Below are 126,517 nucleotides of genomic sequence, written 5' to 3'. Positions count from 1 at the left end.
TGTTGGGAAATAATACAGTCAGAAATATTATACATACAATAATACAAAGATTCTGAGTTAAATCTTTTTAACACGTTGTTTCAATATTTTTTGGGTTTATATTCCAAAAAACGGGCCCTAAACACACATTTAGTCCTCTTTAACCTATAAAGGGTTCTAAACCAAAATATTAATGGAAATAGATATCTAGTCCATTTTTATACATCTAGAGAGAAAACACAAATCCCTAGAATACATATTAAATCATAGTACCTAAACTAACATTCCTTATATATAAAAACTGATTTACCTTCAAAATCTCCAGATATCTTTTTCCATTTTTATCTCCCACCTTCTCTCTCCAATCACGTTTCTATTCAAAGTAACCATTATCTTCATTATCCTCCATAACGGAAACCTATTTATTTTCTCTCTCTAAAACCGAATCATCTAATAAACCTCCATTAAACTCAGAAATCTGGGTTCATCTTCATTAGAGCAGATGAAACCTCTATCGCTTATCAGGTTTTACATTGTGAAATTCTTTGTTCGTACATTGATAAGATCTAATATTGCTTCTCAGGTTAAAGTAACAAATCCTCTATCTCTAAAATTAAACATAATAGATTTTGATTTTGTTCTCAAAGATTTGTTTAATAATTCATTAACTTCGAATGCTTGAGGTTTATAATTTATTTTCTCTCTCTAAGATTTTCATAACTGTTTATGATCGTGATGTTTAATCCTTGTTTATTGATTCCTTCAAATCGAGTATGTTATGTTTGCATCCAATTATCATATCATTTTTCTTTAGATTTAGGTTTAAGCTCCTTGATTTTCTGATATTTCTTCACATAAGATATTTGTATCCGTACAATTTATGAACTAGGTGTTATTCCGTACGGTTTCTCATAGCAGAATATACAATATGAGGAATTTAGAATACATTTTCATACTTTCTAATACATTACGCAAACATCTTTCCTACGTTGTTTTAATAACAGAATGTAAAATATATGTATTTTGTTACAAATTATACATACTTTATAAATAATATCAAAAACATCTTACAAATGTGCATACATTATGTATAATTTATCAACTGTTCGACAACTGCTTTCTTTGGCCTTCCCTTTCTTTTGGGCTGAGATTCCTCCAACCTGTTATGTAAACTATAAGTTAAAATATAAATTTACCACATTACAACATAAATGTTGTATACTTTATGAAAATTGATTGATTTAAAACGAAAAAATAAATAATATTGTGTCACAGCTATTGTTTTGAAGAAATTATGTGTAATGTACCGAAAATGAAAAACAATTAGATACAAATTATGCATACTTTATTATAAATGACAATTATGTTTCAAGAGATAAAATGAGATAATATACTTTCAGAACCCTAGAATTTATTTTTATCATACACTACACATAATTTACAAAACATTACAAAAAAACGATGTAACAATATAGACCCTAAACCCTCAAAAACTAAATCAAACCCGTAAAAACACTAAAAATCTTCTCAAAATCTCCAAAAACAAAATCAAACCCTAAACCCCCAAAAAACATAATCAAACATGTACAAATTAATAACAAACAAATATATATTTTTACTATACAGAACATATAATTTATTAAACATTATCCTAAAACGATGTATCAAGGTGAACCCTAAATCCAGAAAAACAAAATCAAACCAGTAAAACCCCTAAAGATGTTCCCAAAATCTTACCAAAACGCTGCAAGAAACTTCTTTACAATGGAAATTAACCATGCACGCTCATATTTAAATAAATTTTCACCTGAAAAGTAACGATGATACGATTTTGAAACGATTCGATTACACTTTTTCGGTTTCGTGGAGAGTAATACCTTTTCACCTGAAGTAGAAGATTGAAAGATAATGAAAAATAGAAGAAGAACGACGTTTTCTTGCTTTCTGGTAATGGTTTTTTGAAGATTTCGTTAGGATTTTTGGAAACGATTCGTTTTGAGAAAGTTCCGATTTTGTTTCTAAACAGATTATGGATGAAAGAGAAAATTTCGTTTCAATTATATCCGTTTTTCCTAATTTTATCCCAAATTCACGGTACATTAAGCCGTTTGAATTTTCTGTCCAACCCCACATTATAAAATCCCGCGAAAAATGACTGGGACATGGAAGAAATTTTATCACATATATAGTAAGAGTTTTTAGTCCCAAGAGCAAAAGGACTAAAAACCCATTCTTTGAGAAGATTGGACCCCAAACTCTTTATGAACATTATTTTGGGCTATATACCCATGCCCCCTTGTTTCAACTGCAAATCAAATAGATGTCTGTATGGCTGGATTTCATTAATAAGACGTGAGAAATTACTAATCTCGTATGATTATGTTCAAATGCATTATTTTTATCGTTATTCTAACATGATTATTGGCTTTTGATAGATGAAATGATAGAATATATATGCTCATGAAGGCCATTAACCATTTTGACCATAATTAAAGCCCATACAAACTAGGGGATTATTATTAATATATCTAAATAACTACTTAATAACCTATGTCCAATAAATTATTTGATTCTTCTTCGATTGTAAATTGAATATGAGACTTCTAAAATTTTAGATTACATGCACTACCAACTGAACTATCAATTGTTCGCTTTGTATTTTAAAATCATACTATAAACCTAAAATCCTACTGCTATGAAGCAAATTATAATATGAGATTCCAATAAGAGAGCGAATGACATTTGATCAAGTAGACATGTGTAAAATTACACTAGGACACTGGAAAGACTATATTTTCTTTATTTCCTCTCGTCTCTCATTTTGCCGTACTAAACATGTTGTAAAACTTCCATAATGCCTTTCATGATGAACAATAACAAAACATCTTTTTGAAGTAAGACAATGAAACGAAACCACATTGCATTGTATTGGGGTCAGCTTTTGTCAACAAGTTGGTTCAAAGGAAATGATTCGTCCACTTTTTGAATAAGGGTTTTTCTCCTAAAGAGAGTATGTCTTACAACTGAAGCAACTCATCATGATAAACAAAGTAACAAAGATAACGTATAAATTAACCATTTGCTAACCACAGTAGTTGATAGTTTGGTACTAAAAAAATTTTGTTTTGTAATGCGGATGGTGATTAGTATAGGTGGTGTGGCTTTTGGTTTTGGGAGATTTGACAATTTTTTTTTCGAAATGAAGTAGTTAGATTTTTTTTTTTTTTTTTTTAATTTTGACTGAATCTGGACCGTCTTCTTTTATTAGCGAAATATGTTGTAACAGTCAGAATTCAGTCAAATTTTGAAAACAGACTTGTGACATTATTTCGGAAAAAAAATTTGTCAAATTTTTTCGTGAACTTAAGATTTAATTCCATTTTGGTGTATGATTGATCATTATTTTGAGGGAGGAACATGATTTGCATGTTTACTAACTAACACCAGTGAAGAAAGCGAAACGGTAGCTATTCTTAATGGCCTCTTTTGGGCAGAATCTCAAAATATCATAATCGAAAGTGATAATATAAATGTGATCAAAAACATCTCAGACAAAACTCATGAAATACAGTGGCAATCTAAAATACATATACAGAAAATAAATGAAATGAAACACAGGTTTGAAACAGTTCTTTTTCAATACACCAACAGGAAACTCAACACTCAAGCCGACGAGCTAGCTAAATAGGCAAGAAAAAAAAAATATATCTAAGACCTGGCAGAATGTTCCTTACTTTCTTGTTAAAACGTACTGTAATAAGATTTTAATCCCTTATAATGACTCTTAATTCTTAGGATTTTTGAGTCAACAGTCCAAAATCTGGGGGGTAAACCCAAAAAAAATCCACTCTTCCCCAAAAATTAGTTGCAGGTCCAAATGTCAGTTTTTTTTTATTCCCCTCTTGCCCTTGGACGGGACATGCTGACGTTTTCCTGGAAAAAAAAAACTGACTGGTAAATAAAATAATTTACCAGTACACGAAAAATTCAAAGTTTCAAAATTTTTTGAAAATTTTAAATTTTGAAACGAAATTTCAAATTCCCGCCCAGCAAACCATCTCTTCCCGGTAAATAAAATAATTTCCCGTACACAAAAAATTCTAATTTTCAAATTTTTTTGAAATTTTCAAACGAAATCTTTTTTTCGAAATTTTGAAATTTTCAAACGAAATTTCAAATTCCCGGGCAAATTTTCAAATTTTTTGAAAATTTTAAATTCCCTCCCAACAAAAGTGTCTAGTACAGAAAAAAAATTCCAGTAAATAAAATAATTTCCCGGTCACAAAATATTTTTTTCGAAGTTTTGAAATTTTCAAACGAAATTCCCGCCAAAATTTTCAAATTATTTTACGAAATTTCAAATTCCCGCCAAAATTTTCAAATTTTTTTACGAAATTTCAAATTCCTGCCTAGCAAAAATGTCTAGTACAGAAAAAAATTTCCAGTAAATAAAATAATTTCCCGAAAAAAATTTCGTTTCCCGAAAATTTTTCGGTGGCTGTTCCGTAATTTTCTGAACAGTACAGATTCTGATGGACGGGTTGTCAGATTATTTTTCAGAAAAAAAATCGTTTCCCGAGAATTTTCGATGGCAATTTTGTAATTTTTGATGGCATGAACGGTAAATACTTTATTTTCTAAGGGCCCTTTACGTAATTTTGACCCTCAAACTGACAAATTGGACCTCAATTTCATTTTTAGGCAACTTTGGGTGGGATTTTCATTTTGGCCCCCTTTTTGGACCAATGACCCATCCCCTAAATTTTAATTCATTAACTCAATTCAACAAAAAAAATACTAACTAACACCAATAAAAACATATAATTAATAAAATAAAAATATGTGTCTAGTCGACCTTTCTTTTCTTTTTCTTTTTTTTTTTGTTGAAGGGTGTCCAGTCAATCTTGATAAACAAGATTTTTATCTCTAATAACTTTTTCTCTACACCCCCCAAGAAGTCCACAAAAGAATAGTATGATCCCTGATAAACAAACCATTGGAATGGAAACGAGTAGGAGTAAAACCAATTTGGGTTCAATTTTTGTTCCCACTTAAATCTAGGTAGAACCATTGACTTGTTGACACGTATACATGAGAAAAGAGAAGGTGGAGCGCACGTGTGCATCACATGCCATAGATAAATGGCAACAGGGTTCAGACTTCAGAGAAGGACATAACTGATTTGAGGGTACAATCACATGCACATGCAATGAGTTTTTATATACCGTCCCTATTGAGTTCAGTTTTAGGGCTCCATTTTGCATGAATAACAAATTTGGCCCTCCAACTAATGGATCTATTAAAGGAGTGTTATAACTTATCTCTCTCTCTCTCTCTCTCCCCCTCGTTTTAAGTCTCTATTTGTATAAAGAGGAAGCATGCCTCGTGCTTCCGACACGAGCTTTTCATGTCCTTGCTCCATCATATTTTATTGCTAAATTTTTTGAATTGGTAAGCGTGTGCCTCGAACCCTTGACCTCTAAGTTGGAAGACTTACCTCTTACCACTTGGGCCAAAGATTGTTGGCATTTTATTGCTAAATTGCTTCTTAGAACTCACTCAGAGTGAAATCTTTCGCATATAAGTTTTGAATTATGATTTTTCTAACGGTCCAAAACCAATTCATTGATGAACATTAAATTGTAAAGAAAGCGAATGAAAAAATGGTGGGAGAGAGAGAGACTATGAGGTATGGCTATTGAATGAAGAGTTGTGTTTAATTGTATCTTTATTATGACGTATGTTTTTGCCATGCCATGTCTGACATCTATAAATCTCAAACGTTCATTTCTCATTTGTGAATCTTGATCTTTCTCTAAAAATAATTTTTAGAAGAAAAATATTTAAAAGTCAAAATAACTATAAACTTCCTATAAATTCTCACATTATTCTTCTTTTTCTAAAAAAATGATTATATTTTTCTCTCTATTCAAACAACCTAATAAAACCTCCGCTATCTATTATTCGTCTAGAAATTACAATTATAATTTTAATGTATTTTTACTACTCGACCAAATGACCAAAATATTTGCCATAACCTCGCATAACATGCATATAGAAAAATGTGTGCCGCAAGGCACGAACTATGGTGTATTTTTATTATGAATACTTTGATTCATTGGATTAGATGAATCAACTGTCGGGATAGTGAAAGAGATAGAAGTCAGGAAGAGGTTTAAAAACCCATTAGAATTCTGCGAGAGCATTTACGTGGGGTTATGAAATGCTATGAGATCTATGCACTTATAGAGGGTTAAGTACAAGGTGAATTGGTTGCCTAGTCCGAATGTCCTAGTCATAAAAAAGATGTTTTGCGATACAGGTAAGTACTAACTAGAAAACTTCCAATGCAACTCTTTTTTAGAAACTTCAATTCATTACACGCTGAACAATTAAAAAAAACCACCATTGCACTTCAGAGTTATATGATCATTCAGAACTGCCTAAGAAACGCAATTTTTATAAAACTAGAAACAAAGGAATTACTGGAGAGCTAAATTGAGGAGAGAGAGAGAGAGCGAGATGTACGAGTCATTTTCATAGAGTCCGCCATTGTTTTCATGTTAGAACTACATTAAAATATGTATTCCCGAACCATCTAGACAGAGTTCATTTTAATGAGGCAACTCGATTTACTAATTCAAAGTGTTAAGGATAATGATTAATTATGTATTTTAGCTAATTAACTTAAACCCAAGGTCAGTTAGAAATGTTGTTAGGCAGCTAAGAAGTTAGTTAGGATAGTTAGTTATTTGGTTGTTTCAACTTCTCTCTCTATAACTAACTTATTCTTTCTCTCTCTCTAACTAACTGTTTCTTATATATAAGAACAATTGTAACATAAATTCATTAATGAAAAGTGAATTCAATTTAAATCTTTCTTTGAGCTTCTCCATTTCTAATATGGTAACAGAGCCATTAATCAATTTTCTTCTTCAATCTTCAGATTACTTCTAAGTTTTTCCTTTTCACTTCAATTTCGTTTTTTTTTTTTTTTTTTTTTTTTTTTTTTTTTTTGAAGTTCTTATTCAATCTGAACAACAATGAATCCATCTTCATCTTCTTCTTCTACTCCTGGTTCTTCTTCAATTCATCTCCTTCCACTATCACTCAATATGTTTCCAATCGATTGTCTTCCACAAATTATATCTTCTGGAGATCTCAATTTCTTCCTCTTCTTCGTTCTTATGATGTTCTTGGCTTTGTTGATGGTACAAATCCTTGTCCAACTAAGGTCATCAGAGATAATAATTCTGATCAACGAATTTTAAATCCTGATTTTACTATTTGGCAAAAACAAGATCAGATGATCTTAAGTTGGCTTCTTGCTTCACTCACAGAGGAAACACATAGCCAAGTTTTGGATCTTAATACATCTTATAAGGTCTGGTTTGAATTAGAAAGATCTTATTCATCACATTCCAAAGCTCGTGTCTCAAATCTTAAAAGTGATTTGCAAAATCTGAAGAAAGGTAGCGATTCCATTCAAATTTACTTCAATAAAGCTAAATCTATTGCTCTGCAACTTAAGCAAGCCTCCAAATCAATTGATGATGAAGACTTATGTGACATTATTATTCGAGGCCTTCCTCCTGAATATGGTTCGTTTCGTGCTGCTTTCTCCCTTAGATCACAAGCATATTCTGTTAATGAATTACTTAGTCTTCTTCTCATTGAATAAAATAGACTGTTAAATGAGAATTCATTCCATCTTGCTGCTGCCTCCATTAATCTCACTCAAAGTCAGCCATACAGAGGTCCTTTTCGAGGATCGATTCAAGCCTTTAGAGGTCGAGGTCGACCAGATTTTTGAGGTAATGGCAGATCTTTATCTAGAGGTAGAAGCTCTTTATCATCTTCTCCAATCATATGCCAAATATGTGGTAAGTCAGGTCATTCTGCATTCAATTGCTACAATAAGAACAATATGGCTTTTCAGACAAAACATCAATCTTTTCAACATGAGAATCCATCTTCATACGTCACTGAATTTGAAGATTCTCATCATTATACTGACTTTGAACCACCATCTTTCTATCATGATACCTACTATACTGAAATCGATCCCACACATCATGCTTCTGTTGTCCTTCCAGAACAATATAACTCTACAGAACTATCCAATTTCTTTCCTAAAATTCATAACACCTATACAAGTAACACATCCAGCTTCAATCAACCTACTACCACCATGAATCCTACTACTTCTACTATGAATACTACCACTTGGAATCCTGATTCAGGAGCCACACATCATGTCACTTCAAATCTGGCCAATTTAAGTATTCAATCTGATTACAAAGGCAAAGGACATGCCAAAATTGGTAATGGTACAGGTTTGCCTATCACTCATACTGGTTCTTCATATGCTTCTTTTAATTCTAACTCTTTTCTTCTTCAAGATATACTTCATGTTCCTAACATTACAAAGAATTTACTATCAGTGCATAAATTTGCGAAAGATAATAACTGTTTCTTTCAATTCTTCCCTGATTATTTTAATATCAAGGATCTTCAATCGGGTAAGGAGCTTCTCAATGGACCCTGCGAGGATGGTTTATATCAACTTCATCTTCAATCTCAACAATCTCTTCAGAACTGCTCTGCTCTTACCACTTCATTAACCCCTGATTGGCATTCAAGGTTAGGTCATCCGGCTTTCAGAACAATGAAGCACATTATTCTATCACATAAACTGCAGTTTGATTCTTTGTTTCCTCACATTTGTACTTCATGTCAAATGGCTAAGAGTCATGTTTTACATCACAGTCCATGTATGTCTACAGTTACTTCTCCTTTAGAAATAATTCACTCAGATGTCTGGGGGCCTTCTTCTATTCCTTCTCTTAATAGTTACAAGTATTATGTAACCTTTCTAGATACTTTTACTAGATATACATGGATCTTTCCAATTACTCAAAAATCTAATGTCTTTCGAACATTCTTACTGTTTAAAGCTCATGTGGAGAATATTTTTAATTTGAAAATCAAGTACTTACAATCTGATTGGGGTGGGGAATATAGAAATGTCTCATCTTACTGTCAAGCAAATGGAATTGGTCACAGAGTTTCTTGCCCTCATGAACATAAACAAAATGGCATGATTGAGAGAAAACATAGACATATAGTAGAAACTGGTTTAGCTCTATTGGCTCATGCTAATTTGCCTCTCACTTTTTGGGATTATGCATTTGAAACTGCAGTCTATCTCATTAACAAACTTCCTACATCAGTTCCACACAACACCTCTCCTCTTGAAGCTCTTTTTCAGATCAAACCTGACTATAATTTCTTAAAGGTCTTTGGATGTGCTTGCTTTCCTTGTCTTAGACCTTATAAAACTCATAAATTTGAGTTTAGATCATCTTGCCATATTTTTCTTGGGTATAGTTCCAGACATAAAGGATATAGGTGCTTTAATCCTCAAACTCAGCAGGTAATTATATCTACTAATGTGGTCTTTGATGAAACCTCATTTCCATTTACCATCTCTTCTCAATCCATTACTCCACTTGTTCCATTTCAAAGCTTCCCTTACTCACCACCTCCATTACATTCACCTCCTTCATCTTCCAATTCTTCCATCCATGCTCCACCAAGTCATGTTTCTGTCTCTCCAACTTCACCTTCCAATTCATCTTCTGAGTCTCTTGCACCTGCTATAGAAACATCTCCTGTACTTGCTAATGCTCATCTTATGGTTACTCGAACCAAAGATGGTACAAGAAAACCCAAACTTTTCTCTCTTCAATATGATGTTGAGAACATTACGCCTAACACATTTGCTCAAGCTTCAAAGGATCCTAAATGGAGAGCTGCCATGTCAGATGAGATTAATGCCTTGATTCAGAATGGTACTTGGAATCTTGTTCCTTCCCATTCTCATATGAATATTGTTGGCTGTAAATGGGTATTTCGCATAAAAAAGAATGCTGATGGCTCTATTTCTCGCTACAAAGCCAGACTTGTAGCCAAGGGTTATAATCAAATAGAGGGTATTGATTATGAAGACACATTTAGTCCTGTCATCAAGCCAGTTTCAATAAGAATTATTCTTTGTCTTGCAGTAACTAAAGGTTGGGACATTAGGCAACTTGACATCAAAAATGCTTTTCTTAATGGTTTCTTAAAAGAGGAGGTGTATATGTGTCAACCTCCAGGCTTTGTAGATCCTGATAAACCTGATTATGTATGCAAATTGCAGAGGTCTCTTTATGGTTTAAAGCAGGCCCCAAGGGCTTGGTTTGAAAGGTTGAGTAATTTTCTTCTTCATAAGGGTTTCTCAGCTTCAAAAACAAATACTTCATTATTCTTCAAGCATTCTTCTTCCTCAGTGATTTATCTCTTGATCTATGTGGATGATATACTTATTACTGGTGATAATCCTACTATGGTTCAGGAAACCATCTCTTGTTTATCTCATGAGTTTGCCATCACAGACCTTGGTCAACTTAACTTCTTTCTTGGCATAGCAGTTACTTCTAGCTCTAATGGTCTTATCCTTTCTCAAAGGCAATACATCTCTGATCTTCTCATTAAGACAAAAATGTCAGAGGCCAAACCTATATCTTCTCTAATGGCTCCAAATTCAACTCTAAGAAAGGATATAGGGGAACCATTGTCTTCTTCTGATATACAGCTCTATCGTAGCACAGTGGGTGCTCTTCAATATGTAACCATTACAAGACCTGACCTCTCTTTCTCTGTTAACAAGGTCTGCCAATTCCTTCAATCACCGACTCAAGAGCATTGGGCTGCTGTCAAGAGAATTTTGAGATACCTTAAGCACACAATTGATCATTCCTTTGGCATTCTTAAGTCTGATCTACATTTAGCTGCTTATTCTGATCAGCAGCTTCTTGAGGCATTCTCTGATGCAGATTGGGCAGGATGCCCAGATGATCGAAAGTCCACTGGTGGTCTATTGGTTTTCATGGGTTCAAACCTCATCTCTTGGTGTTCAAAGAAGCAAAATACTGTGGCACGGTCAAGCACTGAGGCTGAATATAAAGCCCTTGCTGATGCAACATCTGAATTAATTTGGATTCAATCCTTATTCGATGAATTACACATCACTACTGCTCAGCCTCCTATTCTTTGGTGTGATAATCTTGGTGCCACTTTCCTAGCAGCAAATCCCATCTTTCATAACAGAATGAAGCATGTGGAAATAGCTTATCACTTTGTTCGGGATTTGGTTAAGAAGAAGCAATTGAAAGTTCAACACATTTCAACTGATGATCAATTAGCTGACATATTGACAAAACCTCTTTCCTCCTCTCGATTTGCTCTGCTTCGATCCAAATTCAACATCACTTCATCTCCGTTGAGTTTGAGGGGGGCTGTTAAGGATAATGATTAATTATGTATTTTAGCTAATTAACTTAAACCTAAGGTCAGTTAGAAATGTTGTTAGGCAGCTAAGAAGTTAGTTAGGATAGTTAGTTATTTGGTTGTTTCAACTTCTCTCTCTATAACTAACTTATTCTTTCTCTCTCTAACCAACTGTATCTTATATATAAGAACAATTGTAACAGAAATTCATTAATGAAAAGTGAATTCAATTTAACTCTTTCTTTGAGCTTCTCCATTTCTAATACAAAGCAACAGTTTGCAGAAAACAAATCTAAAGCTACTTCCCTTTTTATTCCATCAAACTAAAAATTTGAAATTACGAAATTATGAAAGATTTAACTTAGGTGATCTTGCAAGGAGGAAGTGGATTATCGCATAGGCCTTTGTTGCCTTTGAAAGAAGAAGCTGGAATTTTGGCTTTATGGGGAGGTATTTTTCCACTCAGCTGGTTCATGGATACATTAAATTGTTCAAGTTTCACCACGTTTAGTACAGCTGAAGGTATAGATCCGGTAAGCTTGTTATCTGATAACACAAGCGACTTTAAATATGCGACTTTGCCAAGTTCAGCTGGTATTTTCCCTACCAGGCCATTGTTTTTCAGCTCCAAAGTTTCCAAAGATCTCAGTTTTCCTAATGAAATTAGTATTGACCCTGCTAAAGGATTATTGGATAGCACCAATTTCACAACTTGTTGCATAGCTGGCATGTCCCCTATATGTTTATCTATAGAACCAACAAACATGTTATGAGAGAGATCTAAAGTATAGAAAGGGCCACCTTCTGCATCCAATGAAACTTTTTTTGCGAAAATCGGTTCCATTCCTCCAGTAAAGTTGTTCGAATGAAGATCGAGATTTACAAGATTAGCTAAGTTCTTGAAGTCGTTTGGGATAGCTGAATGGAAACCAATGTTAGATAAATTTAGAAGAAAGAGAGTACTCGTCTCTGGCTCTGGCTCTGGCATATCCACTTCGGCAGTGCTCCGCTTAGCCTATTACTGGATAAATCTAGTGTTTCCAACTTATCAAATGGTGATGATAACCATGATGGAAGTTGACCAGTTATCCCTGTATTAGATAACTTGAGTTCGACAAGATTAGTTAATTTTGATAACCAATTTGGTATGCTAACCAAACCCAATGGATTGAATGACAAGTCTAGAGTTTGTAAGTTTTTCAAATTCACCATTTGCTCAGGAAGTGGACCCGATAGCTTATTTCTCCAGATATCTAAACTTTGAAGCATATAAAGATTCCCGAAAGTTGAAGGGATTTTACCCGAAATTTGATTGTTTGATAAAGACAAATCTGTTAGGTTAGGAAGCTTTCCCATGGATGATGGTATACTAGTTATTGTCAAGAGCATATATTCCAAGGCTCTGAAGCTTTCCGATGGATGCAGGTATATGTGAAAAGGTTAAACCTTTGAACGATAAACACACTCGAATATAACCGAGTGGAGGTGAAGAAGATGATCGTCTCGTTGATAACCGAGAGAGATGGAGAAGGGATGATGGTCTCGGGTATAACCGAGATGATATGTGACGACTCTCGGGTGAAGCCGAGTGTGATAGTATGGATACCCGGGTATAACCGAGAGAGAGAAGAATGGAGCTCTCGGTTGTAACCGAGGATGATTGATGATGATTAGTGAACAGTTGATCGTGAGAGAGGGAGAGAGAGAGCTAGGTAAATACCTTGTTTATTAACACTACTACTTGATTGATTACATTGTCTATGGAGATACATATTTATAGGTTTATAACTTAGGAGTCTTATAAAATCTAAAAACTAAAACTCTATCTTTATTAGGATTATCTAATGTAATCCTAATAGAATTAGGATTAATGAAGACCAACCCACTCGGTTGTGACCGAGTGGAATTGACTCTCTAACACTCCCCCTCAAGTTAGAGCGGGAATGGAAGTAACGCCTAACTTGCCAATAATGTTCTTGAACGGTTCTGCCCCGAGTGGTTTTGTGAAGATATCTGCTAGCTGAGTATCTGAACTTGTAAAGCGCGTGGCAATGACGTTATCTTTGATCTTCTCACGAACGATGTGGCAATCGATCTCAATGTGTTTGGTACGCTCGTGAAAAACGGGATTATCAGCAATGTGGAGAGCGGCTTTGTTGTCGCAGTAAACTGTCATCGGATCTGAGTGATTGATTCCAAAATCAAGTAATAAATACTTGAGCCATTGTAATTCGCATGTGAGGATGGCTAAAGCTCGATATTCTGCTTCTGCCGAAGATTTGGCAACGGTGGGTTGCTTCTTTGATTTCCATGAAAGTGGGCTAGATCCCAACATTGTAAAATATCCTGTAGTTGATCTACGGGTCGAAGGACAACCAGCCCAGTCTGAATCACAGTAACCTGTAATATGGAGAGAGCTGTTTGCGGATAAAAATACTCCTTTATCAAGGGTACCTTTCAAGTATCGTAGAACGCGATGAGCGGCGTCTAGGTGTACCTGACTAGGTGTTTGCATGAATTGACTAAGGTTATTCACAGCAAAAGCGATATCTGGCCGTGTAACTGTTAAGTAGAGAAGCCGGCCAATAAGGCGACGGTAAACTGACGGATCTGACAATGGTGTACCGTCAGTGGGACGAAGGCGGAGTTTTTGTTCCATAGGAAACTCCGAAGGACGTGCAGCGGTCAATCCAGAATCTTTTAGAATGTCAAGTGCATATTTTCGTTGACATAGAAAAATGCCTTGTGAAGAACGAAATACTTCAATACCAAGAAAGTACTGGAGACGTCCTAAATCTTTTAGTGAGAAAGCATTGTTTAGGTATGATTTTAACTGGGAAATAGCATGATCATTATTTCCTGTGATAATGATATCATCCACATAGACTAAAACATAAATCTGAGTGGAGTGGGAACGAAAAGTAAAAAGCGAATAATCGCTCTTAGATTGAGAGAAACCATGTTCGATTAGAACGGAGGAAAATTTGGAAAACCACTGACGGGAAGCCTGTTTGAGACCATAAAGGGATTTATGAAGGCGGCATACTTTAGACTCCCCCTTAGACGAAAATCCGGGGGGAAGTTTCATGTAAACCTCCTCATGTAGGTCACCTTGGAGGAAGGCATTATTAACATCCAACTGATGGAGAGACCAGCCTTTAATGGCGGCGAGAGAAAGAAGAACTCGAACGGTTACTAGTTTAGCAACTGGAGCAAAAGTGTCATTGTAATCTAACCCCTCTATTTGGGTGTAGCCTTTAGCCACTAAGCGAGCTTTATAGCGCTCTATGGAGCCATCGGGCTTGAATTTTATTTTATACACCCATTTACAACCGATAGGCTTCTTGCCGGGTGGTAAGTTAGTAAGAGTCCATGTTTTGTTTTCTTCCAAGGCAGAAATTTCCTTGGCCGTTGCATCCTTCCAATGAGAAGATTTCATTGCCTGGGTGAAAGAAGTGGGTTCGGTTGAGGACAAGACCGAGGAAAGAAATTGTTGATGAGAAGTAGAAAAAGAGTTGATGGAAAAGTAGTTTTCAAGTGGGTACTTGACGGTGGTGTTGGAGAAAACATAGTCTTTGAGGTGACTAGGTGGATGGCGTGACCGAACCGGTCTGCCGGAATCAACGACGGAAGAGTCGAAAGCGGGAACATCGGTCGCGGGCAGGGGCAGCGAAGGGACCGAGCTGGGATTGATGACAAGAGGTTCTGACGGCACCCCTGAAGTGGGGAGTCCGTCAGAATTTTCTATCGGCACCCCCGAAGGGGAATTAAGAGGTCGGGCTTCCGAAGACGGGTCAGCAGGGGTGTCTGGAGGCACCCCTGAAACAGAGTCGATAGCAGGGACGACAGGAACAGTAGGTTCATCGGTGAACCTGCTGCTGTCGGACAGTGAGTTGGGAGCAGACTCGTTAATCACCGGAAAATTAAAACTACCGTCGTCATCGATAGAGAGGGACGGGGATGGATCGATGAGAGGAGGTTGTGCCGGAGGCGGAGAGGCCATCGGAAAGCGGTTCTCGAAGAATGAGACATCTCGTGATATAAAGATACGTTGAGTAGAGATATCGTAGATACGGTAACCCTTCTGTCCACTTGGATAGCCAAGAAAGATGCCGGCGGAGGACCGGGCGTCCATCTTGGTTTTTACCAAAGGGATACGGGCATAGCAAAGGCATCCGAATACACGTAAGTGTGAAAGATTCGGAGGAGCACCCATGAGAATTTCATGAGGGGATTTCCCATCAAGAATTGGTGTGGGTAATTTATTTATGAGATAGACGGCGGTTAAAACGCATTCTCCCCAAAAGGAAAGAGGGAGGTGAGCTTGAAGTCGTAAAGATCTAGCGACTTCAAGAATGTGGCGATGTTTTCGCTCAACAACACCGTTTTGTTGAGGCGTATAAGTGCAACTACGTTGGTGGGTAATCCCTTTTTCAAGAAACCAACTTTGGAGAGAATGATTCATGAACTCAGAACCATTGTCCGATCTAATTGTTTTTATCACACAATTAAATTGTGTATGAACGTAATTAGAAAAATTCCTAATTAGCATAGTAGAATCCGATTTAGAACTTAGAAGGAATATCCAAGTACAACGAGAAAAATCGTCAACAAGGGTCAAAAAATAACGACACCCGGAGGTGGAGGGAACCGGAAAAGGACCCCATATATCGGCATGAACTAACTCAAATATATGAGTGGAAGAAGTAGTGCTAGTAGGAAAAGGCAATCGACATTGCTTAGAAAGCGGGCATATATCGCACGACACTTTTTTCGATAAGAATTTAAAATTCATACATGGAAGTCTAGAATTAAAAAACTGAAAACGAGAAAAAGATGGATGGCCTAAACGGCAATGCCATAAAGAAAAAGACTCATGACTAGATGTATCTCGAACTAAATTGGAAACGGAAAGAATTTTACGCTCCGTGCGAAGGAAGTAAAGGTCGTCATGAAGACTACCATGCCCAATCTCCATCTTCGTTGTTCGGTCCCGAAAAAGACATAAGTCATTGTCAAATAAGACGGTACAACGAAGAGATTTAGAAATTTGAGATATAGATATGAGATTAAATTGAAAAGATGGAATATGAAGCACATCTTGTAAATAAAATCTATTGGAAAAATAGACCGAACCAATATGGAGAACCTTAACTCTTGATCCATCGGGTAATCTAACAAATAAATCCGGAGGAGCAAGAGAATAGGAAGAAAACCGTGATAAAACGGAACATATGTGTTTAGCGGCACCGGAATCAATAACCCAAGGAGGGTGAAAAGAAGAATAGTACTTACTTGTAAGATTGACGTGGGGGTCTTTAGTGGTATCGTGAACTTGAGAAGTTTCGGAAGCTTCGGGAGTAGTCATGATTCAAAAAAAAAAAATGGCTCTTATACCATGTGAAAAGGTTAAACCTTTGAACGATAAACACACTCGAATATAACCGAGTGGAGGTGAAGAAGATGATCGTCTCGTTGATAACCGAGAGAGATGGAGAAGGGATGATGGTCTCGGGTATAACCGAGATGATATGTGACGACTCTCGGGTGAAGCCGAGTGTGATAGTATGGATACCCGGGTATAACCGAGAGAGAGAAGAATGGAGCTCTCGGTTGTAACCGAGGATGATTGATGATGATTAGTGAACAGTTGATCGTGAGAGAGGGAGAGAGAGAGCTAGGTAAATACCTTGTTTATTAACACTACTACTTGATTGATTACATTGTCTATGGAGATACATATTTATAGGTTTATAACTTAGGAGTCTTATAAAATCTAAAAATTAAAACTCTATCTTTATTAGGATTATCTAATGTAATCCTAATAGAATTAGGATTAATGAAGACCAACCCACTCGGTTGTGACCGAGTGGAATTGACTCTCTAACAGTATAGAACCGGTTAGTTTATTATCAGATAAAAATAAGAATTGAAGAGAAAGTAGATTGGTAAGTGAACTAGGAATATTACCGGATAAACTATTTTGTTGCAAGGACAATAAGTTTAATTTGGATAATCGTCCAATGGACCGTGGAATAGACCCACTTAGCTTGTTTTCAGACAAGTATAGACGTTGCAAGTTCTTGAGAGAACCTATTGCGGTTGGGATTCTTCCTGCGAGTTTGTTCCCGTTTAGACTAAGAGAGGTTAATGGGGCTAGTTTTCCGATCATAGGTGGAATGACACCTGATAGTTCATTATCAGCCAGATTAAGCTCTGTAAGAGATGTCATAGATGTGAAGATGGAGAAAGGAATTACACCAGATAGATGGTTTGTTTCGAGGTCTAGCTGAGTGAGTTTGTGAAGATGCTTGAAAGATGGTGGGATAGAACCAGAGAGGTGGTTGAAACCGAGACGGAGTTGAGCAAGATTTGATAGTTTTCCAAGTTGGGGAGGTATTGCTCCGTTTACCTTAAGACCACCAAGATCAAGAACTTGAAGAAATGAAAGATTGGCAAGAGAGGGCGATATAGTTCTATTCTTTGATTTGGTTATCTCATCGTCGTCGGAAACCACACCTAGGATTTTGAGGCTAATAACACGACCGGTGGTGGGATCACAGGTAATGCCATCCCACTTGGTGCAGCAATCTGTGGATTTCTTCCAAGTTCCAACTAGCTCAGGTGGATAGTTAGAGATCTTAGCCTTGAAATGAAGCAAAGCTGCTCTGTCTATGGCATTACATGCCTGAGTAGATATTGAAAATGTAGAGAAGGAGAAATGGAGTAGGAAGAGGAGAAGTGAGAAGAACTTGATGGTATGCTTGGAAGACTTCATTAATCTAGGATGAAACTAATTACAAGTAGATTGAACTATTGAAGGGTTGGGTTAAGGAAAGACGAGGAAGCCTGGCTCCTTTTTATAGAAACTATTAATATGTGTTGGTGGGACGGGATTTAAGTATTTATTTTACCCCAACATCAAATTTTGAACCTTTTTTTTAAGTTAAAAAGACAAGTAATATAGGAGTATTATTTTACAAAAAAAACCTATTTTGGTTTATTTTATTTCCTTAGCAATCCAAATATTTGTATTTTGTTTGGTTAAAAATCTAATATTTTTTACAAAACTGTTGCAATGTGTTGCAAGGCGTTGAAAAATTGTCTCAAGGCTGCAAAAAAAAAGTACTCAGAGAGCTAGAGCCTAAAACAAATTAATTGATCACTTTTCACCAAATCAAAAAATTTATAGGAAGTTTTGACCAAATTTCCTATATTTTATCTTTGTCTCAGTCTATGTGTGATAGAACCACCCAGTTTCCTAACTTAATTAGGAGATATCCTATTTCACCCGAATGAACCAAACTGTGGAAACCCCTTTCAACAAAAAAAAAGAAACTGTCGAAACCGTTTCTAGAGTCCTAATGATCAATACTATTAGTTGGATTAATTCTTTGTAAGAAATTTCTTAATGAAGTTTTAAAAAATACATCCATTTTCTTGTGACCCTTTAAGTTCAAGATCTAGACTGACTCTAAAGTTAGAGTTTTCTTGCATATTTGTCTCCGAGCTGACTTATTTGATGGAGATCTTATTTTAATGGACTGAATTCAGTAAGAAAACGTTTTCAATGAATATGAATATGATAGTGAACTTTGCAGCTTAATTATATATCTACTAATATCCAATTACGAGGGTATAACCCGTGCCCGTGGGGCACGGACAGTTCTATCAAATGCGTTAAGTGAGGATCATATTTACCTACAACATTTAGACGCCACATCAGAAGAAATCACTTCTAGTTTAACACAAATTGATTTTATAAACCAATAAAATACAGAACAAAGTAAACTCTAACTGAAATTCAATACAAAAGCTTTCAACGTGAAAATAATCTGAAACTGATAAGTTCATACATCTACATGTTCCAAATTAGGAACAGACCATGTGGGTCAGACTGTTCTTTCCCTAAATGCAAGAATAAAGGTGTCAAGTGGGCTAGGCTTCCCGCACTCGGGGGCTAATCCATGGTCATGCTTCGCCAAAGGCTGGAACATGCCAAGGCTGGGCCACTCCGTGCAGCCTATGAATCTATTTAAGGACCGACTTGTGAACCTGTCCTTGTTTAACAGTCGAGCGTGCATGTTCAACAGGTCCTGCTAACTTAAAGATACCGGGAACAATGAATCTCGAAGTCACATGCCTCATTTAAAAAAATCATGAAGACCAATCACAACCATAAATATCTATATAATAATTGCAAAATAAGGTGAATATAAGTAACACAATGGTGTATCGAGAAGTAAAATCTGACTTCATTAAGTTCTAGTAATTGGCATAGTTAATATTGCAAATTGTTGCTGTATCATCTTTGTGTAGTCTGTATTATCAAGAGTAAAGAAAAAGAAACAGTAAAAAGTGACTGAGGTTGACAACCTTTAATACCATGGCGGGAAATTCTCTTGCACCACGCATCAACCTATGTCTTTCTCTTTGTACAAAATCTAGATCAATCCACCCATAGTCGAGCAAGTAGTTTAAAATCTGCAGAGAATCTAAAAAACTAAATGTTAAAAATGATATCTATACATGTGTAAATCAAATTCACTTTAGTCGAGGTAGTTTCAGTGAGTTTTAGGCCACGAAATATACACTTACGACAAAGAAATATACACTTACGACAAAGAAATAACTGCTCAAAATAAAAAGCCAAAGGGCAAAAAACCCGTAGACGAACGAAAACCCCTAAAGAATATAAAATATAAGGGGTCGAGGGTGCAATAAGAGTAGAAAACAGGATATGTTAATGAACTCACTAATAGGTTCAACAATAAATAAAATACAAAAGAGTCATCGTTTTCTCCAAATACTACTCAACTGGTATCATTGAGCAAATGAGACTAAGAAATTGAGTGAACCCCATAAAATATAAATAGAACATAAAGAGTCACCGTTTTCTCCAAGTACTACTCAACGGGTTTGAGATCGAATAAAAATCTGATCATTTAAACAGTGATCTAGTTAGGACTTAAGCGTTGTTGATTGAAGGGATTCGGTATAATAAATAAACTAACACCTATCTAGTAAGTTAACAGATTTTAGATTGGGAAACAATACACAATAGTACCATCTTCATGACGTCATCTTTTAAGTTCTAATAAGGAAAATGAATGTTCCTGAGTATTCAAGTTTAACTAACAAATCCACTTTCTTGAAATTATTGAAACTGTATACCTATTTCAAATAAATGATCCGTATTCAGATGTTTAAGCTGGATTTTCATGAAAAACAAAAATAATTTTTTATACCTGCTGCGGAATCGTGTCAATTGTTGAATCTCCAGGTAACTCGCGAACAAATGAATGATCCCTATTCAGATCTTCAAGCTTCAATAAAATTAGAGATCAGTTAGCTTGGAAGCCCTAAACCGAAAACCTAAATATCAACAATAAATATCAACTGAGATATGACCTAATTAAAACTCTACTTTTTGGAGTCCTAAATCAAAACCCTACATCGAGTGAGAGGAAGAGAGAAAGAGGTTCTGTTTGGAACCATTAATTCAGCGAGTTTTCATTCACTTAGTGGAGTACATCAAGTTTCAATTAGTTTTAATTGCAAGTTTCAATTCAATTCACCTAGCGACCTACATCAACTGAGAGATGATCCTAACAGCAAGTTTCAATTCACCTAGTGACCTACATCTCTCTAAATTGAAACCCTACATTATAATAACACAATGTTCCAAACAACAACTTTTACTTTGATTAGTCTTAATTCACAGTATTGGAAGCCCTAACTTGACAGAGAGAGCGAGATAGAGAGGGAGAGGGTGGGAAGACATATATAGAAGACATAGAAAAATGGATAACTTAAATCACACTAAATCCTAGGAGGCCAAAATACAACAAAAACGTAAAGAGGAGAAGAAAAATCAGTGAACTATATAGAGTGACAATATTTACCTAGAAAAGTTACAATAAAGAACGGAGTCATACTGAACCCTATCACGCGAAAAATTCCCCAAAACTGCAAAGAGAAAGAGGCAGAAAAACTTACCAAACTATAAAGAGAGAGAAAACGGCAAAACAAAAAGGAGAAAGAGGCCAAAAAATTCATACATGGTACCACCAATGTACAAAAGTTGTATTGGCGAAACCTGAAAAATTGACAATGACTTGCCTGCAAATCAATTAAGTAGTGTCGGCGTTGTTGTCACGGACATCTTCGAACCCTAAAATCAGTGTATTGTAAGTCTTAATTTATCCTAAAGATGCAAAAAAAACACAGTACGGTGTACGCAACTAAATTTTGTTCAAGAAATTCATTGAGCAATTCCATCAAAAAATTTCAACCATTGTATGATTTGATAAAAGGACAATAGAACCCAAGACACAATAACAAATACCTCCATATACGTCCATATGAGTGAAGGAAATTAGATGGGATTTTGATTTTAAATTTGCATTATAAATGACTGGTTTGGTTACATTAAGCATTTTCACAATCTCATTCCAATTTTTACAAACTATTTCAGGAGGATCTATAGAGGGTAAGGACTTACCTAATTCATGATGTTCTAGTTCTATACTCTATTAATAATAGTATTTGAAACCTAGATACGAAATGATAGATAAGAAACATAGTTTCCACCACTGCGGACATCAATTTCGCAATGAAGTCAGATTTGAAAACTGGAAGGAAAATAAAAGAAAGATGAATTTACCATAAACGGTTCCTGAATGACGATACAATGAAGTCAGTATAGAAAACTGAACCAAATGTTAAACCGAAAGCCACCTGCAAACAAAAAGATGGATTAGAAGAGTTATTAAGTTAAGGAACTTAAAAAATACAGAGAGTGGGAGATGAAAATAAACCTTTAGCTTCACCATTAGAAGAAGGGAGAAAGAGATTGATTTTGAGAGAGAGAAAGAGATAGACAGATTACCAATCAAAACCAAAACTGAACTTGAATCAAAGAAACAGTCAATAAGACTAACCATTAGTTAAATGAAGTAAATTACGGTTTTCATTTAGCCGACTCATTGTTTCTATTTAAGCATGTTAGGAGTTTCATTACAATCGAAAAAGAACAATGAGAGAGAGATACCTTTGTGTTAATTTTTCAGTCCCTATGGTTGGTCGGTTAAGTTCGGAACCTTTAAAAACCCATTTGAACAAACGACAAAATGAAAAAGTATTATTGGATCAAACAAACTAAGAAAGCTATATTACAAACTTAATCCCTTTCAACAAAATCTCAGAAAAAAAAATGAATGGGAGTAATAGATAGATTGATATACATGAGAGTAAATGGTGTTGTGAGAAAAATAGAAAGACATGAATCTAAAACTAAAAACAACGACCATGAATTTGAAACTAATACCAACATAAGCACAACAAATAACACTACAAAGCCTTAAATGAGACGTAACTAAAGTGGACATAACCAAATTAGTTTAGTTTCTCAAGTTATGGAGCCAAAGTTGAATGACTTACCTAATTTTGTTGAAATAATGAAACAAAATCGATAAAGTCATAAAACTCAAAATGAGAAGACAAACGTTTCTATTGATTTAATGTGAAACCCTAAACTAAAACCCTAAACCGATTTAATATGAAATGAGTCCAGAAAGGGAAGACAGAGAGAGAAGCAGAAGTTACGTTTTGAAGCTCTATCAATTCTCAGCTTATGTGAAAGAGAAAAACCAAGAGATAAATTTTACTGTAATTGACGAAATCCTAAATGACCAAATCTCTCCTTGGAGTCCATGAAACAATACACCACAGTAAATTAATGTTTATGAGCATTCAAGTTTAACTAACAAACACACCTTCTTCAAATTACTGAAACTATATAGTAGATCCAATAAACAATCTAAAAGAATGGCTCCCAAAATGAAATAGTTTATACCTGTACCTGAATCATGTTGGTTCTTCAATCTCCAGGTAACTTCTGCGAAAATGAATGCTCCCAATTCAGGTCTTCAATCTTCAATAAGCTCAAAATCAAAGCAAGCAATCTGATCAAAACCCAAAACAACAAATCATTAGATCATAGTCAATCCCTTCTTCCCCTATTTACAACAGTTTGGTAAAAAATACAACAAAGAAAGAAAGAGAGATGACCTAAAACTCAAATAAATCAAAATCCTAAACCAATTTAAGTGGAGAGGTAAACTCTAAATAAATGTGATTGTGCGTGAGAGAGACAGAGAGGGATAGATTCAAAATCGACCGTGTGTTTGTGTGCGTCTGAGAGAGAGAGAGAGAGAGAGAGAGAGAGAGAGAGAGAACCTCTCTGAGAGAGAAGATGAGGGAGTATGAGAGGAAGGGCTTGACAGAAAGCGTGAGAATGAAGCTTGGGCGGGAAGATTGGGTTGTTTGTGAAGGGTATCTCGCGAAAGATGCTGTTTGTCATAATCTCCTCCGTCAGATGAAATATAATTAGATCTGGACCATCCGAATTTGAAATTTTAGATCACAGCCATCCAAGATAAACTTGTGAGGATAAATCTGAGCCATTGGGAGGAGGGAAAAAGATACCCTCCTCCCTTATTATATAGATTAGAAGCCTAATGTACGAATCTACTTTCAATATTGTACCAGTTTACTTTATTTTAATTTCCATAACTAAATGAAAGATAAAAAATTCTATATCTCTCCATTTTGGTCCCTCCCCCAACCCTCCGTCGATGTGGCGACATATCACTGAAGTATATTTTCTCTCGATTCTCTCTCCAATTGCTTCACACTCAAATGATACATAGAGACCAAAATGGAAAAATGAATAGAATTTCTCATGAAAGATCTACCAAATTATAAATTAACTATTGGTTGCAATATTTTTAAGTCTAATAGTTCTCCAAGATCACTTCAATTATATTTTTCTTGGTGATTTAATTAAGATTGGCTAGATTGAGTGAATCCTTTCTTTTTATGTCGAGATCAAAAGTCCACTATTCCTTGGGATCTAAGACTAGTGCATGTGATCCGACTCAACTGTTCCAAACATGGGTTGACTTTACTTAATTATTACTTCACCTAATTAATTAATAACAGGGTTATTTCCCTAATGGCCCCCTACTTTGTGACCAGCTTCCCGCCTGGCCCCCTACTTTGTGACCAGTTTTCCGCCTGGCCCCCTTACTTTACGAAAAATATCCATATGGCCCCCTTCCGTTATAACACCGTTACTCTCTCTCTTCACAATCTTTTCTCTCTCCTCCTACATGTTTTCTCTCTCTGCCACCTCGTTAAAACAAGCCACATCATCGTCTTCACCGACGGGTCGCCGGCCGGCCAAATTCCGGCCGGCGACCTTCAAACTTTTTTTTCTCTCTCTCTCTAAAAAAAAAAAAATATATTTTTTTTTTTTTTAGATTCTCTCCTCTCCCTCTCTCTAAACTCCGGCGAAGGGGGTTTCCCTTCGCCGGAGTAGGTCGAAATCGACCTTGAACAGAGCTGTTCAAGGTTTTTAGAGAGAGAGAGAGAAAAAAAAGTTTGAAGGTCGCCGGCCGGAATTTGGCCGGCCGGCGACCCGTCGGTGAAGACGATGATGTGGCTTGTTTTAACGAGGTGGCAGAGAGAGAAAACATGCTGGAGGAGAGAGAAAAGATTGTGAAGAGAGAGAGTAACGGTGTTATAACGGAAGGGGGCCATATGGATATTTTTCGTAAAGTAGGGGGCCAGGCGGGAAGCTGGTCACAAAGTAGGGGGCCATTAGGGAAATAACCCTTAATAACATAGCGATTACAATTGTTGCATTTGTAGAATCTACTTCATTTTTTTTCTTTTTAATAACAGGGAGATTTAACGAAGTGTCGGTCATTTGCAACAAAAAGGACGATCAAGTGCTGTCCTCCTTTTAAGTTATTAAAGGCAACAACACGTTTTTGTGCTAATACATATAAATATAGTTTTATTGTTATTGTGTTTAAAAGAAGACTGTGTGGATCTACTGAGTAAAATTTATAATTGAGAGATGGAAAGGTGTGATTACCTTGTGAAGAGTACTTCGGACTGAGTCTAGATTACTGTAAATAATTAACTAATAAAATAAAGTAGTAACTAATTAACTTATCGAAGTAATTGGAGTACGAATTATCAAGTTTTTAATTTAATTTATAGCTGGAATAAGAAAATGTGCAAATACAATGCCGACCTGATTTTAGCTTAATTTCAATAATTGTTACTAAGATCTAGAATTCTGTAAATGATTAATTTAAGAATTTTTTATTTAAAAGCCCAAAAAATAGAGTCAAATATAAAATTAGGCCCACCATACATTAATAATTACTAGAAAACCCAGTTTTGTAAAAATAAATAAAGATCAAACCCAATTTCGGATCCAAATGTACATTTTCTCATCTCTAGGAAGCCATATAGTTAGATAATACCCAGTGTACCCTTTTATATATATAACCCACTTCCCTTCTTTTTATTCTTAAACCAAAATTTTATTTTCTTCTTTCTCTCTCTACATTACCAGTGTGCTCTCTCTCTGTCTCTAAGTCCTGAATTTTTTTCACCGCACCTTCGTCTTCAAGGTTCGATCGTCATTATATCCAAAGTAAGATCATCTTTATCTTCATCTTTCATCTTTATCTCTCATCTTCATCTTCATTTTCATCTTTTTTGCACTATTCAACCTTTCTTGAAGTTCTCTAAAACTATTTCTTCATCTCTCATCTTCTGTTTTTTGTATTTATCTTAAAGAAATTTGGTTCCATCTTCAAGATCTATTTTGTTTTGTACTTTTAACATCAACTACATTCATTTTCAAAGTTTTAGCATATGATTTGTTCTTCAAACTTAAGCATATGATTTGTTCTTCAATCTTTGATATCTTTTTAGATATATTCTTCCAAATTTAATGTAATATTTTTGTTTTAAGAAACTCAAAAGTAAAAACTTAGATCTATTTTACGGTTTCTCTCTCTAGAAATTACGTTTTAGCAAATGTTAATGTTTAACAGACCAATTGTCAGATGTTTTAAGCATTTTAGAATATGTTGTTAGCACGACGTTAATACAAATAGCAAACTGAAAAATGTTTTATTTATTTTTATAGATGTTACCACCAAAATCCAGATTTTGTCTCTTACATAAATTAATTGATGTTTAAAGCATTTTAAATTTGTTATAGAAACGATGTTGATGCAATGAGCAGACTCGAATATGCAATGAGCAGACTCGAATATGGTTTTGGGAAAAATTTAAAGTTATGTTGAAGACATTTTGGGTTCTATTTCAAACATTTAGGGGTTTGTTGATGACTTTCGGGAGTTTTACTTGGTATATTGTTCTTCGTTAAGCATTTTTGGAGTTTTGGAGACATTTATAGTTATGTTGAAGACATTTGAGATTCTGTTTCAAACATTTAGGGTTTTGTTGGTGATTTTGGGGTGTTGTACTTGGTAAAAGAAAACTTTTGTTCTCCGTTAAGCATGTTGGGGATTTTGGGAAAAATTCAAAGTTATGTTGAAGAAATTTTGGGTTTTGTTTCAAACATTTAGGGGTTTGTTGATGATTTTTGGGTGTTTTACTTGGTAAAAAAATTATTGTTCTTCTTCAAGCATTTTAGGGGTTTTTGGAGACATTTACAGTTACGTTGAAGCCATTTGGGATTCTGTTTCAAACATTTAGGGTTTTGTTTGGTGATTTTGGGGTGTTTTACTTGGTAAAACAACTTTTGTTCTTCGTTAAGCATTTTGAGAGTTTTAGGAAAAATTTAAAATTATGTTGAAGACATTTGGGGTTCTATTTCAAACATTTATGGTTTTGTTGACGACATTTTGGGTTCAGTTTCAAACATTAAGGGAAATGGTGATGATTTTTAAGTGCTTTACTTGGTAAAAAAAAACTTTTGTCTTCGTTTAGCATTTTGGGTGGTTTTGAAAACATTTATAGTTATGTTAAAGACATTTTGGGTTCTGTTTCAAATATTTACGGGTTTGTTGTAGTTATTTTGGGTTTTGTCCCAGACATTCATTGGTTTGTTGATGAATTTTGGGTGTTTTACTGAGTAAATAAGTCTTTGTTCTTAGTTTAGCATATTGGAGGGTTTTTGAAAACATTTAAAAATATGTTGAAGACATTTTGGGTTCTGTTTCAGACATTCAGGGGAATGTTGATGATTGTTTAGAGTTTTACTTGGTAAAAAAACTTTTGTCATTCGTTTAACATTTTGGGGTTTTTTTGAAACATTTAAAGTTATGTTGAAAACATATTGGGTTCTGATTTAAACATTTGTGATTTTATTCTGGACATTTTCAAAAATGTCACCTACAATGTTGGACATGTTCATAACATTTTATGATTAAGATAACAAAAAATTTGTTCTTTAAAATATATGAGATGCAGAGACAATAAACAGTTTGTCTCAAGAATTAAACAAAATATGAAGAAACATTCAATAATGTTATGGACATTCTTCAGGTGCGTTTTTTACATTGTTTGACACTCTTTTGGATGAATAAGAAATTTACAAAATAAGAGTTAGCCATGTAAGGATCCATTCACTATACAACATGAGTTAGAATGTTTGGAACAATATATAAAATTCATAGACAAAAAGAAGAGTTTCTAAGACAAATAAGCAACATATGCAAATATTCTAATTCATGTTGGAGACATACGGAAGAATGACAATTACAATTGGGTTCGACATGATTCACAAACTAGCTTTTCTTATCATTATTTTGAGAAGTAACATGTACTCTATCCGGTTCCATAGATGAAAATTCTGCAAGCGGAATGAACAAATGATTATATGCAGTAGGAATATTGGAAAATGCTCGAGACATTAAAAGACCGTTATCAGCATTTCTAAAAATGTTTAGAATTAGCGAAAAATGTCAAAGACATACTCATTCAGAATGAATCCCGAATATGAAGAGCAAAAATATAGATTAAACAATTGATAAGTATGCTTCTAACAAAAGAGAAAGTGTTCTCATTATTGAAGAAGTGTCGGTATTTTGAACAACAAAAAATGCTTAACGAAGAACAATCACTTTTCTACCAAGTAGAACAACAAAAAATCATCAACAAACCCCTAAATGTTTGAAACATAACCCAAAATGTCTTCAACTTAACTTTAAATTTTTCCCAAAACCCCTAAAATGCTTAATGAAGAACAAAAGCTTTTTTACCAAGTAAAACACCCAAAAATCAACAACAAAACCCTAAATGTTTGAAACAGAATCCCAAATGTCTTCAACATAACTGTAAATGTCTCCAAAAAACCTCCCGAAATGCTTAGCGAAGAACAATAGCTTTTTACCAAGTAAAACCCCAAAAAATCATCAACAAACTCCTAAATGTTTGAAACAAAACCCCTTAACGAACAACATATTCAAAAATGCTTAAAACACCTGAAAATTTGTCTGTTAAAAATCAACATCTGCTAAAACGTAATTTCTAGAGAGAGAAACCGAAAAATAGATCTAACTTTGTACTTTTTGGTTTCTTAGAACAAAAAACTGTATAATGGATTTCACATTGTTAAAGAAATTATAGAACGTAGAAGTAAAACTCAAAAATCTTATAAGAAGATTGCACATCATTAAATAAAGAAACATCAAGAAATACCTCATCAATGGAGATTAAAATCTCTAGATCTGAAATTTTTTTTTTTCTAAAACACTATGAAAAAAACTTATGATTGTATGATGATGAAGATTAAAGAAGAAGAAGAAGATGAAGATTAAGAAAGATGGAGATGAGGATTAAAGAAGATGGAGATTGAGATAAACACATCGATCGATCACCTAAAGATCCTTTCCAAATGGTAGAAGCAAGGAGAGAGAGGGAGTAAAACTAAACTGTCTCGTTTGTGTTTCGGCTAAAGAGTAAAGGGATGGGTGGGTTTTGAGTCTTGGGATACGATCGGACATTGATGGGATGTCTCTGAATTGGGCGGGAAATTTGGACGAAATTTGGGCCAGGATAGTGTTGTCTTATCTTTATGTAAGTGAGGGTAATAGTGTATTTTTACTTACTGGGTTTTTTTCTCTTTAATATTTTGGATTGGGCCTGATTCTCTATTAACCCTCCGATTTTGGGCCTTAGGATTTCCGCCCCGTTTTATTATTCTCCCCAGTTATCTTTATTTTACTACTTCCTTTTATATATTAAATTTACAATATAGTAATACTAGTCACTTCAATCCTATCAATGGAAAATGATTTTTTGGGTTGAAAAATTATCATAATAACCAAAAGGCCGCGGCTTTGGGGAATAAAGAAAATTCTCCGGGACATAAAGACTTTAGTCAACGACATTTGACCTAGGAGACATATTCAATTTGAATCCAAAAATTAACCTTTTTAACTTTTGACCCCCAATCTTCATCTCTTTCTCTCGTCATCTCTCTCTTGTAATCTGTTCATCCTCATTTTATCTTTGTATCTCACGAGTATTTCCAAATCCCCTCTTATTCAGAAATCTCTTCATCTCATTACCCTCGAATCCCCCTCCATTTCAGAGAAGACATAAGAAACAATTAAAAAAAAACATCTCACTTCATCCTCCATTGAATCCCAAACAAAGTAAAATCCATCAATCATAAACAGACACTCATTACTAAATCAAAGAACAATCAAAAGCAAATAAAGATTACAACTTCTCATCTCATTCATAGATTAAAGATAATTTATACACATACAATTTGAAATTGTAAAGGGTTTCAAATATGTAGGAGGAATAAAACTTATATCAGAGCCAACTATTAATCTCTAATACCTCATCTTATTCCACAAGAAAACTCAGATCATAATCATTAAGATCAGTTAGAGCCCTCTTTGAATTCTAATAAATATAAATTAACGTCAAATTGATGATGCCCGTGACCATAAAAATGAAAATTAGGGCTGGAATAATTATTAAAGGGCAATTGATGAAAAAATAGTGGGATTAATAAGGGGAATTGGTTCCAGCTTTCAAATGACCAAGATCTCTAGGTGCAAAATCATAAACATGAGCTGCATCTTCAGCATAATTAAAAGACCAAGCCAAACCCTAGTTTCTTTTTCCAAAGGTCTCTGATTTTAGCTACACCTCTATACATGATCTCTTTTGATGATTTTCTTCCGGTTGGTGTTTATGACACCGATGATGGTATTATTGATCTTGAATTCTTAGATTTGTTTTTATGTCTTTCTTCCTATAGGTATCCCCTCTTTCAAACAAGAGGAGAGAGAAAATCTTAAATAGAAAATGACCAAGAGAGGAGATGGAAGAAGAGAGGACAGAGAAATAGAGAGAGGGGATAGCGACAATGGTTGGAATGGTGGTGGTCGGAAAGAGTGGTGGCGGTGGTCCAAAATTGTGGTGGCAAGGATAATGAGAAGATGAAGATTTGGGGTTAAAGTTTAATCAAGTGGATTTTTGAACTAAACAATAAATATGTCCCACAAGTCAATCAATATTGACTAAGTCTTTATGCCCCGGAAAATTTTCTTTATTCCCTAAAGCCGCGGCCTAACCAAAAACGCCTATATTTTTTCCATTGACTAAAAATTGTCAAAATATTATGACTAATGATACATAAAGTGTAAAATATGAGTAGTTGTCATTAAGGTCATTTTCTATTTCTTTCATCCTCAAACTATCCTTGTATATTTAAAATCAGTTTTTCTTTCAACAAATCCAAACTTTTAAGAATTTTTTGTTCTTCTTCAGTAATCCTAGAGACAGAAAAACTAGAGAGAGAGAGAGAGAGAGAGGTTAAAGTTAATTACCAAGACAGTATGGAACAAAATGATCAAGATCAGTACCAAGGATAGGGAAACGAACTTCACGAGCATAAGATTTAAGGGCAATATTGATTACTGAAGCAACAAGTTCATCTTTTACTAAACGACGTAATGGTCATGCACTTACAATTACATTAAATTTTACTGGAAAAGGGTTTCCCTGATTGATCTTCTTTGACTTCTGATACATCACCGTCTTTCTTATTTCAAGTTTCTAAAGAGAGAAAGAGAGTAAAAGAAGGAAAATCAAGCACCAGTTTTAACACCTCTATCGTTCACAATATTTTGATATTCTAGAGAGAGGAAGTAGAGAGAGGATGCAAGGTTAATGAAAAAAGAATACGAGAAGATGGGGTATTTGAAAGAAACACAGGATGGAGGAGAGTGACTTTCGGTTTTTCAAATAAAAATGTGATTCAGATCAATGACAAGGAACTTGCGAACCCTAGATCTGAAATCCTAATTTATCTGATGACGATGAATATGCAATTTTTCAGATTTAAGGAAGAAACTTCAGTTTCTTCGTTATCGTGTTGCAAATCGAGTTTGCAAAATCTGCGTCCGAGATTACACTTGCAAATCTAGTTTGTAATTCACATTTTGCAAACCCAAATTTGCAACCCCAGTTCGAATTTTACATTATGCTAACCCTTGTTTGCAATGTACATTTTTCAAACCCTGTTTGCAATAATTGGAAACACAGTTAACATAAAAATAGAAAAATGACGTTTTTTCTAAGTTTTTTTTGAAAAAAGAGTATTGAAAGTGGATTTTGTTAGAAAACTAATGAAAATCCTCTCTAAATATATTAATTTCATACAAATCTGACATCTCAAGAAAAAGTTATATAGATTTAAAATTTAAAAATAAAATAAAAGAATTAGTTATTTAAAATGACTTAAGGGTACTTTAATCTTTGTCTGTTTTCTTGACCTGAATAATAATTATGAAATGTTGTATGCTTTTCTACTCATTTTCAACATTATTTTGACCCTTTTAGTTATTGAGCCAAACAATAGTATATTTTTACTAAAAAAAATTCTCAAGTTCTTTTTTTTTGGAATTGTTTAGCGTGCCTCGAACCCTTGACCTCTATGGTGGAACACTATTCCTCTTACCACTCCAACCTAGAGTTGTTGGCGAAAAAAAAAATTTCTCAGATTATTACGTAGATTTATATAATAGTTAATTTGCAAAATCGAGAAATAGAGAAAGAGGTCATGATGGAAGGGGGCCTGGTAGAAGGTGAAGTAAAGTAAAAAAAAAGTGCTTGCAACTGTCTAGACTCGTACCGCACCCGTCTAGACTCGTATGTAACACTATTTTAGGGGGGGGGGGGGGTAGTGGTTGGGGATTTGGCCATGTCCCTCCAAATCCTATGTTATTGGTTGGGGACATTTTAAATGTCCCCAAATGTCTGTGTTATTGGTTGGGGACATTTAAAATGTCTCAAAATGTCTCTAAATGTCCGTGTTATTCGTTTGAGACATTTCAAATGTCCTGAAATGTCTGTGGTATTCGTTAGAGACACGAAATTACGGACATTTCAAGACAAATTGGTTTTGGAGACATGTGAGAACATTTTAGTGTAAATTTGGAGAGCTTTTGGAGAGAAAATGTCTTTCAAAATATGGAAGACACTTGCGGACATTTCATTAAGAAATATAAAAATAATTATTATTATCAAATTAGATTAAATAATTTATAATAAATAATATATAAAAATATTAATTATTATAATACTTTATTATAGTAATAATGATATTATTGCCATTACTATATTATTATATTATTATATTATTATAATATTATCTTATTATTATATTATTATACTATATTATTATTATTATCTTATTATATGTTACTATATTATTGTATTATTATTATATTATATTATTACTATATTATATTATTATTATTATATTATAGTAATAATGATATTATTATCATATTACTATATTATATTATTATTATCCTATTATTATTACATTATTTTCTTATATTACTATATTATTGTATTATTATTATTATATTATTGTATTATTATTATTATTATTATTCTATTTTATAATATTATCTTATTATATTACTATGTTATATTATTATTATCTTATTATATGTTACTATATTATTGTATTATTATATTATTATATTATTATATTATATTATAGTAATAATGATATTATTATCATATTACTATATTATATTATTATTATATTATATATATATATATATTAGTATACTATATAAAATAATACATATTTACCAATTGTCCATCAATGTTCACAGATATCTACGGATGGCTACCAAAGTCGAAAAATATATTTTCGAAATAATGGTACAATTATTTTTATTTCATATGATTAAACGATAATGATAAAATTAAATAAATAAGTGTCCACTAATTGTCCATAAATGTCCTCAGATATCCACAGACGTCCACAAAACTCGAAAAATATATTTTTAAAATATGAGTACAAATATATTATTTTGTATGGTTAGACAATAATGATAATACTAAAATAATAAATGCCTACCAATTGTCATCCATGATGAGATAATAATAATAATAATAATAATAATAATAATAATAATAATAATAATATTAATAATAATAATAATAATAATAATAATAATATTAATAATAATAATAATAATATAATAATAATATCCATTACACATTTTGTCCATGGATTCAATATGTTGAAATGTCTCCAAAACATTTTGTCTATAAACCAAATGTCTTGAAATGTCCATAAAGACTTTTTGTCCATGAATCAAATGTCTTAAAATGTCTATAAAGACCTTTTGTCTACAGACAAATGTCTCGAAATGTCTTAAAATGTCTCGAAATGTCTTAAAATGTCTCGAAATGTCTACGAGACATTTTGTCCACGAATGTCCTCCTAAATCCCTATCCACCCCCCCCCCCCCTTAATAATTTGATCAAATAGATATTACCAAATTGTGATACACATGTTGGATATTTTCAAATTGAAAATGGCTCGGTGTATGGTACTAATTAATAAAGAATGGAGGGATGCAATTCACCACCACATCTCAAGGGTGGGTGAATGGGTATGCAGCCCATTCATTTGATAGGTGCATCCAATGCACTTACATTCGTTCATTATACTATAAATATTTGACATTTATGTCAATTGGTATACAGTAGATGATCTAACGAAATTTCTTTCTCCCTCTCTTTCTTGCTCTCATTTTCAAAGTCATACCAACAATCAAAGTGTTTTTGAAATTGCTATCAAGTTATGGTGAATTTTGTATCACCTTCTTTTTGGGCATTATCAGTTTATTAATACAAAGTGTTATTGGGCTTGGTCAAAGCGTACATACTTTGAACCAAACAGTTGTTGAAGGGTTTCATTGTATCCTGAAGGCATAATTCCTGACCCGTTGTGCACTCGTGGTTTCATACCAGAAGGGGGCGAGTTACTGTCTAAAAGAATCGAGATTCTCGAGCTTTGAAGTTTTCGTGTACACCATCATATTTCTGTTTTTTTCATTTCAAATTAGTAGCAACAATAATTTTTCCAACAATTTTTCGACAGTAAGCTCTGTAGTTGTAATGGAAGTCATATCAATTAACATCTCGCCATATGAATAACGAAACATTGTTTTGTAGCATTAAATATTTAACAAGTGGTTAATAATGCTCATCAAAATATAAATTCATTATTGGGGAAGAAATGAATATTAACTCTAACTTTGACATGATGAAAAAGTTAATGGTGATCTTAGAATTCAAACTCTAAGAAACGAATAATCATATTCTCGAGTGAAGAGAAGAATATAATCAATGAAAATTGTATTGAGTAAGAGTACAATTATAGTTCCTTTGGACTATTTATTTTCAAGTGATATGATATTTTTTTTAGTTTTAAAGAGTATCACATTGTATTCAGAGAATACAATTACAGAAGTTGGTGGATTCAGTTCGGGGTACATAAACTCTCATATTGTGAGATGTTGTTGTCTTGGGCATCCAAGAAATAAGTGGTGATTTAGTTTCACTATAATTGCCTTATTTAATTTCTCTAGTCATGTGCACTAGAAAGAAGCCCAGTAATGAGTTATTTTGAGTAAGCTACATGAGACAAATAGTAGACGGTTGAGAAACTAGTGCTCATAAAATGTTTTGGCCAAAACGGGTGCCGTTAATTGTCGTTCATGTAAAGTTATGATTGGCTGTATTAAGTCAATTTTGTTTCTAGAGAAATATTTTCTAATGTTGTTATCTAGACAAATATTCTCTAATGATTTCAGAATTATCTAAAGAACTTATCTCTATTAAGAATAAGGAAATGATACTCAGGTCTGTGAATGAAGGTTGATCGTCTTTAATGGAAACCCAACTTATGTCTTGATATAGATAGGCAAAGTTCAACGGCTACCAACAAGTTAAAGCTTTCGCGATTATGGAATATTAGCATTTTATATTTTCCCATTTCTGAGCTAATATTGGTTTTTCGCAAGACAAAGGATGGATGATAATCCTTAATAAATACTAATTTTTTAAGTGGTGCCTCGCGGAAACACCTCAAGTGGACTTACCTAAGTGAGTGTGGAGATCAGGCCGTCTCCTAAGAAAATAAGACCGTTTCTGAAGAAGACTCATAAAAGGGATATTGCACATGACCATTAACATGCAGAGTATAAACACTCTGTCATCCGAAACGAGTATGTGCGATGACTCTAGTTTTATCATTTAAGGATTCTTGGTTCAAGATACGTTCACCATAGCATTCTGATAAAGCTTTGAGTTGTTTTCACTAAGTGAAGGTTCAAATCCATAAGATACCTATCATTTATGTATAAGTTTCTACGATAATGCCAAAATTGTTTTATTTTTGTTTCTTTGATGTCTTGATTTTTGATACTCTGTTTCATATATATTCCAAATTTTGAAAATGGTGGGGGAATGTTAGATATTTTCAAATTGAAAATGGCTGGGTGTCTGGTACTAATTAATAAAAGAATGGAGGGAAGCAATTCACCGCCACATCTTAAGGGTGGGTGAATGGGTATGTTGCCCATTCATTGGATAGGTGCATCAAATGCACTTGCATCCATTCATTATACTATAAATACTTGACATTTATGTCAATTGGTATACAGTAGATGATCCAACGAAATTTCTCTCTCTTGCTCTCATTTTCAAAGTCATACCAACAGTCAAAGTGTTCTTGAAATTTCTATCAAGTTTTGGTAAATTTTGTATCGCATTCTTTTTCGGCATTATCAGTTTATTAATACAGAGTGTTCTTGGTCTTGGTCAATGCGTACATACTTTGAACCAATCAGTTGTTGAAGAGCTTCATCGTATCCTGAAGGCATAATTCCTGACCCGTCGTGCACTCGTGGTTTCATACCAGAAGGGGCGAATTACTGTCTAAAAGAATCGAGATTATCGAGCTTTGAAGTCTAGTGATCAACGTTATTTTATTCATCGATTATTTTTTCACCTTCCATTCCAACTTAAACACCATTTTTACCAACAACACACACTTTTAATAAGTAAAATCACTGAACAACTTGAATGCATACATAGAACTAAATTTAAAATGCACCGATAAATCGTAGTAATACTTTCATCTAGGGGTGGGAAAACGGTCCGGGAACCCGATATCCGGCCCAATCCGCCCGGACCGTTTACACCCGAAACCGATTGCTACCCGAGCCGGGTATACCCGGCCCGATGGCTCGGGCTATATGGGCCGGGACTCGGATATGAGCTCTTGTCCGAGTCCAGACCCGAAATACCCGTCCGAAACCCGTACGTGAAGATCCGCCCGCTACAACCCGCCCGTTAGCTACCCGAAGGATGCTACCCAGACACCCTTTTTATACCATATCACCAACACAAGTTTATATGATCCGAAGGTGTGGGACTAAAGAGCTTGAGTTACTTAAAATTTTAGCTTTTACCAAGCCTTGTTTTGGGATGCAAAGGAAGAGGTAGATATAACTTCCACTCTTGCTTCTTTTATCCTTGTCCCAACTGTTGGGTTTTCCTCCTAGTGGGGAAACCTAGTTGGGTTTGGATTAGGAAACCAAACCCGGGCCCGAGTCGAGTTTCTTTGGGTCGGTTACTTATGACGGTGGAATTAGGGTTAAGGGTAAGTCTATAAATACTTCCTTAATCTTAATTAGAAGTATGCAACATAATTAGAAACGCACAAGAGAAGAAGGGAGAGAAGGAGGTTGCCGAGAAGAGCGGGGCAGAACTTTTTCAGCACGCGCAGTCTTCGTTTTTCGGAAAATCCGACGGTGAGTTCTTCTCCGATTGAGTTGAAATTTGGCAGAACTGTTCTTGACATATTCATCTAGTATTTGTACGGAGGGATCGTTGATTGGTCGCCGGAATCCTAGTGAATTTAGGGTCGTTTTGGGCTGCAGATTTCTGGACTGTTTTGTTCTTTCTTGTGAGGGTTTCTCCGTGTTTCTTCGTGTTTGAGATTGATTCTTTTGGGAAGGGTCTGAGTCTCGGTTGGACGTAGTCTGTAACTACTTTGCTATCATAGTTGATTTGGTTGGACTACGAGTCCCGTGGTTTTTACTTCTCACATTGAAGAGGTTTTCCATGTTAAAAATCGTTGTCTTATTTACTTTAAGTTCTTTGTTTATTGCTCCCACATATTCTTCTATATTATCCTCGTAACTAACACAAAGGGAAAAACTCTTGTTTCCGCTGCGCCTAAGTGCCCGTTTTTCCCAACACCAACAATGTGGGACTAATAAATGAAGCTTATTTAAAATTTTTAACAAAACATGTCTTCCAAAGCAAATGAGGAGGTTATATATAACCTATCTCCTTACTTCTTTTATTTCTAACTCAAAGGTGTGGGATTAAAGTATTTTGATTTATGCGAAATAACATGGTTGTCCAATTGTGCCATAGAAAGATGAGTTAGAGGTGATGAAAATATTATATGTGCCACTTGACCCCCATCTACTTGTGTAAAATGATTGAAAAAAACCAAGCTAATCCTTTGGACATTCACTTCCTCTGTTACTTTATGTAATTTGTTTTTGAGAGATGGACATTTGTAGTTAGTGGTGATGGACATTCACAGGGATTTGTGTTAGTTGTAGTTATCCATTTGTATCATTAATAATCAGTAATTTTAGATTTTCTTGTTAATCATGGTGTATGTTTAAACCACATTTCTTTGTTTTATGGTCACAGTCAATGTGTGGCTATTCTTTTTTTCCTTTTATCATATGTGAAGGTAATCCTTGCAAATTTATCCAAGGATGGATCGACTGAGAGCTTGAGGAAGGATGGAAGGATACAAGTCCTGACTATATTGCAGCTAAACCGTTTCCATTCCATGAATTGGAAGCTGAATAAGGAACCTAATCACTGAACAAAGTTGGTTTGTAATTTACTACAGTTAGTTATGTTGGACTGCATTACTGTTCTCTTAGTGGCTTGATAACTATGTTTTAAATGGAAGTTGTAAGTAGTCCTGAGACATGCTGAATTCATGAAGATTGAAGATTGAGTTGTTGTTAACTGCTCCATGTGATACATGGAGTCTTATACAAAATCTAATCAAATGTGAACAACAGAAAGGAATTGTAAAGTTCGAATTCTTATGCTACATTGTTGTATTACATTTTTATCTCCAATCTTGTGTTCAAAAGACAAAGAGAAAGAGGTAATGAGGGGAGAGCCCATTTAATTTATCACTGTCTCTTTAACATCTTTCAAGAAAGTGGCTCAATCCAATAATGGATTAAATAGATAAATGGAGGCAAAGACTACACTATGAAGGAAAGAAGTGGCTCAAGAACTTGTTTTAATTGATGGTCTTGGGGAAAAGGAAACAAAGAAATTATAGAAGATGAGGATTGTGGATGCACACATATTTGTTGGAACAATCTAGTGGAGAGGTGTGGGAATAAATAGATGAGAAGATGAGAGAAGATGAAAAGTGTGGGACTAAATAGATGAATGGAGGCAAAGAAAGTGATCTCCAATATTTGTTTTGTGATAAATCATGTTTTAGTCCCACACTTTTGGAACAAAAGAAAAACTACTTGAAGAAAGGTTATTTATATCCATCTTCCCATTCATTTCAAATATCTCTCACTTTCCTCAAATCAAGGGAATTGATTAACATGATTTTAATTTAATTAATAATTATTTGTTTTTATTTTTGTTTTTTTTAAGAAAATATATTTTAAGTCTGATTATCCGAGCCCGAGCCCGACACTTTGTAGCCCGAGCCCGTCCGCGCCCGCCCGATTCCCACCCCTACTTTCATCCCAAAGAGTTGGCCGAATTAGTCCTGTAATTGGTCTAAAAGTTTGGTTCATGGAAATAAGTATTTCCACCGTTTGATACGAAGTGTAATATCATGACTTTAATTCCCAAGGGAATCTCTTTCCATGAAATAGTCCACTTTTAATTCCTTGCTCCCCCCTCGGAATTAGTTTCCGTGGAAAGTCAAAAATCAAAAATCAAAATAAAAATATTTTAATATATTCGGATACTTGAAACCTAATATTTATCTCCATATTTGTTCAAAATGATATTCTTACCCATAAAATTTAGCAAAATAAATTTTTATTTATACATTGGGCAAATGACATTTTTGTCCTTCTTACCAAAAGACATGTTTATAAAGTTGTCAAAATGACATTTTGGATTTTATAGCCAAAATTACATTCTTACCCTTTTATAATATCAAATTGACATTTTACCCTTATATTGTCAAAATGACATTTTTACCCTCGTATAATATCAAAATGCCATTTTTACCCTTAAATTAGTAAAGTGAGACAAGGTTAAATAATTTTACAACATATGGGTAAAAATATAATTTTAAAAACATAAGGGTATACATGTAATTTAGGCAACATAAGGATGAAAATGTAATTTTCGCAAAAGTAAAAATATCACTTAGATTACATAAGAGTAAATAAAAACTCTTAATTGAATATTATATTGGTAGAAGTTAGTTGTCAACCAAATTACAGAGTTCGTAATTCTACGGAATAATAAAGGGATATTTTGCAAAAGGGGCAAAGTAATGTTCCAAGTGATGAGTTTGGAACACAAATTTGAATTTTTTTGAGTTTGGAGCATTGACTAACTTTGACTTAATTTTCCATCCAAAGATAACAAAAACTAACTTTTTAAGTTAACTTTCCATCTAAAGTTAACGCAGACTAACGGATGTTACTGTCAATTTTTCATTACTGTTAGTTCTAGCATCGACTACTCACATTATTTTGCATCAAATGGTCGGAATTAACTCATAGTTTACGACAAAAACTTTTTCTTCCGTAGAAGAAGTTCACTTTTAAACCAATGCAAACTCCATCAATTCATCAAATCATTAAGAAATGACCCCAAAGTTAGTAATTAAGGTGGATGCAACCCTGACTTGCTGAGAAAATTTGTTATGATCGATGATTGAACTAGATTAGTAACTCTTATATTTTTTGATATTTTGGATAACATAAAGATACTTAATTGATTTAAAGATTGTTATTTTTTGGACGAGCTAAGTTACTTTGATTTAAGAGTTTACTGTTGTAATTTTTTGACAAAACTAAATTCCTAGATGGATGAATGTGAACAAAGTGTTGGAAACATTATATAAATATTTCAATATTTTTGAATGCAGGTTATGTTCATTTAATGAATTGATGAATGCTACATATGGATGAATCATGTAATTTTTTTTAGTGTTTTGTACTAAACTTCAGTAGTTTATGAAAGCTTATATGGAGATAATGGAGTTTGCATTGGTTCAAAAGTGGACTTCTTCAACAGAAGAAAAAGTTTTGGTCGTAAACTATGAGTTAGTTCCGATCATTTGATGCAAAATAATGTGAGTCGTCAACGCTAGAATCTAACAGTAATGAAAAATTGACAGTAACATCCGTTAGCCACCGTTAACTTTGGATGGAAAGTTAAGTTAAAAAATTAGTTTTTGTTATCGTTGGATGGAAAATTAAGTCAAAGTTAGTCAATGCTCCAAACTCACCACTTGGAACATTACTTTGCCCCTTTTGCAAAATATCCCAATAATAAATGACTACTAAATGAAAGAACTCTTATTTCCACGGTACAAATTCCGTGGAAGAGTTTCCACGGAATTCTTTTATTTCCATAAAATTGTTTCCCTGATATCAAACACAACCTAAAGAGTTAGTTACTTCAATTCTAACCAAAGCCACCGATTAGTACTAATAGACAAAGTGGCTGTTATGCCCACTACTAAATGACATGGTCGATACTAATAAATGAACTGGGAACCTTTTAATATAGATTCAACAATAAGGAAACAAAATCGATACAACAATTCAAAGCTCTAATTTGCAACGACGAAACAATCAATGGTAGATAAGCTAGCTTAAGTGGGCATTACAAGGGGGAAGTGGATTGCCGCATAGACCTATATTGCCCTCGAAAGAAGATGATGGGATTTTGGCCTTATGAGGAGGTATTTTTCCACTGAGGTGGTTCATTGATACATCAAATGATACAATCTTCTTCAAGTTTAGTACCTTCGAAGGTTTAGTACCTTCGAAGGTATAGTTCCGGTCAACTTATTTTTCAGTTCCAAAATTTGTAGCTTTTTTAGTTTCCCTAGTGATGGTGGGATTGATCCTCTTAACTGATTATGAGATAATACCAATTTATTCACAGACTTCATAGCAGCCATGCTTCCAATATATTTAAAAATAGGACCAACAAACATGTTACTAGATAGATCTATTGAATTGTAGTAACCGTCTCCCGAAGTTTTTTTTTCGAAAATTGGGTCCATTCCTCCTGTGAAGTTGTTCGAGTGAAGATCGAGGTCCACTAGATAAGCCAAGTCCGCAAACACTTCTGGGATAGATGAATGGAAACCATTGTTAGATAAGTTTAAGAAACTTAGACGAAACGTTCTGTCTATCCAATCTGGTAATGCTCCGGTTAGTTTATTACTCGATAAATCGAGTGTGCTTAATGAAGGAAATGACGATGATAACCACGATGGAAGCTGACCAGTTAGTCCTGTATTAGCTAACTTGAGTTGTTGAAGATTATCTAATTTAGCTAACCAATTTGGTATGGTAACAAGACCTAATGGATTAAATGACAAATCCAGTACCTCCAAGCTTTTCAATTTGACAAACTGATCAGGAACTGGACCTGATAGATTATTTCTTGAGATATCAATGGAAATAAGCTTTTGAAGATTGCCAAAACTTGAAGGGATTCTGCCTGAAATATAATTGTTCGATAAGGATAAAGTGGTTAGGTTCTGAAGCTCTCCGATGGATGAAGGTAAGCTACCCGTAATTTTGTTATCCTCTAGATACAACGTCGCTAGGTTCTGGAGCTTTCCAATGGATTTTGGAATACTACCAGTTAGCTTGTTACCAGACAAGTGTAAACTCTCAAGAGAAGCTAGATTGGAAATTGAACTAGGAATGTTACCAGATAGCCTATTTTGATTCATGACCAATAGGGATAATTTGGATAGTCTTCCATTAGTGATTCGTGGGATCGATCCATTTAGCTTGTTTTCGGACAAGTAGAGGCGCTCCAAGTTCCTGAGAGACATAATTGTACTAGGGATTCTTCCTGATAGTTCGTTTCCTCCGAGACAAAGAAAAGTTAATGACTCTAATTTACCGATAATAGGTGGAATGACACCTGATAGTTCATTTTCGCATAGATTAAGCTCAGTAAGTGATGTCATAGATCTAAGAATGGAGGATGGAATCACACCTGACAGATGATTGTTTTGAAGATTAAGCTGGTTGAGTTGGTGAAGATGTTTGAGAGTAGTAGGGATTGAACCAGCCAAATTGTTATAACTGAGGTGGAGTTGAGTAAGGTTTGATAGTTTACCAAGTTGGGGTGGTATAACTCCATTCAATCGGAGGCCACTAAGATCAAGAACTCGAAGAAACGAAAGATTGGCAAGATATGGAGATATAGTTCTGTTCTTTAATTTGTTTATCTCATCGTCGCTGTAAATCAGACCCCGAGATTCGAGACTAACGACACGACCATTGGTAGGATCACAGGTAATACCATCCCATTTGGTGCAACAATCAGTAGATTTATTCCAAGATCCTACTAGTTCAGTTGGATAATAAGCAAGCCTAACCTTGAAATCAAGCAAACTTGATCTGTCTATTTCATGACATGCTTGCATTGTCTTTATTGAGAAGGTAGAGATGAAGAACAAATAGAATAAGTAGAGGGGAAGTGAACATAATCTCATGTTGGTGATCTCAAAAAATTTCATGTTATGATAAAAGTGATAACAAGTGGACTGAGGGGTTGGATGAATGAGAGATAAGGAAATCAGAGCTCCTTTTATGGAGTGTTTAAGAGGAGAACATCGACAGTCGAAACCCTCTTCACAATAAACAATTGATAAAATAATTATTTTATAAATTAAAAGTTGATTATTGTGTAAAATATACTTCAAAAGCACACGTTGAAAATAATGATTTTCACTTTTCCCGTCTATTTCACAAAAAGCAGTTATAGACAAAACCCACAAGGTAACATTTTTGAGACCGAAATCTTCCAGAGAAGAAAACTTTGGGTGGAGACAAAACAATAATTTTGTAACCTTTTTTTTTTTTTGAAACCAAGAGAACCATATTCATTCATACGTGATGGATGATCATAATTATTTATCTCTTCAAACATCATGAGAGTTGCATACCTTTAAATGCAAAGTGTCTCATAATGAGAAAGAAATTGGACTAGACACGACTCAAGAAAATGACCCTAAAGGTCGAAAATGAAAGGATCCTATAGATCACGGATGAAAAAACCCTAAAGGTCACCAAAATAACTGAAAATACAAATTAAGAATAAACTAATTTACAGCCCCGTCACATTCGCCGGAAAACCGCCTTTGTCGCCGGAAAACCGCCTTCATCATCGGAAAACCGCCATCGCCATAAAAAAACCGCCATCACTGAACCCAGTACCCACCGTCACCACATCACCACCACCATCATCAGAGTACATCCATTTGTTACATAACACAACATCATCGTACCACCCCTGAATCCCAGAGACCACCGTCACCACCACCACCACTCCCCCACCACCAACAGTAAACATCACCACGGAACCCTCCACCAGACCACCATATCTATACACAGCATTCAATCGCACCCCAATCACAACCAAATCCGAGTTCGATGTCACCATTACTACACCACCACATCCAGATTTTTCCTAGGGCAAAAACCACCATTACGAACGGACAGAAAACCGTAAAAGAGAGACAGAGGAATAGAGGGAAAGAGAGATGTAACCCTCGCCAGATCTGGCGAGGGTTACACTACACTGCGACGAAAACGAAGAATAAGGAATTTGTAACCTTCTGTTAGAAGCCTAAAGATTAGAAGATTATTGTCCTTTTGTTGAGAAACCTAAAGGTTAGAAGATTATTGCAAGCAAATAAGTTTGAAAGAAAAAGTTTAAGACAATGCGTCCCCCGTCCATGAAGAATCGTCTGTCAGGTCTAATTCCATCCTCCATTTTCAAATATATGACATCCCTTACGAAGCTTGATCACAGGAATAATGAAGTATATGGAGGCATTCCATCTACTATTGGAAACTTAAAGTCATTAACATTTCTGGGCCTTAATGGCAGACCTAGCTCTTTCGGATTCAACCTCCCTGTTGACTTCATACGGGTTGGCCGTTGAACTTTTGGTCTTTTCTTGACTTATTGACCATAGTCAACTAATGACCAGGTTTTGGATCATCACGAATCCCGCCACCCTTTAATCAAAAGTAGAGAAAGTAAGGAGTAAAAAAACTTAATAGTTTTTTCTTGATTTTCACCTATTATTGTATGCAAGCTATTCGTATGTGAATTAAGATAATGCATAATTGATTTAAATTGTTAAATCTTGAAGGTTTAGAATATACCTGAACCAGGACTGGACGGAAGTCCGGACTACTTACGTTTACGCATGTGCACAAGGTTGGAATGCCATTAATTCTTTGAAGAACGAGTTCGGTTTTGACCCTTTTTAATCTTCTGATCCCGCGTTATTTGATTATCTTTTGGGTAGCTGACCACGATACCCCTTTGCCATTGGGTGGGACACACGTTTGCTTCCTTTAGGCTCGAAGTCTTAGTCGTTTATTGTCACATTACTATCGCATTTGACCAGGTCAGAGATTCGCCGCAATTTCCTTACAAGCACTATTGGCTTCACCAGTTTTGGAGGGGTTTCCCTATTATTCCTTACGACCCCTCTTGAGAATTTTACCCCTCAACTATTCCATATAAATAGCTTCCTTGATCTTTTGATTACATTTTGGACAACTTTTTCAAAGTTGATTTTTATGCTTGCCTTGATAATTTTTCTTCAACCCTCTAATCTTCAAATTCATATTGAGGCCTTCATTTGAATTTGGTTTTAAAATTTCTTGTTCACTCTTTAATTCAAAGAACTTGTGGTAAAAGGGAGCGTCATTCAAGGAGGTTGCGCTAACCTGAGATACCTGGTTAGGTCACTTCACCCGTAGGGATGAGATTCAGGTTGTAATCAAATTTCATTCTTCGCCTGATCTTCTCATGAAATATGGTTAGTGGTCAACCTTGAGAGCTAATTGGCCCAGGGCGGATTTTTGGGGACTTCTCCATTATTGGCCTCCAAGTTGAATCTTTCTTTAACTTCTTTGATTATTGACGGCGCTTCGCTTGAGTCTTTTCATTTTTTCGAGCGGCGTTCCTTTTTGCTGGTTCATCCCTTAATGAGCCTTTATTCCCTTGTAAGTGGTGTCTGATTGTTTTTTTAGTTCTTCGCTTTGTTCCTTCTATAATTCTTCTAAAGACGGGAAATTAATGATTTTTCTGCCATGGCCGCTGTAAGAATCTCCACTTAACTCTAATTTTATTTTCCAATCAATACTTTTCTCATTATTTTTTCCTTTATATAGAGTTCATAGAGAAGAGAAACAGAATTCTGTTTTCATAACAGAATAACAGAAAAGCATAGAATTAGTTATTTAACTAATCTTTATTTGTTATCTTATTGTGGTTGCCTTTAGCAGGAGGTGAAGTGGCAGACTTGATCTTGGGCTGGGTTGACAGGCTTTTGTCATCTTGACTGACTTCTTAGGACCTGACTTGACTGGTCTTTGATGTTGACCATATAAGAGATTAGAGTTTGCCCTAATCCTCTCATTTCTCTTACTGCCGAAACCCTAGTTCTCTCAGTCGAAACCCTAGTTCTCACAACCCCCCTCAAACCGATGGTGATGAGGAACGAAAAACCATCAGTTTGTCGCGAAATTTCTTGAACAGATCTTCTGGTAATCCTTTAGTAAAGATATCTGCTAATTGTTCTGTGGTGGAAATATGAGTTATCTTCACCGATCCATTCGAAACCAAGTCGCGAACATAATGAAAATCCACCTCTATATGCTTTGTGCGAGCGTGGTAAACAAGATTCGAAGCTAGGTATTTCGCACTGATATTGTCGCAGAAGAGATGAAATGGACGCGAGAGAGCACAACCGAGTTCATCCATAAGGTATGATCTCCAAACTAATTCAGTGGCTGCATTTGATAAAGATTTATACTCTGCTTCTGTTGATGATTTGGCCACTGTTGCCTGTTCCTTTAAGCTCCATGAGATAAGACTTGAACCTAAGAAAATACAATATCCCCCAGTCGACTTTCTTGAGTCAGGGCATCCAGCCCAATCCGAGTCAGAGTAGGCTGTAAGAACATACAAATCACCTAATGAAAGGGTGATTCCTGACCCCATTGACCCTTTTAAGTATCTTAATATCTTCTTTACAATGACCAAGTGTACTGTTGATGGTTTATGCATGAACTGAGCTGAATAATTGATTGCAAAGGAGAAATCTGGTCGAGTCAGAGTAAAGTACTGAAGTGCTCCTACAAGGCTTCTATACTCAGTGGGATTAGATAGTGCATCTCCCTCTGTAAGTGAAACCCTTTTCCACTTGATACTGGCAATTTGGAAGGTTTTGAATCTAAGAGATTTGCTTTCTGTAGAAGTTGTAATGTATACTTGTTCTGTGTGAGTAGTAGAGTACCCTTTGATTGATCATGTGTAACTTCAATCCCTAAAAAATAAGTCAAGGAACCCAAGTCTTTTATCTTAAAGCTGTTGCCTAAGTCCTTTATGAGACTTGATAATTGAGTCATTGAGTTGCCTGTTAGTATGATATCATCCACATATAGAAGCAGGACCATTGTGGTTGTCTCTGTATGATAGACAAACATGGAATGATCTGATCTACTTTTCTTAAATCCATACTCCAACAGAAAAGTGGCAAATTTATTGAACCAGGCTCTTGGTGCCTGCTTTAGGCCATACAAAGCCTTATGAAGGTGACAAACATGGCTGTCCTTCCCTGGTTGAATAAAACCTGGTGGCTGTATCATATAGACAGCCTCATCAAGAGTTCCATGTAGGAAGGCATTTGATACATCCAACTGTTTAATATGCCATGAATTTGTGACTGCAATAGTGAGAACCATCCTTATTGTATTTGCCTTTACCACTGGGCTGAAAGTCTCTTCATAATCAACCCCTTCTTGTTGATGAAAACCTTTGGCTACTAGCCTTGCTTTATATCTCTCTATTGAGCCATCACTTTTCTGCTTTATCTTGAATACCCACTTACACCCAAGTATATTCATATGATTTGTATAAGGAACTAGAGACCATGTTTTATTATCAAGTAAGGCTTGATATTCTTCATTCATGGCCTTTACCCATTCAATATGCTTTGCTGCTTCCTTATAAGATGTGGGCTCAATAGGTAGTTGCAAAATTGATAGAAAAGCAATATTTAAAATGTGAGGTGATGAATAATGTGCCACAAAATCACTAGGTAATTGTTTACTCTTGATAATACCATTTCTGCCCCTTGTTGTTATTTGATCAGATGATATAAGATGTCTTTGTGCTTGTGAATTTGCTGGTGTGCTAACATTTGTAATGCCCAAATCACTTGTAGAAGAACACCTAATTTCTGAATTTGTTGGTGTACTAGTATGCATGCTAGGTGTCCCAAATTCAGTACTATCCTGATAATGACATATAGGTGGCAGAGGTAATGAAATGTGTGGTTCATTGTCTGATCACTACTAGGCTGTTTTTGAGTGAGGTTGACATATGGAAAGTTGTCTTCTTCAAAAATAACATGCCTAGAAATATAAAGTCTCTTGGACATAGGGTCATAGCACCTATAACCTTTATGTTCATTACTATATCCCAAAAAAAACACATTGTATACTCTTAGGACTTAGTGTATCTGTTCTAAGCTCACCAAGGTGAGGATAGCATGCACAACCAAACACTTTGAGATTGGAATAATCAGGAGACACATGAAATAAGGTTTCAAATGGTGATATTCCTTGTAGAGTTTTTGTGGGTAGCCTATTTATGATATAAACAGCAGTGCTAAATGCATCAAACCATAAACTTTTTGATAAAGAACAATGAAAAGATAGTGTATTACCTAGTTCAGTGCCATGATTTGTCCTTGACTACTTGCCCCTGTATCAGCAAACCATGATTTGTCCTTGATATTTTTTGTATTTGAGACTGTAGACACATAACATTGTTCATAATCTGATGAACAGTCATAAAAGATATCATCTTCTCCTGCATCCTCAATAACTATAGCAGTATGACATTCCTGAAAATCATCATTATCATCACTGTGATCATGGGGTAATAGAATTGCATTATTGCATTCTAACATAGATTCTTCCTCATACAGATAGGATTTGAAAGCTGTATTATCATTATCATTCTCTATTATATCTTCTTGTTGATCATGTGACTCAGTATGATATCTTGATTGAAACTTATTAGGTCTATATCTGAAATAACACACACTTGGAACATGTCCCCATCTTTTACACAAACCACAGGGAACAAATGAGAAATCAAAATCATCAGCTTTCCTACCCTTTTGCTGATTATTCATGGAAGTATTTACTTGATTATTCAAAGAACTATTAGTACCCTGATTATTCATAGAAGGCCCATTGTTATTTGTATAAGCTTGATTCCTGTAGTAAGAAGGTGCAGACTTACTTGGTGGTCTATTATACTGTTTTGGGTTTAATCTTCTGACATAATAGGCTTCTTGATCAGTTTCCTTTTGAAGTAACCACTGTTCATGCTGAATAAGTCTTGATTTGAGATGGGCTAGTGTTAAATGTTCATTGTTGGCTCTAATTGCAATGATAAACTGATCATAATCAGACCCTAGACCCTGAATAGCTAGTCTTACCAATTCAGACTCACTTATTCTATCATGAACAGAAATTAAAGCATCAACAATCTGCTTTAATTCTCTGAGATATTCAGCAATGGAAGCATTACCTTTCTTTATAGTCTGTAATTTCCTTCTTAATTGATCCTTTTTTGACTCAAGACCCTCATTGTTTGTGAGGTCTAGATAGTCCCACATATCCTTAGCAGTTTTTAAACCATATGTATCATAATACACAGATTTTGATAAGGTATTCTTAAGATATGACTTTACAAAACTTTCTTTTGATCTCCAAAGTTGATAGTCTGGGTTTACTTGTTCTATACCTTGAATTATTTTGAGTTGAGGAGGTTCCTTTATAAAACCAGTGACAAACCCTAATAAATCATAAGTAGCTAGCAAGGTTTCCACTTGATCTCTCCACATCAAATAGTTGGAGTCATCAAGTTTTTTAGTGATAAAGCTAGTAACAGATGAAATTGGAGGGAGATTACTTTGTATTTGTGCTGTCATGATGAAAAAGAAAGCAGAATTTGAAGAACAACACGAAAAAACAGTAAGTGATTCTTAATCTTCTTGAATATTGTTATCTGAATTCCTTGATTTTGAAATGATGATAAATCTTTGATCTTTAATCTTCTTGAATATTAATCTTCTTGAATATTAATCTTCTTCATGTTTTGATGTTTCAATGTTATGAAATGAGATGGTGATGATTGTTCTTGAGTTCAAGAGGAGAAACCCTAGCTTGTTGGATCTTTCTAACCTAACTGATACCATGTAAGAATCTCCACTTAACTCTAATTTTATTTTCCAATCAATACTTTTCTCATTACATTTTTTTCCTTTATATAGAGTTCATAGAAAAGAGAAACAAAATTCTGTTTTCATAACAGAATAACAGTAAAGCATAGAATTAATTATTTAACTAATCTTTATTTGTTATCTTATTGTGGCTGCCTTTAGCAGGAGGTGAAGTGGCAGACTTGATCTTGGGCTGGGTTCACAGGCTTTTGTCATCTTGACTGACTTCTTAGGACTTGACTTGACTGGTCTTTGATGTTGACCATATAAGAGATTAGAGTTTGCCCTAATCCTCTCATTTCTCTTACTGCCGAAACCCTAGTTCTCTCAGTCGAAACCCTAGTTCTCACAGGCGCTCTCATAAATTCTGGCATGAATGTTATATGACCACTGACCCTGAGCTTTTAATCCAAAACTTCCAATAGAACTAGAGATGTTAGAAGGTTCATCAAGATTATTCGTCTGGGTTACTTGGTCCGGTTCTCCAATCTAGAATATGTTTTTCGCGCTCGCCCGATATGTCCTATCCGTCAGTCAATCGGAGGAACTCTCAGTGATCGAAGGGAATTGTACTCAAAATTCAAGTATCTTGTTACGGTTGGCAAATGGTCCTCGAGGGGGTAAACATGTGATGCTCGTGGTTACTGCTTTTATTTCTTTGTTGAACCCACCTTTGGCGCTTTCTCCACCTCTCCCTTCTTCTTCTTCTTCTTCTTCTTTGTTGAACCCACCTTTGGCGCTTTCTCCACCTCTCCCTTCTTCTTCTTCGGTCCTCGAGGGGGCAACCATGTGCTGCTTGTGGTTACTGCTTTTATTTCTTTGTTGAACCCACCTTTGGCACTTTCTCCACCTTCTGACGTGTAGATTCTTCCCCTGACGTGTAGATTCTTCTTCTGATTCTGACGTGTAGATTCTTCTTTATAATGAACATTTTAATCTTCATCTTTTTGCGGTGGATAGAATATTCTTCCTCTTCGAACTTTATTTCTTGCGAAACGCTTCGCAATTGAAGTCTAAAACATTAGCGGTTAGTATAATGATGCATGCCCTGGATTTACTATGATTAGTACCCTTTTCTTTATCATGCAAAACGAAAGAATGTTAGTTTATCAAATTCTGTTAACTTTCGAATTTCAAGTAGTGGTATTGCCTGTGAGTGAGGAGTTCGCCTTTCAATATAATTGTAGTTCTTGTGCCTAGTCATGGCTTGGGCTACCAGGCATTTAGACTGTAAATTCTTTTGCCTGGAGGGCAGGTCTTGATTTTATAACTTCTGACGTGGACAACTCGAACTTTTTTTTGTTTGGGGTGTCTTTTCTTGATTTTTCAGTCTAACTTGCTTTTGTCGTCACCTTAGCTAGCAGACTTAAATTTTAATTTGGAAAGAACCTTGCCTTAGATTTTCTTTCATTGCCTTACCACTGCGTAAGCTATCGGGCCTCGTTTGTGTCTGGTTGGCAGGGCTTAATATGCTGTCTGTTTTCAGGACGTATTAATTATGTTGTCTTGAAATCTGGTTATGGCTTGGGCTACAAAGTTTTATTTGCTTGACCGTCGGCTAACAACTTGAGTTATCTGGACTTACGATTTTTTAGGGTTGCAGGGTTATAGCTTGAGATATCCGGGTTACAAATTTTGGGCCCGATCATTGGTGGGATCACAAGTAATACCATCCCATTTGGTGCAACAATCAGTATATTAGTTCTAATTTTCTAGCCGTGAATGAGGCTTATAGTCAACTCCAGACTTAAAATCTAGCAAAGCAGCACTGTCTATTTCATGACATGCTTGGGTTGTCTTAGAAAATGTAGAGAGAATGGAGAAATAGACTGCTGAAAATAAGCAAAGTGAGACCTTCATTGTGATAAGTGAGACCTTCATTGTGATAAAACCTGTTCATAACTAGTGAAGTGATGGGTTGAATTAATTAAAGATGAGGAACTGATGAGCTTAGGGGTGGGAATCAGACTGGTCGGGCGGGCTCATGTCAATCCCCGGATCAGGCTAGTCGGGCTTTGAAACTCTCTGTCCATTCGGATTCTCCGGCTTCATCGGGCGGGTTATTTAAAAATCTTAGTGTCGAAAACCCGCCCAAGTCCGTCAAATCTTTCAGGTTTGTCGGGTATTGGACGGTTAGATATCAGGTTTTCCCCAAAATTTTGACATATCTCGAGTCAAAATGACCAAAATATTTCTATTTTCATGGTACCGGAATTTCCACCAAAACTGAAATTTAATTAAGTTTCTCTTAACAATGCCTTGTCAAAGGGCATCTCCGACAACAGTACATGTATATTATATACTTAACAAAATACCAAGTACATTTAATCTATTTTATATATCATTTCACCGGGTCACTACCATATTTTGTCACTTTGGTAACCACTACCATACAATCACCACATCCATGGTTCACAATCATATCTATATGTAGAAATGTATAATTATGTGTTATACATACTACATAGATACACGCAAGCAAACCTACATACAATTTACATAGGTATTATCGTATAAATGGATGATATTGTCAAGCGGGTTATGTCAGGTAAATAATAACGGGCGGGATGCCAGGTGATACTTCAAAATTCAATCCGGCCCTTTTATTTCATCTGTCGGTCGGACTGGACCTACATTGGGGTTTCAGGTACCCGTGGACTCTAACGGACTCGGGTACCCATGTGGGATTTTGATTCTTCCGACTTTTTTCTCAGCCCTAAATGAGCTCCAAGTTAATTAAGAGTCCCATTAATGAGTTCATATACAATGTAGGGAGATCAAGATTAAAAATTCTAAAAGTTGACCAAGAGAACTACTAAATGCTAGTGGGGCAAAAATTTTAAGGTTTGAGTGTACTATGATCTTTTTTTTTGTTGAACCGAGTGTACTATGATTTGGTCAATTAATGAGTTCATTTATAATTGACGATTTGATAGAGGATGATAATAAAAACATGTGACTAAACTTGTCTTTAGATTTGATTATAAAATATGATACCAAACGCGTCTTTAGCTTTGATTATAGAATCTGATACTAAACATGTCGATCTTTACTCCTTGATTATCTTAAGGAGTGATTCGTGATCTTGTCTTAATTTAATGATGAAGATGAATTAGTGTATCAATGATTATTTTATGATTTAGTAGATCTCCATTTAATTATGACAATAAAGTAAACTAAACCTAGAATCTATCTATGTTCACACCCAGGGGGGCCATGGCCCCTCCTCCCTCAACATAGTTATGTTCATATCGGGGATCGTTTATGTCTGGCTAGTAGGACTTAATATGCTGTCTGTTTTCAGGACGTATCAATTATGTTTGTCTTAAAATCTGGTTATGGTTTGGGCTACCAAAGCTTTATTTGCTTGATTGTCGGGTAACAACTTGGGTTATCCGGGCTTACGGTATTTTAGGGTTGTAGGTTTATTGTTTGAGATAGCCGAGTTACAAAATTTGGACCCGACCTTTGGTGGGTCACATGTAATACCATCCATTTGGTGCAACAATCAGAATACTCTGTTCCAATTTTCTAACTGTGAATGAGGTTCATAATCAACTTTTGCGCAGCGGAAAATTCTGAAAAGAATTAGAACTTCGTCTATAGAACCCAGAAAAAGTCCTTAGATCTCCGTCTAAGACTTATAAAAGCTGAAACTAACAAGATTATACTAAATACTTAATTTTATGGGTTATTTCCCTAATGGCCCCCTACTTTGTGACCAGCTCCCGCCTGACCCCCTAAATTAGCAAAAATACCCATATGACCCCCTTTTTCCGTTATCTTTAACTGTCCGTTACTCTCTCTCCTCCATCTCATTTTCTCTCTCTGCCAAGTCACCTATCACGGCCACATCATCATCTTCTCCGGCATTGGTCGCCGGCCGGCCAAATTTCCGGCCGGCGACCAATGCCGGAGAAGATGATGATGTGACCGTGATAGGTGACTTGGCAGAGAGAGAAAATGAGATGGAGGAGAGAGAGTAACAGACAGTTAAAGATAACGGAAAAAGGGGGCCATATGGGTATTTTTGCTAATTTAGGGGGCCAGGCGGGAAGCTGGTCACAAAGTAGGGGGCCATTAGGGAAATAACCCTAATTTTATTGATCAACCTTCATCCGTTAAACAACTACTAAGAGTTTACTAAACCTAAACAAATTCTAATTAACAATTTCTAATAAATAAAATACTAGTTTCCTAAACCTAATCAAATTCTAAGGAATTCTAATAACAACTTCCAAATAAATAAAATACTAGAATCTGAAACTTAGAAGGTTACCTAAAAATATAAAACTGCTAAAACTAACAATTTTCTACTAAAAAGTATTATACTACTAAAATAACTAGATGTTAAGATATCCGAGATACTTGGAATATCTCATGAAAATCTCCCTGCATCAACTTCAGACTTAAAATCTAACAAAGCAACACTGTCTATTTCATGACATGCTTGGGTTGTCTTAGAAAATATAGAGAGAATGGGGAAATAGACTGATAAAAATAAACAAAGTGAGACCTTCATTGTGATAAAGCTGTTCATAACTAGTGAAGTGATGGGTTGAATTAATTAAAGATGAGGAACTGATGAGCTTAGGGGTGGGAATCGGTTCGGATCTGGCTCATGTCAATCCTCAGGTCGGGCTGGTCGGGCTTTGAAACTCTCTATCTATTCGGGTTCTCGGGCTTAATAGGGCAGGTTATTTAAAACAAGAAAATGGGCCGAAGGCCGAATTTTCAGATTTTTTTGGTTAAAAAGACATCTCATTTTTTTTAAAGAGCTAGGCCCCAAATAACTTTTCAAAATATTCTTGGAGGACAATCTTGTAGGCACTCACATTTTTAAGGCCAGAAATACCCTTTGTCTAATGAAAAATACCAAAAAAATAAATTTCTAATAAACAAGGAAGTTGTTTTCTGCCAATGAAAAAATCAAACGAGCGTGGTGGATTGGACGATTTTTCCGAGTTGATTCTATAAGGTCGAAAACGGTTTCCTGATTTTTTTTTGTCATCAATATATTTTAGGTTTTTGTAATTGGATCTCTTTAATTGTTGTTTGAAGATGATTTTGAAGGTTTTGAGTTAGTTTTTGGTGAAGAATTCTAGAGAGAGAAAATTGCAATTTTCAAGTTTTCAATCTCTAGGATTGAAGTAATTTTTTTGCTATGTTAGTTATGATGTTTTGATGTGTATGTTCAAACTTATTTGTTGGATTTATATGGAAGTTGTGGAAGTATAGTTGATGTAAGGAATGTGTTTGATAAAATGCTTGAAAGAGATCTTGTTGCTTGGAATGCAATGTTAGTTAGTTATACAAGATTTGGGTTGGTTGAAATAGCTATAAAGTTGTTTGATGAAATGCCCGTGAGAACGTTTGTTCTTGGACAATCATGATAAGTGCTTATGTTCAAATTGAAAATTTCATGAAAGCTTTGGAAGTTTTTCGAAGAAATATAAAAAGATGGTGCTAGAGCTTATAAAATGACTGTTATGATTTTGTAGGGGATTTAGCTAGTCTTTTGATACAACATTCTATTAGACAAAATATAATAATTTGTAACAAAGCCAATGTTAAATCAATTCAAAAACTAATTTGCAAGGTTATAGCAAGGCTGTGCAAGTTGTTTGCAAGGCATTGCAAGCTCATTGCAAGGCTCTGCAAGGTGTTTGCAAGGCAGTGCAAGGTGTTTCAAAGACTATCCAAGGTGTTAGCAAAAATCATGCAAGGTATTTGCAAGGCTCTGCAAGGTGTTTGCAAGGTTATGCAAGGTGTTTGCAAAAGTCATGCAAGGTGTTCGCAAGGCTCTGCAAAATGTTTGCAAGGCTCTGCAAAGTGTTTGCAAGGCTATCCAAGGTGTTTGCAAGGCAGTGCAAGGTGTTTGCAAGGCAGTGCAAGGTGTTTGCAAGGTATTTTCTTAGACTAGGGTTAGGTTGGTCTTTTCACTAAAATAGAAAATTACATAATTGCCACCAGGGAGGTGAAGCCTAAAAAACTTTGATGTATCTTTTTTAACCAAAGTCATAATATCTTAGGGAGTTTTGGCCAAATTCCCCTTATAAATCCTAGTGTCCAAAATCCGTTCGAGTCCGTCAAATCTTTCAGACTTCTCGGGTATTGGGCGGTCGGGTATCGGGGTTCTCCAAAATTTTGGAATATTTCGGATCAAAATGACCAAAATATTTCTATTTTCATGGTACTGAAATTTCCACCTAAATTGAAATTTAATTAAGTTTCTCTTAACAATTATTATGGGACGGACTCAGACGGGATGCCGAGTAATACTTCAAAACCCAAACCCGACCCATTTATTGCATCGGGTCGGTCGAGCTGGACCCACATTCGGGTTTCGGCTACCCGTTGACTCTACGGGTTTCGAGTTTTCAGACTTTTTTCTCAGCCCTAGATGAGCTCCTTCTGTAGATGGTTTAATAGGAGCAAAGTTAATTAAGAGTGCCAGTGTAAGTTTTCTTGAACTCGAACTTTATTTCCAATCAATCTTTTTTAATCATTTACATTCTCTATTTATAGAGATAACAGAATAACAAAAAAGCTGAAAATAAGAAAAGTTACTAACTTTTCTTATTTTACAGTTACAATTGCTTGGGAGTGCCTCTATTATTTCTGTTAGAGTTGAGCTGGGCTGAGAATAGAAGATGGGCTCGTCCATTGATTGCCGACTTTAACCTTGACTTGCCTTTTGTAGTTGACCATATAAAAACCTCTTGAACCCTAATATCTTTATTGACTCGTTCTTATCAAACCCTAGTTCTTACATCCCCCTCAAACCGATGGTGAAGAGAGACGATGAATCACCAGTTTGTTGCGTAAAGTTTGAAATAGATCAAGAGATAAACCCTTAGTAAAAATATCAGCAAGTTGTTCCTAAGTAGGAATATGATGAATGACGACAGTTCCATTCGAAACCAGATCTCGAACATAATGGAAATCCACTTCTATGTGCTTGGTTCGTGTATGAAAAACAGGATCCGAGACAAGATATTTGGCACTAATATTATCACAGTATAGAAGAAATGCTTTCTTCAGAGAGCAATGAAGTTCAGCCATCAGGTATGAGACCCGAACCACATCTGTTGCCATATTCGATAAAGCTTTTTACTCAACATCTGTGGAAGACTTAGCCACTGTGGCTTGTTTCTTAGAGCTCCATGAAACTAGGTTCGAACCCAGAAACACACAATAGCCACTAGTAGACTTTCGAGAATGTGGTCAACCCGCCCAATCGGAATCTGAGTATGCAGTGATAGTTGTTATATCACTTGAAGATAAACGAATACTTGACCCCATGGACCCTTTAAGATATCTTAATATTTTCTTAACAATCACCAAGTGGGAAGATGTTGGCTGGTGCATGAATTGTGCTTTGTAGTTTACAGCAAAAGAGATATCAGGTCTTGTTAGTGTTAGATACTGGAGAGATCCTACGAGACTCCTATACTCTGTTGCATTGGGGAGTATATCACCATCATTGATTGATACCCTTTGACCACTTGCCACCGGTAGCTTTGATGGTTTTGAATCCAGTAAATTTGCTTTATTTAGCAGCGGTAGAGTATACTTGTTCTGTGACAATATCATGTTATGGGTATGTTGTTCATAAACTTCAATACTTCAATACCTAAGAAATAGGATAGTTGTCCCAAGTTCTTCATTTTGAACTTACTGCTCAAATCAGACATGAGAGTAGAAATCTGAGATTGTGAGTTTCCTATTAATATGATATCATCAACATATAGTAGGAGAACCATAGTTGCTGAAGTAGAATGAAACACAAACATGGACTGATCTGATCTGCTCTTCTGAAACCAATAGTCATATAGAAAAGTGGTAAATTTTGTGAACCAAGCCCTTGGAGTTTGTTTAAGACCAGAAAGAGCTTTATGCAAGGAACACCATGATTTTCTTTTCCTTTCTGTACAAACCCAGGTGGTTGTATCGCTAAACTAAATTATACAATAAATATCTTCATGGACCGGGTTTACTCGGTTGGCCAAGTGGAAGTGGGTCGATGTATCCTAATAAAAATGTTGTCATAAAGTGTACACTTCATTTGGTCTGAATTAATATATTCTCGAAGTTTAAGAGTGGGCACCTATAGTTCACTTGGTTTTGTGAATCGGCCGAGGTTAGACCATAGAGCCAAATTTGTTGGCTTAATCCAAACCATATATTGGTTTGGTTAAATAACTAATGGTTTCAGTCTACTATGATCTCGCTTATATTTTTTGACACCATACCTAGGAGTATTATTCGTGGTAGACATTAAGAAGTCATCAGCTTATTATTAATTGAAATTAAGCAACAACATTTGAAGAAAATGGACAAAAAAAATGAATCTTATCGCTTGTCTCCCTTAATTGTTTTATTCATAAACTGCTAATTTCAAACATAGAAACTACGTACACAAGGTACATGTTGGGTGCTAAGGAAGATTATGGATTTATATAACTTGAGAAAGATATTTGATTGCTAGATAACTTAATTTTTTTCTGATTTTTCTAACTTGTTTTTTTTGCTTGATCAACAACATTGCAAAACACCTCTATTTATAGTAGAGGATTTAGCACATCTAGCAAAGCCTAGAGACTTCCACATTGGAACTTACAAGTCATAGTCTAAGCTTATCTCTAGTCTAAACTTATCTCTAGTCAAACTTCTCTAGACCCATCTATCTTGAAGACCACCACAATTCATTTACTCCCCTCTAGATTTTTCTAACACACTTAGAAATTACAAATTACATTTTTTAACACCCCTTCTTAATTTGTAATTTGCATGTAGTTCTTGAACTTGAGAAATTTTTCCGTTGTAATAGCTTTTGTGAAGATGTCGGCCCATTGCTCATTGGTGTTGACAAATTGAAGTTGAATTTCTTCTTGCTGTACCAAATTTCGAATGAAATGATGACGAAGTTCAATATGCTTTGTGCGGTTGTGAAATACCGGATTTTTCGTCATTGCTATTGCGGACATATTATCACAATAGATAGTTGTCGGACCTTGTTCCTTTTGAAATAAATCTTCTAGAATTCTCCTTATCCAAACGACTTCACATGATGCATCGGTAGCGGCAATATACTCAGCCTCCGCGGATGATAAAGCAATAGTCTTTTGCTTTGGAATTTGCCATCTTCAAATTCCACCTTCAATCTTTCACCTAATTCCATACCAATTTTTGATGGAGAACACTATGATTATTGGAGCATTCAAATGAGAACAATTTATGTATCACAAGATTTATGGGAATTAGTTGATGAAGGTTATGAAGAAGAAGGCAAAACAATAGCTCAATTGAAAGAGCTAATTAAAAAGGATGCAAAAGCATTGCAATACATCCAACAAGGGGTTAGTAAATCGATCTTTCATAGAATTATGGGTGCAACTAAAGCTAAAATTGCATGGGATATTTTGAAAAAGGAATTTCAAGGTTCCGAAAAAGTTATTGTTATTAAGCTTCAATCATTGTGGAAAGAATTTGATAATTTGGGAATGAAGGAGAGTGAAAATATTCAACTTTTTTCATCTCGTGTTACTGAACTTATTAACAAAATTAGAAGTCTTGGAGATACTATCGAAGACAAAAAAATCGTGCAAAAAATTCTTCGAAGTTTGCCGCAAAAATTCGATCATGTTGTAGCCGCAATTGAAGAATCTAAAGATTTATCTTCTCTCTCTTTTTATGAACTAATTAGTTCTCTTGAAGCTCATGAAAGTCGAATCAATAGATATCAAAGTAGTCCGGTGGAGCAAGCATTTCAATCAAAGATTAATATTTCAAAACAACAAAAAAAAGGAAGTAAGGTTTTTCAAAAAAGAAATTATTTTGGAAAGCATCAAGAAGGACAAGGTTCTTTCCAATCTCAAGGAAAAGAACACAATCGAGGGAAGTTCGTCAACACAAAAAATTCTCAAGGAAATTCTGCTCCTTATTGTTTCTGTTGCAAAAAAGTTGGTCATGAATCTAAGGAATGTCGGTTTAAATGCACCAAATGCAAAATTCCCAATCATTCTCAAAGAGATTGTTGGTTTCAAAAAGGAAAAAGTGAAGTTAATTTTACAGAAGAAAAACAAGAAGCACAGTTATTTTCTTGCATGAATGTTGAAACACCACCATCGGATATTTGGTATTTGGACAGCGGATGCAGCCATCATATGACTGGAAATAGAGAATTATTTGTAGAACTTGAAAAAAATGTTTCTACTCAAGTAAAGCTTGGTGATGGAAAACTAAAACCTGCTGGAGGAAAAGGTGTGATTGCAGTAGCTACAAATAAAGGTGATAAATTTATTCATGATGTTCTTTATGTTCCCGGTATAACACAAAATCTCTTAAGTGTTGGGCAACTCATGAGGAGAAATTACTCTCTCCATTTTGACAATGGAGAATGTGAGATTGTTGATAAAAGAACAAATCTTATTGTGGCCACTGTCCAAATGACCTCAAATAATGTTTTCTATCTTATTATGCCAAAATGTGAGAATGTTTCATTCAAAAGTGAAGTTGATATGGCTCATATTTGGCATTTGAGATATGGTCATTTGAATTATAGAGGGTTGAAATTATTAAAAGAGAAAAATATGGTGGTTGGTCTTCCTTACATCTCAAAAAATGATGAAATTTGTGAAGGGTGTATTTACGGAAAAATGCATAGGCTTCCTTTTCCAAAAGTCTCTTCAAGAGCCCGTGCACCACTTGAATTGGTACATGCCGATATTTTTGGACCGACTAAAACACCTTCACTTAGTAATAAGAGATATTTTCTCTTATTTGTTGATGATTATACAAGAAAGATGTGGATTTATTTTCTTGAGCAAAAATCAGAAGCATTTGGTTTTTTTCTAGAATTTTTGGCTCTTGTAGAAAGACAAAGTGGCCAAAAATTGAAGACTCTCAGAACTGACCGAGGTGGAGAATTCATTTATAAACCCTTCATGAATTATTGCAAAGAAAAAGGAATTAAAAGAGAGCTCACAGTTCGTTATAGTCCACAACAAAATGGTGTGGCCGAAAGGAAGAATCGGACAATTGCAGAAATGGCTCGAAGCATGTTGAAGGGAAAAGGGCTTCCAAATAATCTATGGGCTGAGGCAGTAAATACATCGGTATTCTTATTAAATCGGTCTCCGACAAAAGCAGTTCAAAATATTACTCCATATGAAGCTTGGCATGGGAAAAAACCTCAAGTAGATTTTTTCAAAATTTTTGGTTGTCTAGCATATTCTCACATTCCTTTGAGAAAAGAAAAATTTGATGAGAAGGGTGAGAAATTCATCTTCATTGGTTATAGTAATGAATCCAAAGGTTATCGTCTTCTTGATCCCATCTCTAATAAATTGGTAATTTCTCGAGATGTTATTTTTGATGAGATGAAATCTTGGGAATGGGGAGAAAGTTCTTCTCAAATTGAAAATAAATTTGATTTTTTCCAAATTAATGATTGTCAAGAAGATCAAAGTTCTCCTTCATCAAATTTATCTGAGATGCCACAAATTTCTGAAAATAGAGGAGTTGAAAGTTCTCCAAATTTTGATGAGGATTCTTCGGATTCCGAATCACCTCCAAGAAAGACACGGTCTCTAAATGATATCTACGAATCATGTGGTTTTTCTTTCTTCACTTATGAACCACAAAATTTCAAAGAAGCAGAAAAAGAAGAAGTATGGAGAAATGCCATGAATGAAGAATTGACAACTATAGAAAAAAATCAAACTTGGGTACTTGTAGATCCTCCAAAAGAAAAAGATGTTGTTGGATTAAAATGGATCTACAAGACCAAATTTGATGAAGATGGATCAATTAAAAAACATAAGGCTCGCCTAGTTGCAAAGGGTTATTCTCAACAACCCGGTATTGACTTTAATGAAACATTTGCTCCGGTAGTAAGAATGGAGACAATCAGAATTGTTCTTGCATTAGCCGCTCAAATGAAGTTACAAGTTTTTCAACTTGATGTTAAATCAGCATTTTTAAATGGAGAATTGGAAGAAGAAGTTTATGTTGAGCAGCCGGAAGGATACAAAATAAAAGGAGAAGAAAATAAAGTATACAGACTAAAGAAAGCCTTATATGGCTTAAAACAAGCCCCCCGAGCATGGAATAGTAAAATTGACGGATATTTTCAGCAAAATAATTTTCACAAAAGCAAAAGTGAACCATCTTTATATGTCAAGAAAGAAGGAAATAATTTTCTAATTGTCTGTTTATATGTAGATGATCTAATTTTTACAGGCACAAATCTAAGGATGGTTGAAGAATTCAAGAAATCCATGATGAAGGAATATGAGATGACAGATTTGGGTCTCATGAAATACTTTCTCGGAATTCAAGTTCGTCAATCAAAAGGAGAGATCCTTATTTCCCAAGAGAAATATGTTGAAGACCTATTAAAAAGATTTCAAATGTCAAATTGCAAGCCTGTTGCTACACCTATTGGTGTAAATGAAAAATTGCAATTAAATGACGGAGCACCTAAGGTCGATCCTAAAATTTATCGAAGTCTGGTTGGGTCTCTTATTTATCTAACAAATACAAGGCCAGATATTGTTTATCCCGTCAGTCTCATCTCTAGATTCATGAGTGAGCCGAGTAAAATTCACTTTGCCGCTGCCAAGCGTATTTTACGCTACATTCAAGGAACAAAAAACCATGGAATAAAATATGTGTCTGAAGATGAAAACAAATTAGTGGGTTTTACTGACAGTGATTGGGCTGGTTCTCTTGATGATAGGAAAAGTACGTCCGGATATGTTTTTAAGTTGGGATCTAAAGTTATTGCTTGGGCATCAAAAAAGCAAAAGACTATTGCTTTATCATCCGCGGAGGCTGAGTATATTGCCGCTACCGATGCATCATGTGAAGTCGTTTGGATAAGGAGAATTCTAGAAGATTTATTTCAAAAGGAACAAGGTCCGACAACTATCTATTGTGATAATATGTCCGCAATAGCAATGACGAAAAATCCGGTATTTCACAACCGCACAAAGCATATTGAACTTCGTCATCATTTCATTCAGAGTAGTAGTCAACCCACAAGACGTGCGAGTGGAGGAACAAATCCTCCCATATGAACAACCACTTCCCTTCTTCTCCATCTTGATAATTAGCACAAATGATTAAAATATTGAAGGTATATCAGAGTGGCGCAGCGGAAGCGGTGTGGGCCCATAACCCACGGGTCCCAGGATCGGAACCTGGCTCTGATACCAAATTTGTTGGGTGCTAAGGAAGATTATGGATTTATATAACTTGAGAAAGATATTTGATTGCTAGATAACTTAATTTTTTTCTGATTTTTCTAACTTGTTTTTTTTGCTTGATCAACAACATTGCAAAACACCTCTATTTATAGTAGAGGATTTAGCACATCTAGCAAAGCCTAGAGACTTCCACATTGGAACTTACAAGTCATAGTCTAAGCTTATCTCTAGTCTAAACTTATCTCTAGTCAAACTTCTCTAGACCCATCTATCTTGAAGACCACCACAATTCATTTACTCCCCTCTAGATTTTTCTAACACACTTAGAAATTACAAATTACATTTTTTAACAGTACATAAGCTAGCTTAGGTTGTCTTACAAGGAGGAAGTGGATCACCACACAGGCCTTTGTTGCCCTTAAATGAAGATGCTGGGATTTTAGCTCTATGAGCAGGTATTTTACCAGTCAGTTGGTTCATTGATACATCAAATTCCTGAAGATTCGGCAAGTTTAATACCTTCGAAGGTATGGTTTCTGTAAGCTTGTTACCTGATAACAGGATCGACCTTAAACTGGCGATGCTTCCGAGCTCACCTGGTATCTTCCCTGATAGGCCATTGTTTTTAAGCTCCAAAGTTTCTAGCATTTCTAGTTTTGCCAGTGAACTTGGTATTGATCCTCCTAAAGGATTATTAGATAGTACTAATTTCACCACTGACTGCACAACCTCCTGATTTCCAATGTATTCAAATATAGGACTACCAAACATGTTATTTGAGAGATCAATAGACTTGTAATACCCATCCTCTGTCGAAGCTGATTTTGTGAAAATCGCTTCCATTCCTCCGCTGAAGTTGTTCGAATGAAGATCAAGGTCCTCGAGATAAATTAAGCTCTTGAAGTCGTCAGGGATGGCTGAATGGAAACCGTTGTTAGACAAATTCAAGGAATTGAGAGTAAACAATTGGCATATCCACTTTGGTAGTTCTCCGATTAGCCTATTACTCGATAAATCCAGTGTTACCAACTGAGTAAATGGTGATGCTAACCATGAAGGAAGTTGACCAGTTAGTCCGGTGTAAGCTAAATTGATGTCGTAAATATTATTTAATTCTGGTAACCAATTTGGGAAGCTAACTAGACCCAGCGGATTGAATGACAAGTCCAAGGTTTGTAAGCTTCTCAATTTGACCAACTGATGAGGAAGTGGACCTGATAGATTGTTTCTTGAGATATTGAGATATACAAGCTTCTCAAGACTGCCTAAACTTGAAGGTATTACACCTGAAATATGATTGTTTGATAATAACAAATAGTTTAGGCTCTGGAGTTTTCCAATGGATGACGGTATACTACCGAATATCTTGTTATTACGAAGATCCAACCATTCAAGGTTCTTGAGCTTTCCAATTGATGCGGGTAAGCTACCGGTTAGCTTGTTATGAGATAAAACACAATCTTTGAGAGAAACGAGATTGGAAAGTGAACCAGGAATATTGCCGGATAATCTATTCTGATTCATTACGATCCGGGCTACTTTGTATAGTCGTCCAATAGAGCGTGGAATGGATCCATTGAGCTGGTTCTCGGACAAGTCTAGGTAGGCCAGGTTCTTGAGGTTCCCAATTGTGCTTGGGATTCTTCCTGAGAGTTTGTTTGCTGTAAGACTAAGAAATGTTAATGACCGTAAGTTTCCAATAGTAGATGGAATGACTCCGAATATTTCATTATTGTTCAGATCAAGCTCCTTAAGGGATGCCATAGATTTGAAAATGGAGAATGGAATTAGACCGGATAGACGATTCTTGTATAGGTAAAGCTTATTGAGTTGGAAAAGATGTTGGAAAGTTGCAGGGATTGAACCAGAGAGGTGATTGTAGTTGAGGTGGAGTTCAGTCAGTTTTGTTAGTTTTCCAAGTTGAGGTGGTATTTCTCCATTCAACTCAAGGATGCTAAGATCAAGAACACGAAGAAACGAAAGATTCCCAAGAGACGGAGATATAGTACCGACAATCCCTCTCAAGATGTTCACATCATCGCTAGAAAGAATACCTCTACGTTCAAGTCTAACGACACGACCATTGGTGGGATCACAAGTAATACCATCCCATTTGGTGCAGCAATCAGTGGATATCTTCCAAGTTACTAACTGTTGATTTGGATCTTTGGTGATCTTAGCTTTGAAATCAATCAAAGCTGCTTTGTCTAACTTATGACATGCTTGGGTTGTTTTTGAGAATGCAGAAAAAGAGAAACAGATTACTAGAAAAAGAAAAAATGAGTAGAATTTAATCATCATCTTACAAAAAAACTTCAGTAATGTGATGAAAGTTATCACAGATAGTGGCTTGATGATTAGAAAGATGAGGAAACTTAGGTATTTGTAAGGAAGGTTTCACATGAAAAATGGGTGCTGTGATTAATAATACTTATAATTTATTCAAGTAGAGAAATGGAGACTATAAATTGCAGTAATAATTAGTATTGAGGAAATAATAACTTAAATTATTCAGGGAGGGATCGAAGATTGGGTCCAATTTAATGAAGAGAAATAAAATACAAATACGGACATACTTATATGAGAAGACGCGTCTCTATATATACATGAACAAGGAAAACGTGATTCCATCATCTATTATTTTATGGAAGGACAAGTGATCTTCATTTCAAGTCTCCATCTTATCAGGAGAAATAAGTATCGGTGGTATTTCAAGTGTATAAGAGCATCTCCAATGCAACACTCAAACTCTAAATCTTAGAGTGCCACATAGGATTTTTTAGAGTTTTTCTTTAAAATTCATCTCCAATGCAAAACTCAACATGAATCTCTAAAGTGATGTGTCTAGATTTATTTTAGAGATCTTTAAGAGGACACTCTAAATTCAGAGTGTCCTTTTGAGATTCTGTAAGTGCCACATAAGCAAATCTATAAGTTTTAAACTAAAATATAGATTTTTAGAGTTTCTCTTTAGTGTTGCATTGGAGAAGGTTTTGCAATAGAGTGTCTCTTAATGGCCAAATAGGAAAGAGGCCATTTTTCACACTTGACACATAGGATTTTTAGAGTTTTTTTGAGTCTTGTATTGGAGATGCTCTAATAATACATAAACATTCATATGCATATGACATATTAGGTTAACCAGATGGGCAGGTACTACAGGGCTTATGGTGGCCAGTACTTGGGTAAACAGTGAACTGCTGAACCCATGCTGAGCCATGAAATAAGTTAGGTTGGAGTAGGTATTCCTCATGGCTGAGCCATGAAATAGTTCAAGCAAGAGCTTTTGAAGTTTCACTATGTTTGCACTCTTGATCAGATATCCCATGGTCTTACAAAGGGGTATCAAACGCTTCTCTGCCTTTAGCACAAAGCTTTGAGTTATTTGCCGGTTTGCCCTCCTCCAAGCTTGAGTGGGTGGAACAGAAACCAGATAAAACTCAACAAAAACGGAAGAGTATCCATGATCACCATTGCCTTCAATGAATCTTGTAGCATTTTATGAAAAAAATATCTGCACTCAGATACTGCTGTGCTTATCGGGTTCGTATTTGCTAAACTCTATAACTTGAACCCGATAAATTACAGAGAGCGGTTAACATCACCTCTTAAAATTGCGGTTAACCCCGGCCTTTTCGAATCTCTCCATCAACCCAGGGGCGGCCCGGTCCCAAAGCAATTAAAGTTGTCTCTTTGGGCTCCAACGTGGTTAAGAGCCTCAAATTTCGAATTTTGTATAATACTTTTAAAATAATAATTATATCAAATAGATTTTATACATAATTTATGAGTTAAAAGGCCAAAAAGTGGACCCAAATAGAAAAAAAAAACCACTAAAAAAAATTATAAAAAAATGAAAATTCATTTTTAGCATTTTTTAACTGTTGATAACATATATGATTATGTTGTTAACAAAACACTCTTATTTTTTTCATAATCTCCTTTTCACCCTTCTGCTGACAACATATATAAATACGAGGTATCTCCCGCGCTCTGCAGGCGTTGTCAATCCCGTCAGACTTACACTAGTCGTGGTCGAAACTTTCATAATACAAGCACGGTGGGTTCAGACATTCGCTCGGATGAACGTACTACATTTGTCTAGGTAAATCGTCGTCTGATGTTACACGAACCAAGCGAAAACCTAGACGTGCTAGCATCACATGATATTAAAATACGCAAAAAAGTGCTAGCACGTTTAGGTTTTCGCTTGACCCGTGTAACATATATAATTGTGTTGTTACAGACGGTTGACAACGTATGTAACAACACCCTGACTTGTTATAAAATGTTGACAAATATATAATTGTCCTGACTTGTTATAAAATGTTGATAACATATATAATTATGTTGTTAACAACGTACATAGTACATTAGCCAAAATATCATTTGTCCTTTAATGAGTTTGTTAAATACAAAATATAATATGCATAACATTTTAATTTTTGGGAAAGACAAACAAAAAATTGCACTACTCTAAATGTTTATGTCGTAAGAAACACAAAAAATGCGAAAATCATTTCTTTCTTCACAAGACAAATCGAAAAATTCTTTAGCCAAAATGTTAGTGTTCGTCTGTGTTTGTCAAATGCAAAAGACAAAATGCAAAACATTTTGCAAACTAATTTTTGAGCAAAAATAATTTTGTTCAGAAATGTACAAAATTGTTGAGAGCAACTAAGATTTGTTCAGAAATTTTCAAAAATATTTTTGACGTTGATTTCGGGGTAAAATTGTATTTTTACAAAATACATTTTTTTTTTCAAATTGGCCATGGTTTCATATTATTTCCAAAATTTTGGGTTTTTAAATTATCCTCCATTTTTTACATGGGGTAAGTTGTAGCTTAGTGGATAAGAGGATTGCATTTATGTAAGAGGTCAAGGGTTCAATTCCTCTTCAAATCATTGTATTAAAAAAATATTTATATTTATTTATTCGAATATACACAGTATTAGCCCCCAAATTTTAACTTCACTTCAGGCCTCCCAAACGCCTCCCAAATGTTTGGGCCGCCCCTGAATCCAACCCTTCATCATGGAAACCACTTTGTCTCTAAACCTATCATCATCAATCAACAATGAGTAGTTAGAGAGATAAAGAAAACAATGAGTAGTTAGAGAGATAAATAACCTTGCTTTAGAGAGGTAAATAGAGTAAAACAATTATGAGAACTTTGATTTCAGACCAACCTTGATATACAATGAGTAGTTAGAGAGAGAAAGAACTTTGATCCAAAATCACTAATATTAAAAATACTCTCGGGAACTCTACTCACAGACGGGTCTCAGACCACTCTGACAGGTTTCAGACATGACAATCCGAAATCTCTTGGATTGATCCGAGTCCGAAGCTTTGCTTTAGATTTCGAATGGGACAATCCGCACCCAGGTGTCAATAGACGTTTGGGGTCAAAAGAGATCGACCTTAGTCGAAAGAGATTTAGTCTAACATAAACAAGGGACTGATTTTGTTACGAATTAGACATGTGATTGACAAATGTAGGTGACCAAGAGCCGTTTCTAAGAAGACGAAAGTACGTGCTTTCCTTTTCAAAGTGACACTTATGAAAATACATTGATCTAATATCTTATCTGCCTTATTATTTCATTCATCATCTGCTAACATTTGACACTATGAAGTATACATTAGCTTAGGTGGTCTTACAAGGAGGAAGTGGACTGCCACATAGACCATTATTGCCTTCGAAAGAAGATGCTGATATATTGGCCTTATGAGGAGGTATTTCTCCGCTCAGCTGGTTCATAGATACATCAAATTCTTCAAGTTTTTCCAAGTTTAGTACTTCTGAGGGTATGGCTCCTGTAATCCGATAACATAATCGACTTTAACTTTGCAGCATTGCCTAGATCAATTGGTATATTACCCGATAGGTCATTGTTTTTCATCTCCAGAGTTTCCAATTCTTTTAGTTTTGTTAGTGAGATTGGTATCGACCCTCCAAAACAATTATTGGATAGTACCAGTTTCTCTACGGACTTCATAGCATCCTCGTATTCAATACCCTCATATATAGAAGAAAACTTGTTACTGGAGAGATCAATAGATCTATAATAACCAGCTTCCCAATCTCGTAAAATATATTTTGTGAAAATCGCTCCCATATCCCCGGTGAAGTTGTTTGAATGAAGATCGACGTCCACGAGACTAAATAAGCTCCTATAGCTTCTGGAATAGCTGAATGGAAACCATTGTTTGATAAATTTAGAAAATTGAGATTAAACATTCGACATATATATTCCGGTAATTCTCCCGTTAGTCCATTACTTGATAAATCCAGTTTGAGCAACTGAGTAAATGGAGCTGATGATAATGGCTCAATGGGTGGAAGCTCACCAATTAACCCAGTTTCAGCTAAACTGAGGTCTAAAAGATTTTCTAATTCTGCTAACCACTCTGGGAAGTTAACTAGACCCAATGGATTGAATGACAAATCTAGAGTTTGTAAGCTTTTCAATTTGAGTAACTCACGAGGAATTGGACCTGATAGATTGTTTCTTGAGATAACAAGATATTGAAGGCTCTGAAGATTGCCTAAACTTGAAGGAATTTTACCCGAAATATGATTGTTTGATAAGAACAAATTGGTTAGGTTCTGAAACTTCCCAATGGATAAGGGTAACCTTCCAGTTAGCTTGTTATTCGATAAATCGAGAAAATTAAGAGAAACTAGATTGGAAACTGAATTAGGAATAATACCGAATAGCTTATTTTGGTTCAGGGAGAGTCGAGCTAATTTCGATAATCCTCCAATGGAACGTGGAATAACACTAGATAGTTCATTGTTGCTTAGATCAAGTTCTGTAAGAGAAGTCATAGATGTTATAACGGTAGGTGGAATTATACCTACTAAACGATTGTTTTGGAGATGAAGCTTATCGAGTTGGTAAAAATGTTTGAAAGATGTCGGGATTGGACCAGATAGATTGTTGTCATCCAGATGGAGTTTAGTAAGGTTCGACAGCTTGCCAAGTTGACGTGGTATTGTTCCGTTCAAATTCTTGAAGCCACCAATATCAAGTACTCGAAGAAATGAAAGATTGCCAAGAAATGGAGATATAACTCCACTCTTTACAATCTTTAAGTCATCATAGTAATAACCCCAATCACCTCGACGTTCGACACTAACGACACGTTCCGTGATCGAATCACAATTAACACCATCCCATAAGGTGCAACAATCAGTGGACTTCTTCCAAGTTTCAAACAATATAGTAGGATGGTTATTGGTTATCTTAGCCTTGAAATCAAGCAAAGCATCTCTGTCTATGGGATGACATGCTTGGGTTGTCTTTGAGAATGTAGAGAAGGAAAAGTGGAGTATGAAGAGGAAAAGTGAGAAGAATCTCATGGTAGTAGGAAAACTCATTATTAATGAGATGAAACTGATGGCAAGTGGAGTGAGAAGGGGATTGGATGAATGAAAAATGAGAAAACTTAGCTCCTTCTGTAGAAGGTTTAGAGGAGTCAATAAGGTGCCTAGTCCAGAGATTGAGACTATAAAATTCAATAAGTTGACCTAGCACTATGAAGTGCTGGTGCCATCTAAGTTTTATTGGGTAGATAAACTAAGTCAGGCTCTTTTAATTTTAAGGAATTAGCATATGGTAGATGATTTGATAATGCGACCATGATGATAGGAACATGTGCATGTTTATCAATAAATTTTTATTACATATACCAAGGGTTACTTTAGCATTAATCATTAATGGGGATTATCTTAAGGAGAGATCTATGATTATCTAAATCAGTAAATCTCATCACTCTAATAAATAGAAATATAATGAGCCTAAACCTGGGAGAAAACAAAGGCGTATATACAGAATAAAGACGTGATTTTATCATCTAAGAGGATCAGTGCCTTGTTTAATTTTTATTTAGGGCCGGTGGGTTAAAGGCCCAGAAAAGGATAAGAATAGGACTCGAGGCCCTCGAGGCCCAATGTTCGAAATAAATTAAAATTAGGTTCTTTTGATGGAATACATATTTTACCCTGAAAATAAAAATTTCATTTAAATTCACCCCTGCTATGGTTTCCGTCCAATTTGCTCTCAATAATTTTTTATTCTTAGGGTCAATAATGATGTGATATGTTACTTACAAATTTGTTTTTCCTAAAAAGTTCTTTGAAATATGTTTCGCATTTTGTCCTTTGCATTTAAAAAATATTTACTGATAATAGTTTAGCTTAAGCACTTTTCGGTTTGCCACTTCGATAAAAGATTATGTCCTCCATTTTGTTATTTGCATTTGACAAACATATTAGCTGACAAATAACATTTGGACAAATGCATTTTTTCTGCGTCTTGTACAAAAATAATATGTTATCCATATTACCCTTTGTACGGATAAATAATATTTTGAGTAATGTATATTGTAATTTGCCTTGTGAAGAAAGAAATGTGTTCTGCATTTTTTCTTTTGCTTTTGACAAACACCTTAACTATTTAGACTAATGTATTTTCTAAATTTTCTTGTGAAAAAAAAAAATATGCACTACAAAAAAAATGGTCATTTGCATTTCACAAACCCTTTAACTCACAAATAACATTATGGCTTAAGCATTTTTTTTAATTTATTTTGTGAAAACAATAAATATATTCTACATTTTACTATTTGCATTTGACAAACACAGTAACTGACACTAACATTTTGGCTAAAGCATTTTACTATTTGCCTTGTAAAGAAAGAAATTGTTTATGCCTTTTTTTTCTTTTGCTTCTGACAAAAACATTAACCAAAATATAACATTTAGACTAATGCATTTTCTAATTTGCCTTGTGCAAAAAGAAATATGTTACCCATCTTAGCCTTTTCATTTCATAAACCCGTTAATGCACAGTAAATACTTTGGTTAAGCATTTTTTCAATTTGTTTTGTAAAAAAATTTCATATGTTTTACATTTCACCATTTGTATTTGACAAACACATCAACTGGCACTAACATTTTGGGTAAAAAACATTTCCGATTTGCCTTCCGTAGAAAGAAATGATTTTTGCATTTTTTCTTTTGTTGTTGACAAACACATTAACTGACTAACAACTTTAATGCATTTTTTTTTGTTGTCTTGTGTAAAAATTAATACGTTATGATATTATCCTTTGTATTTACTAAACTCATTAGCGGGCAAATAATATTTTGGCTAATGCACTTTGTAATTTGTCTTCTGAGAAAAGAAATGTTTTCTGCATTTTTTCATTTGCTTCTGACAATATCGTTAACTGAAAAATAATTTTTAAACTAATGCATTTTCTAGTTTCCCTTGTGCAAAAAAAATATGTTATCTTGGAACAAAAAAAGATCGATCTAAACAAAAATTTGTTATCCTAGAGAGAGCGAAACCGAAAAATAGATCTAAAACTATACTTTTTGTTATCTTTGAACAAAAAAAAATCTCTGTGGACTTTATAACTTTGTTAATAGATTATATAGTGTGGACTTTATTTCTTGTTATGGCAATTTCCGTAAACACAAAGTGTGGACTTTTAGTCGTAACATTTATAAACACAAACAAAGTAGTATCCTGTTTGCAGAATATTAACATCATAATAACAAGTTAAAAACTTCTTAACACACCATTTGATTTGTCCGTTAAAAAAACCACAAACCTTTCTGTCATATCAGTTTTTGTAATGCACAAATTAAGTGTGAACTTCTGATGTAGAAACACAGCGGAATTAAAAGATACGAATAACTAAATAAGAACAATGAAAATAAAGATCAAATAACTCTAAATACTCAAATTTATTAAAACCTCAATGGGGTTTTTCTCTCAATCTCAGAATAATAGACAAACTAGATATCCTTTTATAGGATTCTGGACTTTCCTAGATAGACTTGAATTAGACTTCCTAAATAATTAAATACTGCAACTGCCTAAATAACTAGACTCAAATCTGGACCTTTCCAATTATTAGAAATATTAAAATAGCATAATTTCCTAAACCTAAATTATTTAATAATCATACTAAAATAAGGACTTCCTAAATCTACTCTCTCTGGCCGGTTGGTCCATGACCGGGTCCGGTCATGGAAATAATCTCCACGCCGGGTGCCCCTGCATCAGCATCCCCTTCCCTCAAGAGGTTCGTCCCGAACCGTTTGTGAAGAGAATGTAGTTCCTCCGATCCATCTTCAATTGGCAATAACGTCACGATCTTCTTCTTCCATGGAAATTCATAAACATTCGAACGACCACGGTAAGTGGCATCATCATCAGATTGCCATGGTCGTCCTAATATGATGTGGCATAAATCCATATCGGTGACATCACAATTAACTGTAGACAAATAAGAAGAACCAATAGAAAGATTAATAGTACACATGTGATCAACCCGTGTAGTAGTACCCGACTGAATCCAAGCGGTTTTATATACGGGTTTGATTTAATCATTGTAGGAATACCCAAGAAATTGACCAGCTTTGTAGAAATTAAATTCTCTACACAACCATTGTCAATCACAATAGTACACACTTTAGTCAGTACTGTTCCCCGTGTAACGAACAAATTCTTTCGTTGAGATAAATTCCTCTTGAAAGGTGTGAAAAGAACTCTCCGAGTGAGTAACATAACCCGATCACCGTTGTCTGGAATAGTGTTAATTCGTACCAATTGATCTACATCTGAATCTGAATCTGATTTCTTTTCTACAATATTTGCTTTACCGCGAGAGGGGCAAGCATTGGAATAGTGGCCTGTTTCAAAACAACGATAACACTTAACGTCCTCCGCCTGTTTTGATTGATCTAATTCATCCGGTAGAGTTCGAACTGCTTGACTTCTCGTACTGTGTCCTCGGAAAATGGAACGGGAATCTGATTCAAAAGACCGAGCTACACTAATACATTCAGAAACCGAATTAAAAGCTCTCAAATTAACCAAATCTTTAATATCATTACGAAGTCCGTCCTTGAATTTTTCTACTTTCATTGACTCTGAATCTGGGAGATTAAGTCTTGTAATTAGTCTTTGGAATTCCGAAGCATATTCCTCAACGAAACGTCTTCCTTGGCGGCAACGTAAATAATCAACACATAGTTGGTTCTCATAATCCGGAGGGAGGAAACGGGAGAACATTAATGGTTTCAATTCTAACCAAGAAGAAATAGGAGGTAGGTGTAATAAACGACGATTTTCAGATTCCTGTTTCCACCAAGTAAGAGCAGTTTTAGATAAATAACCAGTTACACAACGTACCTGTTCAGGACCTTCAACTTGCATAACATCAAAAAAAATCTCAAGTCTAGAGACGTAATCCAAGAAATCTTCAATATTTATCGAACCATCATATGAAGGTACTTCCATTCGAATACGGTACGACGAACTAGGGTTTGGACAGCCGGTGTCGGTTGGTGGAGTGTGGTGTTCACGTTCGGTTTGAGTGCTTTGGACTACCAAGGGGGGTCGTTGTGGTAGGTTGATTGGACGGTTGATAGGAGTGGTAGGGTCTCGGGTTTGGGAATGGGTGAAGTTGTGTTCTTGGTGTCGGTTTAATGGGTGGGGTTGGTCTCGGTGACGTGGGGTTGTGGTGTTGACGGGTTGGAGAGGGAGGTTGATGGTCGTCTCGGTTTCATGTGGACGGCGGTGTTGTAGAGGTGGTGTAACTGGATCAAGAACCGTGGGGGTGTATCGTGTTTCGGTATGGAGGTTGTGGGGGGTGTGATGGTGTTGGTATTGTGAGTGGGTTTCGGTTTGGTTGGGAGGGATTGAAGGAAATCGGGTATACGGGTAAAGAAGACGCGGTTCATGGTAGGTTGTAATGGTTCCTAAAGGGGCGATCGGTTGGGCTTGGTTGGTGATGTTTCGGTTGTTGGTTTGGAGGTTGGTGAGGAGGTGGTGGTCGGCCGAGAAGTGGCTTTCGTGTGGTGGTCGATGTGATGTTGTAGTTGGCTCGGGGAAGGAGAATGATGGTGGTGTTGACGTGTGGGTATAGGGGGGTACGTAGGTGTTTGAAAAGGTGTGTTTGGTGAATAGGAGGTGATGAAGGGTGGTGTGATAACCGGTGGAGGGTTGCTAATGGTGTGACCGAATAGTGGTGTCGTGGGCTCGGGAGGAAAACCGAGAGGTGGAAATCGGGTGGTGTTGGTGGTAGTCGGTAGTTGTGAGGGTTGTTGATGTGTGATAGTGGTGGGAGGTGGAGTTTGGTTTTTACACATACCTTCTAGTTGTTTGGAGATGATGTTGATGGAGTCATTGAGTTGATCGAATCGTTGATCGATTTTATCGAATTTTTCTGTTGTTTCCTTCTTGTACTCATAGAAACCTTCTTCCAACTTTTTACCTGCAGATAACCCTTCTTTAATGTTGTCCCATGCAGAGGAGAAAGTTGGTGTTTTCTCCTTAGTTGGTGTAGTAGAGATAGTAGTATTAACCATGATGATAAAAGTGATGAAGAAAAAAAAAATTATGGCTCTAGATACCACTTGATGTAGAAACGCAGCGGAATTAAAAGATACGAATAACTAAATAAGAACAATGAAAATAAAGATTAAATAACTCTAAATACTCAAATTTATTAAAACTTCAATGGGGTTTTTCTCTCAATCTCAGAATAATAGACAAACTAGATATCCTTTTATAGGATTCCGGACTTTCCTAGATAGACTTGAATTAGACTTCCTAAATAATTAAATACTGCAACTGCCTAAATAACTAGACTCAAATCTGGACCTTTCCAATTATTGGAAATATTAAAATAGCATAATTTCCTAAACCTAAATTATTTAATAATCATACTAAAATAAGGACTTCCTAAATCTACTCTCTCTGGCCGGTTGGTCCATGACCGGGTCCGGTCATGGAAATAGTCTCCACGCCGGGTGCCCCTGCATCAACTTCAGTGGCAACATTTATTAAAATAAATAAAGCATTTCCGAGTTTGTTTGCTATATTAAAATCATACTAAAAACAAATCTAAAAATGCTTGACAAACAATTCAATTTGTCCATTGAAAATCAAAATATGCTAAAACACATAATTCCTAAAGAGAACTCGAAAATAGATCTAAAATTGTACTTTTAGTTATCTAATTATAACAAAAGAAAAACTGTTAACCTTTTTAACTTTGTTAAGAAATTATATAGTGTGGAAGTAAAACCCAGAAATTTCATAAGAAGATCGAACCTTATAAGATAAAGAAACACCAAGAACAACCTCATTAATGAAGCTTCTGTTAAAATAACGATTATGCGATAATCGAAGATAGACATTGAAATAATTGACACGATAATATAATGTGGTTCGGCCGAATAATCACGACCTACATATTTGAAGAAATAATTGTTTCATTCATAATCACCACAACTCGTGGGTTTGATCAGTAACATTGTTAAAATAGGGGATTATTATTTAGGGTTCAGGATTTCGTAGTTTCTCTGAACTAAACTAGGAAGGAATACAATGTTTATCTAAAGATAATTAGAAGATATCCTGAATACATTAAACTAAATATTTCTAGATCTTCATATATCTTGGAATATATCTTCAAATGTTCTGAATTCTTCTTGATTGTCGGATCTCGTCTTCTCGATTCGTCACGTACATATACTTGTTACACACGTCTTAATTATTGGACTCATCTTGATCATCAGATCTCTTCATGTCGATCCGTCTTACATCTAACTAAACTAGGAAGGAATATAATGTTTATCTAAAGATAATTACAAGAAATCCTGGATACATAAAACTAAATATCTCTAGATCTTCATATATCTTGGAATATATCTTCAAATATTCTGAATTCTTCTTGATCGTCGGATCTCGTTTTCTCAATCCGTCACGTACATAGACGTGTTACACATGTGTCTTAATTCTCGGACTCATCTTGATCGTCGGATCCCTTCATCTCAATCCGTCTTATATTACTTATCATGTTACCCCCGCAAGTTGGAACACGTAAATTTTGAAGAGTCCGACTTGAAGAGATTTTTTTTTGTTCTTATTTGTCTTCTTGTAACTCTCGGATTTTGGATGCTTGGTGAAGATGATTGAAGGATGATTAAGTCACAACGAAACGTTGGAAACTGTGGAAGCTAGATTCTATATTAATTACAACAAAAGTAATGATATTGTTGTTATGGTTGAGAAGATGTCACTGTATGAACGATGTGAAAGAAAATGTCAACAACAAAAAAGTTTTGAGGAGTAATATCGGCAAGAAAGTTATTGACGTATAAGAAATGTCACGTATTAACTTCACGAGCGACAACAGAATAAACTTGTTGTTTTTAAAATTGACGAGAAAATCATTGTCAGAATGCCAAAAAATGTGTAGAATTAACAACCAAAATGATGGTGTTCGGAAAATTGTTGATAGAAGATTTCTTGTCGTGAAAATAGCAAAATCGTGGGTCGAAAGAAAAAATAAAATAAATGAAAGAAGTCTAGTTTGGAGAAAAGCAAAGGTCATCGTAAATTATGATCCAGAAAATGTCATGGTTGAATTCGGAATTAAAAGTCAAAATAGAGATACTCTATTCATTGAAAGGAAAATCCAAAACATAATTTGGTACAAAAGTTAAGTCATATAATTTTGAAAATGTCACGACCGACTCTAGAAACAAAATAGATGAAATTAAATATTTAGCGTCACAAATCAAACAGAAAAGGTGACAGAAAAATTGCATCACAGATGGTTATAAGTGATAGTAGAAACTGTCGTAAGGAAATATAGTATTTCTGACAGCAAAAGGTTGTGGTAAAAGTCAGTTAAAGTGCCGACAGTGGTGTTCGTCGCAAAAAACATTGTACCAAGTAGGTCACTAGACAAGTGACTGAATATTGTCTCTGTTCACCAACTGTTGGAGAAGAAGTCGTCAGAAATGAAAATTTGAGAAATTAAAAACTCCAACAAAAGAGCTAGGGTTTCCCAAAATTAGGGAGGATTCCACTGCCACATGCAAATGACGCCGATAAGTGGGAGTTGTGACAAAGAGAGTTTGGAAAAAAAAACAGGAAATTGGACCGAAGACCGAATTTCATATTTTTTTAAATTAAAAACACAAATTATATATTTTTTGGATTAAAATCCTGTTTTTTTTTGTTAAAATCTCAAATTTTTGTATTTTGTTTGGTAATTTTTTGCAAAGCAACTGCAAAGTGTTGCAAAGCTGTTGCAAGGTGTTACAAAGCGTTGCAAGTGTTGCAAAGTTGTTGCTAGGTATTGCAAAGTTGTCGCAAGATGTTGTCGCGAAGTGTTCGAAAGCTGTCACAAAGTGGTGGAAAGCTGTCGCAAAGTGTTGGAAAGCTATTGCAAATTAAAAAAGAACCTAAGGAGTCAAAAAAATTGGCCGATCCATTTTTCACCAAAACAAAAAATTTATAGGGAGTTTTGACTAAATTTGTCAAAACGGGAAAATACTAGATTAGAGTTTGGAAATTTTTATATACGGCCACCAGTTTTACCCGCCACACATACATTCGGGGTTGACTTGGTCAATTTGTCTTGACCGAGCCAAATAGCACTCACTCATCACTAAGTCAATATTGGCCAAACGGATTAAAAAATACAAAAAATCTTACACATTTGTTTCATCTTTGCTACAGTTTGAGTATTAACAATAGTTTTATCTTACCGACCAAAGCTTATCAAAGTTCTCTTAGAATGTTTCTCTTTCTATCTGTCGGTATGACTGTATTGATACGTTATTTTACACATCGTTTTCATCTTTCAGATAGTGTATTTTTGTTGATAACTTTCTTTTGTCAATAATTGTGCGAATTTTTTGTGTTCAGATACATAATTTTGCTCCCTCTGAGTCCAAATCTCAAACCCGCCACTGTAATTACTCATAACATACTAATTAATCAAAACTTCATTTCACCGATTTTAATTTATTTTATTTCCCTCTATTAGATAGAGATTAAGTAAATAAACCACATTTTTGTGGGAAAGATGAAGAATCTTCCGAGCATATTTTTCTTCATTGTGACGAGACGAGGGGGGTGTGGAACAAATTCATGAGTAGTATTGGTATTGCATGGTGTATACCCGGGTCCATTAGCGATCTCATGCTCGCCTGGAAAGGAATTAAAGGTAGCAAACACAAGAAGGCTATCATCAACATTATCCCTAAAGCCATCATATGGGCGATTTGGAGTGCTAGGAACGATGGAATTTTCAGAGATAAAACCCGATCACCAGATTATATCTTCTTCGCGGCTAAATGTCTTGTTTACCATTGGAGTAGATCATACAAGTGGGCTAAAGGTTTTTCGTTCAATTGCATGGTTGAGTCGTGGGATGTTTTTGTTAAGTCGCTCTAAGTGCAAGTATGACTTAGTGTGTTTTCTTATTGTTTTTTGTTGTGTTCTGTTTTTTTTCTCGTTTTGCTCTTGGCCTTGGTGCCGAGTGTGTTCCTCTAGTTGTACTCCTTCTGATTTCCAATTCAATTAAATCATCTTATTCAAAAAAAAAAAAAGTAAATAAACCACAGAACCTCCTTAGAAGAACTAAGTGATAAAATCACGTTAATGTTCAATATACGCCTTTGATATCTCCCAGGCTTAATTTTATTTATTTCTATGTTAGATTGAGATTAGCAAATCACGAAAATGTCCTTACAACAATTATTATAAAGACTAACAGTAAAATGACGCTTGTTAAATGAATTAAATATACTATATATATATATATGTGTGTGTGTGTGTGTATCTATATAGATATGCACATGTTCCTCAAAATAAATGAACTACACTTCAGCTGAAGAAACCTTAATTTCAAAAAAAAAAAAAAAAACTCAAGAAACCTTAATGGCACCGTCACTTAATAGTTCTAGGTCAACTGCTTGAATTTTATAATCTCAATCTCTGTCCTAGACATGCACCCTAAATTCAAAAACCCTCCCTCTTAACTTTTCTATAAAAATGAGCTTTGGTTCCTCATATTTCATTCATCCAACAATTCACTCCCTATCAGGTTATTCATGAAGTTCTCTGAAACCATGAAATTCTTCTCATTTCTCCTCTTCTCCCTCATCTTTACATTGTCAAAGACAAGCCAAGCATGTCATCGTATGGACAGAATAACATTGCTTGATTTCAAGGCTAAGATTAGATATGATCCTACTAAAGATTTAAGTACATGGAACAGGTCCACTGATTGTTGCAAATGGGGTGGTATTAACTGTGATCCAGACACCGGTCGTGTCGATATGCTACTTTTATCCGATAACCAGATAAAGGGATCCATTCCTGGTTCTGTATCCAAACTAGTTTCTCTTCATTCTCTTGATTTGTCTAATAACAAGCTAACCGGTAGTTTACCGAAATCCATTGGAAAGCTTCACAGCCTTACTTGGGTGAATCTTGAGAATAACAAGCTAACTGGAAGATTACCTTCATCTATTGGGAAGCTTGAAAAGCTAATCGAATTACTGTTATTCAATAATCATATTTCCGGTAAAATACCTTCAAGTATAGGCAATCTTTGGAACCTTCGAAAACTTAATATCTCAAAAAATCTTCTATCAGCCCCACTTCCTCATCAATTGGGCAAATTGAATAGCTTACAAACCCTTGACTTGTCCTTCAATCCATTAGGTCTAGTTAGCATCCCAAATTGGTTTTCGAAATTAGAAAATCTTTACCAACTAATGTTAGCTGGGACAGGGTTAACTGGTCAACTTCCATCGTGGTCATCTTTGCCATTTTATCAAATGGTCACATTGGATTTATCGAGTAATAGACTAACTGGAGAATTGCCACAGTGGATTTGCCGAACGCTTAATCTAGTTTTCCTAAATTTATCTAACAATGCTTTCCATTGATCAGCTATCCCAGAAGACTTCACAAGCTTATCTAGTCTGGTAGACGCTGACCTTCATTCGAACAACTTCACCGTGGATACGGAAGCGGTTTTTAGTAAACTTACTTTACCTGATAGAGGAGCTGGCTTTTACAATTCTATTGATCTCTCGAATAACATGTTTAGTTCTATATTTGAATATATCGGAAACCAAGAAGCTATGCAGTCAGTGAAGAAATTGGTACTATCTAACAATCCTTTTGGTGGGTCAATACCAATTTCACTAACAGAACTGAAAGAATTACAAACTTTGAAGCTGAAAAACAATGGCTTCTCAGGGATTATTCCGGTTGAGCTAAGCAACACCAAGGACTTAAACTCGATTGACTTATCACACAATAAACTTACCGGAGGCATACCCTCAGACATACTAAACTTGGCGAAACTTGAAGAATTCGACGTATCCTTTAACCAGCTTAGTGGGAAAATACCTCCTCATAAGGCCAAAATCCCAGCATCTTCTTTTGAAGGCAATAGTGGACTATGCGACAATCCACTTCCTCCTTGTAAAACCGCATGAGCTATCTTATCTTGGTTATGTAGTCCCTTTTTTGTTGAACTACTATGCATGTTATCTGATCACATGACATTGAATAATAAGAAATAATTAATGTTAAGTATCTTCTCTTTCTCTTTTTCATTCTCTTTTTTGTTGGAATTGGCAAAATTATGTTATATAAGTTCGAATGAGGCAATTAATTGCCTTTGGCCCCCCATTAGAAAAAAAAAAAGCAACAAAATGAGACACGACAGCGTACTATTTATAGAATCCCAATAGTTAAACAAAAATATTTTGGCTGACAAGGAAGTGGGTAGGGGCGTTTTTGGTAAGATAAGCTAGCTTGCTAACGTCAGACGGAAAAAAGATGGAAATATTAAAAAGGGGGCCAAATTGGAAGCTGGACATCTTCAGGAGGTCATTTTGGTGATTTGGTCATCTTTAGGGGGCCAAAATGGAATTAACCCTTATTTATGTATGTTATATGATTTAACCATTTAACCCAAAGGTCCTAAATGTGGTCTAATTAATTAGTTTATAAATTGTCACGACGAAATCGAGTAAATCAAGAAAAATAATAGCAAATAAATAATCACATAAAATACAAGAGATTTACATGGTTCGGTTGGTGAGACCTACTTCACGACGATAACGGTGCGATGATTTCCATTATGATAAGCAAATAAGTTACACAAAAGATTCGTGAGAATTCTATCTCTCATATCCTTGGGGTTTTAGTTTATATAGCCGCTAAAACCCGAATCCCACTGAAACACCGCCTCACTGACTCTCTCTTTCGAAAACTAAAATATATGTGGATACCGCTAAGACTAATATCCTACATAACAAGGAGTCTTGCCTTGGAGTCTGGCCTCGCATACTAGTAGGGGTGGGAAACGGGCCGGGCTCGGGTACCCGTGGGGAACTCTAGTCCGGGCTCGGGCGTTTCGAGTATCATATACTAATGAACAATTGAGTTCTCGGGCGGGTTCGGGCCGGTTAAAAGTCAGTTTTTCTTGCACGAAGTCCGCCATGGGTACTAGCCCATGACGGGTGATGGGTCTAGAAAGTTTCCTAAATAGGTCACCACCCGCAAGTATACGGGAGTCAAGTGATAATTTCGGTAAGACTGGGTTGATCCGCAGGGACTAAGTGAAACCTGTTCTAAAACTTGGGAGTAACACGGTTTTTGGTTTTGATTTGGTTTTGGTGATAAAAATAATAAAATATTAAAAGAAATATCGGAAGTGAACTCAAATGGGGGAGAGGTCCTAGGGTTTAGATTTCATTCTAATCATGCATAAACATCGACTTAAATTTCACATCTTTTTATGGTTCAACATGATCGATTTTCCAACAACTCTAACTATTACCTATCAACTAGCAAGTATCCACCATTAAAGAAACTAACCTAAACATGGTGGATCAAGCTTCAAGAAGCACAAGTACTGAAAGATTATACCCGTCTCAAGAATCGACTATTACCTAAGAAGTATTGGCCATTAAAGAGACTATTCTAAATATGACGAATCAACTCGGAAATGTAATTGACGAAGGAATCACGAGTATTGCCGAACATTAATGCATATTAGATGCTTAGATAATCATAGTTTTTAGACACATCTTCACCAAAACCCTAGACTAAAAGAACTTAGCTAATCATAGTTTCTAGACACATCTTCATAATTTGGATAATCAAATAAAAGTAAGAGAAATAAATCACTGAAATGTAGCTCTTGATGATAGCTGATATGAATACTTCCTCCCTCTACCATAAGCTCTCCGATTTCTCACTTGAGAGAAGATTAAGACACTTTACTCCACTATTCTTCTCTCTGTTTCATTGAATGCTCAAAGATGAAGAAGAAAAACTCTGTTTCTCACTAAAATTTCTGTTAAAGTTCTCTGATCTCTCTTCTTTCTATAGATTTCTTAAACCAGAAAAGAAAGAAAACTCAATAAAGATGAAGAAGAATTTTCTCTTTGATTTTATATAATCAAAAACAAAAACAGGAAAATTCAACCTTTACAACCACATTCTTTTTTTTTTTTGGAAGACAACTACGATCTAGGTACGTCGTGATATTTGGCATTTGATACATCATAGATGTGATAAAATCGATAACTACCCACTCAAACATTAACAACACCGGGCCTATAGTCCAACAAAGACAATGGCCTGAAGCCCAACAATTTTATTAATACCTACATAATCCCAATTCAAATAACCAAAGATTCCACCTTCTCTGGGATTCGAACCTGGGACCTCAACCTTGGAACCACTTGGGCTACCAACCGTTGACCATTCTTTTTTTTCTTTGATCACTCTATTCACTCCCTTTCTATCTCACAAAGAAGGAAGATGGTAATTTGATCAAGAATGATAATACTCTCTGGTTTGAGTTCTTCCAAGACCGAGATGCTCTCTATCTTTCTCTCTTTAAAATTATACCATTGAAGCTCTGGAGGGAAAAAGGAGAACAGAGCGTTGTTTCAGCCAAGCTCTCTGTTAGAGACTAAAGATCAGATCCCTTTTAAGTTTTGTACCTCTCCTACATATATAGAAAAGAAGAGGAAAAATAGTGACCGTCCTTTACCCCTCTAAACTTGTCTCAATCGAATCCTTCTTCAATTTCTATATCCAGCAATTATCCAACTCTCTCTCTTTCTCTACTGTTATCTTCATAATCTTCTTCGATTTCTCTCCCTGTTTTTCTCACTGTTCTTTCCATCTCTGTTTCTTATATGTGAAAGAAGATCAAACCCAAAAGAATCAAGTAGTAGTCCGCCATCGAAGCCCTCTCTCTGTCTCAGTTTTTCTTACCACAGAATCATCTCCAAATCTCTTTCTCTCTCTCTCTCTCTAAAAACAACAATAGAATCCCTCTCTAATCACAACTCTTTCTTTTTATTCTCTGTTAATGATCAATCGAATATCCTTTTGCTTCCTTCAATCTTCAATCTCAGTAGAGAATCTCCAATCAATCCCTCTTTTCGTTCTCTGTAAAAGTTTAAAAACTTTCATTCTATCTCTCTCTAGAATTAGAGATAAACGAGAAAGAGAAAGAAAAGGATTCCCCAAATCTGGCGCCCAATCAGATGAGTTGTCCGTGTACTGGCTTCAATGATAATGACTCAGTGCATCGCAGACAAATAAAGAATGTTGCAGCGCGATCTCAGATGGGAGTCATGTGCTCGGGAGTTATTTTAGCCGTTAGATGCATTCGGTTTTACGGTAGTATACTGCGTAAGGTCACCCGGAATTAAAAACCATATAAATCCCGAAATACACCGAACTTGTGACAGAAGAGAACCCGCACGTGATCTGCTCTGTACATGTGTCCATCTTTGGCTTAGATATATTGACTTTGATCAATCTTTGACCTGGTCTATTTTACTCACCGGGACTCCGATTTGACTCTCGTTTTCACCCACAGGCTCGTCTTGGACTCTCCTTTTCACCCGATCATCAATATTGGTCAAATTACTAGAATTTACAAATGACTAAAATGCCCTTTTGTGTGTCTTCCCGTTTTTAACCATTTTTCGTTCTCAACTCCTTCGAAGACACCTGAGAAAAAGAAACAAACAATTCATTAGAGTAACGACTCGAATTTGACTAACTAACCCAAGTTAAGAGATTCAGATGAGACATTTTTCATGTCTCATCAACGGGCATAACGGGCATTGGGCGGGCTTGGGTAACGGACCGACCATCTTCAAATATCAAATTTTTAATTTTTTTTTGAACCAAATTAATTTTTTTTTTGGTAGAACACAGATGTAAGTAAAAACCCTAAATTTGTTAATTTTAATTCATAGGGAGATCCCCAAGCCTTTCATTAATTAACATCAACATGAAAAGAAAAAAAAAAAAAAGATCCACACATTATGAGACATAAACAAAGATACCAATATTCTGCAATTTTACTTGTGTCTTCTTAGATTTACCCAAAACAAATATACAGATCTACTTGAAAACAAAATATTTACTGAGAAAAGATAGGAGTAGAGATAACATAAGTAGAAAGAGATACAAATCTATTTCTTGTAGATCTTCCATGATCTTAATCTTCACATCTTATCTTCAACCAACAAACTCACTATCTTCGTTTTTTTGCTTTAATCTTCATATCTCTCCCTGTTTATGTCGTTGTTTCTCTGTCGTTCTCTCACTCTCTCTCCCTCTCTCTCTTCGTCCCTCTCTCTCTCTCGCTCTCTCTCGCTATTTCTCTTTGTCTCTCCCTCTTTTCCTTTCTTATTTTGGCTAGTGGAGACTGGAGAGGCAAAAAGAGGTTTTATACCCTACAAAACCCTAAGATTAGAAATCTAAATCCTTGGTGTTGTTTTTCTTGGTTATATTTGCTTTCTTGGTAATATTTGATATTGAATTGAGAAAATGGAGAGTGGAAAAGATGATTAATTGCAAGCTATTAGTGTAAGATTGAATGGTAAAAACTACTCTTATTGGAGATTTTTGATGAGAAATTTTTTGAAAGGAAAATATCTGTGGGATTACATTGATGGTACTGTTGTTCCACCAATTGATAGATCAAAAGAGACTTTGCTGAGTTATCTAGGGTTTGGGAAGCAAACAATTCGAAAATTATTACTTGGATTAATAACTCAATGGATAACACAATTGGATATCAGTTGGCGAATTTCAAACTTGTCGTGAGATGTGGTTTTACTTAGCAGATATGTTCCAGCAGTCGAACTTTGCAACACAATATAAGTTAGAAGCTGATATTAGAATATGGAACAGAGACATATGAGTATTTAAGAATTTCATGCTGCAATGACTGATCTTTGGGATCAGTCAGCTCTTACGAAATCCGAAGAGTTGAAGGCTTGTTATATTGCTCGTAGAGAGGAAGGTCGTTTGGTTCAATTTTGATGGCTCTGCGTAGTGATTTTAAATCAATTCGTATTACAATTTTGCATAGTAAGCCACTTCCCTCTATTGCTAAAGTTGTAAATGAGCTTATGGCTGAAGAGACACGTCTGAAGTACCAAACAAGGAAAGACATTCTTCAAAGACCTACTGAAACAATGTTAGTTGTTCATCTGTTACGCCACCTCATCATCTTCTCCGGCGAAGGTCGCCGGCCGACCAATTTTCCGGCCGGCGACCTTCAAATTTTTAATTTTTTTTTTACTCCTCTCTCTCTCTAAAAAAAAAATTTTTTTTTTTCCATCTCCTCTCTCTCACTAAACTCCGGCGAAGGGGGTTTCCCTTCGCCGGAGGTCGGCAGACCTTAAAGGTCTGCCCGAGCAGACCTTTTAGATTTGCTCGAGCCGATCTGGAAGGTCTGTTCGAGCAGATCTAAAAGATCTGCCGACCTCCGGCGAAGGGAAATCCCCTTCGTCGGAGTTTAGAGAGAGAGAGGAGATGAAAAAAAAATTATTATTTTTTTTAGAGAGAGAGGAAGAGAAAAAAAAATTTAGTTTGAAGGTCTCCGGCCGGAAATTTTGCCGGCCGGCGACCTCTGCCGGAGTAGGTGATGAGGTTGCGTAACAGATGATGTGGCGTGAGTTGGCAGAGAGAGAAAACATGATGGAGGAGAGAGAGTGACGGTGTTATAACGGAAAGGGGCCATATGGGTATTTCTCGTAAAGTAAGGGGCCAGGCGGGAAGCTGGTCACAAAGTTGGGGGCCATTAGAGAAATAACCCTTATATAAAATATCTTACAATGCCATCCCATTTGGTACAACAATCGGTGGATTTCTTCCACGTTCCTAATAGTGATTCTGGATCGTAGGTGATGATATTTGCCTTAAAATCAAGTAAAGCTGCTTTGTCTATGGGATGACATGCTTGGGTTGTTTTTGAGAATAAAGAGGTGAAGGAAAAATAGACTAGGAAGAGGGAAAATGAGAAGAAACTCGTGATGTAATGATAGTTTTGTGAGAGGCTTGATGGATGAGAGATGATAAAACTGATTAGCTCCTTTTATAGATGGTGTAAGTGGAGGAAGAAGAGTCGAGAGTTTCCTAATTAATTAATTCAAGTACAAGATTAACAGTTAACTTGGAGCTATATATTAGGGGCTTTGCAACAAAAAAAAAAATGGAGCTATTAGAGCATCTCCAATGCAAAACTCAATCTTAGAAACTCGGAGTGACACATTGGATTTTCTGAGTTTTTCTTAAAAAATCATCTCCAATGCAAAACTCAACTAAGATCTCATAGATGATGTGTCGAGAGTGGAATAGAGATATCTCAAGATATCTCTAATTGTCCAACTCATAAATATTTAAATTTCAACCAAGAGAAATCAGGTCTTCGTATATTTCTAAAATAACTAATTATTTTTTAACAAAAATAACCATGACACATAAGTAAAATAAAAGAGTTTAGAGTGTTGCATTGGAGACATACAAGAATTGAAGATCTCAATTTTCGACACCTAAGAGTGAGAATCTCAATTGGAACTTGACAAATAGGACGAATAGAGATTTTTTTGAGTTTTGCATTGGAGATGCTCTTAAGGGCTATTGCAAAATCCAGGTTTTGAGAGTTACACAAGTATTTTCGATTTGTCACATGAGCTTTAGAAATACCCACTTGATGTCATCTTTAAAAAAGAAAAATATAAAATAAACAAATGTGGGGTGAAAGGATGGGGAAATGATAGAGTGACATAGAATTTGGTACTTAGATGATGACATGTTTCTTCATTTGGAAACAAAAACGGTCCCCACGATAGTCAAACTTTGAAAAAACTGTCTTTTAGTGTATTCCACGTCATTATGTCATCCTCTAAGTCACCCTCTAAGTCATTGTAGCATCTCCCGAAAGGATGGTGCGGACCAGCCTTCCGGGCTGCTACTGATACTGTTCGCTTTGGCACACCTGAGTCTCACGGTTTTGAAAGGCCTCAAAGGGGAAGGGTGTTTAACCTCTTAAGAGGGGCACCACACTCCTGTCTCCCACCAATGTGGGATTGCTTTACAACACACCCTCCCAAGACCACATCATAGTAGAGCGAATCGTGCTGGTAACATGTTATAGGATGGTGCGAACCAGCCTTCCGGGCTACTAGTGATACTGTCCGCTGTGGCACACCTGGGCCTCACGGTTTTAAAAGGCCTCACTTGGGAAGGGTGCTTAACCTCTTAAGAGGAGCACCACACTTCTGTCTCCCATCAATGTGGGATTGCTTTACAACACATAACAAATTAACAATAACATGTTTTTTCTGTTCTTTTAAGAAGGGAATTATGATCTAATAAATCTTCATTCAGAGTATGATGGAGATAAGTTTTCCAAACTTAGTGAGGCAAATGAACCATCTGATAATTCCCGTAACACAATATGAAGACAAGTTAATTTGGGACCTGCGGCCTTCAGGTGAGTTAAGTTTTAAAGATGCGTATGAGTTTATACGTCCTCGCTATTCAACATGCTCTCGGGGTAAGAGAATATGGCAACAATATGTACCCCCTCGCTGGTCGCTCTTAGTATGGAGAGTTTTGTATAATCGTCTTCCCACTGAAGACATTCTTATGAAAATGGGTTGTTCTTTAGCATCTCGTTGTTCTCTCTGTGGTTAGATGGCAGAGAGTATATCCCATTTATGTGAGTGACGAGTTATCATGTTAGCACAAGTCTCCTTGCTCTGTCCATATGTTAAGATATGTGAGTGACGAGTTATCATTTCTCTTCTCTATTCAAAACTTAGTGAAGAGAGAGTAGACTTCGCTCCTCTAGGTCTGGTTAAGACGAAGAGATGCACGATGAGGCCTTCCTCTTTTCTCTCTATATCTAAAGAAAGAGATGGAGGAGGTTTGCTCTCTCCATTTCTTCACCTTAACATAGAAGGTGGAGGAGAGAGAGAGGTTTTCCTCTTCCTCTATCTCAGAGATGAAGAGGGGGGAACCTTCGCCATCGCCTCTTCTTTCCAAGTGAAAAAAGTCTGGCCGTTTTCAAAATATTTACAAATAGAAGGACCAAAACGTCTGTCGGGCAGTCTGAAAGACCTACAGAGTGACCTGGTCGCAGCTGGGCGACCAAAATGCAATTATAAGAGTGTAAACCTCACATTGTCTAGTCGTACGACTAATATATTTGTATAGGACCTATGTGAGTAACGAAAAATCGCATTATTTCATTAAAAAAAAACGAAAAATCGCATAATCATGTGTTTTTAGCTGTATTATGTACAGAGGAATCTTAGGTTTTGCAATATTTTAATTAGAATTATATAGGGCTTGTACATAACAATAACGTGAGTTTCCATTTATATTATTTTAAAAAGTGAGAGAGAATTAGGTTAAATTCAATTTGAGTAAGAGATAAAATAAGAAAATTTTGGGTGAACAACAAAAGCTTTGATTAGTAAAGTGTGATTTGTATATAGAATTTGTACTAATGAGATCCTTTCTTGATTATAAAAAGATTCTCCAGCTCATGCCAACTCAGATCGTTCTTTTTTGAAGAATTTTTTTATTTATTTTAATCATGTGGTAAATCAGATTGTTTTAAAAGATAATAGAAAGACTTGCTTACAAAAAAAAACCAAACTAAGAACTTATACATGCACTCTAGTCTTCCTATCGCTAGGTTAAATGCGATGCCAATATGTGCATAAAAACCCTTCCCATCACACATGACCTCCATTTTTCTTTAGTATTTGAGTGGATAATTATTTGAGATGTTTTCAAGGTCTTGAGTTAGGCCCACTTACCTGTGATGTAGGTTAGACCAATTGCATTCACCTCATCAGAATTTTGAGTTTGGACCAAAAGCTTGCTCAAATATGATTCTGATCGATTACGAAAAATGGTTGTTTATGTAAAACTTTTTCTCCATTAGAACCTAGATCGAGAACCGAGCTCGCGGGATTTATTAATGGATCTAGGTTGCTATGAGTTTATGTTTGCTAATCGAGTTTATAGAGAATACTATTGATGAAGCATCATCATTCTTGTAATAGTGTTTCCATCCTTGTAGATAATACTATATGTGTTAGAACTAAAAGTCGCGGAAACTATCGAACCAATCCTAGAATTGATCCGATTGTGAAGATTAATCGAAAAGCTAAGCCAAAAACTAAATATGTAAACAGAATTTAACGAGATTCGGCTTAAAACCTACGTCCTCGGGCGAACAAGAAATCTTTATTGAAGGATAGATGAAAACGACTCACACAACCCGCAAGTTCGTCCCAAGATGGTACCGTATAGAAAATTAACCTTCTATACTAGATCTTTGATGACCGAGAAATTAAACACCGCTCAAAACTATGAACAAAATCCAAAATCTCTCTCACTTGCTCTCTCTAAAAAGAGTTGTTGTTGAGTTGTTTGTTGATATTGATATATTATGAACACTCAAGCAGATCATATATATAAGTGGTTCCACCGACTTCTATTTCCCAAATCAATGCCAATTCCAATTAGATGGCCACTGACCTACCTCAATTTGAAAACCACCAACCTGCCTTGATTTGGAAATTGCCATCAAAAGCAAACCGCCTCTCACAATATTCTTATCATTTAGGCTCGCTAGAAAGAGAAAGTGTGATAGAGTTTCATGGAAATCAAATTTGTAGATCTATTCGATTTTGTAGGTCAAGTCAAGTTTTTATTTCTCTAATCAATCTGGGTATCTACTCCCTAGACATTGAAGAACTACAAATCAGTTTTTTTTCCCTTTATGTTGTATTTATACTACAGATGCAAACTAATTTTGCGAGATTTGTAAATTAAATTTGCAAGATTTGCAACCCCATGTTGCAGGTGCAAACTGAGTTTGCAAACCAAATTTGCAGATGCAAATCGAATTTACAGAACTTTGCAGACCCAGTTTACAGCTATAAACTTGTGTAAAGTTAGTTTGTTAAATGCAAGTTCAAAGTAAGTTTGTAATATTGCAAACCCAAACTCAGTCTACCGAAGATAAATAGGTAAAACACACAGTTAGAAGAAGGTTAAATGTAGGAAAAAGAATGATGAGGAGGAGGAAAGAGATGGATGAGCTGGAGAGAAAATAAGTATGAGTTAGATAATTAAAAGAAAAATAAGTATATAGTTTGATGATATCATGGCGTGCCTTGCTCTTGTCATGCTTTCTTCTTCTATTTCTCTTAATGATGGTAAGCAGGACCGACCCTGACCCAAGCGAGCAAAGCCTCGCTTTGGGCCACCCAATTTTGGGAGTCACATTTTGTTTCTTACTTTTGACCTAGGCAGTATCATTGAGGTGCCTATAGGGAAAATGAAGTAACCCAGGTCACAAACACACGAAGAGAATTACCTCCCAGCCACTTCAATCCAAATATTCCAAACTGTTCTTACAGGCCCGCCCACCATGTCATTTGTTCGTCACGTGCATGTCTCTTTAACCTTGTTTGAGATGTTTGATTTAAATGTGGCCCCTCACGTTGTAACCATATTTAAAATTTTACCCTAACTGTGACCAACTATAAAATTTGGCCCCCACATTTATGTTTCTAGTTAAATTTGCCCCAAACAATTTAAATTTTTTCTAAACTATTTTCCTCATCATTTCTTTCTGGTCTAGTCATCTTCGTATCTAAAAGTTGATTGTCAGCGTGAAGTGCCTCTTGATCATTTACCAATGAGTCAGACACAAACAACGTAAAGTGCCTTTTGGTCATCTACTAATGAGACAGACACAAACACACTCTCTCACCTCCACACATCTTCATACCTTTCTCCTTCATCCCTCACTCCCAGACTCAGTCTCACTCCCTCACTTATCCACCTTTACCTTCATGTCTCTATCCTTCTCTTTCTCTCCCTCCATCCCACTCATTCTCGGAAACTCGAAAGATATTTTTGTCCAAAATTTCAATGAGAAGCCCTTCACAAAGGTTTTCATGTTTAAGTCAATATGAAAGATCAAACCTTCGAAAAGTTTGACACAAAATGATATTAACAATCTGTATGAGAAATTTTGTCAACAGTCTTATTCGCCTTGGTTAGAAGTACATGTATATTCTTTTTAACTCACAGTGCAAACTCATGCAACTATTTTTGTAACTTGTGCAATTTAAAATGTGTTTAAATGTTGCATAATATGTGTGAGATTTCACAAACTTTACTATGTGTTAAACCCGTGCAACCTTACATATTGATATATTTTGTTTTTTTAGAAAATTGATAAATTCTTTTTCAGAAAAATGTAGGGTAGGGAGTATTGGAAAATTATATTTCTATACTAAAAAATTCGGGACCACATTTACTAAGTTCGCTTCGGGCCTCATAAAAGTCAAGGCTGGCCCTGATGGTAAGGGAAAATTCTTGGTTGCAAGATCAATCTCTTAAAAACCTATTTATGGATATTTGGAGGAAATCTTATTCAAAAGACTATTTTCTTTCTGAAGTAATGTCGTTGCGGGGTGACATGGTGATGCAGATTATATTGGAGCTCTCGGCCAAGCCTAATGGGCCCCATAGCCATGAGAAGGAAGGCCCACACGACCAAGTCTAGTTAGGTTAGAATTAGGGTTATGATTATTTGTTTCTATCTTTATGAGATTAGGATTAGTAGCAAACAAGAAATTAGTATTTAGAGAATATTTATTTTCTAGTTTATGTTTATCTAAGAGTCTAGTTTGAGTCTATCTTAAGGTGTCCAAATCCTTGTAAAAGGAGTTCAGTCTGTCTTGTTTTACATCTTCGAATATTATCAAAAATCTATCTTGTTTGCATCTCTTTTATCAGTTATTTAGTTGTTTTTAACTTAGTTTATCGTTAGTTTAATTATTCATTTGAATTCCATTGCATCTACATCATATGATATTCAGAACTACTAAAGTTTCGGGTGAATTATTCATGAATGTTTTTTCCAGAGAAGTTCTATTATGATCAGTTGTATTCTATTCCTCACGGGAATTATAGCCAATCACATTATATTCCTCAAGGTATGATGAATCAATTCCCATGCAATGCATGGTTTTCAACAAATTATTCGTATAATTATCATTGGAATCCTGGAGAATCCATGAAAGAAATTTCACCATCTCTATTCTGTTATACACAATCACCGTATTCACTATCTCAAATACCATCTTCACCACCACCACCACAACCGTCTTCTCTTTCTTCAGAAATACATCAATTGATTAAGTCTGACATCAATAAGATGATACGATTATGCGACAACATCAAGACAATAATACTTCAACCATCTTATTATTCTACATATAAGAAAGTTACTACAACTTTCGAAGCCAAACAGGAGAACATTGAAAGAAGAGTCTCCACCATACCATAGTTGGAACAATCCATCAACGATAACAAACTTCAATATACTTAAATATTCCCCCTCATCACCAGGTACATATCCAGGATTTTCACTTAGGGGGTGCGGATTTATATACTTAAATATATTTTTTTTACAAACATAGTAATTAATAAAATATTTATATTCATTAATTGTATTAATACATCAACGATTACAAACGCAATCGTCCTCTACGAGAGTTCATTTTTGAAATGTTCATATAATCGACTCATTTTCAATTTCACAAAAACTTCTTTTTCAATAAAGACTGCTAAACTATCATTTTGCCGTAGATCACTCATCTTGTTTCTGAAGCGTGTTTTAACTTCATAGCTGAAAAAACTCTTTCAATGGAGGCAGTTGCAACCGGCAAAGTTAGTGCTAAAGTGATAAGCAAATAAACTAAATGATATGTTTTATCTCTCTTAGTTTCCACCAATGTTCTTCCAAGAACTCCAATCCCATCTAAATTTGAGAAATCATCATCTGCCTCATATCGTAAATGTAATTATCAAGCTGAGAACTAAGTAGCACAGTGTCAAGACTACTGAAATTTGACGGATAAAATTCAGCAAGTCGTGTCAACTTACTTTTGTTGAAAAGGGCAAAACCTCTACATGGACTCAAACATGCCATACAACGGAGTAACTCGGTATTCTTGAAGTTGCATATCAATATCGGTATACAAAATCTCCACTATGTATGAACCATTAAGATTTATGGTAGATGAATTGAATTTTGTAGGAATTAAGCATCGCTTTGGTAACTTCTCTGTATGCGGTAACATCAAGCTTTTCTTTTAAGAAACGGTTCGGGACAAACCTTTTGAGAGACGGGGAGGCTGATGCAGATTATATTGGACCTCTCGCCCAAGTCTAATGGGCCTCATAGCCATGAGAAGGAAGGCCCACATGGCCAAGTCCAGTTGAGGCATATATACGTGCCTATGCCGGGCTACTGAGCTAAACCTTCGTCCTATGTAAACCCTCCACATTTCCACACTTCACAGGCTATAACTTAGATTGTTTTAGCAATATTTTATTTCGACATATAGGAATTCCACAAAATAAGAAAAGATTTCTAAGACGGTGAAAGTACTTGACCATAATAATGTTTATTTGATCTCAATTTCATGTGATAAGATAACAAAGTACAGTTTGGCAAGTCAACTAGGATTACAATTCAAGCAACCATTAATTCCAAAAGACAATCTAGTGATATCCTTAATTCACTGCTACTTTGGAATACTGAAATTATGAATAGATTGCTTAATTGGTCTTACAAGGAGGAAGTGGAATGCCGCATAAGCCCCTGTTGCCTTCAAACGCAGCTGCTGGGATATCAGCCTTATGAGCAGGTATTTTTCCGCTCAGATGGTTCATGGATACATCAAAAAATTGAATGTTCTCCAAGTTTATTACATTTGGAGGTATGGCTCCGGTAAGCTTGTTTATCTGAAGTCTTAGAACTTGGAGGTTCTTGAGCTTTTCAATCGATGTCGGTATACTACCAGTTAGCTTGTTATTATCTAACCACAACTTCTCAAGAGCACCTATATTAGATAATGAACTAGGAATATTACCAGATAGAGTATTTTGATTCAGATAGAGTCCGACTAATTTGGATAATCCTCCCATGGAGCGTGGAATGGATCTGTTTAGCTTATTCCCGGACAAGTCTAGGCATGCCAAGTTTCTGAGATAACCGACGGTGGTTGGGATTTTTTCTATGAGTTTATTCCCAGACAAGTCTAGGTGCTCCAAGTTCCTTAGAAAACCGATGGTCGTTGGGATTTTTCCTGTGAGTTTGTTTTCTTGTAAATCAAGGTAGGTTAGTGACTGTAATTTCCCAATAGTTGACGGAATGACACCAGAGAGTCCACAATTGCGTAGATCTAACTCCGTAAGGGATGTCATAGACTTTAAAACGGAGGACGGAATCGATCCCTGTAGCTGGAGGTTGGCCAAGTTCAGGTACTTGAGGTGCTTGGGGTTCTTGATAGAACCAAGTATTCTTGGGATACTTCCTGATAGCCCATTAACACTCAGATCAAGCCTGGTAAGGGATGTCATAGATGTGAAAATGGAGTGTGGAATTACACCAGACAGTCGATTCGATTTGAGGTTAAGCTCAACTAGCTGAGAAAGGTTTTGGAAAGTTTCAGGGATTGAACCAGATAGCTGGTTAAAGTTGAGATTGAGTTTACGGAGGTTTGATAGTTTTCCAATTTCGGGTGGTATTGTTCCATTCAAGTCCTGGAGGTTAGTAAGATCAAGGACGCGGAGAAATGAAAGTTTGCCGAGAGATGGAGATAAAGTTCCACTCATTGATACTAGAAAGATATCAAGCGGAGGTACTCCACGGACGAGACTAATGACACGGCCATTGGTGGGATCACAAGTAATGCCACCCCATTTGGTACAACAATCAGTGGATTTCTTCCACGTTCCTAATAGCCAGTCTGGAGCGTAGGTGATGATATTGGCTTTAAAATCAAGTAAGGCTTCTTTGTCTATGGGATGACATCCTAGGGTTGTTTTTGAGAATGAAGAGATGAAGTAGAAATAGAATAGGAAGAGGGAAAATGGTGACAAGAATCTCATGGTAATGATCCTTATATTAGATGAATGAGATGAAGTGGTAAAAACTAGTTTAGTGAGAGGCTTGATTGATGGATGACAAATGATAAAATCGATTAGGTCCTTTTATAGAAGGTTTAAGTGGAGGAAGAAGAGTTGAGAGTTTCCTAATTAATTAATCTAAAGTACTTGATTAACAGTTGATCACTAGGAGCTCTCCTATAAAGGGCTATTGCAGGTTTTGAGATATACAAAAGTATTTTCTATTTGTCACATGAGCTTTTAAAATACCCACTTGATTTTCTTTTCTTTTTTCAAATGCCACTTGATTTTTATTTTTTTTCTTAAAAAATACCCACTTGATTTGATCTTTAAGAAAAGTAAAGTATAAAATAAACAAATGTGAGGGCCCAACATAAGTACATAACAATAACGTGTTTTTCTCTACTTTTCTAAGAAGGGGGCTATGATCCGATAAATCTTCATTCAGAGAGATAAAATAAAATAATCGTGGGAGAAAAAATATACATTTATTTTGGCTTTCTTTTTGTTAAGTTTAAAACCACGACAATAGCTAGTATTGAAGAGTACGACTGTGCACAACAGGGGCGGGCCCACATAGGGGCCCGTGGGGGTGCAGGCTCCCACGGCCCAAATGTCTGTAGTAGTAATAGAACAAGGGGTGCCTATTAATTTACAACCAAGTAAGTAGTAACCAATACAAAAGACCATCCCAACTTTATTGGTTAATATTTTCTTTCAATAAAAAAGTCAATGGCCCACACCAACATTTACTTCCATTAAAAAATCACCACTTTCCAACTTGTCACATCAAAATTTAAATTTCCTGCTATCCCACTGAATCTGACCGTGTACTGGTGTATCTACCAATAACCCCGCTTATTCCCGTAACTATTAAATATTAATTTCCTTAAAGCCTAATTTCTTTCTGTTTTGGGAAAAAAATCTTATAATTCTTTATAGTTAGCCACTTCTATTTTATTTAAATCCTAAATTATTTCAATTAAAATTAAGTTTCAAATCTACCATAGGATTGAAAGGGATCGCTGATCTTGCAAAACAAATGATAGAGAAAAAAAAGAAGATAAAGTGTACCCGCTTGTTTACTTACTATTGACATTGACATTAACACTTCCAGTAGCAACTGCTACAGTAGAAAGAGTGTTCTCTGGTATGAGTATTATGAAAACAGATTACGAAATCGAACGGGAGACGAATGAATGAATGATATTTTACTTTTTTTTTTTTTTGTGAAATAGGTCTTAGCCTTTCTTTATTAGCATTCCCTCTCTTTAGAGAAGTTTGCCTTATCAATGGCTAATTGCCTTACAATACAACTTGGAGGTTGTAGTATCTCCTCAGTTGTTTCTAATTCCAAATTAGACACATAATGTGCTAACAGATGCGCTGTTTGGTTCGCATCACGAACACAATGAGAGAAACAACAATTTTGAATATTAGCACTCTCCCTCTTAATATCCATCACAACCGGTCTAATCTTCCATGGACCACTATCTTCTTTCGCAAGACACGCATTTATCACCGTCAAGGCATCTCCTTCTATCGTACTTCCATAATGATGAAGATCTCTAGCAATTTGAACAGCTAATCGTGTCGCTTTAGCTTCCGCCTCCATTGCTGAAGATGCACCTATCTTTTGAGTTAATGCCAACACGAATTCACCATTGGCATTTCTGCACACAGCAGCTAACGCCGCCTTCCCATCCTTGTAAGCAGCATCACAATTAATCATTAAGTTCTCTTGGGAGGGCGGTAACCAAATCGATGGAAGTGGGTAATGTTCTTCTTCAACCTTTATCTCTGATGTTGATCCAGAAATAGAAAAGTCTTCATACATTCTCTTTGCTTCTTGGGCAATAGAATAACTACAAGGAGTAACTCCCTCAGGGACACACCTGTTACGGGCTTTCCACATGAACCAAGCGATATAAATTCTTAACGCAATAACCTCTTCTTCTTCATCTCCTTCGATCCACTTACAAAGGATAGTTGTGAAGTCATCATCTCCCTCTAGTCGTAATTTCAATGGATGAGTTAACCATGTCTCCCTAGCAGTTTTACATTTCCGAAATATGTGATCAACATCTTCCTCTTCATTGTTGCACACCGAGCATAGCTTAGATACTTGTGTGTTGAATCTTAATGCACGTTTTTTAGTTGGTAACGCATCTTGCAAGATTCGCAACATTTGCACCCGTGGAGCAAGAGTCACTCTCGTCCATACTCTTCTCCAGTTCAGCCCTTGCGGCAATTCCATTTGATTTGAAGAAGACGGTTCCCTCTGTTTCATCGAATTGTATAGAGACTTTGAGATAAAATCACCTTTTTCTGTGAACACCCAAATAAGCTTGTCTTCAATGTTGTTACTCATAATCGGGATCTGTAGAATAGCTGCTGCCGATAAAGAGTCAAAAAGTTGTTTGTATAAGCACTGAATTCCACCTTCCATCAATGTCAAATAAATCACGAACAAGAAATAAATTGTTTACATTTGTTCCATTATCCTTCTTTCCTAGTCTAAACCCTCGAATGTTTGGTACCCATGGATCATCCCAAATTTTGATAGTTTGACCATTCCCGACCGAGTAGCACATTCCCTCTTCAATAAAGCATCTCATCTCCATCATACTTCTCCAAGTAGATGTACCTGAGGCCTTTGGCACATGTTTCCAGAAGTTTTCACTTTTTAGATATTTGACTCTCAATAAACGAACCCATAACGCCTCTGGTTCTGAAATAAACCTCCAAACCAACTTTCCTACCATCGATTTATTAACTGTACCCATATCTCGAATACCTAATCCTCCTGCCTTTTGACTTGCTTGCAACTTCCTCCAATTTACATAGTGCATCTTGGATTTTTCCGTGTCGTGCCCCCACCAGAAGTTCTGTTATTCTTTTTCAATCCTATCGATAATTCCTTTTGGTGCAATATTTGTTGATAAGAAGTATATTGGAATCGACGATAATTCACTCTTGAGAAGGATGTATTTGATACTATTAGTAACGAAGTTATTATGCAACGATATCAGAAGCTGAAAACTCGTCGAGGACAACTATAAATATGTAAACAGGTAATGTGTTATAAAACAATAAAAGTCATTTTATTATAGCATATGAAATTGTTATTTCTTTTGACTTAAATGTGCCCCCACTTCGAAAAATTCCTGGCTTCGCAACTGTGCACAAGAACCGCCTCATCACATGGCAGATCTCTGTTCTTTTCGGTTATATAAGAATTGATGTTAGCTTTAGATGTTTGTAAGGTTTATTTTGAATTAGGCCCACTAATTCACGTAGGTGTATGTATTAATCGTTTCAAGAAATTGGGATGAAGGTCCAATTTTAATTCTCTTTAGTTAAAAAGACAAGTTATATTTTATTTTGTTCAAAATTCAAAATTTGATTTTTTCTTTTGTTAAAACTCAAATATTTGTATTTTGTTTAATTAAAACCCAATATTTTGTTGCAAGCTGTTGTAAAGTTGTTGCAAGGCGTTGCAAAACTGTCGTAAGGCGTTGCAAAGTTGTCGCAAGGTGTTGCAAATTAAAAAGTACTCAGGGGCCTGAAGACTAAAAAAAATTGACGGATCATAATCTAAATTCAAATTTTGTAGGGAGTTTTGGACAAATTTTCTTTGAAATCCGAAATAGTAAAACTTAACATGAATTCTATGGTGAATTGAAGTTGAATAGGAGCTAACACTGAACTCTAACTATAACCAATTAAACATTCTTGGTATAGAAGTAACTAATCTCTTATTTGCATCTTGTGAAATGATGCTGGGAGGTTTTCGGAAAATAATTCAAGAATCTTAGATATCTAATAATTTAGTTAGTTTAGTAGTTTCATATTTTGGGCTGAGTAGAGAATCAATATTTATAGTAGTTTTATAATTTTAGGATTCTAGCATTTTTTTTTTAAAGTTGTTATTTTGAATTTGATTAAGTTTAGGAACACCTAATGCTATATAAAGGGATCCACTAGTTGTTAATTCATTCACTTTGGTTAAGTTTATCAATAAATTTTTAGTATTTAGTTTAATCTTATGAGTTTCGGTTCTATAAGTCTTAGACGAAGATCTAATTCTTTAAGGAGTTCTGCACTGCATCTGTTGGCATCAAGAGCGAGGGTTCTCCTGGCTTAATGGTAAAAAGCGAGGCTAGAGACACAACAATTGATGGTGATCAAAGGGATTCATGTTGTATGGTTAGCAATAGACAAAATGCATCATCGATTATACCAACTTGTGGAAAGGTTTAACAACCATCTGAATGTCAATGCAAACCTTAGGCAGTCAACTATTAACAAGGAACATGCTAAGGAATTCGCCCACAACCAAGTTGTTAGTAGATACGTCAACAAAGAACATGTTTTCGCTCTCAATCAAGCTGTTAATGAATACAGTAACATAGAACGTGTTGAGGAAATTGCCCACAACCAGCCCGTTAATAGATACAAAACACAAATAGTCTTATAATAGGTTCTGCTATCTAATTCTGATACGTCTTTAGTTGTGGATGAAATTAATGATACTATTTCATACATGGAAATTCCTATGAAATGTTATGTTAATCCAATTCTTGAAGAAACTAAAATTGACATTGTTAGTACTCTCACATATACGGTAACATAGAACGTGTTGAGGAAATTGCTCACAACCAGCCCCTTAATAGATAAAAAACACAAATAGTCTTATAACAGGTTCTGCTATCTAATTCTAATACGTCTTTAGTTGTGGATGAAATTAATGATACTATTTCATACATGGAAATTCCTATGAAATGTTATGTTAATCCAATTATTGAAGAAACTAAAACTGACATTATTAGTACTCTCACATATATATCTAGTTTTCAAGATTAATTAGGATTTATAGGAAACTACACTTTGTAATTATAAGTGAATTTTAGCTGTTTTATTCAGTTAGATGAGTATGGTCAATGTATTGAGATATGAGACGGATCGAGATGAATATAGACGATCCAGATGAGTCCAACATATTGGAAGATATGAAAGATATTGATTATTGGTTTGAAGAGGCGATCCAGATGAGTCCAAGATATTGGAAGATATGAAAGATATTGATTATTAGTTTAAAGAAAAGAAGATTAATAATCTTGTGAAGCAATTTAGTGCGTTGAACTTCTCCAGCCTTTCGTGATTTAGGATTTGTTCAAATCCTAAGGAGTAAGATATTGATCATTGGTTTGAAGAAAAAAATAAAAATAAATTTTCCTCTCTCCTCTCTCTATTTTTTTCTTCTCTCCTCTCTCTCTCTACACAGATCTAGAGAGAGGAGGTGAGATGAAGGAGAGAGAGGCGATGGGATGGAGAGAGAGGTGATGACTAGTTAATGGAGTTATAACGGTAACTGAAAAAGGGGGCCATCTGTGTATTTTTAATAAAATAGGGAGCTAGGCAGGAAGCTGGTCACAAAGCTTAGGGATATTTGGAAAATAACTCTTTTTTTAATTTGTTTTTTTTTTTTTTCTTTCTTCTTTCTACACTCAAGGAATATAAATTAGGGTTTCTATTGGTTGCTCTGAAACTCTACGGTAATTGTCAAACATTTGTGTTGAATTTGAAATAAAAGCAAAACAATATGACCATAATGTTTCACTAATCATCTTCTTCACTGTGTTGGAGCATTTGTAGGAATTGCATTTCTATATGGGCAGACTAGCACTGGAAAACTCTACACCATGAATGGTTCAGAAAATTTATAATGTTTTTCCTTTCATGAAAACCTCAACTTAAATGATGTTAAAATTTTCAAGATTTGGTCTTTAACTTGATAGTATTTCGAATTCTTAGATGACAAATCGGGAGTTTTTGATTCGTGTTTCTTATATGGAAATTTATAATGAGGAAACCAGTGATGCAAAACTTCACTTTGACACCAAATATTTCCTTTACTCGATAGTTTTTGCGGTTTCATTTTTATTGAAAACCTTTTCTTACTCGATCAGCCTATTGAAATTAGATTTCCATTTAGCAAGGTCAACTTCGATATCAATAAGGGAGAAAATGGATTTACGTTTTTGTAAAAAGGGATGCACCTCTTGATGAACAAAATAGAGAGAGAGAGAGAGAGAGAGTAAGTAAGACCGTGAGATAGAGAGAGACCGAGAGAGAGAGAGAGAGAGAGAGAGAGAGAGAGAGAGAGACCGAGTACAAGGGCGAATGGTAAGGGGAGCTAAGGATTGTTGTTGGGGAACTATTATGGTTGGGGAGCTGCCAAGATTAGTAAAGGGAGATGCAAGTTTTGAGTTATTATTTTAAAGACCTTCTAAGATTCACAATTTAAGGGACTCAAGTGTAATACATGGAAATATATCAAAATTAAAGAAAAGAAAAAAAAACGATGCCTTCTACTTCCACTCGATCTCTCTTCAAATCGTCTCCCCTAATCTCTGTCCGACTTCTCTTCAATCTTTTCCGGTCATCAAGTACAAAATTCTGGCTAACTCTACCCAAGTATTTTCTCTAATGAAGAAGACATAAACTAAAATCTTGTGAGTTTTTCTTCCCCTTTTAATTTCTAGGGTTTTTCTAAGTTTTATATCTAGGGTTTTAGTGAGTTTTACATCTAGGGTTTTGCTGAGAATTTGTCATAAGTTGCTTATTTGTTTTCCCGTTTTTGTTATACTTAAGATTGTTGTGCTAGCTTCAAAACTTGTTATTGCAATATGTTCTTTGATTTGACTCTGGTACTTAGGCGTTTGGTAAGCTAAATCTTTTATCAACTACTGTAAACAAATGTAGACTACTACAACATGTTATGTACTTAGAATTTTTATGTTTGTTTGCAGAACAAGCGAATTGGTAAACTTTTAGATAATAGGAAAGCTTGTGGTGGCGAAGACACAAACAAACCGATAAGTCCGAAATCGAGGAAGAAAATGCAAGACACCCTCGAAAGCATATATTAAGATTCTGCTGAAAAGGGAAATCAAGTCTCAGACGAAAAAGATGAGGGTGATTCAATCGATGGCGGCGATTCAAGCGATGGGGATAAAGATTATGAGTAAAATTGGCAATAGTATAATTTGATGAATCTCTTTGTGACTATTTTGTAAAGAGAATTGATATGTTATATCTCTAATATAATCATACTATTCACCAAATTTCAGAAATGGGAAGAAACTTTAGTAATGTACCTAGTTTTTTTTTTTTCATTTTTTGAGGTTCTGTTATTACAATGACGAAATCATGGATATGTGGTCCCTAGGCTGTTTTCACCTTTTTTGTCTAATTTCCCTCAACTGGGGGGAAATTTGTTAAAGAAAATATCATGAATATGTGGTTCCCTAGGGAAAACTTACTGTTTTCACCTTTGTTTGCCTAATTTCCCTTAGCTGGGGGGAAATGTTTCAAAAATTTCCCCAGGAAAATATCTGAACGAACCGAACGGTTCAGCCTCTTTTTGGGCAATTTTTTAAAATTGAAGGAAGAAAGAAAAATAAAATTTAACCGAAAATATTTGTCTTGGAAGTTTCTTATATCTTGAGATAGATCTTCATCTATAATAACATTGTTTGATTGAGTTGGTGGTTGTTGGTTCAATTGAAAAATATGTTCTTCCTCCCTTAAAGAAGCAACATCATAGATATCGTGAGACATAATAAACGTTAGTATCCAATAGAGAAGAGAGTGGACTAGTTGCTTATCAGTAATGGTTCTTGTATAACTTGATTGTGGAGAAGAAAGAGAGATATATTGTTATTGAAATATTTAGGGTTTAAGGAGGAATAGAAAAGAAAAATTACTATCAAAATTTTTAAAATTTTGAATTATATAGTTTTTTCTAATCCATTTATATTTCATTATTTAGTTTCAGATCCAAAAAAATAGCTCCTAATACCAAATTAGTATAGGGAGCTGTAGTACAAAAAATTGATTTTGTAATACAGCTCCCCAACAACAATCTCCAGCTCCCCTTACCAATCGCCAGTACAAGAGAGAAGATAGAGATAGTTGATAGATTAATTCTCTCTATATTGATATTAATTCTAAGGGCGCTTCTAAAGGCACCGGGGAAAATGGCTGTAAGCAGGCGGCTCTATAAGCACCGACCCTACTATATTTTCTATAGGCGCCAGAAAATCTGTAAGCATCCGACAACTTCAAATCCTTCCACCAAATTTCTGCTGCTAGAAGATTTCTCGCTACCGCTGTCCTCGATGATAAACCCGACACATTTTTATCTCTTATCTCTCAACATTGTATTCCTTTTCATTCATTCCGTTTCGTTTATCATTCGTTATTAGTATCTCCAAATACTACCCCATCATCTTGATCGCGGAATGAGTCATTAACTCGGTGGAATCGACATAAACAAGTCAAATACATAAGCTTTATCGAAATGAGAACAAATGAATATTTTTGAATCGATTGATACAATTAATGCGAAAGGGAAATATGTTATGATGCCTGAAGTTCCATTCGAAAAATTCAAAATTGGATCTCAATTTTTCATATCGAATCGTCGTCATTGGAAGATTTTTTAATCGATCGTTGCCGGTGATTGTCGGTAGTAGTGCACCCTTACCGAGAGTTTTTTTTAACAAAATGGAATTTTATTTTGGAATAAGAAGATAAAAGAAATTGGAGGTGAACTTCACCCAGCTTAGTTGACCGGGTGCTTACAGTCGTTTGGCCAGGTGCTTACATGGCCGCCCGCTTACAGTCCTTTGACCTCGTGCTGATAGAAGCACCCTAGATCTAAAGTACCTCCATACGTGGCTATTTATAGGGATAGAAAAGTGATTTAGGGTTTCAAAATACAATATCTTATTGTAATTGTACCCAAGAGAGAGAGAATTTAAATAGTAAAAGGAACACTTAATTAACCAAACTTAGTTATATTATAAATGTATGAGTATATTATTCTCAACTCAACTTACATCCCAAAATCAATGAGAGGAATGGTGTATTTATAGCAAGAGATGTTGGCAACGTGGAGCATAAAGATGGTAAGTCCTACATGATGTAGGCACCTCATGCTTGTCATCCTAGTGACTCACCCAACAACACCACCTCATGTTTTCTCCCATCTTATCCTTAAGAAGCTTTAGGGAACCTTGCATGGGCCACACTACTAAAGTCCCATAGCAACATTGATCTCTAATATCCTTATGGGCAGCCACATGCCATATAACATATCTAAACTAAACTATACAATGAATATCTTCATGGACGGAGTCCACTCGGTTAGCGGAAGTGGGTGGGTGCATTCTAATAAAAATGTTAGTCATAAAGTGCACACTTCATTTGGTCTGAATTAAAATATTGGAAGTTTAAGGGTGGGCACCTATAGGTCACTTGGTTTTGTGAATAGGCCGACGAGGTTAGACAATAAAGCCAAATTGCTTAATCCATCGAGAACCATTTGTTGGCTTGGTTAAATAACTAATCGTTTCGGTCCACTATGATTTCGCTTATATTTTGACACCGTAACTAGGAGTATAATTCAATGTAGACATTAAGAAGTTATCAGCTTATTGTTAATTGAAATTGTTTTATTCATAAACTGCTAATTTCGAACATAGAAACTACCGATCCAAGGTACATAAGCTAGCTTAGGTGGTCTTACAAGGAGGAAGTGGATCACCACACAGGCATTTTGTAAGAGGCGGTTTGTAATCTGCTCATAGGCCGTTTTGAAACCAATTGGTAGGCGGTTTTTTAGCATCAAATTGAGGCGATTTTAAACTGATTGTGGCGGTTTCCAATTCTAAATTGGAATTGATTTCCAAAATTGGAGGATCCCACCGGCTCATATTATAATATAAATAGGGGTCTTGAGTCTTTGTAACACACATCGACAACAACACAAAACAACTCAAGAGCAATTACTCATAGAGTGAGAGCTAGAGAGAGTGAGCAAGTGAGAGAGATTTTGTTCATAGTTTTGAGCGGTGTTTAATTTCTCGGTCGTCGAAGATCTAGTATAGAAGGTTAAATTCTATACGGTACCATCTTGGGACGAACTTGCGGGTTGTGTGAGTCGTCTTCATCTATCCTTCAATAAAGATTTCTTTTTCGCCCGAGGACGTAGGCTTTAAAGCCGAACCTCGTTAATTCTGTTTGCATATTTAGTTTTGGCATAGTTTCGATTAATCTTCATAATCGGATCAATTTCTAGGATAGGTTCGATAGCTTCCGCGACTTTTAGTTATAACAATTGGTATCAGAGCCTTGTTGAGATTGAACGAAGAAGAAGATGGGATCGAAAAGTGGTACGGTCAAATCAGGGAAATATGAGATAGAGAAGTTCAATGGGAAAAACGATTTTTCTTATTGGCGAATGCAGATGAAGAATCTGCTAATCTCGCAGAAATTACACAAGACGTTGATGGGAAAGAAACCAGGAGATATGTCAGATAAGGATTGGGAGGAGTTAGATCTCGAAGCACGGGCCACCATTATGTTGTGTCTTGAGAGGGACGTAGCGTTCCTAGTAGACGGAGAAGTAACGACAGCGAGTGTGTGGTTAAAGCTAGAAAACAACTTCATTACGAAACCTTTAACGAATCGGGTCTACTTAAAATCCAAATTATTCACATGTAGAATGGAAGAGGGTTCTTCTATTCAGGAATATGTGAATAGGTTTGACAGGATTATCTCAGATTTGTAGGATATTGATGTTAAGGTTGAGGATGAGGACCAAGCCCTCATATTGTTACTTTCATTGCCTAAATCCTATGAGAACCTTGTTCAAACTTTGATGCTTGTTGGTGATAGTCTAAGCATGGAAGAAACGAGAAATTCGCTATTAGCGGATGACTTTCGTAAGGTTGCTACTAGCAGTATGGCGTCGGGTGGAATAGACAAGGAACAAGCACAAGGATTGTTTGCAACGAGGCGGAAGAGTAATGAAAGAAGAAAGGGAAAGGGCGGGAAATCTAGATCCAAATCTAGAGGCTCTTTTAAGAAAACGTGCTTTAGTTGTGGTGAGCTTGGCCACTTTAAAGCGGCTTGTCCAAAGAGAAAGTTGAAGCAAAAGAACGAAGGCTACAAGGGGAAACAAGAGATGCAAGAGGCGGGATATGTGTCAGAAGACTCAGACGAATGTTTCTCGGTAACAGAGGTGTCTGAGAAGATCTCCGATAAGTGGATGCTTGATTCAGGGGCGTCACACCATATGTGTCCAAATAGGAGCGGTTTACTACCTATAGAAGTATAGATGGTGGTACAGTTATACTGGGTGATGATAGTATATGTAAAACTGTGGGACTCGAAACAATACGGATCAAGATGCACGATGGAGTGGTGAGAACATTGACGGACATAAGACACATACCCAATTTGCGGAAAAATCTAATTTCCCTTGGTGTGTTGGAGCGGAACGGCTGTAAGATAATTATAGAGAATGGCTCCATAAAAGTCGTTAAGGGTTCTTTGGTGGTGATGAGAGGTACTCATTACGGTAATTTATACAAACTTTTAGGGACAACAATTACGGGAGATGTAGCAGTAGGAATCAGTGGAAGGGATCCAACGGCTAGTACGAGACTTTGGCATATGCGCCTTGGGCATATGTTAGAAAATGGCTTATCTTTGATGTGCGGGAAAGGCTTGTTAAAGGACATGAAGAAGCCTTGCATGGAGTTTTGTGAGCATTGTGTGTTCGGGAAGGCACACAGGGTAACGTTCTCTTCAAGCAAGCACAAGAGCAAAGAGGTATTAGACTACGTACATACCGATGTCTGGGGACCGGCAAAGTTACCTTCCAAGGGTGGTTCCAGGTATTTTGTTACATTCGTTGATGATCATTCGAGATTTGTCTGACTTTATTTTCTGAAGCATAAAAATGAGGTATTCAACACGTTCCTGGTGTGGAAAGCAATGGTTGAGAACAAAACTGGTCGAAAGCTGAAGACGTTAAGATCGGATAATGGGACCGAGTACACGGATGGGGCATTCAAGGAGTTTTGTAATCAGGAAGGCATTGTGAGGCACTGGACAGTAGTAAACACACCTCAGCAGAATGGAGTCGCAGAGAGATTGAACCGTACACTACTTCAGAAGGCTAGGTGTATGCGCTCCAATTCGGAATTAGACATAGAATGGTGGGCATAATCTGTTGCTACAGCTTGTTATATTGTAAACAGGTCTCCACATTCTCCTTTAGATGGCGGCATACCTTACGAGGTGTGGTCAGGTGAACATGCAGATTACGGGAGACTTAGGGTTTTCGGTTGTACGGCCTATTACCATGTTAAGGGTAACAAACTTGACAATAGAGCAAAGAAGGCAATTTTCTCAGGATATGCTACTGGAGTCAAGGGTTATCGGCTATGGTGTACGGAAGACAAGAAGTTTGTAATCAGCTGAGATGTGGTGTTTGATGAGTCATCTATTGTAGTTAATGGCGAAAGCTACGGTGCCTAGTTGTGGTGATGTTGGGTCTACTAAAGCTCAAGTAGTGGAAGTAGAAGCGGAAGACCAACGGGTTTCTAGGAATCATGATCAGGTGGAGCATCAGGATAATACTCAGGATGAGAAAATTGATGAACCCGATCATGAGGAGGTTCAAGGGGAAGGTACACAAGTTTTACAACAACAACAACAGGATGTTTCGGTACACACTAGGTCGAAACGGTTATATAAGCCGGTATAGAGGTCAGGGTCGGACAAACCTCTTAGGCATTACGGGTAGACAAATCTGGTTGAATATGCACTCTCGGTGGAAGACGACGAGCCGATCACCTTCAAACAAGCTATTACCGCGGAGGAAAGAGAGAGTTGGTTGGTTGCTATGCAAGAAGAGATGAAATCTCTTCACAAGAACAAGACATGGGAGGTTTTCCCATTGCCCAAAGGTAAGTCTGTTATTGGTTGTAAATGGGTGTACAAGAAGAAAGAAGATTCTTCCGAGATCAAGGATACAAGGTATAAGGCAAGACTAGTGGCTAAGGGTTATGCACAGAAAGAAGGGATCGATTACAATGAGATTTTCTCACCGGTCGTGAAACATACTTCTATATGGGTGCTATTGAGTATTGTTGCTCATAGTGATCTTGAGCTGGAACAACTCGATGTTAAAACTGCCTTCTTGCACGGAGATTTAAAAGAAGAAATTTATATGGCTCAACCTGAGGGATACAAGGTTGAGGGCAAAGAAAATCAAGTATGTTGTTTGAGGAAATCTTTTTACAGATTGAAACAATCCCCTCGCCATTGGTACAAACGATTTGATTTTTTCATGCTAAAGCATGGTTTTCGCAGAAGTGACTATGATTGTTGTGTATACATCAAGAAGCTTCGCGAAGGTGACTTTATTTATCTCCTTTTGTATGTGGATGACATGCTTATTACTTCTCAAAGCATAGTGGAGATAGATAAGTTGAAATCTCAACTCAGTCAAGAATTTGAGATGAAAGACATGGGCGCTGCAAAGAAGATACTGGGAATGGAGATAAAGAGAGAGCGGTCAAGTAAGAAATTGTACTTGAGTCAAAAAGGTTACATCGAACGAGTAGTTTCTCGATTCGGGATGCAGAATGCGAAGGCGGTGTCAACACCTTCGGCACCACACTTCAGGCTCTCGGGAAAACAATCTCCCACTACTACGGTGGAGAAGGATCATATGGATCGTTTACCGTATGCTAGTGCAGTTGGCAGTTTGATGTACGTTATGGTGTATACTCGTCCGGATATTTCACAGGCGGTCAGTGTGGTTAGTAGGTTTATGGCAAACCCGGGGAAGACATATTTGGAAGCTGTGAAGTGGGTGTTGAGGTACTTGAATGGTACCATTGATACGGGTTTGTGCTTTGGTGGAGACACATGTCAGGTAAGCGGTTATGTTGATTCGGATTATGCTGGCGATCTAGATAGGAGACGATCTACTAAAGGTTATGTATTTAGGATACATGGTGCTCCAGTTAGTTGGCGATCGATGTTACAATCTACAGTTGCGTTATCTACTACGGAGTCCGAGTATATGGCTATGGCCGAGGGTGTGAAGGAAGCATTGTGGTTGTGGGGTCTTCTGGATGATCTAGGGATTAAGCAGGAGCGTGTAGATGTATGGTGTGATAGTCAAAGTGCGATCCACTTGGCAAAGAATCAGGTACATCATGCTCGTACTAAGCATATCGATGTCAGGTATCACTTTGTACGAGATGTCATAGAGGAAGGTGATGTTTCTCTCATGAAGGTACACACAAATGAGAATCCCGCGGACATGTTGACTAATGTGGTGACATGTAGCAAGTTTCAACATTGCCTGGAATTGCTACAAATCGGCTCGTGTTAAGTTGCCCGAAAGGGCGTAATGGCGACAGGATAAACTTTATGTGAAGGGTTGGTAGAACTACAATAGACTTGATCTTGTAAAAGGGTACGTAGGCAGCCATGGTCATATGGCGCAGTCAGATGAAGTTACAAGAAGCAGATATACATTACAAGGAGTATCCTGGTGTTCGTCCAAAATTTAAAGTATATCAAATTGTGTACGAGGTGGAGAATTGTAAGAAGCGGTTTGTAATCTGCTCATAGGAGGTTTTGAAACCAATTGGTAGGCGGTTTTTTAGCATCAAATTGAGGCGGTTTTAAACTAATTGTGGCGGTTTCGAATTCTAAATTGGAATTGGTTTCCAAAATTGGAGGATCCCACCGGCTTATATTATAATATAAATAGGGGTCTTGAGTCTTTGTAACACACATCAACACCAACACAAAACAACTCAAGAGCAATTACTCATAGAGTGAGAGCTGGAGAGAGTGAGCAAGTGAGAGAGATTTTGTTCATAGTTTTGAGTGGTGTTTAATTTCTCGGTTGTCGAAGATCTGGTATAGAAGGTTAAATTCTATACGGTACCATCTTGGGACGAACTTGCGGGTTGTGTGAGTCGTCTTCATCTATCCTTCAAAAAAAGATTTCTTGTTCACCCGAGGACGTAGGCTTTAAAACCGAACCTCGTTAATTCTGTTTGCATATTTAGTTTTGGCATAGTTTTTCGATTAATCTTCATAATCGGATCAATTTCTAGGATAGGTTCGATAGCTTCCGCGACTTTTAGTTATAACACCTTTGTTGCCCTTAAATGAAGATGCTGGGATTTTGGCTTTACGAGCAGGTATTTTACCACTCAGTTGATTCATTGATACATCAAATTCCTCAAGTTTCGGCAAGTTTAATACCTTCGAAGATATGGTTTCTGTAAGCTTGTTACCTGATAACAGGAGCGACCTTCAACTGGCAATGCTTCCGAGCTCACCTGGTATCTTCCCTGATAGGCCATTATTTTTAAGCTCCCAAGTTTCTAGCATTACTAATTTCACCACTGACTCAACAACCTCCTGATTTCCAATGTATTCAAATATAGGACTACCAAACAAGTTATTAGAGAGATCAATAGACTTGTAATACCCATTCTCTGTTGAAGCTGATTTTGTGAAAATCGCTTCCATTCCTCCGCTGAAGTTGTTCGAATGAAGATCAAGGTCCTCAAGATTAGTTAAGCTCTTGAAGTCGCCAGGGGTATCCGAATGGAAACCGTTGTTAGACAAATTCAGGGAATTGAGAGTAAACATTTGGCATATCCACTTTGGTAGTTTTCCGATTAGCCTATTACTCAATAAATCCAGTGTTACCAACTGAGTAAATGGTGATGCTAACCATGACAGAAGTTGACCAGTTAATCCCGTGTTAGCTAAATTGATGTCGTAAATATTATTTAATTCTGGTAACCAATTTGGGAAGTTAACTAGACCTAGTGGATTGAATGACAAGTCCAAGGTTTGTAAGCTTCCCAATTTGACCAACTGATGGGGAAGTGGACCTGATAGGTTGTTTCTTGCCATATTGAGATATAGAAGCTTCTCAAGATTGCCCAAACTTGAAGGTATTATACCTGAAATATGATTGTTTGATAAGAACAAATAGGTTAGGCTCTTGGAGTTTTCCAATGGATGACGGTATACTACCGATTATCGTGTTATTACGAAGATCCAACCATTCAAGGTTCTTGAGCTTTCCAATTGATGTGGGTAAGCTACCGATTAGCTTGTTATGAGATAAAACGCAATCTTTGAGAGAAACGAGTTTGGAAAGTGAACAAGGAATATTGCCGGATAATCTATTCTGATTCATTAAGATCCGGGCTACTTTGTATAGTCGTCCAATAGAGCGTGGAATGGATCCATTGAGCTGATTCTTGGACAAGTCTAGGTAGGCCAGGTTCTTGAGGTTCCCAATTGTGCTTGGGATTCTTCCTGAGAGTTTGTTTGCTGTAAAACTAAGAAATGTTAATGACCCTAAGTTTCCAATAGTAGATGGAATGACTCCGGATATTTCATTATTGCTCAGATCAAGCTGGGATGTCATAGATTTGAAAATGGAGGATGGAATTAGACCGGATAGACGATTCTTGTATAGGTAAAGCTTATTGAGTTGGAAAAGATGTTGGAAAGTTGTAGGGATTGAACCGGAGAGGTGATTGTAGATGAGTGGGAGTTCAGTAAATTTTGTTAGTTTTCCAAGTTGAGGTGGTATTTCTCCCTTCAACTCAAGGATGCTAAGATCAAGAACACGAAGAAACGAAAGATTCCCAAGAGACGGAGATATAGTACCGACAATTCCTCTCAAGGTGTTCACGTCATCATCGCTAGAAAGAATACCTCTACGTCCGAGTCTAACGACACGACCATTGGTGGGATCACAAGTAATACCATCCCATTTGGTGCAGCAATCAGTGGATATTTTCCAAGTTAGACTTGACATCAATCAAAGCTGCTTTGTCTACCTTATGACATGCTTGGGTTGTTAGATGAGGAATTTTTTCCTTTAGTTAAGGGTTGGTGGGAGGATAAGGATTTGATGAGTCCATTATGGGTTAAGCTGAATGCTCTCAAGGACAAGCTAAAGCCGTGGTCGAGGGAGAAGTACAAGCGTGAAAAAGAGGCAATGGATATCTTGCAAGCTCAGATTCACGAGCTAGATAAGACTAAGGAGGGGAGGAACTTGAACCAAACAGAGATGCATAACAGGGCGGGTTGGAGAATCAAGTTGGAGAAACTGCTCAGCCAGGAAGAGATTAGCCTTCGCCAAAAGTCTTGCGTCTTGTGGTTGGAAGCAGGTGATAGGAATTCAATGTACTTCCATAGTGTCATCAATTGCAAAAAAAGATCAAATGGAATTGCGGCTCTTAAAGTAGGTGATCGAGTTATCAAGGACCTGGAAACCATAAAAGGTACGGTTTCTTCTCACTTTGCTTCTTTACTCGAAGAACCAGTGTTATGGAGGCCAGGGGCAGAAGGTCACTCTTCCTAGTTTGGACGATTCAGTTGCGGCGAGTTTGGAGGGTAAGTTCACAGAGGAAGAGGTTCTTGAAGCGATAAAAGGTTTGGCTAAGGATAAGGCCCCGGGACCGGACGGTTTTCCGATAAACTTCTATGTGAAATGTTGCTATAGTGGGAAAAGACGTTATGAAGATGATGTCGGATTTCTGGTATTGAGGGAGTTTGGATTGACGTTTAAACCAAACCTTTATGGTACTCTTAATTTCTAAAAAGAGTGCCTCAGAGACTCCCAACGATTTTCGGCCTATAAGTTTGGTTAGCGGCCCTTACAATATCCTTTCTAAATGTCTGGCTCATAGGCTCAAGCCTTGTCTTGAGTCTCTTATATCCTCTAATCAGGGAGCTTTTATCGAAGGAAGACAAATCTTAGATGGAGTTCTTATTGCTAATGAACTGCTTGATTCGAGGGTCAAGAGTGGGTCGAAGGGTATTCTTGGTAAGGTAGATCTCGAGAAGGCTTACGATAAGGTGAGTTGGGACTTCTTGTACTCGGTTATGGTTAAGATGGGATTTAAAAGAAAGTGGTTGTGCTGGATTTATAATTACGTGTCTTCAGCCTCATTCTCTGTTCTTGTTAATGGGACGTCCACATATATTTTTCAGAACTCCAGGGGATCGCCAGGGGGATCCCATTTCCCCTCTCTTGTTCTTATTAGTAGTTCAAGTTCTGAGCTCTCTTGTCTCTATAGGGGAGGATAAAGGTTGGATAGAGGGTTTTAAAGTGAAAGAAGCGGGTACTATGGTCTCCCATCTTCAATTTGCTGACGATACGTTGTTCTTCCTTAAAGCTGACCGTATTTAGATGTTGAAACTCAAGGACATTTTAATTTGGTATGAGGCAGCGTCAGGGTTGAAGATTAACTTCTCTAAAAGTCAAGTGATTGAAGTGGGTGAGGTCGAGGACTTGGATGATCTAGCGGGCATGTTTGGGTGCATTAAAGGGTTTCTTCCAACTTCTTATCTTGGTCTGCCGCTAGGCCATGGGTATAGATCGAGAAAGCTATGGGGCCCCATTTCAGAGAGAGTATCAATTAAATTGTCTACTTGGAAAGCCAAGACTCTTTTCAGAGGAGGTAAGGTTACTTTGATTTTGGCAGTCTGATGTAGACGCAGCGGAATTAAAATAAGAACAATAAAATAAACGAAGAACTGTAAAGAAAACGATAAATAAACTAAAACTTGATTAACTTCAATGGTTTTTCTCTTCAATATGAATAACAAAATAGACTAGACCTCCTTTTATAGGATAATAGACTTTCCTAGATAGACTCAATTAAACTAGGATTCCTAAATATTAAAGAAACTAAAACATAGAAACTCCTAAATAAAAGAAATACCAAATTAAGGTAACTTCCTAATCCTATACTAACTAGGACCACTAATGTAGTCGACTAGGTCGTGGGCACGCGTGAACGTGGGCCCACGCATTATGCGCCTGCATCAGCTCCCCGTTCCCTAGAAGGTTCGTCCCGAACCGATTTCGATGAAGAAAACAAGTTGATGCTCCCGCATACGATGAACTTTGTCATGGCGATCCGTAATTCCCACTTCGAACGAAGTTTGCACTGGAATGGAAGGATACTAATGTGCAAGTAATCGCCAACCTCGTACTCAAACTCATATGCCAATGATTCTCGCAAAATTAACCTTAGTGAATAAATAATGTTCATCTCGCCATCTTCCCACGGTAGGCTCAACCACTTAATCTTCAAGAAAGTGTGAAGTACTATGAGCAAGTGTGAAGTAAGAGTAATTGTAACAAATTTCCAAAATACTTCATCAATAGTCAAAGTATAAGCATAACCATCGCTACCTAAGATATCGATATGGAACCATGTAGTGTAGATATGCCACGCAAAATTTACTTTTCCAAGTTCATCTTCATGTAGTTTATATACTCTAACGTGATCAATACTTGGAAATTGAGTTAGTTTCCAAACCAATATTTCATCCAAATTAATTGTTGTGGTCGAAGTTTGTCGTTGTGCCATATGCGATGTAGCCAAAATTTCTATCTCCTTAATTTTTCTAAGAAGCATAATATCGAACATGATATAGGCGTCAATGAACAGGCTCATGTGTGGCCTCCTGTATTGTAAAGTCGAGCCCCGGTTTTCAAAAGATAAAGTAGCCAGAATCATTGTCTTATTTACCTCTTCTATAGTCGGATAAACCCCTCGAAGGAATAGTGTATCGAGCAGGTGATGGGCGGCTTCCAAATGGTTCCATGAAAAAAAACAAGAGGTTGGAATTGTTACACGTTTATTTCCAAGACTTGACTTAGTCATTCTGGTGCCATGAATAAAACGATTAGTTGTTATAGCTTGATATTGTGAAACCAAACTATTCATAATACTTATATCTTCATCATCCTTGAAATCTTCATCAGCTTCATTGTTAATATTTTGTAAAGGATTGGGCCATAACTCCTCTGTCATTATGTCAGCAACCTCATCATGAAGCAATGCCACAAATCCGTTATATTGAGTATCACTGAACCATGTAAAGAACCTCTCTTCGACAAAGGGTAGCTTGTTTCTAGTTTTCTCAAAATTAACTCCATTAGCTATGTCAATATCCTCCTTCCACTTGATTTCGGCACCACTTTTCTTAGTATGTTCTTCATCGGAGAAGAAGAGTGTCTTTGTGAGGCTTTTGTCTTTAAAGTAAAGAACCTGATGGAAGTTGCAATACGTATATTTCACATCTTTAAAATCTTCGACATCTAAAGAACCTAGGTGATGGAAAACCTTTTGTTCTTCTTTGTTCAAGAGATCGCCAACTGCTAGATGGCTCAAAAAAGAATTAAACCAAAAGTCATGAACGAAGTTGATGATCCAGCTCCTTACAAGCTGCCCGATCACGCTATACTGTTTTTCCACTTCAAACACCTCTCCACTTGCTTTCTCATCTAGCTGTTCAAGCTCATATTGAATTTTCCACAACTGTTTAATGGATAAAACAATTTTTCCGTCAGTTTGTTCTTTTTCTTCAACCTCGACTCGTTTTACGACTCTATACTTTTTCCCTCTATCTGTGTTGTAACCTTTTCTTTTTTTGTTGAGACCTAGAGCCCACTGTTTGTTTTCTTCAATTGATATGTGAAACCTAGATGGAAGTTGTTCAATTGGTATGTGATCTGTGACCATTGAGTACAGCTTCATTGTAAGAATTGGGAAATTGATCCTCTTTTTCTTAATTGTTTGAAGAAAATTTTGTAGGAAGAGATTTGATAGAGAAAGCGGCGATGTGGGACATAATTGATTCGGAAAAATTTTATGATTCGAAACAACTAATTCTTCTCCCGGAATTATATACGGATCAAATAAATTGTCGGAGATTGTGTTATCCAATTGGATATTGTGAGAGGGTATAGGCAGTTTCTTGGAGGCGGTTTGTGAAAGATGCCTATAGGCGGTTTTGGAATGGTATAAGAGGCGGTTTCCATGTTTCCAAATTTTGGCAGTAGGCGGTTTCAATTTGGAGTCGGCTTACAAATTGGTTACTAATTCTCGGCTTATATTATTATTATAAATAGGGTTGAGTTCCACCACTAAAATCATCAACACAACTACTCAACAACAACTCTTCTTTAGAGAAAGCTAGAGAGAGAGCAAGTGAGAGAGATTTTGTTCATAGTTTTGAGCGGTGTTTAATTTCTCGGTCGTCGAAGATTTAGTATAGAGGTTAATTTCTATACGGTACCATCTTGGGACGAACTTGCGGGTTGTGTGAGTCGTCTTCATCTATCCTTCAATAAAGATTTCTTGTTCGCCCGAGGACGTAGGCTTTAGGCCGAACCTCGTTAATTTCTGTTTGCATATTTGATTTTGGCTTAGCTTTTCGAATAATCTTCATAGTCGGATCAATTTCTAGGATAGGTTCGATAGCTTCCGCGACTTTTAGTTATAACAGATATTTTCTTCCTTATCCGTCTCATCAAAATTTTCTTCCTCCATTATTGAAAGATTTTTTTTTATCAAGAACCTCTCCTTCAATATTATCAATCTTAGTGATTGAAGTAACTTCGGAGAACTGTCTTCCAGATTCAATTTTTGTTTTGACACATGACAAATATTCATCGAGAGGAAGAAAACCATACCTGAGGATGCTTTTCAACGTCGTCCAATCGTCTATGATTTGTTTTCCTTCGTCAATGAGTCTCCATTGCATTGCATTGAATTGTTCATAAATTCTTTCGGCATATGTTGTTCAACCAAAAAAACTTTATCATTGTCATGAACTTCTTGATTTCTGAACCAATCTTCCATGCGTTGAATCCAGAAATTTATATGGAATTGACCTTCGAAGAGTGGAATTTTAGAAACTTGATGAATTTTTCTTTCATCCTTCCGATCCATATAAAATTGAATTGTATCTCTAATTGGATCCCAACATAAACGTTGAAAATTTTTCCAACATTCAAGAGGAGATGTATCCATAGATATATATTTTTTTTTTAAATTAAAATTTTTTTTTTCAGAATTTTGATGGCTCTGAATACCACTTGATGTAGACGCAGCGGAATTAAAATAAGAACAATAAAATAAACGAAGAACTGTAAAGAAAACGATAAATAAACTAAAACTTGATTAACTTCAATGGTTTTTCTCTTCAATATGAATAACAAAATAGACTAGACCTCCTTTTATAGGATAATAGACTTTCCTAGATATACTCAAACCAGGATTCTTAAATATTAAAGAAACTAAAACATAGAAACTCCTAAATAAAAGAAATACCACTAACTAGGACCACTAATGTAGTCGACTAGGTCGTGGGCACGCGTGAACGTGGGCCCACGCATTATGCGCCTGCATCACAGTCCCTCCCTATTTATTTTCTTTCTCTCTTCACAATGCCCATCGTTGTGGTCAATAGTATAGAGAAGAAGTTTAAAGACTTTCTATTGAATTCGGGTGAAGAGGCGAAGAAAATTCACTGGGTGGCCTGGGATTTGATTCGTAGACCCAAGTCGATGGGAGGTTTAGGAATCAAAAATCTCATAACTATGAATGACGCTCTTATATCTAAGTGGCTTTGGCGTTTCGGGATAGAAAGAGACAAGCTATGGAGGGTCGTAATTGGAGAGAAGTACGTGGAATCTGATTGCGGGTGGATTTCTTTTCCTCCAAAGGAACCTATAACTGCTCTGTTTGGAAAGGAATCTACAAGAGGTGGGCTTCGTTTCAAGCTAGTACCAAGATCAAGGTCGGGTGCGGGACTCATACCAACTTCTGGCTGGACATTTGGTTATCGGACCAACCTCTTAGGATAGCGTTCCTTATCGTTTTTAGGACCTGCATTAACAAGGAGGGCTCGGTTGCAGACTTCTTTGATTTCGCTTCAGGGGTGTGGACAGTAACACTGAGGCGTAGTCTCAGGGAATGAGAGATCACTGAGTTCAATCGTTTGTTAGTTTTATTGGAGGGGGTCTCCTTGTCTAGTAGTTTAGATGTCAGGGTATAGGTTGCGCCGACTTTCAAGGAGTAATCAGTTAAGTCTTGCTATGTCCTCTTGTCTGACTTCAATGGCCGTGAGTCAAAGGTCCTTCTTGATATTTGGGGACGGAACGCCCCACAGAGGGTCTCTTTCTTCCTTTGGGCGGCTTATTTAGAGCAGGTTCCTACTACGGATCTCTTGAGAAAGAGGAGTTGTTCCACTCCTAGTAGATGCCTTTTGGCAAGAAAGACGAGGAAACCATCTCGCACCTCTTTATTCATTGCGATTTATCCTGTCAAGTGTGGAGACGAGGCGGGATCGGTGGAAGACATAGTGTTTCCAGCTAAATGTTTTATTTTTCATTGGAGCAGAAACAACCCAAGGGTCAAATAAGATCTTTTTCAATCTATGCGGCATATAAAGTATCTCAACGCTCTATGCAGCAACTTTGAAATAATCCAATTCAGCTATAGTCCGAGGAAAAACAATATTTTAGCCGACACGCTTGCTAAGTGGGGAAGAAAACATGATGTCAACCGGAAGTGGAACTCGAAGGCTAGCATGATTTATGATTTGAAGTTGTAATTTTTCTTTTTCTGTCTTTCCCCTCAACAAAAAAAAAAAAAAAAAAAAAAAAAAAAAAAGATCTTTTTCGAATATTGTTGGGAACTGGGGGGGCATTTATCGTTTCGATGTAATCGCGCTTTGTGGTTCTTTTTGCTTTTCTTGTTTTGCTTGTTGTTTCTATTTTGGCGAATCTCTCGCCCTTTTAGCCCCTTGGGGTTGTACATTCTCCTTTCCTCTTCTTCTTAATTCAATCAAATATTTCAAGAAAAAAAGGAGAAACAGATTACTAGAAAGAGGAGACTGAGTAGAATTTAATCATCATCTTGCAAAACTTCAGTAATGTGATGAAAGTTATCACAGTTAGTGCAGTGAGTGTCTTGATGATTAGAAAGATGAGGAAACTTAGGTGTTTGTAAAGTAGGTTTCACATGAAAAATGGGTGCTGTGATTAATAATTTATTCAAGTACAGAAATGGAGACTATAAATTGTAGTAGTAATAATTAGTCTTAAGGAAATAACTTAAATTATTCAGGGAGGCAAATCGAAGATTAGGTCCAATTTAATGAAGACAAATAAAATACAAATACGTACCTATATGAGAAGACGCGTCTATGTATATACATGAACAAGGAAAACGTGATTCGAGTGATATCACGTTTCAAGTCTCCACCTTATCAAGAGAAATAAAGTAATTTTGGAGAATATTTGTTAAGTTTGTGGAGAGGACCTATACGCCCCCTTGCGTGTGGCGTTCGTTGAGCCTAACAAGTGTGTTTTTCTTAAGGGGTGACGTAGAGCACGTGTGGCTTTTAAGCCTATCACGGGCCTAGCTCTGATACCATGTTAAGTTTGTGGTCATCCAACTCAAAACCAATTGGCAATGAGTGGAAATGACCTATACTTTATATTCTTGGTTGCTAGTTAGTTACCTATTCTCCCATGTGGGACTATTCTCACAATACTAAAAGCTTCGATTATTAAGCATTAATCAGACTTCTGTCTAAAGATGTAGGAAAAGAGGATGGAAAGTTGTAGGGGTTGAACGAAAGAGGTGGTTGTAGCTGAGATAGAGTTGACTACTAAGGGTTTTCAGTCTATCACATGTTTTTTTTCTTTACGATTAACGTGGAGCACGTGTAGCTTTTAAGCCTATCACGTGTTGGCTTAGCTCTAATACTTAACACTGTAGTCATCTAACTCAAAGCCAATTGGTAATGAGCAAGGAATAAAATGTCGAAATATTTCGTCCGAAATTGACGAAATATTTCGGTTTTAGCAACAACCGATACGAAAGGGGACTTACATAGATTTCTTGTAAGATTTCGGCCGAAATTTAAGGAATTTCTGCCGAAATCCAAAACTGACCTAAAATACAAACATGAATAAGAAAAAAACAAAAATGAATACCGTAATCTTCAAATTTCCTGGTTTATTTCTTCACAATTGTTGTTGATTTCACTCATTTTCATCTTCACCATGAAAATCCTAAGGTTTGACAAAATGTGGAAAGATTTCAAGATCAACTTGAAACCCTAGAGAGAGAAAGAGTCTGTCGGCTGAAGAAAGAAGAACTGGATGATAATATGAGACTAGGGTTTCTTACTCTTTAAAAGAATATCTAAAGGCACCCTCGCAACAGATTATGGGCACCCGTTCCCCCACAATCCCATTGCTCTGCTGGGGTGCCAGTAATACTCTAGAGGGGCTTTTTTAGAATCTACAAAATCTGATTTTTATTTTTTTTAAATTATTTTTTTTAGTTGACTCCTAAACAATTTCTTAACTGAATATAGCCCCCAAACTAACAGAATAGTCAAAATATAATGCAATTTACCCTCTAAATTAACTGTTTTATTGGAGATTAGCCCCTAACTTACTTGTTTTAGGGTTATTATGGGTAAAGATTTCAACTTAGGTCCCTAACTTAACTATTTTATTGCGTATAAGACACTAAACAGACGTTAATAAGGATAGTAACAATTTCGCAAATTTTTAAAATTTCCACACAGACCGAAACGTTTCCACGAGACGTTTCCACTTTTGGACCGACTGAAATTTCCACCGAAACCGAAGTTTCACCCCTTGGTAATGAGTGGAGAGGACATAAACATTATATTCTTGGTTGCTAGATGCCGCTTCTCCCATGTGGCACTATTCTCACAAGGTTAACCAGATGGGAAGGTACTACAGGGCTTATGGGTTATGGTGCCGGATACTTTGGGTAAACTGCTGAAGCCATGGCTGAGCCATGAAATAAGTCAGGTTGGAATAGGTATTACTCATGGCTGAGGCGTGATGAAATAGTTCAAGCAAGAGCTATTGATGTTCATTATGTTTGTACTCTTGATCGGATATCTGATGGTCTTACAAAGGGGATATCCAACCGCATCTCTGCCTTTAGAACAAAGCTATGAGTTATTTGCCCTCTTCCGGCCTAGCACAGAGAACCAATGATCACCATTTCAGTGAATCTTGTAGCATTTTATGAAAAATATATCCGCAGTTATTTTGACACTGAGCTAAACTTTCGTCCTGTGCAAAACCGTCCACATTTCCTCATTTCACAGGCTATAACTTAGATCGTTTTAGCAGTATTTCATTTCGACATATAGACACTTCCCCTAATTATAAGAAACAATTTCCTACATGATAAAACTAAGTATCCATAATAATGTTTATTTGATCTAAATTCATGTGATAAGATAACAAAGTACATTTTTAGTAAGTCAACTACGATCACAATTGAAGCAACAATTAATTCCGAAAGAAACACTCTACTAATCACTTTCTTGTTTCCTTCATCAACTGCTACTTTGGAATACTGAAATTATTAATAAATATTGCTTAAGTGGTCTTACAAGAAGGAAGTGGAATACCGCATAAGCCTCTATTACCTTCAAAGGAAGATGCAGCGATATCAGCCTTATGAGCAGGTATTTTGCCGCTCAAATGGTTCATGGATACATCGAAATATTGAATGTTCTCCAAGTTTATTACATTTGGAGGTATGGCTCCGGTAAGCTTGTTTCTTTGAAGTCTTAGAACTTGGAGCTTCTTGAGCTTTCCAATAGATGTTGGTATACTACCAGTTAGCTTGTTATTATCTAAATAAAAATTCTCAAGAGCAACTAGATTAGACAATGAACTAGGAATATTACCAGATAGAGTATTTTGATTCAGATAGAGTCCGACTAATTTGGATAATCCTCCGATGGAGCGTGGAATGGATCCGTTTAGCTTATTCTCGGACAACTCTAGGGATGCCAAGTTTCTGAGATAACTAATGGTGGTTGGGACTTTTCCTATGAGTTTATTCCCGGACAAGTCTAGGTGTTTCAAGTTCCTGAGAGAACCGATGGTGGTTGGGATGTTTCCAATGAGTTTGTTTCCGTGTAAATCAAGGGAGGTTAGTGACTGTAATTTTCCAATAGTTGACGGAATGACACCAGAGAGTCCACAATTGCGTAGATCAAACTCCGTAAGGGATGTCATAGATTTGAGAATGGAGGAAGGAATCGATCCTTCTAGCTGGTTATTGTCCAAGTACAGGTACTTGAGGTTCCTGATAGAACCAAGTATTTTTGGGATTCTTCCTGATAGCGCGTTAACGCTCAGATCAAGCTTGGTAAGGGATGTCATAGATGTGAAAACGGAGTACGGAATTACACCAGACAGTTGATTTGATTTGAGGTTAAGCTCATTGAGTTGAGAAAGGTGTTGAAAAGTTTCAGGGATTGAACCAGAAAGCTGGTTATAATTGAGATTGAGTTTACGGAGGTTTGATAGTTTTCCAATTTCGGGTGGTATTGTTCCATTCAAGTACTGGAGGTTATCAAGCTCAAGGACGCGGAGAAATGAAAGTTTGCCAAGAGATGGAGATATAGTTCCGGTCATAGATTCTAGATTGACACGAAGCGGAGGTACTCCACGGATCAGACTAACGACACGGCCATTGGCGGGATCACAAGTAATGCCATCCCATTTGGTACAACAATCAGTGGATTTCTTCCACGTTCCTAATAGCGATTCTGGAGTGTAGGTGATGATATTAGCTTTAAAATCAAGTAAGGCTGCTTTGTCTGTGGGGTGACATGCTTGGGTTGTTTTTGAGAATGAAGAGATGAAGGAGAAATAGACTAGGAAAAGGGAAAATGAGAAGAAACTCATGGTGTGATGATCTTTAGAAAAATGAGATGGAAGTGGGTAACAACTAGTTTAGTGAGAGGCTGGATGGATGAGAGATGATAAAACTGATCAGCTCATTTTATAGATGGTTTAAGAGGAGGAAGAAGAGTTGGAAGTTTCTTCATTAATTAATCTAAAGTACAAGATTAACAGTTGACACATGAGCTATTAAGTGCTATTGCAAGATCCAGGTTTTGAGATTTAAAAAAGTATTTTCTATTTGTCACATGAGATTTTAAAATACCACTTGATTTCAGCTTTAAAAAAGAAAAGTATAAAAATAAACAAATCTGAGGTTATAACATAACAATAACGTGTTTTTCTCTAGTTTTTTAAGAAGGGAACTAAGATCTAGTAAATCAATCTGTGGCGTGATTCATTGAGCTCACAGGGTGATCTTCCACAACCGTTGATTTTCATAGATTAACTTCAACTGTTGAACTTTTCCTTAATATAGGGAAGTGCAAAATTCATACAGTATTTTTTTAAAAACGTAAATGACCTCTGAGTAGAAAATTATTTGACGGTCTTCTCTCTGTCTCTGTCTCTCTCTCTCTTTCTAAAACTTCTTTATCTAAAACTCAAAAAACATCACCACTTTTAGTGAGGCTGTGAAACTTGCAGATAAATGTGAAAATTTTACATTGGCAAATTCTTTTCCCTCTTTCAAACAAATGTTGATTAATTAAAGTAAACCTTATTAGATTTGGCAAAAAAAAGGTTCATTTTTGGTTGGATTTGAGCTGAGAATACTAATGCTTTTCATTCATGAACTTTGACAATGATCAGATTAAACTCAAAAAGAACAACAAATTCCAATGATAAGTTAAAGTGGCACCAAAACTTTTTTCTTGTTGTTGAAGGAAGTGGCACCAAAACTTGGACTTCAATATGTGAATCATTTAACTTAAAGAACTGCAGGTTATTTCATATTTGGGGTTGAATTTAACCTTTGATTGGAAACCATGCATCAAAAAAGTGAACGAGAGAAAAAAAAATTGCTCAAACCCAATCGAAAGTAAAAGATTGTGATTATGCTTATGGGAAAGAAGGAAGAAGGCGGCAATGCCGATTGAATGGTTAATTTGGCTGAAGAAGACGTGAAAAAGAAAACACTAGAACTGGTTAATTTGGCTGAAGAAGATATGAAAAAGAAAACCCTTGAAGATGTATTTTGTATGGTATTTGTGTAATTATAAATATGAAATGGGATTTATTAGTTATTGGCTTTTAACCACTTCTAATTTTAAGAAAAATACAACTGTACTTTTTAAGGACGTGTGGAGATGGACGGCTGTGGAGCTCGAGCTCACAAATCATCGTGTGAGCTCGAGCTTAATGAATCACGCCTCAATCTGAATTCAATTCCGAAAGATTAAATAAAACAACTGTGGGAGAATAAAAATTATACGTTTATTTTGGCATTCCTTTTGTTAGGTTAAAAGCCACGACAATAGCCAGCATTCAAGAGTGCGACTGTGCACAAGAACCGCCCATATCACAGGGCAAAACTCAATTTTTTTTTGGGTTATTTTCCAAATGGCCCCCAACTTTGTGACCAGCTTCCTGCCTAGCCCCCTACTTTAGCAAATATTCCCTTATGGCCCCTTTTTTCAGATTCCGTTATAACACCGTTAACTAGTCATATCTTCTCTCTGCCACCTCATCTTCTCGCCACCTCATCATCTTCTCCGGCAAAGGTTGCCGGCCGGCGACCTTCAAACATAAAAAAAAATTATTTATGTTCTCTCTCCTCTCTCTCTCTCTAAATTTATTTTTTCTTTTATTTTTTTCTCTCTCTCTAACAGATCTAGAGAGAGAGGGTCTGTTCTCACTAACAGACCATCAAAGGTCTGTTCGTGAGAACAGATCAGTCTGTAGTAAGCATTAGGGCGTTTTTTGCATTTAGAAGCCAAAATTTAGTACAAAACTGAATAAAGTATTGTTTGTTTGTGATTTACTAATCAGTTAGGAATGTTGGGGATCCTATATTATAATTATATAATATAATACAGACTAATTTTAGTAGCATCTAGTTTATTCTCTCACTCTCTCATCACCTCTTTCTCCAATAATAATTTATTTCTTCTTCTTCTTCTTCCATCTACTCTCTCTATCTCTCTCTAAAGTTCACTCATTTCTTTCTATCTCTCTCTAAAGTTCACACCTTTCTCTCTCCTAGGACTCGCTCTAAATACTCTAATGTTGTTTCAAAATTAATTGGAAGACATTAATGCCGGTAGGAGTAAAAGTGAATTCTTGAAACAATTTAGTGTTCTTCACTGTGGGTCTTGTCCTGCTTCTCTTTCTATCTATCATTATTTCTCTCTCTACTTCCTCCCCTGTTTCTGCAAATTCTTGTTTCATTTTCCCGAAATTTTCCATTCTAATCTTCAAATGAGAATACCCATTACCTGAAACAAGAAGAGGAAATCACTCAATATAGAAAATGGAACAGAGTAATTTCAATCGGATCAAA

The 126,517-nt window shown here is 36.1% G+C and overlaps 6 protein-coding genes, 2 long non-coding RNA genes and 2 pseudogenes across 9 annotated transcripts; 3 read left to right on the top strand and 7 right to left on the bottom strand.

Annotated features, from left to right (window-relative positions):
- Window positions 1-19,546: 19,546 nt before the first annotated feature.
- Window positions 19,547-23,630, bottom strand: LOC147533584 (uncharacterized). The gene is made up of 9 exons (XR_015227711.1): window positions 23,554-23,630; window positions 23,177-23,279; window positions 22,367-22,415; window positions 22,134-22,219; window positions 21,980-22,053; window positions 21,375-21,487; window positions 21,219-21,282; window positions 20,562-20,639; window positions 19,547-19,808 (listed from the first exon to the last, which is right to left on the bottom strand). It is a non-coding gene; the product is annotated as an uncharacterized LOC147533584 (long non-coding RNA).
- A 17,924-nt stretch (window positions 23,631-41,554) lies between these two features.
- On the bottom strand, window positions 41,555-43,210 carry LOC147533583 (uncharacterized). The gene is made up of 2 exons (XM_086650049.1): window positions 42,703-43,210; window positions 41,555-42,630 (listed from the first exon to the last, which is right to left on the bottom strand). The coding sequence occupies exons 1-2, from the start codon at window positions 43,208-43,210 to the stop codon at window positions 41,555-41,557; spliced, it is 1,584 nt and encodes a 527-aa protein (XP_086506175.1).
- Window positions 43,211-46,258: 3,048 nt separating this feature from the next.
- On the top strand, window positions 46,259-50,794 carry LOC147533582 (uncharacterized). Of its 2 annotated transcripts, none has more exons than XR_015227183.1 (3): window positions 46,259-49,862; window positions 50,013-50,086; window positions 50,276-50,794. It is a non-coding gene; the product is annotated as an uncharacterized LOC147533582 (long non-coding RNA). The 2 variants fall into 2 exon arrangements; XR_015227184.1 differs by having other exon boundaries at window positions 50,273-50,794.
- Window positions 50,795-63,690: 12,896 nt separating this feature from the next.
- Window positions 63,691-70,714, bottom strand: LOC147533581 (uncharacterized; annotated as a pseudogene).
- A 15,334-nt stretch (window positions 70,715-86,048) lies between these two features.
- On the top strand, window positions 86,049-86,546 carry LOC147533580 (uncharacterized; annotated as a pseudogene).
- An 8,458-nt stretch (window positions 86,547-95,004) lies between these two features.
- On the bottom strand, window positions 95,005-96,580 carry LOC147533579 (uncharacterized). Its single transcript, XM_086648100.1, has one exon. The coding sequence runs from the start codon at window positions 96,507-96,509 to the stop codon at window positions 95,175-95,177; it is 1,335 nt and encodes a 444-aa protein (XP_086504226.1). The 5' UTR covers window positions 96,510-96,580; the 3' UTR covers window positions 95,005-95,174.
- A 1,202-nt stretch (window positions 96,581-97,782) lies between these two features.
- On the bottom strand, window positions 97,783-98,976 carry LOC147533578 (uncharacterized). The gene has a single exon (XM_086650048.1). The coding sequence runs from the start codon at window positions 98,974-98,976 to the stop codon at window positions 97,783-97,785; it is 1,194 nt and encodes a 397-aa protein (XP_086506174.1).
- Window positions 98,977-111,734: 12,758 nt separating this feature from the next.
- LOC147533577 (receptor-like protein 35) lies at window positions 111,735-112,346 on the bottom strand. The gene has a single exon (XM_086650047.1). It carries the CDS (start codon window positions 112,344-112,346, stop codon window positions 111,735-111,737), a length of 612 nt encoding a protein of 203 aa, XP_086506173.1.
- A 949-nt stretch (window positions 112,347-113,295) lies between these two features.
- Window positions 113,296-114,645, top strand: LOC147533576 (uncharacterized). The gene is made up of 4 exons (XM_086650046.1): window positions 113,296-113,694; window positions 113,777-113,992; window positions 114,183-114,311; window positions 114,400-114,645. Exons 1-4 carry the CDS (start codon window positions 113,296-113,298, stop codon window positions 114,643-114,645), a joined length of 990 nt encoding a protein of 329 aa, XP_086506172.1.
- A 7,870-nt stretch (window positions 114,646-122,515) lies between these two features.
- LOC147533575 (uncharacterized) lies at window positions 122,516-124,081 on the bottom strand. The gene has a single exon (XM_086648101.1). It carries the CDS (start codon window positions 124,018-124,020, stop codon window positions 122,698-122,700), a length of 1,323 nt encoding a protein of 440 aa, XP_086504227.1. The 5' UTR covers window positions 124,021-124,081; the 3' UTR covers window positions 122,516-122,697.
- Between the last annotated feature and the right edge of the window lie 2,436 nt (window positions 124,082-126,517).

Source organism: Eschscholzia californica, unplaced genomic scaffold, assembly GCF_041429995.1.
Source record: "Eschscholzia californica isolate CP2 unplaced genomic scaffold, dmEscCali1.0.p SCAF_6, whole genome shotgun sequence".
NCBI classification, from domain to species: Eukaryota; Viridiplantae; Streptophyta; class Magnoliopsida; order Ranunculales; family Papaveraceae; genus Eschscholzia; species Eschscholzia californica.
Note: the sequence above shows the minus strand (reverse complement) of the source record. Positions and strands in the feature narration are given on the sequence as shown.

What these genes read in the sequence shown, in the direction of transcription:
- LOC147533583 (XM_086650049.1), bottom strand. Translation starts at nt 43,210, where the DNA reads ATGCAAGCATGTCATGAAATAGACAGATCAAGTTTGCTTGATTTCAAG. An exon ending in ATGCGAAAATGAACTATCAG is followed by an intron (nt 42,631 to 42,702) that starts GTGTCATTCCAC and finishes ACGAACTATCAG; the next exon opens with GAAGAATCCCTAGTACAATT.
- LOC147533579 (XM_086648100.1), bottom strand. Translation starts at nt 96,509, where the DNA reads ATGAGATTCTTGTCACCATTTTCCCTCTTCCTATTCTATTTCTACTTC.
- LOC147533578 (XM_086650048.1), bottom strand. Translation starts at nt 98,976, where the DNA reads ATGGAAGGTGGAATTCAGTGCTTATACAAACAACTTTTTGACTCTTTA.
- LOC147533577 (XM_086650047.1), bottom strand. Translation starts at nt 112,346, where the DNA reads ATGGCAAGAAACAACCTATCAGGTCCACTTCCCCATCAGTTGGTCAAA.
- LOC147533576 (XM_086650046.1), top strand. Translation starts at nt 113,296, where the DNA reads ATGCTTGGGTTGTTAGATGAGGAATTTTTTCCTTTAGTTAAGGGTTGG. An exon ending in ATGGAATTGCGGCTCTTAAA is followed by an intron (nt 113,695 to 113,776) that starts GTAGGTGATCGA and finishes TCGAAGAACCAG; the next exon opens with TGTTATGGAGGCCAGGGGCA. An exon ending in AAGATGATGTCGGATTTCTG is followed by an intron (nt 113,993 to 114,182) that starts GTATTGAGGGAG and finishes TCCTCTAATCAG; the next exon opens with GGAGCTTTTATCGAAGGAAG.
- LOC147533575 (XM_086648101.1), bottom strand. Translation starts at nt 124,020, where the DNA reads ATGAGTTTCTTCTCATTTTCCCTTTTCCTAGTCTATTTCTCCTTCATC.